Genomic DNA, 133,362 nt, shown 5'->3' on the forward strand with positions numbered 1-133,362 from the left:
ATCAATATTTATGGAACATGTCCACAAAAAATCTATCTGTCAACACTGAATATTGCATTGTTGCATTTATTTTCAAAGTTTATTAACTTACATTTATATTTTGTTGAAGTATTATTCATTAAATATATTTATAAAGGATTTCTGAATTGTTATTTTTAGAATATTTTAAAAAAAATGTCACGTACCTCTTGGCATACCTTAAAGTACCCCCAGGGGTACGCTTACCCCCATTTGAGAACCACTGGGTTATGGAATGTAAATTATTGTTTCATCAGAGTCCCTTCTTTTGCAGTATATTTGTTTAATATATATTTTGTAATCAGCCTGACCTAAGCTTTGATGATGATGTTTGTTATTACCACATGCTTTTATATCATTTGACAGCGTCTATCCTGTTAAACTGTAAGTAGGTTGGATATAATACCATTAATGAATACCATTCAAATCAAGAGTAAGATTACTAATTCAGTGTTAATATTTGAGTGAGCCCTTTGTCCTTTTGTAGTGGAAAAGTTGGGTCTCGAGTTCAAAAAGGTTAAGAACAACACGAAAACTTCAGTGGGTTTTTTTAAGAATTCGCTGCAAAAAGTTTTTATCTCCCAAGTTTTGAACTGAACTTGTAGGCTGTGTGGTGTCATTACCGAAGCAAAATTTTCCCAATCCGTCAGAAGAATAGCCCTGTTTTGGGGACTAGTCACTGTCATAGTAGTCATTTATTTGTGGTGTTCTTGTAGGTGACCATGGCTGATCGGTCCTCGGCTGACCGAGCCTGCAAGGACCCTAACCCCATCATCGATGGCAGGAAAGCGAACGTGAACCTGGCCTATCTGGGAGCCAAGCCCAGGGTGATACAGCCGGGTATGGGATGCCCATCCCTCACAATGTGGAACTATAATGTGGCATTTTAACAATGGTTCTGTGTCCTTTTCTAGGCTTTGCATTCGGCATGCCTCAGATCCACCCGGCATTCATTCAAAGACCGTACGGGTATGTCACAAAATCCCTTCTAAAAATGGTCTTTATGGGGTTTTCTTTAAATTTTGTACATCAGTGGTCCCCAACCTTTTTGAGCTCATTAATGCCAAGCCTTTGACCTAAAACGCTGATTAGACTACAGAAACCCAAAAATGGGATTTTCATATCGCGGCCCTGGGGCCATTTATTTTATTGGCATGCTTTTATTTTGAAGGCCTGATGATACTGTCTACATAATTGCTGTCCAGGCTACGGCCCAAAGATCTTTTTTTATTAGCCCGCGACATAATCTCTATATAGACAAAACAAACACGTCCTGGATCAGAGCGTTACAAAAACAAAGGAAAATGGAGACATCCCCAATCCCTCCAAAAATGGGAGCTAAAAAACTAAATGGCTGACAATCTGTGCGTCTTTGGGTTGTCCAAACTGGAGCCATTTGTGTCCTATAGCTAATTTTTTATTGGACCATGAGACAACCTTCAGACGAAATTAACACATCTCAGATTAGAACATTAAAGAAACAAAGAACAAAAAATAGAACCTGCCCCATTTCACCCCCAAAAATGAATGCTAAAAAAAAAATGGCAGACGACATGTTTTTATTGTCTTTGTTGATTTTAAGGATGTTCCAATCAATATTGTGTACAGCCGATTCCGATCAATCATGAGGGAGATCGGCCGGTAACAATACCAATCACATGTATTAACCGTAAATGTTTCATTGTATTTATGGTGACAGCTTAACAATATCAATGCCACATTAAAACTAGTTTCTTATTCTTCTTCTTTGTGTGTAACATGTTTATCTTTGTCCTCCAGTGATTACGATACTTGATAATTATACTTAATAATGATACTTAAGAGACAAAGAAATGCAGGGTTTTTTTTGCCGTAATAGAGGGTATTATTATTAGTTCAGAGGAGAGGCTCCCCACTGTGTATGGAGACACATGGTTACATAATTGGACTAAAAATAGTGGCAGCCAGCGGAGATTGCAGTTTGTGATCAGCATTGAAATGCATTAATCGTGTACTTTTTCACGGAAATCGATCGATACTGATCAATGGCCGATCGATCGGCATACCGCTTCATGATTAACATATGTACAAATTTCTCGCAATGTATATATTTTGGAGTTTGCTTTGTTACCCATGACACAAAGTGAAATTGTCTATTTTCGGTTGAGCGAGTTAAGCATATATTGATTAACCTTCATCGTATTGTTTTTAGTAATATAAAAAAAGATCAAAGTGGCCCCCGCATCCTTAAATTTTTCTGTATCGGGCCCTTGCTGGAAAACTTTTGGACAACTATGGTCTGCAAGAAGTGTTATACTGATGTTGCTGAGCTGACTGGAAAATATGCTGCTCTGGAAGGACCACATTTTTCCCATTAAAGATAAACACGGTAAACAAATTCAAAATATAAAACAAAATGGCGCTGAAAAAGAAGGGTAAAATACGTTAGTTTGCTGGGAAAAAAATAAAAGAAGCAAATATGGTCATACGCTGCTTTTATTTTTTCGCTGTTTCAATGTCAGTTTCTCCAAAGAGTGTTGTTTTAGTCATATTTATTTAATTAAATGAATGGGACTGGAAATATCTTCAATACAATTGTGGAAAGTTGTAGCAAAAATATTGTTGCATAGATATAACATAAAAAGCCCTAAAATGCCTACTTTGTATTACTCTGAACAAGAGGGGCTCAAACTTTTTCCACCTAGGGCCGCATACCAAAAAGTCAAAGCATACAGGGGCCATTTAAAAAGTTTAGGTATTTTATTTTGAAAAAAAAACTAAACTAAAATTGACTTATATTCATTTAAACACAAAACTATTTAAGGTACATTATATTGTTTTGCTTGATTTTCTTACATTTCAACCGTTATTTTTCAATGAGCATAGCAATACAGCAGACATGTATAAAAGCTTTTGAAAACTTTAGACCCTTGTTATTATTAAAACATATTTTACAGCTTGAGGTATATTTTAATTAAAAAAATAAATACATGTCCTAAAGTGATTTACATCCACATTTACTTATTATCCACAGAAAGTAACAAATGTTGGGTTGGTTGGGGACCCCTGGTGCACACCACCTGCTGAACGAGGACAAATGAGTGATGACAAGTGACTGTGACGGAATTGAACATGTGTCCTTTACCCCCCTTCCTTAGCCAACTGCCGGATTGACTTGATGTTTGTCTGTCTCTCTCTTTGATCCGACAGGCTGGGTAACGGTTAAAATATCAGATGGTTTGAGGAATAGCTACATTGGGCAGAAAGTGTTACCTGTAAACTGTGACATACACAAACAAGCAGAAATGGTGACTAGATGCATGGGTGTCTTTTTTCATGTTTTTGTTGTTTTTCATAGCACATAGATTTGTGTGTGCTTGTTTTTTTTGTTTGTTTTTTAGTATGATGTGGTGTTCGGCTTAACTTGTGTGCTCATTTCTACTGGGGATGGGAAGTTGTTTTGTTTTTTGTGTGTTCAATCAATACTTTTTTGATAGGGAAAAGTGTAACTCTTCAGTGGGGTGTTGATTATTTTAATTCTTTGTGCTTTGATTATTCTGCTCCCTTCGGTTTTGAAGTTAACCTTTGAAGTGATTGTTTTGTTGTAAAAAAAAAAAAAAAAAAGATGGTTTCCCAATTGGTTCCACTGCAACAAAACAAAAGGCCTGCATGTGGGAGTTTTTCCTTTCAATTAACCCATTGCTATCAGTTCCAATGTACACCTATATGATAACAAAGCGTCTGACGGCCTCCACAGGTCAACAGACAAATGTTCAGACACAAGATCTGCCTGTTAGGCAGCAGCTGTCTGCTACAATGATCTCTGCGGCCTCTCAAATTCGTATGGAAAATGGGAGCAGCGCTGTTAATAATGCATGGCGCAGGCATCGGCGCTCAGCTGTGGACAACAGGTGGAAGCCTTTTGGTTCATGCTGCAGATTACCATGTGGTCCGTTCACTTACAAAGCACCTTTATTTAACTCCTCACTAGAAAAACGCATCATATGCATTTAGGAAAGCCCAGGTTCCTTTTATGTTATTTTCTCTAAAACAGGAGTGTCCAGACTTTTTCCACCAAGGGGCGCATAACAAAGTCAAAGTATGCGGGAGCCATTTTGATATTTTATTGTTAAAACATTATGAAAACAGACAGTATACATTTTTAAAGATAAAACTAAGTGTCAGCTTTATGTTAGAAGTGACAAAGTGTACTATTATTCATTCTTTTAGAGGTTCCGCAAGGGGGCCATTTGCGGACAGGAGCTCAGGTTTTGTTGGCCCGCAAAATATTATCGGTAAAAAACCAAAAACATAATGTAATGAGAAAAAGCTAAAATGTTGATACTAATAAATACTGAAAATACAATTTGTCACTTATAACACAAAGTTGGCACTAAGTTTTTATATATTATGTCTGTAGCTTTTTTAAAAACATCAAAAACATCCCCCACATACTCCTTTCACATTTTTCATTACATTTTAAGCCTCTTTTTTTTTTCATACCTTTTGTCTTTTGCTCTTTTTGTATAAAAAAAAAAAATCCGCAACATCTTGCGGACAAACAACTCAAGCTGCGGGCCACAAATGCCTCCTGAGCCGCACTTTTGACACCTATGATTTAAAACTTTTGAAAAAGTTAATTGAAAAACTGCTATCTATATTATCAACAGTTCAATACATCTCTTATAGCAGTAGGACTCAAAGTCAAGCACGACATGATATTAACAGTGTTTTACCCCTATAATGGTAATACATAAAGTTAATAAGGGTTTGGGTAACATGATATGATTCCACAATATTGTCAGGTTTAATCATACTACAGAATATATATTTAATATAGTAATTGGAAAAATTGATACAGCGATTGATAATTCAGTATTCATATACATCAATATAAGGCAATTATCCTATTCACATGCCTCTAGAGAGCGTAGACCTCCAGCAGGCTCTAGCTAAAGTAATTATGTTAAAAAGTCCCAAATCCATCCCCGAAATGTAATCACTTGTTCTTGTCACCAGAATGTGACCATAACATTTTGAACTCCCTATAGTAGTATGAAAAAAAACAGAGTAAACACTCTTGTCAGTTGTCCACTATCTTAATGTCTTTGGGGCCGCTGGCATACACACACTCTGAAGTTGAAGCTCAAAATATACATAATTATCTAGATCATCCCCAAAATTTAAGAAGCAAAATTATCTAATTTTTGGCATTGTTTAAAAAAAATCCTCGTAACTTTCAGGGTTTTTTTTCTAACTGACACCAGAAACAAACCAAAAGCAAAAATGACATACAATATATCCTGAAAGTATTCACAGCGCTTACATTTTTTCATATTTTTTTATGTTACAGCCTTATTCCACAATGACAATTTTTTATTTTCAATATTTTTGCAAAAAAAATACATTTAAATTACATTGTCATTATTGTCTGTAGATTTTTAGAGGACCAAATGAGTATCTTCTATTTTGGCTGTAACATAACAAAACGTGGAAAAAATGAAGCGCTATGAACAGATGCACTGCAACCCACCCTGGTGGGGGCAATAATGGTGGGATCGCAGTGTAATTAACATAATAATTTCCCTGAGATATCAATGTGTTACAATACAGACTGTTTGATAAACGTATAAATAATTGAAATACAGCAATTGAGTATTATTACTAGGGATGTAACGATATGAAAAGTGTTTATCATTTGTGTTGCTAATGCTTCACTGATAAGAGTGTTCTGGCGGACGTTGTGATGTTCTACTCTGCTCAGCCATACTTGAACGCACCGTAAAAACATCTGTCTATATTCCTCAGTATATATCGATCAGTATGTTCTATCGATCACTCTGTTCTAAGAGAGCACACCTTGTAGGTTCAATGTGCACAATTAAATATCTTAGTTGTTCAGACAGTAATTTGTTTATGTATGTTTAGATTGGGGTTTCATGAGGAAAGGCATTAATATTTCTTACTTTCATGTTAGCATTTAAGTTAATGAGTTAGTGCCCTTCAGTCCGTGAGTTTATCAACGTGTTTATCAATCAGTTTTTTGATAATATGGATGGCAAACAGTAATACCAACTGTTGAGTTTTACTGTGGTTAATCTTAATATTGTTTATCGCTACATCCCTAATTGATGCCAATCCATTCAGTGTTACCCGCAGACCAGCAATCAATGTGTGGCGTACGGAGCTTTGCCAGGAAGATGTCAAAATGACATCGGCATATTATTTGCATAATTGGTTGATTTTTTTTTTTTTTTTTTTTTTTTAAAGGCTAAAAAAAAGTTATACATGTGTTTAAAGACAAATCTGTTTAGTGTTTTTAGTAGGAATATATATTTATATTGTTACATGATATTGTTTTGCTCTATTTTTTTCTATTGACACTAATAGTGTGTTAATCTTATTCGAATATACATGATATCTAGTCGTGATCGGAATAACAAGGAATAATATGATTGGCCTGACAAGCTGGACAGGACAAAAAAAAAAACAAGTTCGGAATAACATAACTAAAATACGATAACATGTTTTGTGCACAATATAGATTGTATAAGGGATAGTATAATTGCGATGTTGTAATATTATCAATACATATGCAGTGCTTATAAGAAGACCATATAAATGCATATCTAATGGGTATATGTATAAGAGTAACACATGATGCGATATCCTCACAATATTTTGCCCACAACAATATCCCAAAACAGGGACAGTGAAACTATATTAATCAATACACAATATATTTAATCAATTAATAATCATGAGTTACATGTACATGGACAACATTTATTTAATCTGATTGACATTCAGATTAGAATGTTACTGTGTACATGGACCCTGAAATAAATGATCTGATTATGACATGCGTTTTTATGCATCACACATTACATCAGAATACTTTACTTTGACACACGGAGAACCTAACAAATAGAAAGGTGTGTTATTTGTGCTACGGTTGCCATCTTTCGGAGGAGTTCGCTCACAGCAGGTGCTGACTAAGCAGTGATTTTCACTGTAAACAAACATGGCTTTGTGCATTTCTGCTTGTTCAACGTTATCACTGTATTAATTCATAATTTTTTCCTTCTGTTCACTACTTTTGTTTTACCTCTCTTTTTGAAATTGAGCTGTTCAGTGCCTTTTACGTTGTGATTATGTACGGGTTGCCGCGCGTCTTCATGTTGTGTGATTCTGTCTGTGTCTGGTCTGAGGCTAGCAGTTAGCACTTGAATTAACGATAATGTCGTGGCTAAAACAGCTCGTTAATTATTTTATTGTTACATAGACACATTCTTTTGTTTTTCTCGTTCTAAAGCTATGCACTCAAAAGTATGTAACGCAAATTCTGTATATGTTGAGGGTGGTGACAGCAGCAAGACAATCACTTCATTCCGGGAATATTACATTTAGTCCCTTTCCACAAACAAAGTACATCTGACATCAAAGACATGCGCAGTAAGGATAATTCTAACCCAAATTTCGGAAGATGTGTTTTAATGCGCTAGAATCTGAACTACTTTCGCCATTAACCACCCGTCTCGACCGGAATGACATTTTGATCCAAATGTGTGATCGGGTCAGAATTTTCCGACTGAAGTGTTTACATGAAGCATTTTTATTCTTGTTAGGTTTTTAATCCAATTAAATGTGTCCATGTGCACATAACTACTGTCTCAACATGCAGTAATTGTGGGGGAAAAACACATATCTATTAGGGGAGATGCAATATCATCACAATAGTTTGCCCACATTAGTATCATGATACGGCGACTGAAATTTCACACCAACGTGAATAAAAAGTATCATTTGATATTGTCACCACATTTTAATTGTCACATAAGTCATATGGTTTTGCGATATGGCAATTGTGCAATAATAGGGTTGTATATGAGTGATTACAAGTCTAAAAGGTATAGAAATCACAAAACAACAATATACGATATCATTTTTGTCATAATAAAAGGATAATGATACAGCAATTGATAAAACATGTTTGTACGGTGCATTGTTGACCCATAGAAATATGAAAGAGGCATTGGAATTCATTTAGAACGTCTCCTTACATAATAAAGATGTAAATAGTCATCGTAATAGCAACGTTGCCTCACAATGGACAGCGACATGATTATTTGCCGACATTTTGTCCGACCCTTACGGCGTGATATCAATGGAGGGAGGTCACACAGACTCGGGCAAAGTGGTTGTAGCGGACGAGTGCCCTGCCATGTGTTACTGAAGGAGATCAGCGTGTCCTTTGGACATGACAACTGCAGCAAAAATAGCTTTGCCTGCAGCCTCCCCTGTCAGTCAAGTTGGCGCGTGTGTGTGTGTGTGTGTGTGTGTGTGTGTGTGTGTGTGTGTGTGTGTGTGTGTGTGTGTGTGCGTGCGTGTGCGTGCGTGCGTGCGTGCGTGCGTGTGGTGGGGGTTGCAGTTGTATGTTCAAATGCAGGACAGATATAACCCGTGCACACCTGCTCCTCTATATTTTCTGTAAGGGACTAAGAGTTCAAAGAAGGGCCGAATATACTCTTTGGCTCCTTCTACTAGTTTTACAGCAACATTTGAATGATATTGACTATCGACTAAAAAAATATACAGTATATATTCAGGGAAGTCACACAAAAACTAACCTTGTGTTCAATTTTGTGGGGATTAACTCTACGTGTTTGAGTGTGCGTGCGCGCGTGTGTGTGTGCGCGTGCGTGCTTTTCCTTTGGCTTGATTATGTTGTGTGATGCCACCAAAGATGTTGATGACCATAGAAAAGGAAATGGCACCTATAGAGCAAGGGCTAAAGCAGTGACCTGGGTCCTCATGTACAAATCTGCGGTACGCCCTTCTTTACAGCAGATGCATCAAAACTGACCTTGATGTGGAAATGTGCGCTGCCTCAAGGCAACTTCATAAGTGTCGTACGCACATTTCTACAGGTGTGGATACTTACGCTACACCTACAGTAAGTGATGCTTGCTAACAGATCACAGAAAAAAAGTGCCGTTTACTCTTTTTACTGGATTTGATCCCACGTCCATATTTAGTAGGAAAGCTACGCAACTCTGTACTTGGTGTCAACAAGTCACTCATCCATAATAAGAGGACATGTTGACTGCGAAGCTGGGGCATATTATTTTGAAATGTTATAATATGTACAGTATACAATTTCGCTATAGGGACAGCTTGACACTGTAACGGATTATTTCAATTACACGCAAATGTCAAGTCTTCCATTCACCACAGTTGACACGGTAGAGAAGTGAACTTGTGTGAAGTTGTTTTTATTTGTGTTAATGAAGGACCTAACATGTGTGGGCATGCCTGTACGTGTGTTGTTTGGTGGACACAATTACATCCACTTCCTTTCTTGACCTTGCGGTGTTGTGCGATCAGCTCGCATTTTGTCACAACGGTTTTCAGCACTGTGGGTTGTTTTTTTTAGGATTTTGTTTTATTGCGCTTGTTTCCTTGTGCTGCTTTTTTTAACTTTTCTTATCTAGGTTGTTCATTTAATGAATGGATTTGCTGTGTTCTGATGAATTTTTGCACCTGCTCGTTGGAAGAATAACTCACCGTGGCTCACCTTTGAACCCAGTGTGTGTTTGTGTCTGACAGGATCCCGGCTCACTATGTCTACCCTCAGGCGTTCGTCCAACCCAGTATGATGATTCCTCACGTGCAGCCTTCTTCCGCCACGGCAACAGCTGCCGCCGCTGCCACCTCGCCCTATCTCGACTACACTGGAGCAGCGTACGCCCAGTACTCCGCAGCAGCCACTGCCGCAGCCGCAGCTGCCGCCGCCTATGAACAGTATCCCTACGCTGCCTCCCCGGCGCCGACGGGCTACATGACAGCAGCCGGATACGGCTATGCCGTCCAGCAGCCATTGGCTACCGCTGCCACCCCCGGTGCTGCCGCTGCTGCCGCTGCCTTTAGCCAGTACCAGCCTCAGCAGCTCCAGACAGATCGTATGCAGTAAAAAAAAAAAAAAAAAGAACTCTGAAGAAAAGTTGACAGAATGTTACTATAGGAGGCGGAAGGATCTAGAATAAGGGTTGTCAGCTCCAGCTTTTAACTTGATAAGTGAAGAAAATCAAGTGCAAACAAATACTGTATTTTATTAAAATTACATCAGTATTTTTTCCACTGTCAAATATTTAATATTTATACATACCATAAAAAATTACAAACTGGACCTCATATTTTGTATATATTATGTGTTCCCAATTGCATTCATGTCTTATGATCAGGTGTCTTCCCCACTATATACCAAAAGAAGCATAAAGTGCTTTTTTTTTCAGTATTTCTTAGTTTTGGACCAGTATTTATGTCCAGAGAATCTATGCAGACAACTTCTAACTCCCTCTTCTAATAAAAATTAAAAAAGAAAGTCTTCATAGCATATGACATTGGGGGAAACAAATCACCTTGTTTAAATAAACCTCAAAAGCAATCTAGCAAAAAAAAAAAATTGTTGAATGTGAAATATTTTCATTTTGTTTTCCAAATGTGCCTTTTAAATTATATACTGTATGTATTTATTATGGAAATTTAGAATAATAAACCCTCTATTTTTTCGTGTTGGTGTGTTTAGTTAGTCCATTGCAACATTCATACGGTGGATGATAAAGCACTATGAAGAATATGAGTGGGGAAACTAGCAATAATTTGAGGAGATTTATAATATTTGTCTTGGAGACTCCTAAATGTAGCTTTTTATACTTGACCTGTTTGATGAAGCAGTTTTTTCAGCTGTTGAATGTCATATCTGACATTGAATGTGACATGCAAGGGGTTCATTTTACAGTACCTTGCATTTTCTAATGCATGACTGAAAGTTCGGTGTGAAATAAAGTTAAAATATACAAAAACAATTCTAATATGTGTATTTTTCAAAACACATTCTGTTGCCAATGTTTTGCATTAATAAAGCACCAAATGTTTACATGTGCAATGATGATGAATGAGTTGCTACTGCTATAAGAAGAGTTTTATTGGATTACTTAGACCTTTATTGAACCACACTCTTGTTTCACAACAAACTAGAAAAGCCAGCTCATAGTTTTAGGTTTGCATATATATATATACTTCATGTCATTTGATAAGTGACTCTTTCAGGAGGGGCATACCAGGAAGTGCACTTACCAGTAACTAGTAATAAAATATATTAATACACTGTCATGCTGCTACAACCAAGACTCTCCGGCCTACTGCCCTCGGTTATGGCAGCATTCCCAAATTATGTGGGCTCCATTGACAGCCTCAATAACAACTTTAATAATGCCTAGCACAATACTATTTATGGTATAGCACCATTAAACCTAATAGAGGCCCCTAAGAGACGTACCCCTTGGCTAACGGAAGAAACCGGAACTCTTACATAATCATGTAGAAAGCAGGAACGCAAATGGCGTGCGACTAAACTAGAGGTCTTCTGTCAAACATGGAGTGATAATTTAATAATCTACAAACATGCTCTTACCATAGCTAAAACTAAATATTACTGTAATCTTATTTGTCTTAATAAGAACAAGTCAAAAAAAATTTTGACACCATAGCATCACTAACCCAACCAGGGTCTTCTCCCAGTAGCTCCACCCACTTGGTCATCCATACATTTCCTACCGCTTATTCCCTTTGGGGTCGTGGGGGGGCGCTGGTGCCTATCTCAGCTACAATCGGGCGGAAGGCGGGTTACAGCCTGGACAAGTCGCCACCTTATCGCAGGGCCAACACAGATAGACAGACAACATTCACACTCACATTCACACACTAGGGACCATTTAGTGTTGCCAATCAACCTATCCCCAAGTGCATGTTGTTGGAGGCGGGAGGAGGGAACCCAAGCAGTCACGGGGAGAACATACAAACTCCACACAGAAATATCCCGAGCCCGGGATTAAATCCAGGACTACTCAAGACCTTCGTATTGTAAGGCAGACGCACTAACCCCACTCCGTGCTGCCACTCGGCTGATGCTTCTATGCAATTCTTTACAGAAAATTTGAGCTCATTAGAAAGGAGATTGAAGACACCAAGTGCAAGCTTCAACTGGGTTCCATAAACATAGATGTGAATGTATGCATACTGCATCACACAAAATGCTTTCCAAAAAAAATGTTTTGATGAAGTAACATTTGAGGAACTCTTGCAACTTGTTAATGGGACAAAACAAACATCATGTCCACTTAACACGCTTCCTGGGAAACTCATCAAGGAGCTGTTTGTAATATTAGGACCATCAGTGCTAAATATCACTTATTTATCAATTTCCTCTGGTACTGTTCCCCTAGAATTCAAAACCGTGGTTATTCATCCTCTGCTCAAAAGCCCTAACCTCGATTTGGACTTGCTAAACTACAGACTGCTGTCGTGCCTCCCCTTTGTCTCTAAAATCCTCCAAAAAATTGTTGCACAACAACTAAATCAATACTTAGCGTCTAACAATCTTTGAGAACCCTTCCAGTCGAGGTTCAGGCCAAATCTTTCTGAGATAACCCCGCAAAAGTGAGTAATGATTTGTTGTTAACTATGGATGCAGATGCGTCATCCATGTTGCTGCTACAAGATCTCAGTGCTGCTATTGATACCGTTGCTTATAACTGTCGTTTACAACTCATGAAATCATGTGTCGGTATGTCAAGCTTAGTTTTTTTCTTCGTTTATCTCCTCCTATCTCACTGAAAGGATGCACTGTGTGTCCCATTATATCGTGACCTTGTGGTATGTTAAGGTAACGTGCGGAGTCCTGGTGCTTGGACCTGCTCTCTTCAGGAATTATATGCTGCCATTAAGCAACATCATTCGCAAATACGGTTAGTTTTCATTGTTATGATGACAGCCAACTCTACATGCCCCTAAAGCTGACTAACATGCCAGATTGTTGTCATCTGGTGGTGTGTCTTAATGAAATTAAAACAATGGATGCCTGGCTACTTCCTGTATCTTAATGCTAAGAAAACGGAAATGCCACCAGTGACACTGAAATCAGTATACATGCATTTGTTACATTTCATCTCAAATAGGTTCAGCATTATTAGAATGCCACCAGTGACATTGAAATCAGTGTACATGCATTTGTTACATTTTGTCTCAAATTGGTCCAGCATTATTAGAATACGGGCTTCACAGTGGCAGAGGGGTTAGTACGTCTGCCTCACAATACGAAGGTCCTGCAGTCCTGGGTTCAATCCCAGGCTTGGATCTTTCTGTGTGGAGTTTGCATGTTCTCCCCGTGAATGTCTGGGTTCCCTCCGGGTACTCCTCCCACTTCCAAAGACATGCACCTGGGGATAGGCTGATTGGCAACACTAAATTGGCCCTAGTGTGTGAATGTGAGTGTGAATGTTGTCTGTCTATCTGTGTTGGCCCTGTGATGAGCTGGTGACTTTTCCAGGGTGTACCCCGCCTTCCGCCCAATTGTAGCTGAGAGAGGCGCCAGCGCCCCCCGCGACCCCAAAAAGGGAATAAGCGGTAGAAAATAGATGGATGGATGGACTATTAGAATACAGTTGGTTCAAAATGTGGCTGCTAGACTTTTGACTAGGACAAGAACATTGGATCATATTACGCCTGTACTGGCTCACCTGCACTGGCTCCTGGTACACTTAAGGTGTGACTTAAAGGTTTTATCTCTTACGTACAAAATACTAAACGGCTTAGCGCTATCTTATCTTGTTGATTGTTTTGTTCCCCAATTTTCCGTCCAGAAAACTATGTCCAAGAATTCTGTTTTATTAGTGATACACAGAGCCCCCAAAAAGTCTGCAGGCTATAGAGTGTTTTCTATTCGAGCTCCAGTACTATGGAATGTCCTCCCGGCAACTGTTAGAGAGGCCACCTCAGTAGAAGCATTTAAGTCACACTTTAAAACTCATCTTTATACCTTAGATTTTTGACCATTTGACCTGTCGCTTCTCTTTTTTTTGCACCCTCTCCTACAAGGAGAAGGCCACGGATAATCCCTGGAGAGATACCAGTCTGGAAGTTACGACCCAGTATGGACCACTCCTCTATAACCTGGATGGAGACCTCCTACAATCTTCTGCTTGACCCCAATGGTCTGGACTCTGACATCATCATGAATAATTGGCAAAAACTGTACCCACATTGCAGCCGGTTACCCAGGATGTGAGTTCAGACCACTGGTCTGTGCAGCCCTTGGGTTCAGACTTTGCAGCCCTTGAGGCACCTGTGATTAATCCAATCCAATCCAATCCACTTTATTTATATAGCACATTTAAACAACAATAACGTTTCCAAAGTGCTGCACAGCCATGTTAAAAACAATATTATGCTCCACCAATGACTGAATAAAACAAAAAATTAATAAAAATAAAACCAATAAAAAAAATATAAAAACAAATATGATTAAAAACTATTTTAAAGGGTAAAATCAATTAAAACAGTAAAATAAAAATAAAAGTGTATAAAAAACACAGAGGACAACAGAGGACAGAGGACCACACAACTCACGTAGTGTTAAAAGCCAAAGAATAAAAGTGGGTCTTAAGACGAGACTTAAAACACTCCACTGTGGAAGCAGTTTGAACATGGAGCGGCAGAGTGTTCCAGAGCTTAGGGCCGACCACAGAGAAGGCCCTGTCTCCCCTGGTCTTAAGTCTGGTCTTGGGCACCACGAGCTGGAGCTGGCTTTCGGACCTCAGAGCGCGCGCAGGGATGTAAATTTGGATGAGGTCCGAGATATACTGAGGTGCCAGTCCATGTAAAGATTTAAAAACAAACAGCAATGTTTTAAAATCAATTCTAAAATGAACAGGGAGCCAGTGCAAACTCTGAAGAATTGGGGTTATATGCTGGCGTTTCCTGGCCCCTGTTAAAAGTCGTGCTGCCGCGTTTTGGACTAACTACAACCGGGAGAGAGCTTTTTGGCTAATGCCAGCATAAAGTGCATTGCAGTAGTCCAGGCGACTTGAAATAAAAGCATGCACGACTAGTTCAAAAAGGTTAAATGATAAAAACGGTTTAACCTTTACTAAAAGACGAAGGTGATAAAAACACGATTTTAAAACGCCATTGACTTGTTTGTCTAGTTTAAAATCGCTGTCTATAGTGACGCCAAGGCTGGTGACTTTGGGACGCACATAATTTTGCAATGGTCCCAAGTCAGTGAGGGCCGGACCAAAAACTAAAATTTCCGTTTTTCACTCATTCATTATTAAAAAATTCTGGGCTAACCAAGCCTTGACGTCACATAGACAGTTAAGAAGGGGTGTCAGGGGGCCGTGGCTTTTTGAAATCGGCATATAAATTTGGCAGTCATCTGCATAAAAGTGATAAAACACTCCATGTTTCTTAAAAATATCTACAAGAGGGAGGAGATAAAGAGCGAACAGGATGGGGCCTAAAATAGATCCTTAAGGGCTATATACATTTATTTTTGATTGATGATTATAATTTTTATAAACACCAATTAAGTCACTGGGCATGAGGCACTAAGTCTTAGTGGTCAAAATAAAGTCAATTGTGTGGAAACCAATTTTTGGCCCTGATTGAAATGTTGTCTTAGTGACTAAGACAACATTTCAATCAGAGCCAAAAATTGGTTTCCACACAATTGACTTTAGTTTGAACAATTATATGTAACAAGAAGGAATACCTTTCTTGAGATTGTTACATTATGCCATATTGATGTATTTACATGTATTTTAACAGATGCTTTAACAGTTTGTTATATTTCTTCTATTTGCCTGTTGGTATCGAATTGATATAAACTATTGCTGTATCGCCCCATAATATCGCCATATGGACTATAGGTAAAGTATTGCACAACGAGAAGAAGTAGCTACCGTAAAGTGTTGACTGTGTTGTGAAGGTGGAAATAATTAACCGAGCCTTCAAAAAACTGCATGTTAATCCACCACCAAAACATATTTGTATCATTTATCGTGCTAATGTATTGTTTTCTATCACTATAAACTTGAGGACATATTTGCACTCAAGAGTAACTTGCTTTTGAAGGTGACTTGCCATGTTATTAGTAGAAGTCGCAAATTCACGAGCAGCTGATCAAAGTTAGCTTATTCAACCTAACGTTGGACGTAAGGTAGGTGTTTAATCTCACATTTTCTTTGTCTTTTTGGTGAATTCCTCTTTTTCAGAATGGTACATGTAGTATTGAGTGACATGTAATATTTTTACCTAACACAAATTCAACCAATGTTTGATAATACTAAGCTACAGTAAAACTATTAAGCCATTAGAATAGAAAGGAAACGTGTTTTAAGAGCTAGACTGCCACCTAGTGGTATTGTATGGAGGCTGTTAGAATTATTTGTACTGCATTTAGTCTAAAGGCACTGGAAGCACAAAAAAACAAATCTTGGTTCAAGTAGTTGCATGTTTAACATGGCATGTCTTTGTTATAATTATTAGTATGTATTATAATTATGAATTAACTGTTATATCCATTGGAACGACTGTTAGAGGAGTTTGCATGTTCCTGTGTTTTTGAATGGTTGCATGTCTATATGTCCGCTGTGGTTGATTGTACCATACCTCTCACGTGGGATAGGCTCCGGCTCACTACGGAGGACACCTTGGACTGGTGACCTGTCAATCACAGGATACAAAGTAGGCAAACAACCACTCACAGTTGAACCACTTCCCCATCAGTGACCATATAATCTACTCTATGTATTTGAGACGTCAAAGCCCTGGGGATAGGTTCATTGGCAACAAATAGTCCCTAGTGTGTGAATGTGAGTGTGAATGTTGTCTGTCTATCTGTGTTGGCCCTGCGATGAGGTGGCGACTCGTCCAGGGTGTAACCCGCCTTCCGCCCGACTGTAGCTGAGATAGGCGCCAGCGCCCCCCGCGACCCCAAAAGGGAATAAGCGGTAGAAAATGGATGGATGGAAGCCCGCCTTTTGATTTCACCTTCCATTACTCTTGCCAACCTTGAGACCTCCGATTTCGGGAGGTGGGGGGATAGGGGGTGGGGGCGTGGTCGGGGTGGGACGGAAGGCGTGGTTAAGAGGGGTGGCGTATAATTCACCAACTCGAGTATTTCATATATATTTCATATATATATATATATATATATATATATGTATGAAATACTTGACTTTAACAAATAAATAAATGGGTTGTACTTGTATAGCGCTTTTCTACCTTCAAGGTACTCAAAGCGCTTCGACACTACTTCCACATTCACCCATTCACTTTAAGTGAATTCTAGCTATGTATATATATGTATATATATATGCACCTGGGGATAGGTTAATTGGCAACACTAAATTGGCCCTAGTGTGTGAATGTGAGTGTGAATGTTGTCTGTCTATCTGTGTTGGCCCTACGATGAGGTGGGGACTTGTCCAGGGTGTACCCCGCCTTCCGCCCGATTGCAGCTGAGATAGGCGCCAGCGCCCCCCGCGACCCCAAAATGGATGGATGGATATATATATATATATATAAATAAAACAAATAGTTGAATTTCGGACGGCGCCTATCAAATACACAGTAAAAAAAAAACACAGTTGTTCTACTAACTTTACTGTGCTTGCTTGTTACTAAAAAACAACAATAACACTTACCTTTCACTATTTGAATAAGCTTTGTTCTGGCATTTGCGTATTGGCGAGCGATCTCCGAATCCGGGAACATCCTTCACGGATTTGTTGTAGACATCCGCAAATGAGAACGGGATGTTGCTTCCAGCTATCAGCATAGCCACCCATCTTTGTCTCAGCATAAGATACACCATCGGGTCTCCATTTTGCAAGCTGGGCCATAATTCTGGGTTGTGAACGATGCTGCGCTGCAGACGCTTTGTGCTTTGCTGACTGACCGTTCATGGCTGAGTATATCCGTTTACCGTGTTCAATGGAGAAGTCTGTTCTACAAAATGTACAGGCAACATACCCCTTCCCCTTCGAACTCTCCTGGATAAACTGAAATTCTTGTTTCCAATCGTTCTGGAACTTGCAAGCGTATTTCTTCATTTTGCTCGTCGAAGGTGTAATATATTGGGTTGGAGTCAATAACCAGGCGACGTGATGAAGTTACGTCTCTTTACTGTGCGCTTCAGAACAGACATTCTATTCTATGTACAGTAGATGGCAGTATTGTCCTGTTTAAGAGGGTCACAACATTGAGTCAGGTTCTCATGGAGCTGGAGTGGGCGTTGCCTCCAGCTCCGTCTGAATTTCGGGAGATTTTCGGGAGAGGCGCTGAATTTCGGGAGTCTCACGGAAAATCCGGGAGGGTTCGCAAGTATGCCTTCCATGTCTCCCTCCAGGTCTTTCTTATCCTCACTGGTCAGGCAGTGGAGACTTTTTTTCTCCATAACCGTTTTCACTTTTGTGGACAATATCAAGGCGTTTGTCCAAACGTATACGTTTGGACGTATAGTGCCTATATGTCCTACTGCCTGATCAGTTGCTGTGGCAACCTCAGACGGAAACGTCCATGGAATTTTGTGGCATTAGTAAGCAAATACCAGCTTTTTTTTCCTGTTTGCATTCTAACAGTGTTGGGGGAAAGACGTTTTTGTTTGCTCTGAATCCTCAGATGAACAATTATCAAGATTTAAAATATATGAACTAGATTGCCAACATTTTTTGTAGCAGGGGGGCTGGACCAAGAAAATATATATTATATTTTAGAAAAGATATTTAATAAAGAGGCTAATACAGGCACAACCTCAAACATACAGTTGTATCGCCCCCTTCTCTTTGTCATCCTCCATTAACGAGCAAGTAGCCTGCAAAACAAACAAACAAACACACTCCACTGCATTTGTTGACAAATCAGCCTTTGTGGAGCTCTGCACGCTACTTACTGACACGCAAAGTATTGCTACAAAAAGATATGCTCAGTACGGTACAGTATATCATAACCAAAATTAAGGAACATCAAAATAGGAGTTTGATAACGAGCAGCTGTGGCAGTTTATGCAATTAGCATATTTTGCTCTGACAAGAACAAGGCAGTCAACAGCAAAGAAAATAAATGAGCTCACGCACAAATGTTAAAGCTTGTGTATTGTGAAATGACACAGATCACTTTGTTGATTTACCATGTTGACTTAAATGAAACCCCTGGAAAAAATGTTTTTTTCTTTTTTTCTTTTATTTAAACAGGAAAAATCCCATTGAGATTAAAAATTATTTTTTCAAGAGAGTCCTGGCCAAGAGGCAGCAAGGTTACACATAAAATTACATTCACATTACACAGTAAAATGACAGGATGGACATCAAGTAAAATAGTTACAGATAACCTTTAAATCCCCTCAGTTTAGATTTAAAAGCATTTAACGATAACAAATTCAGTCATCTTCCAGTCTCTTTGTAACATGTTCCATGCACAAGGAGCTGCATAAACAAAAGTTTTTCCCCCAGCTCGGTGCGAGCAAAAGGCACAGATAGCAACAGCTGATCGTTGGATCTCAGAGCATAAGAGTCCGTACTTCTCTGTGAAATCAATGTACAAATATAATCGGGCAATAGTCCCAGAAGAGCCTTGTAAATAAAAGTGTACCAATGACACTGTCTCTTAGTGGACAGAGAAGGCCATCCCACCCGAGAGTACAAGTCACAGTGGTTTTTGATTGATAGATTGAAACTTTTCTCAGTAGATTGCACAGTACAGTACATATTCCGTACAATTGACCACTAAATGGTAAAACCCGAATAAGTTTTTCAACTTGTTTAAGTCTGGGTCCACGTTAATCAATTCTTGGTCAAGTGAGTAACGTCTCTACAGTTTGTGATGAACCTCAAAGAAGCAAAGTAAACAGAGTCAACCATCTGAAGACAGCAACAAGTAGCATTCATATAAAAAAGATCACCAGAGACAAGGCGCTTTTTTACACCAAAAGTAAAACATCTTGTATTCCGGAAGAAAACCCCCAATGTAAGTTTTAATTTCTTCACCAGTTTATCAATAAAATGTTTAAAAGCGAGAGAGTCATCAATTAAAACACCAAGGTATTTATATTCATGCACCACTTCTATGACTTTCCCTTCCAGAGTGGACACTAAATAAATAAATGGGTTGTACTTGTATAGCGCTTTTCTACCTTCAAGGTACTCAAAGCACTTTGACACTACTTCCACATTTACCCATTCACACACACATTCACACACTGATGGAGGGAGCTGCCATGCAAGGTGGTAACCAGCACCCATCAGGAGCAAGGGTGAAGTGTCTTGCTCAGAACACAACGGACTTGACGAGGTTGATACTAGGTGGGAATTGAACCAGGGACCCTCGGGTTGCGCACGGCCACTCTCCCCACTGCGCCACGCCGTCCCACTACCGGGTTGTTTAATTTTCTCGAAGGGTAAAAAAAAGAGATAACAGACATGACACAAAAATAGTAATTTCAATCCAATCCACTTTATTTGTATAGCACATTTAAACAACATAAATGTTTCCAAAGTGCTGCACAACAACATTAAAAACAATATTCAAATATTATCCTTTGTTCCACCAATGCCTGAATAAAGAAATAAAACCAATATAATATAAATATGATTAAAAACTATTTTAAAGGGTAAAACCAATTCAAACAATACATAGAAATAAACATTTTAAAAACACAGGACCACACAACTCACGTAGTGTTAAAAGCCAAAGAATAAAAGCGGGTCTTAAGACGAGACTTAAAACACTCCACTGTTTTTTCATTTCAACTGGCAACTTTCTGGCTTTAAAACATACTAAATTAAATTTAAGAAAATAAATGGTGTTAGCTGTTAACAGTTTCATTTTTACATAAAGCAGACTGGAAAAATATTTGTAATCATTGAATTCTAAATGAAGAAATATTAAAAACAAACAAACTCTCCAACACACCACTAGCACTTTGTTGCACCACGTCTGACTATTTTAACAGCTTGCAGTCTCTGAGGCATGGACTTAACGAGTGACAAACAAACATTTTCATCAATCTTCCACCAACTTTCTCTGATTCCTGTTGTCGAATCACCTTTGCTGTTTGAAGTCTTGTCATGGACCATTTTCTCCAATTTCCACCACACTTTTTCAATTGGATTGAGATCCAGACTGTTTGCAGAACAAGACATTGACCTCATATATCTTTCTTCAAGAAATGTTTTGACAGTTTTTGCTCTATGGCAAGATGCATTGTCATCTTGAAAAATTATGTCATCATCTACAAACCTTTCCATTGATGGAATAAGAGATGTGTCCAAAATGTCAATGTACACTTGAGCGTTTAGCCATGATTGAAACCAGAATTTATGTCAACTCACCTGGTGGAACAGTTAAGTGTATGCACTTATTTTTAACTGCAGACTAATGAACAGATTTAATTGATGCCGGTGTTAGCTTTGGAAATGAATATTCACAGGGTTAATCCATACATTTTACTTCAGGATTGGGTGATCCAATTATTTTCATTTTGCTTGATCTAAAAATAAATCTGTTACTGACTACAACAATTTATTTTCCTGATTTCTTTTAGTGTTTTTTTTAAAGCCAGTAGGTAGCCATGTCAAAGGTTTATAGTTCTGTGTCATGTCTGCAATCTGCTTTTGTTCTACAAAATTAAACAACTGTATGCTATGCCAGGGTTTGTACATTATGAGGTTTTGTAGTTAAGCAATGTTTCAAATCCATGCACTTTTATAAATAAAGACCTTTGTCTGCCAAAGAATTAGAAGACATAACAGCAGAGATCAGTGTTGCCACTTTCTCAGTATACTGTATCTTGCGAATTTTCAGACAACTGACAACTTTAAATTATTTGTTGTTGTTTTTTTACAACTGGTGACCAATCTAGCAATTTTTAGGGTCGTATTAAACACTTTGGAGATTCTACCATGAGTTAGATTGGGGGCGAAACATTAACAACTTTAAACAGAAGAATAAAAAAAACAGCCCAAAATCAAATCAGTGATTGCGCATACAAAATAAAACACATATTTCTTTTGTCATAAAAAACACAAAAAGAAAGCAGAATACATGTGTTTGTATTTTTAAACATACTGTATTTGTTTTGCTGATATGTTTTTTGAATATTTTTTTCTCGTCTACAATTTACATAAATATTACAAGCCCGATTGTAGCTGAGATAGGCGCAAGCGCCCCCAGCGACCCCAAAAGGGAATAAGCGGTAGGAAATGGATGGATTACAAGCACATACGTCATGGCCAACTATGCAAATTAGACTATAGTTTTATCCAGCTCCCCTACCAATAGTGTGGGAAAGACTGTAATATGCCCTCATTCAACATTAAAAACACAGGCCATGATTTAAAATCCCCACTTAATGAGAATTTATTCATCCTTTACCACATTTAACAAGTTCTAATTGGCTGTTGTGTTGAAGTTGTTGGCAGTGGACACAGCTGCTGCTTGGCAACAAGGAACTGTCCCTGAACCCTGACGAATACATCTTTTATGCACTTGGACTTTGTCAACCACTTACTCTACATTATTTCTATTATTACAAAGAAAAATGAATAGCTGAGCAAAAGGAACCGATAGAAACTAATGGATCAAAATGTAGTTGTTGCCGATTGTGTGCATTGAAGTATGTTTCTTTAGTCATTGTTGTGTTTTGTAACATTTACTGAGAACTGTAGCACATATCCGTCACCTGTGGGTTGTTTTATAAAATGTAAATTCTGTAACAGGACCACCCCTGGCTAAATTATACTAATACCTAAAATGTTCATTATCATTGGAAGATTGCATTTTTTATCACAATTATAATCAGACAAAAACACAGGGATGAGGTGTAATAATATCAATTAAATATTTAAATGATTTTCTACTATTGGCTATGATTTAAATCATTTGGGGCACTTTTTTTTGCCCTCAAAGCTCTCCTGTGTCTAGGGCAGTGGTTCTTAACCTGGGGTCGATCGAACTCTAGGGGTTCGGTCAGTCGGCCTCAGGGGTTCGACAGAGCCTCCGTCCAAACCTGACTAAATAACAAGTTCAATGTTTTATTATTATAATCAAATGACAGCAATCCATGAGATTGTTTTCTAATATAAGTGTTTTGGCACACTTACAATGACAAAAAAACAACAACATTGTTTTTCATGAGCTCTGTACAAGGTGGGGCTGGAAATTTTTTGTACCCCTTTTAGATATCGCATTTAGGTCCCACTAAAACATTCACATGTTGCACAATGAGATGTAAGCATGGGATCATGTGTACATTCCTGTAACTTTCTGTTTGTAAAATATATATTTGTTAGTATTTCTTTAATATAGTAACATCATTAAATTAAGAAAATATATTTTATTTTTCACTAAAGAAGGTTTCGGTAAATGCGCATATGAAACTGGCGGGGTTCGGTACCTCCAACAAGGTTAAGAACCTCTGGTTCTAGGGACTATCCATCCATCCATCCATTTTCTACCACTTATTCCCCTTTGAGGTCGCGGGGGGCGCCGGTGCCTATCTCAGCTACAATCGGGCTGAAGGTGTGATGCACCCTGGACAAGTCGCCACCTCATCGCAGGGCCAACACAGATAGACAACATTCACACCCACATTCACACACTAGGGACCATTTAGTGTTGCCAATCAACCTATCCCCAGGTGCATTTCCTTGGAAGTGGGAGGAAGCCGGAGGGAACCCACGCATTCACGGGGAGGACATGCAAACTCCACACAGAAAGATCCCGAGCCCCGGATTGAACCCTGACTACTCAGGACCTTCGTATTGTGAGGCAGACGCACTTATACCTCTTCCACCGTGAAGCCCTGTCTAGGGACTATTTTTTTAAATTTGCAAACAATAACAAAAACAACATAAGATTATTTGATAGTAAAAAAATATCGATCCAACCACTGTGTTACCGACCTGATCCTATAGTGTCTATATTTACATTCAAGAGTTGCAGTTTGCAGTTAGCATATCTTCCTACGGTGTGTCGTGTAGAATGTTAAGCTATTCCTCGTCCTCCAGTGATAATGAAACTTGTGAGAAACTTTGTGTTTTTTTGCTGCCATGAAAGCGAGTGACTTAGAAGTGGTTTTGCCCTGTGGCTGCACATTAGCCACTAGCTAGAATGCTACATTGAGTTGAGGATGCATTCATTGGCTGTCACTGTCAAATTTGTTTAACACAACATGACTTCAGGGCTAATCTATAGTATTATCTGCTTTATTGTCGGCCAAATTTATATCGTATATATGGCACATGGGGAATACATAGTTCAATAATTAAACTTTTTAGTCAATGTTGGTGCAAATGTAACATAATTAAAACATGAATTAGCAAATATTGTACCCTGGCACCCGCTAGTGATCAAACCCATCATGTTTAGGGAAATGTACTAATATATTCTTTACAGTGACAGAGCAAAAAGAGGCTAGGAATATGTTTGTGGTAAAATGTCCTTTTAAGCACCTTGTCATTCATTAGTTGACATTTTACAAGCGTCTTATCATACAAAATGAGGCTCCAAACAGATATCAGGCACCTACGCACAATTTGTGATCTGCGCATATGTTGAAATATTAATAAACTGAGTTCTGTCATCATTTGCCCTGTTAAAATTTTGATACATCATGTTGAAAATAATGTTCTATTGAGATGTTTGGACGGTGTGATCTGCGTGTATGCCGAAATATTCCTAAAGTGAGTGCTGTCAACATTTGCCCTGTTAAACTTTTGATTGATTGATTGATACATCTTGTTGAAAATAATTTTCTATTGAAAAGTTTGCATAGTCCAGCGATAAACCTATGTCAAGGTGACCCACTATCACACATACTTAAAGAAACGTATTTGTATCATGTTCACATTCCCACTTGCCTTGCTGATAACTCAATTTGTCCCTTCTAATTTATGTGAGAATTGGATATAATTTCCAAAAAGTGGTATATTATTGCCATATTATCATCTCCTTTATATGAACCTTAATACTTATCCGGTGTCAGTGTGTTTGAAAAAAGACAGATGGTTCAGATATCATCTTGTACTTTGGAGCTAACGCTAATCAGATTAGAAATGGTCTCAGTAACGAGGTGCTTGATAAATTGAGCGCGCTCCACCCAAACAAGGCCACCGGCCTTGACAATATCCCCTCCAAATTCCTCATGGACTCTGCCACCACCATTGCCCCAATAATCACACATATAATAAACCTCTCAATCAAATAAAGCCAAGTACCCAAGGATTTCAAGATAGCAAGAGTAATTCCCCTTTATAAAAAAGGAAGCAAATTAGAACCTGGTAACTACCGACCTGTTTCTATTCTCAGTTCCATTTCGAAAGTAATGGAAAAAATAGTTTATGAACAGGTGGATAGATACCTTGCTACTAATAAACTAATGTACAAATTCCAATCCGGCTTCAGAACTAACCACTCCACTGACACATGCCTTCTCTATCTGACCGACCACATCAAACATTAGGTGGACGCGGGCAAATACTGCGGCATGGTCATGCTGGACATTCAGAAGGCCTTTGACACCCTTAACCACGCTATACTGTTGGATAATCTCAGAGCAATCGGATTCGATAAAACGTCATCGAGCTGGATGCAGTCTTACTTGGAGGGGAGGTAGAGGTGAACAGCACCGTGTCCCCTCCCCTCTCAGTAAGCTGTGGAGTCCCCCAAGGCAGTATACTAGGACCTTTACTGTTCCTAATATACGTAAATGACATGCCATCAGCATGCCACTGTGAATTGTTCCTGTTTGCGGATGACTCGGCCCTGCTGGTATCCGGCAAGGACAAGTCACAGGTGGAACAAATTCTCAGTGCTGAACTCCTTAATATTTGCACCTGGCTCGCTGACAACAAGCTATCCATACACTTAAATAAAACGGAATCCATCCTATTTGGGTCCCATATCAACCTTAAGAAAGTCAGTGACTTCACTATAAAAGTGGGTGACATTGGTATCACCAGGAAAGATGAGATCACCTACCTAGGTTCCATTCTAGAGGCTAATCTTTCCTGTAATAAAATGGCAACCAAGGTAATCAAAAAGGTCAACCAAAGAATGAGATTCCTCTACAGAATCTCCTCTCTGGTCAACAAAAGCACCTTGAAGATTCTTGCGGGAACTCTCATTCAACCCGATTACGCTTGCACCTACTGGTACCCCAGCACCTCCAAAACCCTCAAATCTAGACTCCAAAAATCCCAGAACAAACTAGTCCGGTTCCTTTTAGACCTCCACCCCAGATCACACTTCAATCCAACCCACTTCTCCAAAGTGGGCTAGCTCAGGGTGGAGGACAGAGTAAAACAACTTGTACTGAGCCTAGTCTATAAAGTCCGCTACACCTCCCTGATACCGAGGAACATGTCAAACTACTTCCTTAACGACCGCCATAACCACAACACCAAGGGGAGCTCCACAAACCACGTTAAACCCAGATTCCGATCTAACAAAGGTCTTAACTCATTCTCTTTCTATGCCACATCAATGTGGAATGCACTCCCAACAGGTATAAAAGTAAGTGCATCTCTAATACCCTCCTCCATTCACATATCATGTCCCCGGATTATAAATAACCTAATGTAAATAATCAAATGTACTTCTGATGTATATACTTGTTCTTATGCTATCTGAACTCACTATGTTCTCTGCTGGCTGTACATATCCTACTAAATAAGACCTACACTGTTTCAATGTCCATTTCTCTGTTAATGCAATTGTTGAGGACTGAAGTACTGATATCAAGCAAAGCTCCTCATCCCACCCCCCGTATTGTAAATAATGTAAATAATTCAATGTATATACTATGATGATTAACCTGTGTGATGAATTATGCTGATAGTATATATTTGTACCATAAATTGATTAACGTGGACCCCGACTTAAACAAGTTGAAAACTTATTCGGGTGTTACAATTTAGTGGTCAATTGTACAGAATATGTACTGAACTGTGCAATCTATTAATAAAAGTATCAATCAATCAATCAATCAATCAATCAGTCAGAGATTGTCCAAACTTTGTGGTTGCTTGCCAAGCATGTATATTACCAGTGAAACAAAATGAATTGCAGAAAATTTTACAATAAATAGTTTGGAAAACAATATTCTATTGAGGTAGTATTATACGGGATGAAATGGTAAATTGATATCAAAGCTGAGCTGCTTTGTTTTGTCTGACGTCAGTCGGGTTAGGCTGGCTTAATATTATTGAAAGACGGACATGGTAAGTGTTTATTTGGACTCCTTGACTCGTTTTTTGGTTTATTCAAGATGTAGTTTATTAATTTAACGTGTGTTATGACTGCACGGTAGGCTGTGACGTAAATATGTTGGCAACTTTAATGAGTTCTCCCCGGATTCTTCGCTTTAGGTGGATGGATGGGTACTAATACGGCTGTTTGAGTTAGCTGTCTGACGCTAGCTATGCGATGCTGTATTGACATAACCACAATAATAACAATATACTGTACGTGGGCATTATCAATGTTATAATGACCGCGGTTTAGCATATTGTCATATATATACAGCGCGTGTTATAAGAGTGTGTTTAATATTCGTTGTGAACATTGCTATATATAGCTTAGCATGCCAACACACTGGCGACGACGTAATCACCTTCAATGAGCATGTCATCAATTGTTTGAAAAAGCACTTCATATTCGTGTTGATATGATGATATAATACAGTTTATAATATAGTATTGTAGGTGTTTTTTATCTTCAAAATGATGAATGAACGCTAGATGTTCGGTCAGGGAATATGCAACTTACTTCCTGGTTGGTAGTTTAAACATTCTGTCCTCAGTCCAGCTGACTCATTTTAAAGACAACATCAACAACACTAAAATTATAGTTATCCTCTTTAATAAGGCGTGTCTTTTTTGTGTGACTCATTGTTATGTTCTTTTAAAAAATCTTATGAATTGTCTGTCATTTTTCGAAATATTGAAAAATGATCTCTCATATTCATAAGACAACTACCGTATCTCCTTGAATTGCTGTCGGGGCGCTATTTAATTTAAAACCTCTTCTCACTCCTGCGCTTTCCAAAAGTATGCGGTAAAAGTAAGCATGCGCTAATTATTTTAAAACCTCTTCTCACTCCGGCACTTCCCAAGGGCATGCAGTAAAAATTTGAGTGTGATTCAAGCTTGGACTTTAAATCCTACTGAATATCTCTTAATCTTCTTCCCTTTATGCGATTTCAAATTACCGGTATTGAAATCAGCCTCCTCCATTTTGAAAATGATGACAGGGGAAGTGTCACTTGTGACGTCACAAGTTTGACTAGACGGTAATACTAAGCATGCGGTAATTATTTTGCAAAGCGAGTTTGACCCGGCAGTAATTCAAGGCAGGCGCATAATATATGCGCTGCAGCAATTCAAGGAAACACGGTAATACAAATATAGAACTGTTTTAAAATAAGTGCAGCTGAAGTATTTATGTTTGCAGTGTATTTCAATCCGAATTGTACGCAATGCTTTCATTCGAGGGCAGCACGGTGAAACAGGGGTTAGTGCTTGTGCCTCACAATACGAAGGTCCTGGGTTCGATCCTGGGCTCGGGATCTTTCTGTGCGGAGTTTGCATGTTGACTGCGTGGGTTCCATCCGGGTACTCCGGCTTCCTCCCACCTACAAAGGTAATAGGTTGATTGGCAACACTAAATTGGCCATAGTGTGTGAATGTTGTCTGTGTTGGCCCTGCGATGAGGTGGCGAATTGTCCAGGGTGTACTCCGCCTTCCGCCCGAATGTAGCTGAGATAGGCTCCAGCACCACCCCGCAACCCTTAAAAGACCCAAGCGGTAGGAAATGGATAGCTGGATGGGCTTCCCATCAGGCTGCAGTCTATTTAATGGTAGCGGTGGGTTGCTTGCACAAGACATAGACACCCGGAAGTGTTTTTTCAGGTTGGAGCAAATTTCTCTTCAACACGTTTTTTTTTTTTTTTTTAAGAGTATCTTAAGGTGTCTGATTACTCATTAAATACATTGTAAAGTTAGCGATACATAATTCTCCTGCTCCCTCTTCTTATTTTCTGGCAGACCAGCTGCGTTTTAATGTATTTGTGAGCGACCGTGAACAGGTAGCACCAGATCAATTTGCGGCAGTCAAAATGTCTTAGCGAATCGTGAATATGTCTGAAACACTTCAGGGGTAATCAATTTAGTAAGACTTAAAATACAGTATGTCACAAATGGGAGTATTTACAAACCCTGTTTCCATATGAGTTGGGAAATTGTGTTAGATAACTTAGATGTAAATATAAACGGAATACAATGACTTGCAAACCATTTTCAACCCATATTCAGTTAAATATGCTACAAAGACAACATATTTGATGTTCAAACTGATAAACATTTTTTTTTTTTGCAAATAATCATTAACTTTAGAACTTGATGCCAGCAACACGTGACAAAGAAGTTGGGAAAGGTGGCAATAAATACTGATAAAGTTGAGAAATTCTCATCAAACACTTATTTGGAACATCCTCCAGGTGTGCAGGCTAATTGGGAACAGGTGAGTGCCATGATTGGGTATAAAAACAGCTTCCCAAAAAATGCTCAGTCTTTCACAAGAAAGGATGGGGCGAAGTACACCCCTTTGTCCTCAACTGCGTGAGCAAATAGTCAAACAGCTTAAGAACATCCATTCATCCATTTTCTACCGCTTATTCCCCTTTGGGGTGGCGGGGGGCGCTGGCGCCTATCTCAGCTACAATCTGGCAGAAGGCGGGGTACACCCTGGACAAGTCACCACCTCATCGCAGGGCCAACACAGATAGACAGACAACATTCACACTCAAATTCACACACTAGGGCCAATTTAGTGTTGCCAATCAACCTATCCCCAGGTGCATGTCTTTGGAGGTGGGAGGAAGCCGAAGTACCCGGAGGGAACCCACGCATTCACGGGGAGAACATGCAAACTCCACACAGAAAGATCCCGAGGCTGGATTCGAACCCAGGATTGCAGGACCTTCGTATTGTGAGGCAGACGCACTAACCCCTCTGCCACCGTGAAGCCCAGTTTAAGAACAACGTTTCTCAAAGTGCAATTGCAAGAAATTTAGGTATTTCAACATCTACGGTCCATAATATCATCAAAAGGTTCAGAGAATCTGGAGAAATCACTCTAGGTAAGCGGCATGGCCGGAAACCAACATTGAATGACCGTGACTTTGGATCCCTCAGACGGCACTGTATCAAATACCGACATCAATCTCTAAAGGATATCCCCACATGGGCTCAGGAACACTTCAGATCACCACTATCACTAAATACAGTTCGTCGCAACATCTGTGATGCAAAGCGAAAGCCATTTATCTACAACATCCAGAAACGCCGCCGGCTTCTCTGGGCCCGAGATCATCTTAGATGGACTAAGGCAAAGTGGAAAAGTGTTCTGTGGTCTGACGAGTCCACATTTCAAATTGTTTTTAGAAATATTCGACATCGTGTCATCCGGACCAAAGGGGAAGCGAACCATCCAGACTGTTATCGACGCAAAGTTCAAAAGCGAGCATCTGTGATGGTAAGGGGGTGCATTAGTGCCCAAGGCTGGGTAACTTACACATCTGTGAAGGCACCATTAATACTGAAGGGTACATACAGGTTTTGGAACAACATATACTGCCATATGAGCGCCGTCTTTTTTATGGAAGCCCCTGCTTATTTCAGCAAGACAATGCCAAGCCACATTCAGTATGTGTAACAAATGCGTGGCTTTGTAAAAAAAGAGTGCGGGTACTTTCCTGGCCTGCCTTCAGTCCAGACCTGTCTCCCATCGAAAATGTGTGGCACATTATGAAGCGTAAAATATGACAGCCGAGACCCCAGTCTGTTGAACGACTGAAGCTCTACATAAAACAAGAATGGGAAAGAATTCCACTTTCAAAGCTTCAACAATTAGTTTCCTCAGTTCCCAAACATTTATTGAGGTTTGTTAAAAGCAAAGGTGATGTAACACAGTGGTGAACATGCCCTTACCCAACTACTTTAGCGCGTTTTGCAGCCATTAAATTATAAGTTAAATATTACTTGCAAAAAAAAATAATTCTTTGAGTTTGAACATTGAATAGCTTGTTTTGTAGTGCATTCAATTGAATATGGGTTGAAAAGGATTGCATTCCGTTTATATTTACATCCAACACAATTCCCCAACTCATATGGAAACAGGGTTTGTATCTATACATAGTGCAATTGTTTAGTGCGCTATATGTGTTATTTATTTTACATTTTTTGTTGTTTTATTAAGTTGTACTTTTGTTACTGTATGTAAAAATCTGCAGTGCAATCACGTAATTTCCCCATTGTGGGATAAATAAAGTTGATACTATTAAATCCTACTAGGGCTGTTCCGAATCGCAAGTGTTATATATTACGATTCTGAATCAATTACAAATTTTCAAGAATCAATTTAAAAATATATATTTTCCAGGCCATCTCCACGCTTACTCACTGCGCGTAAGAGTAGCTTTTTTTAACCTGTTTTGTAAAAGCTTTATTATAATTCAGATGAATATTTTGCAAGAATTGGGTCAATTCAAGATTGCTGGTAAACCGAGAATCGGTTCTGAAAAGAATCGTCACCATTCAAATTGGAATTGAATCGTGAAATGTGGAGAGATTTACATCCCAAGACAATACTTTAAAACATAAACTTGGCTATACCATTAAGTAGTCAGTGTACAGCTGTAGAGCAGTACAAACTGTCCTCCGTGGTGTCCGTCACGTCGATCGCCGCAGTGGGCGGAGTCAGGACGGTGGCGGCACTCGGACTCGTTCTCCTTGCTGCACCACTGAAAATGACTAAAAAAAACTATTATTGTTTAAATAGATTGGGACACAAGTGATTACAAAAATGATTCTGTCTTTCTATGTTACAACATGTCATTGGTAGTGTCATGGCCTGGGGATGCATGATTGCTGCCGGCACTTGACGGATACATGGACTCCAAAATTTACTGGGACTGAGACACACAATCAGCTGCTAGCGTCTTGTCAGGCGGAGACCAAAAATAAATATTGTCTCAACAACCGGCATTAAAATACATAGATCGGCAATGGTTAATCACATACTTTTTTACGAAAATCATCCAATATCAATCGGCACATCCCTAATCTAAATCCATAAACTAGAACATAGCATAAGGAGGATAGTTTTAAATTCTGAAGTTACGACATCATTCTTGAATATACCTTGCAGCGTACCCCACCTTTTTCCTGTTAGACTGCATATCTTATCTATTCATGCACTTGAGTGTGTGACAGTTTATTTTTTACTGCACTCTCTTCCAGCATTGTACAATATATATTTGTTTTGTGTTTTTCTTTTCGCCTCTTCTGTAAGCTAATGAAACACATTTGTTTGATTTTGTGCTACATTCTGCATGTGTCTGCTGTAAATCCGTGAATGTCAGTGCAAGTGCAGACATGAAGCCCCTGTCATTCTGGTAAATCTACATTGTGGAGTGGTGTTGTAACGTGCAGCTTCTTTTTCCGGTCTCCAGTCTCGAGTGGGGTCCACGAAGGATAGCCCAGGAAAGAAGCGACACCTGATTTCTGGTTTAGTTTAGACAAAGTGTCCCGTGGCATGGCCCTGGAGGCGTCCCCATTTCCCAACCGGTGTGCTGCCGGCGTCCATGCGGCGGGATGGGTGTTGATTCTACCTTGCTTCTGGTTTCTTGACCGCCTCATCGCCGTGTGCATGTCGACCACCCTGGAGCAGACGCAGAGACAAGAGGAGGAATGCTACCTCCACCCCCTCAAGGTCGTCTTCGGCTCTATCACATTCCTTATTCTGTTTCTGTTGACGGCGCCCATCGCCTTGCTGGGTTTTCTGCTGTGGGCGCCGCTGCAAGTGTGGCGCAGACCCTTCTGCTACCACCGAGAGGCGACGTCGCTGCAGTGTGAGACCCATTGTGGCTTTGAGCTAGAAGGAAAGGCATCGTTTGGCTTTGCATCAGCCAACTTGTGTCTTCTTCCCGACAGCCTCGCTCGCTTTAACAACCTGGGACACACTCAGCGCAGGGCTCTTGCTATTGGCGAGTGCATAGCGCAGGGCGTGGGCCGTCCCAACATCCGCATCTTTATCGACTCCCCCAGCAGCTGCAGTACTCTTAGCCCCTCCAACAGTATTGTCCCCGTGCTTACTTCCTCCTCATGTAGTGCCACAGACAGACAGACTCCGCCCCCCGAGAGTGATGTATTTGGAGTAAAGGCCTTCAACGGAGCGGTTTATGTACCTTGTGGAGATACAAAGGAGCCGTCTGCTGAGTTACCATCCATCCAGCACAACTCCAACCACAACGCTAACCAGCAGGGGCCAACAGGTCAGCGCAGGGCACCTCGTGCTTTACTCTCCCAGGGTCTTGGCCAACAGGGTGATGTGCCCTGGGAAGTGTCGACGTTGTTTCCTGCCAATGTGGACATTCTCTGCTTAGAGGAGGTGTTCGATAAAAGGGCCGCACAAAAACTCACCTGTACGCTGAGTCCTTCTTTTGGGCATATACTCTATGACATTGGAGGATACGCCTGCCAACCACCGTGCAGCTGTTCCACTTTCAAATTCTTCAATAGTGGCCTCTTTCTTGCCAGCCGATTTCCGATCCAGGAGGCCGAGTACCACTGCTTTCAGAACAGCCGAGGGGAAGACATGCTGGCTGCCAAGGGCCTCCTTGCCGCTAAGGTACAATTTTCCCGAAAGCATCTTTATTTACTTTAGTCGGAGAAGTCACAGGATTATTTCCCCACACTGTGGTTGGTATTTGTATTAATAAAAACATGATCCCACAGGAAATATTATAATTACCCTAAATATGCATTTTAAAATGCTGTATAAATAACCGCCTGCTGATTTTTAAGATCATTTACACGTCATTGTCTTATGCCACTATATTGGTGTACAGATATCAACCAAGTCAGCTGTGTTCATGTTACTGTATTCTTATTCTTCCTAATATTGGGTCGATACCACAGTGGCCAGAGCCATAGTTTTTACTACCCAAAATACTTTTTTTTTTTTTTGATTGCTTACAAAAATATTGTCTTATAATTGTGATAAATAAAAAATGTGATCATGTAATGATCTGGAAAATGTGGAGTATCCGCTTTGGTATTACCAATACTGCTCCTATAACCACTTGGTATTGGATCAAAACCCATGTTTGTTGTATTACCCAAAACGAATGTAAAGTATCCAAACAGATACTATACGTGCTTACTATATTGTTACAGAAGTGTAGATAGAACCATGTTATAACTGAAAGTAACCTGATATTAACAGTAAACTAGTAAGTAGATTGATTCAATAGTTTTATGAAGTAATACAACCGGAAATCAGGCAATATGTTACTGCATATGTCAGATGCCAAAATAGGAACCTTCGTAACCTGTTCTGAAATGGTTCTATTATCATTTACATGCCCAAAAATATATTGTGATATATATCGTTATCACAGGAGGCTGCAATATATATCACAATTTTAGATATTAGGACATATTCTCATCCTTTATACTATTATATATATTTTTACTAGCAAACTACAGTTAGTTAATTGGTTCCGAACATGACCGTGCTAAATGAATTTTTGCGAAGTAGAAATCATTAATTGTTAATCAAATGTTTTCATAGCTGGAGCATATACAAATGTTTGACCTTCTAAATCCATTTTCTGACACTATGAGAGCCCTCTCAACATGAAATAACACCCCTGAGTAACCTTTCACTCACATAAAAGGATGTGGCAGGCTAGATCTGGCCCCTGAGCCTTGAGTTTGACACATGTGAACTATATTGACAGTTTCATTATGATGTGTTTTGTTAGCAAGTGGGAAGATGCCAAATACAAAAAAAGAAAAACAACAATCTCTACTGTCATGTGTCGGTCCAAATGTATGTGTGGCGGGCCGCCAGAGTTAAATGAATGTATGGAAAACACTTGATATCTTTTTGATATCTCTCTGATATCTATGTGACAAAACTAATTAGTGCAACATCTATAGTATATCTCAATATTACATTTTTGTTTTAGAATGTGCTGAATGCCCAAAGAATTATTGGGACTTACCTTTGAACTTATTGCTTATCTTATTCATCTCACCATGTGAAATACAACTTATTCACTAATTATTATTTATTCATTTTAATGTTATCATTTATGGAGTCTATTGGGAATAAATTGAGAACAGGAAATTAACAAAATTGTTAGCAATTGATATGTAATGGAAAAGGGGTCGGTTTTAATAAGCTATGCTTCTTCCTACTCCTTTTTGAACATGTTGATAAGAGGAACTGGAAATTGTGAGATATCACATTGTAACTGTATGCATATTTGAAATGAATTCAAACCAATACCAATACAATCTAACATTTGTATCCTTAGGTGGTGATCGGGAAGAACCAGAAGCAGAAAAAAGTAGTTGGTTATTTTAACTGTATACACCTCCATGCACCAGAAGGTACATTTTCATTATCACTGAACTGCAGTGTTGGGTTAGTTACTGAAAACCAGTAACCAGTTACAGTTACTAGTTACTTTATTTCTAAAGTAACTCAGTTACTAACTCAGTTACTTACACCAAAAAATAATGCGTTACTCTGAAAAGTAACTTTTTAGTTACTTTTTCTTTTTTAAAGGCTCCCATTAATGCTCTTTTGGCCTTCATTTTAGTACTGTTATTGCACTGGAGAATAATACAATCTGTTGATCAACTTGACATACATTTGCATCACTGACCTCTGCTAAGCAATGTGGTCTACATACAACACACAAAGATATGTTTCAAAGGGCCAATTTATTTTGGGCCAGAACAAATTGACAAAACTACAAACCCTGTTGGGCTTCACGGTGGCAGAGGGGTTGGCAGAGTGGTTAGTGCGTCTGCCTCACAATACGAAGGTCCTGAGAAGTCAGGGTTCAATCCGGGGCTTGGGATCTTTCTGTGTGGAGTTTGCATGTCCTCCCCGTGAATGCGTGGGTTCCCTCCGGGTACTCCGGCTTCCTCCCACATCCAAAGACATGCACCTGGGGATAGGTTGATTGGCAACACTAAATTGGCCCGAGTGTGTGAATGTGAGTGTGAATGTTGTCTGTCTATCTGCGTTGGCCCTGCGATGAGGAAGCGACTTGTCCAGGGTGTACACCGCCTTCCAGCCGATTGTAGCTGAGATAGGCACCAGCGCCCCCCTGCAACCCCGAAGGGAATAGGCGGTAGAAAATGGATGGATGGACAAACCCCGTTTCCATATGAGTTGGGAAATTGTGTTAGATATAAATACAAAGACAACATATTTGATGTTTAAACTGATAAAAAAAATTTTTTTTGCAAATAATCATTAACTTTAGAACTTGATGCCAGCAACACGTGACAAAGAAGTTGGGAAAGGTGGCAATAAATACTGATAAAGTTCTTGAAATTGAGGAATGCTCATCAAACAGTTATTTGGAAAATCCCACAGGTGTGCAGGCTAATTGGGAACAGGTGGGTGCCATGATTGGGTATAAAAACAGCTTCCCAAAAAATGCTCAGTCTTTCACAAGAAAGGATGGGACGAGGTACACCCCTTTGTCCACAAATGCGTGAGCAAATAGTCACACAGTTCAAGAACAACGTTTCTCAAAGTGCAATTACAAGAAATTTAGAGATTTCAACATCTACGGTCCATAATATCATCAAAAGGTTCAGAAAATCCGGAGAAATCACTCCATGTAAGCGGCATGGCCGGAAACCAACTTTGAATGACCGTGACCTTCGATCCCTCAGATGGCACTGTATCAAAAACCGACATTAATCTCTAAAAGATATCACCACATGGGCTCAGTAACACTTCAGAAAACCACTGTTACTAAATGCAGTTTGTCGCTACATCTGTAAGTGCAAGTTAAAGCTCTACTATGCAAAGCGAAAGCCATTTATCAACAACATCCAGAAACGCCGCCGGCTTCTCTGGGCCCGAGATCATCTAAGATGGACTGATGCAAAGTGCAAAAGTGTTCTGTGATCTGACGAGTCCACATTTCAAATTGTTTTGGGAAATATTCGACATCTTGTCATGCGGACCAAAGGGGAAGCGAACCATCCAGACTGTTATCGAAGCAATGTTCAAAAGCCAGCATCCGTGATGGTATGGGGGTGCATTAGTGCCCAAGGCATGGGTAACTTGTGAAGGCACCATTAATGCTGAAAGGTACACACAGGTTTTGGAACAACATATTCTGCCATCTAAGCGCCGTCTTTTTCATGGATGCCCCTGCTTATTTCAGCAAGACAATGCCGAGCCACATTCAGCACGTGTTACAACAGCGTGGCTTCGTAAAAAAAGAGTGCGGGTACTTTCCTGGCCCGCCTGCAGTCCAGACCTGTGTCCCATCAAAAATGTGTGGCGCATTATGAAGCGTAAAATACAACAGCGGAGACCCCGGACTGTTGAAAGACTGAAGCTCTACATAAAACAAGAATGGGAAATAATTCCACTTTCTAAGCTTCAACAATTAGTTTCCTCAGTTCCCAAACATTTATTGAGTGTTGTTAAAAGCAAAGGTGATGTAACACAGTGGTGAACATGCCCTTTCCCAACTACTTTGGCACGTGTTGCAGCCATGAAATTCGAAGTTGATTATTATTCGCAAAAAAAAAATAAAGTTCATGAGTTTGAACATCAAATATCTTGTCTTTGTAGTGCATTCAATTGAAAATGGGTTTAAAAAGATTTGCAAATCATTGTATTCTGTTTATATTTACATCTAACACAATTTCCCAACTCATATGAAAACGGGGTTTGTATTTTAAATAGCTGCAACATATAATACATAAGTAACAAACCGCATAATATCGGCATGTCACAACATAGCTGTAAACCTGGCTTCACCAAAAGAAGGCACTCATGACGTGATTATATGTCATGTCACTATACAGCACACATACTGCTATACACACGCCTAACCAGGCGTTTTTTTCTCTCAAGGAATTCTGAAATAAAATCATGTCTTCAGTGAAGCCCAGAACACTCTATGCATTTCCCCAGTTTTAGTTTAGAGAAATAACAAGATTGGCCTGGCCCACTAGGATCCCTCTTTATGTTTGTGGACTTAATAGTCTATATATTCATATGTGATAATCAAATACTGTAGAAGTCTAGAATGAAAGAGTATATAAGAGAATTGAGTGTGTGTTCCTTCAGTGATGAATGATGAGCAGAGGCAGAGTTTAGAGTGTCTTCTTTAGCTTGCTTTCCATGTTTATGTGCTCACTGTCCACTGTGTCCCGGAACTTGGAAAATGTTTCCGTGTCGTTTGACGCCAGTATCAGGCTAATTAGCTGCCTGGAAGCGGATGACTCCACTGTAGAAATAGCCTGCATGTCTTCTAGCACATATGCTGCAATGGCTCTATCAATGTTGTCCTGGCTAGCTGTGCCTCTGTTAAAATCCTTAGGTGAAGTGTGTCTCTCTTTACACGCTTCGTCGAAGCATGTTGCTTTTGTAGCCTTTTCAGCAGATTTGAATTGCTGTTTTGGGCAGTAAATGGGATCTTTGATCGACGACACATCTTACATTTCACTAAAATGTTATTTTCTTTGTGCTAGACAAAAGAAAAGTAGTGAGAATAATCTCAGCTTCGGCTCCGCAATGATGTCTTGTTAGTAAACACAGACACGCCCCCCGCTCAACACATACATGCCTATTGTGACAGAGGAAGAATCAGAAGGACGACACCGCAACTCTCCAACAAAATACACTCAGATTTTCTCAGTTTCTAGCCGATACTATATAAAAAATAACGTAAAATAACGCAGTAACACATCATGTAGTAACAGTTTAGTTTAGTTTATTAAGGATCCCCATTAGTCTACACCGCAGTGGAGACTATTCTTCATGGGGTCCAGGCAAAAAACAAAAGATTAAAATGCAGTACAACATGATCAGATAATACCATTTCATAATACAAACATAGCAAAAACAAAGAACCCAAAAAATAATAATTACTCATGTTACATAAAAATGTTCATACCAAAGATAAAAATAGTAATATAAAAATAGATGTATATATTTTCGCGAAATAAAACAAACAACCAATGGCCTAAAATATACACATTAGTGTACCAAAGGCCAACAATAGGTGACGAAAAAGGACCATCCATCCATTTTCTACTGCTTATCCCATAATCAATAAAATAGTCAAGAGTCAATAAAAACATTCATGACAATAGGTACAATCTAGAACAGGGGTGTCAAACGTACGGCCCGCGGGCCGGTTCAGGCCCGCGAAAAGGTTTTATCTGGCCCGCGGGATGAGTTTGCGAAGTATAAAAATGAGCCGAAATTTTTGAATGAAAAAATGGCTGTTCTAAATGTGTCCACTAGATGTCGCAATAGCAATTATTTTTATCTTTCTAGATTATGCTAAATATATAAGAAAAAAATGTTAGTGCACCAGTCGAGGTAAATGAGCAAACTACATGAATAACATCCTGTAATTTGATTTCGTTATTTTTTTATCCTGATGGATTGAAAATTAGTTGACTGATCAACATTATCACATAATTTATTCAGAAAGTATAAATAACGATGTGGAAGGGGGCTTGGCCTGCAGTCCTGCAACAAAGCGGGGTGTTCCAGGACCGACTTCGAGATCAGCAACAGGTGCGTAGATGGCCCACCTGGGCGTGCTTATCCAATCACCTGTCGCTCTGTTAAAGGCAGCAGCCGGAAAGGAGAGAGGGCTGGTTGATGATGGAGCACGAGCACGAGAGAAAGCAAGACTGACGAAAAAACAACTGCCAAAAAGCACAAAGACAATTTATTGCAAAATAGAACATTGTCGTAAAACTGGAAGAGCCTGGGATGTCGGTGATTGGTGATCCAAAAAACCCAGAAGCGCAAGTCTTCCACACACGACAAAGATAGAATACTATTAGCCGCAATATATAAGTGTAAAATAAACCCGACAAGATTATGATTTGTACATTTTCAGAATGTGCTTGTTCTATTTTTAAACAAAGAAAACAATCTGTATTTGTTTTAATTTTTAAGTTATCTTGCCATGATTTTACCAGTCTGGCCCACTTGGGAGAAGATTTTTCTCCATGTGGCCCCCGATCTAAAATTTGTTTGACACCCCTGATCTAGAATAATCTCTTTCCGCAATACCTCTCCTCTTAGTCTATTCTTAAAACCCACTATGCTGGTGATTGATAGCAGATATTGTGGAAGTCGATTTCAGTAAGTGATCGCCCGATACATTACAGTATTTTTCAAAACATCACTTTTGGGTTTAAGACGTGTGAGAGCACCTCTTAGAGCGGTAACTGAGTTACTGAAAATAACGCGTTAGTCCCAACACTGTTGAACTGCAACAGAAACCAACACAAGCGAGGCGTGCTGAGAGTCTTCATGAATCAGGTGACGGAGAGATCCGCTGTGAGCAGTTAAACATGGTCACCAAGTGGATCGGAGACTTCCAAGCAGCCAACAGGCAGTCCGACGAGGAAGTGGCTTTTGATGTACTCTGTGGCGACTTTAACTTTGACAACTGCTCACCAGGTAGGTGTTTGTCTCCTTGTGCAATTTATTCTCTATTTACGCCCCCCAAATAATCCACTTGAGTGTAGAACTGTTTTTCTGTCTTTTTAGATGACACTTTGGAACAGAACCACTGCCTCTTTGAGGAATACAAAGACCCTTGCAGGGCAGGACCAGGGAAAGAGAAGCCCTGGGTCATTGGTGCGTACATTTAACTATATTAGTACGGTACTATGAGAGCATGCAAGAAGCAAATGTATTCTATTGCTTTATGGTAATTCCTGTGTTACAGGTACTCTACTAGAGCAGCCAACACTGTATGATGAGTGTGTAAACACTCCAGAAAACCTACAAAGGTACAATTAAGTTGTTCACTCTGAATATCAATAAGATGGTACCTCGGTTTTCATACGCCCCACTTATCGTATGATTTGGTTTTCGTACAACCAACTACAACATGTAAAAAGCTGGTAGGGATGTACTGATAAACAGCATTTTTGGCAACCACGGTAAAACACTTGACGATTAGTATTACTGTATTAAATCAAAATGATCAGAAAACTGATTGATACATTAACTACACTTTTATAAACTCACGAACTGACAGGCGCAAGCTCCCTTGCTTAAATGCTAACATTAAAACAAGAGACATAAACATATTTCCCCATTACGAAAAGACACGCCCCAATCTAAACTTATATAAACACATTAGTGTTTGAGCAACTAAGATACTAAAATGTGTACATTGAATCGACAAGCTGTGCTCTTTTAGAACAGAATGATCGCTCTATACTCTGAGGAATACAAGACAAAATGTTTTTAAAGTGTGTTCAAGGACCGCTGAAAAAAGTAGGACGCCACCCCGCCTGCCAGAAATAATATATATTTATAATACATTTTATTTTTTTTGTACTTTCCATGTAAATAAATCTAAAAGTGTTCTAATATTTAAAACAATAAAAGCTTAGCCATTAAAACGATAAAATACTAAGACTAAAACACTATTACTGAAGCATAAGAAACACAAAACATGCAAAATAGTGGCTTTTCTAGCAGTGTATCTATTTATTTGAGTTATTTCCAAAAAATAAATAACTCGGTCAAAAGATTTTAGTGTGTAAAAGTATTTCTTTAGCACATTAAAAAATCCCGCAATAATTATTGGAACCATGATAATTTTAGTCAGGATAACTGGGATATGAATTAATAAATAAATAAATCCTTACAAGCTAGTTTAGATTTTTTGCAAGCACAGAACTTGAACACACTATTTAATTCGAGAAATTACTCCAATAACCATTTTCTGAACGTAAAACTAAAAATTCTCTATAAAATTATTTATATTTTTGGGTGTCAGGAGCAGATCAATTAGATTGGCATGATTTCTAATGGAAAAAATATTTATTTTTTGTCTGACATTGTGGAACTGATTACTAATGCAAACCGAGGTACCAAAATGCCAACCGAAATCCTTCCTCTGTCTAATTCTGTGTTTTCGTGCAGAACTTTAGAGAGTGAGATGCTCAGAAAGAGTTACATCTCCCCTCCCATTCCTGCCACAGGCTCACCATTGGTTTACCCTGAAACTGACCAGCCCTGGATTGGTCGCAGGATTGATTATATTCTGTTCCGGGAAAAGTCCATCTCAAAGCACTGCCGAACAGTAAGTCCATGCACTTAGCGTTTTGTTTTTTCTTAATCCAGTAATTGAAATAGCACATTTGCATTTTGCATTGAAACGGATTACTTTTATAGAGTGGGAACTTTGTCCTTATAGGAAGTGGAAGAGGTATCGTTTATAACCCAGCTGGCTGGCCTGACAGACCATATCCCTGTGGGCTTAAGACTACATGTAACAATGGACTCCTGATGGCGTTGGAACCCCATGTCATGTTCAGAAAAGGGAACAAAATGTACAAATATACATTGCTGAAAAGCCACAATAATTTGAGATTAATTGCTGATGCACTCAAATATCAAACGTATGTGAAACATCTCAGGTGGTATTAATAATGTATAATATATGGGTTTGTCTGGGTACACGATGTATCTAATGTACGTTAAGGTTTTTTCTAGATTTTGTACATGTACTGTTTTTATGATTCACTACATGAATAAACATAAAAAAATTGTTAACAACGCGTCATAGTGTGTGAATGTGTTAACTTTTGCTAATGTTAACACTTACAAAGCACATTTAAATGTATAAATTATTTTAATGAGGCTGGTTTCTACTCCTATTTGTGCCATCCATCCATTTTCTATACGGCTTGTCCTCATTCAGTGGAACTGGAGTCTATCCCAGCTAACTTCTGGGTCACCAGGCAATCCCATGGCTATGGACGTTAATTTGTGCCTTTCTTTGGGCACTGAATTTATGTAACTGATTTTTTTGCATTTTAATTTTGTGAACTAAATTTTTTTACATCAGCTTAGGCTGACAATTTATTTGAATAAAAATGTGTGTTTAAAAATTCAGTATGTATATTTCCGTGTTTAAAAATGATGTGTAAAAAAAGAACTGTAAAAAAAATATGTGAAAAATTCAGTACTGAACTATGAACAGTGGCTTTTTACATCAACTTATGTGGACAATTAGTTAGAATAAAAAATTCTGGCCAAAATTTGTGTTTGAAAATTCAGTATTTAAATTGCAGTGTGAAAAAAGTCAGTGTAAAAAAAATTTGGTGCAAAAAAATTAAATGTGTAAAAATTCAGTGTTGAAATATTTGTTGCTTCAAGACTCATGGTAAATTAAGACGGAAGCTCAAAACGAGCCAATGAAGAGCTTCAGTCTTCATTTATATATATATATATATATATATATATATATATATATATATACATTTACACTTTGTACGCACAAATTGTGCTCACGGACAAGCGATAAAAAATGGGTGGATGGATGGATGGAAATGGTCATAATTTGATGTAAAAAATTAAAATCAGTTTCCACAAAAAATCATTTACATAAATTAAGACACAAATTAACCTCCATACAGGGCACATAAAGACTAAACCATTCTTATATTTGCCAAGCAGTGAGGAAAACAGAACATATGCAAAGTCTACATACAGATATTTTCATTGTGATATGAGACCAAAACTGACGTGCTGTACCTTCCTTTATACCTATATTTATTTTAGAAGCAACGCAATTCGGGGGGCAAGTTTTGCACATAATACATTTTTATAGTACAACAGTAAAAAAAAAATATATATATATATACATGTATATATATATACATATATATGTGTGTATATATATATATATATATATATACATGTATATATACATATGTATGTATATATTATATATGTGTATATACATATACATACTGTGTATATATATACATGTATATATACAGTATATACATATGTATATCTGTATATATAAATCTATATATGTGTATATATACATACAGTGGGGCAAAAAAGTATTTAGTCAGCAGTATATACATATGTATATATATATATATATATTTATATGTATATATGTGTATATATACATATATATGTATATATATACTGTACATACAGTGGGGCAAAAAAGTATTTATTCATATATACATATATATAATACATTTTATAGTACAACAGTAAATATATATATACACATATATGTGTATGTATATATATATATATGTATATATATACACATGTGTATAAATATATATACATACATGTGTATAAATATATATACATATATATTATATATATATGTGTATACACATATACATGTATATATACAGTATATACATATGTATATCTATACATATCTATATGTATATATGTGTATATATACATATATATGTATATATATATACATACAGTATATGCAGTATATATATACATATATATGTATAAATATGTATATATGTATATATATATACATATGTATATATACATATATGTATTTATATACATATATATATATATATATACAGACATACATACATACATATAGATATATGGGCTTCACAGTGGCAGAGGTGTTAGTGCGTCTGCCTCACAATACGAAGGTCCTGAGTAGTCCTGGGTTCAATCCCGGGCTCGGGATCTTTCTGTGTGGAGTTTGCATGTCCTCCCCGTGAATGCGTTGGTTCCCTCCTCCGGGTCCTCCACCTTCCTCCCACCTCCAAAGACTTGCATCTGGGGATAGGTTGATTGGCAACACTAAATTGGCCCTAGTGTGTGAATGTGAGTGTGATTGTTGTTTGTCTATCCGTTTTGGCCTTATGATGAGGTGGCGACTTGTCCAGGGTGACTCCGCGTTCCGCCCGATTGTAGCTGAGATAAGCACCAGCGACCCCAAAGGTAATAAGCGGTAGTAAATGGATGGATGGAAGATATTATATATATACATATATGTGTATATACATATGTGTGTGTATATATATATATTTATATATATATATCCCAAAAAGGGAATAAGAGGTAGCAAATGGATATATATATATATATATATATATATATATATATATATATATATATAAAATAATAAATAAATATGAATAACCTTTGATTTGAAGTTTCCGGGTATGGTTTCCAGGTCATTATCAGAATCTAATCGCTAGGAGGCGATATGCATCTACGTGCGCAACTACTGGGTCACTCATCAAACGAAGAAGAAATAAGAGCCAATCACAATCTAAGACGCTTTGCTACTTCCGGTTTCCAGACCTTGGCGTTGCTCGTAGAAGGTGTCGTCCACCTAATTGTATTTATTCATAATAATGAACATTTTTACACGCATAAACGCACTATTATGTCAAAGTAGAGTATTACTAGAACACACTAGTGTCTTAACCAGAGTATTTTCCGGCCCCAAAGTTCTTAACCGACATGATAGTACTAATTTAGCCTCACGTCCGCTAATACATCGCACATCTGTTTATCATATTTTGAGCAAAAGATGTTTTTCGGATGTCGACGCCGGGAGAAGAAACTCGACTACGAGCTCTGATGTTCTTCCAGCTGAATCACAGAAGCCGGAGAGCGACTTTAATGACAACCGTCACCTGAGCCAAAGTAAGTTACACCAGTCTTATTAGATTACATCAAGTGCGTGGAGGCAATATGATCGTGATAGCAAAATCACGTTAATTTCCGCCGCGTGTGTGCTAGACAGTGAAGCAGCTTTGCAAATAATCATTCTATCGGTGTGGATAAATCATGCAAATTGCTGTGTTAATAAAAGTCCGTTTTTTCCCAAGTTTCACTTTTTCATTAATTGCTAAGTTTTCTGAAACATGGGAATGGCTTTTTGTGCAATTCATATTTTGTGTGTTAAAGAGTTCAAATCTCCTATTTGACTTGAATTGACCCCAAAAGGGACAAGTGGTATGAAATGGATGGATGGATGGTTTCATAACTTTATGAATTTAATTGTGGTCACATGAATTGATTTACGTGGACCCCGACTTAAACAAGTTGAAAAACGTATTCGGGTGTTACCATTTAGTGGTCAATTGTACTGTACAATCTACTAATAAAAGTTTTAATCAATCAATCAAAACATTTTGAGGGGTTGGTGAATCTGTAATGCAACAAATTGACGCTAGGTTTCTTCCCTACTAAACGCCATACATAAAATATAAACCAATAAAATGAATGTATTAGTCCTGCAGTGAGCATAATCACGTTTCGTAGACGCAAAGTGGACACTAACAGTATAAAAGAATCAGTATCAAGTATGAATACCTTGCATGATCAAATCAGGAAACGGTACTTTATGAAATAAATACTATATATAGTAGCAGAATTGAATGTAAAAACTACAAATGCACACAACAACTGATAGGAGTGTCCTAACTCCTGATCCGGTATTGATATCGGATTTTGGCCAGATTTTATCAATGTTTATCAATGAAAACGCAAATGGATGATTTCGGCTTGCAGCTAAAAGCTCCGATACAAGCAGTCATGCAGCATGTTTACTTGTGCAAACTTGAACGGCCAATTAACATCTAAATGTCCTCCAATAAGCACTCACGTGTAGTCTTTTATTGCAATTTATTCAAGTCATCTACAAAAGATAAACAAGGTAGTCAATTGGCTACTAGGAGATGATTTGTGCCGATATCGTATCATAGGCCTACAAATAAAATCTCAGATTTATTCACCAAAAATTAGATTCATGATTTTTTTTTTCAGATTTTCCCGTACTTTTTATAGAAACCAATGAATACGAATGACAGATCATTCAAAACAAGTTTAGCTTTTATTTGATAAAAAATATAGTACTTTGAAATGACACTGCATCTTATTCTTAGCAAAAATGTAATTTGTATGAATTTGTTCTTTATAAACCGGGTACAAATTATCCCTTTTGTGGAAAAACTTTTAAAGAACTAAATTAAGAGCTTCCTTTGGGAGGCAATAACTCTGTCTAACAAAAATATAGCATTGGACATTACATGCAAATATATAAACTCCAATAAATAAATAGATACCAGTAACTAATAAATAATCAATAAAATTAAAGTGCAAACATAAGACTTATGTTTTGAATAAAATACTTCCGTGTAAAAAAAGTTATTGTACATTGTATGCAAAAAAATAATCAAGTAAAACATTTAGATGACTATAGTTTTGTAAGTGGTTCAACTTACGGTATAGCTCGGTTGGTAGAGCGGCCGTGTCAGCAACTTGAGGCTTGCAGGTTCGATCCCCGCTTCCGCCATCCCAGTCACTGCCGTTGTGTCCTTGGGCAAGACACTTTACCCACCTGCTCCCAGTGCCACCCACACTGGTTTAAATGTAACTTAGATATTGGGTTTCACTATGTAAAGCGCTTAGAGTCACTAGAGAAAAAGTGCTATATAAATATAATTCACTTCACTTCAACTTAGGCTTTTTCATTGTATGTGCAACACATCTTGGCGAGCACCTAGGCCCTAGGTGATCGTTCTCCACTGTGCTACTTTCTGATCATACATACCTCGTATAAATTATTCCACCACAGGAAGCAGATTTTTAGCTGGAGTTTGTTTGTTGTTGCAGTCTTGTTCGCCTCGCAAAGAGCACTCGGCTAGAGGCTTCGGTTTCAGATGCTTATACAGAAAACTGACAATCCTTGTCTTTCTTTGCAAATAAACGTCTCTTTCGCATTAGCATTAGCCATGTTTTGCTAAGTGTGTGAAACACTGCCAAGGAAGTAAGGGGGCATGCAGAAGCTAGGGAAGCTTGTGTGGGCAAAAATATGCCAGAGCAAGAGGAGAAAAAAACATAGCTTGTATTATTTTTTTAATCATCTGCAACAAAAAACTGAAATGTATTGATAAATTCAAACAATTGCCCAGGCTTATCGTATCAGATTTATATTGATATCGGCCAATAGTCAAGGCTCCAATATCGGTATTATATCGAAGGGGGAAAAGTTGTGTCAGGACACCCCTACCAACTGTGACTAACGATAGAGTATCTCACAAAAGTACATACATCCATCACATTTCATTGCTTCACAACATCACAGCAGATGATGGAGTTCATGTGATCTTTCGATTAACTGCATCTCCCCAGTGCCGAGGCACTCAACAACAATGGCTGTATTGACTCATTTTTAGTCGATTGTAACTATATATACAGTGGAACCTCGATTTTGGATTTGCTATATTTTCGGTTTACGATGTTTTATATTGTGGCAAGTATGCCTCTGTGTGCAAACCATGTCTCTAAGTGCCAACGCTTCATTCATTCATTAATTTTGGTGCCCCACTGGCATCCATTTTTTATTTGCCGGCTTCTTATCACAGCAAGATTTTTATTGTGAAGAGAACAGACTTTTCTGAAAAAAGATGCCAAAGAAAACTTCTTTCACAGTAGAGGAGAAGACAACCTTTCGTTCAGTGTTTCTTCTTCCAACACACACACACACACACACACACACACACACACACACACACACACACACACACACACACACACACACACACACACACACACACATACAGACTCTTGTGAGCCAAAGGAGGAGCTCACAAGAGGACCTTTGCTGATGTTAGTGTACAGTGAGTGGAATTTACATTGAACAAATGTTTTTTATTGTAGCAATATTGTTGTTAAAGGTTTTTGTGATTTCTGATCGTTTGTGAGGACACCAATGGGACTTCTGTCTGTGTGTGTGTTGGCAGAGCAGCGCATACAGGACAGTTCAGCTTGTCATTTTTTTGGCACGACAGTTGATTCATGTTTGTTTGATAAACTTTTTTTTTTTTTTTTTCCCAAGATGGCGCCGATGTAGTGGCTGCTGTTGGCAGGACCTCTGTGCTCTTGTGTCATCCTTTTGTGTTTCCCTCTTGTTTTCATGTGTTATTTTATATATATATATATATATATATATCCATCCATCCATCCATTTTCTACCGCTTATTCCCTTTCGGGGTCGCAGGGGGCGCTGGCGCCTATCTCAGCTACAATCGGGCGGAAGGCGGGGTACACCCTGGACAAGTCGCCACCTCATTTATATATATATATATATATATATCAATCAATCAATGTTTACTTATATAGCCCTAAATCACTAGTGTCTCAAAGGGCTGCACAAACCACTACGACATGCTCGGTAGGCCCACATAAGGGCAAGGAAAACTCACACCCAGTGGGACATCGGTGACAATAATGACCCAGTGGGACGTCGGTGACAATGATGACTATGAGAACCTTGGAGAAGAGGTAAGCAATGGATGTCGAGCGGGTCTAACATGATACTGTGAAAGTTCAATCCATAATGGATCCAACACAGTCGCGAGAGTCCAGTCCAAAGCGGATCCAACACAGCAGCGAGAGTCCCGTTCACAGCGGAGCCAGCAGGAAACCATCCCAAGTGGAGGCTGATCAGCAGTGCAGAGATGTCCCCAGCCGATACACAGGCAAGCAGTACATGGCCACCGGATCGGACCGGACCCCCTCGACAAGGGAGAGTGGGACATAGGAGAAAAAGAAAAGAAACGGCGGATCAACTGGTCTAAAAAGGGAGTCTATTTAAAGGCTAGAGTATACAAATGAGTTTTAAGGTGAGACTTAAATGCTTCTACTGTGGTGGCATCTCGAACTGTTACCGGGAGGGCATTCCAGAGTACTGGAGCCCGAAATGAAAAAGCTCTATAGCCCGCAGACTTTTTTTTGGCTTTGGGAATCACTAATAAGCCGGAGTCCTTTGAACGCAGATTTCTTGCCGGGACATATGGTACAATACAATCGGCAAGATAGGATGGAGCTAGACCGTGTAGTATTTTATACATAAGTAGTAAAACCTTAAAGTCACATCTTAAGTGCACAGGAAGCCAGTGCAGGTGAGCCAGTACAGGCGTAATGGGATCAAACTTTCTTGTTCTTGTCAAAAGTCTAGCAGCAGCATTTTGTACCAACTGCAATCTTTTAATGCTAGACATGGGGAGACCCGAAAATAATACGTTACAGTAGTCGAGGCGAGACGTAACAAACTCATGGATAATGATCTCAGCGTCTTTAGTGGATAGAATGGAGCGAATTTTAGCGATATTACGGAGATGAAAGAAGGCCGTTTTAGTAACGCTTTTAATGTGTGCCTCAAAGGAGAGAGTTGGGTCGAAGATAATACCCAGATTCTTTACCGTGTCGCCTTGTTTAATTGTTTGGTTGTCAAATGTTAGAGTTGTATTATTAAATAGAGTTCGGTGTCTAGCAGGACCGATAATCAGCATTTCTGTTTTTTTGGCGTTGAGTTGCAAAAAGTTAGCGGACATCCATTGTTTAACTTCATTAAGACACGCCTCCAGCCTACTACAATCCGGCGTGTTGGTCAACTTTAGGGGCATGTAGAGTTGGGTGTCATCAGCATAACAGTGAAAGCTAACACCGTATTTGCGTATGATGTCACCTAGCGGCAGCATGTAGATGCTGAAGAGTGCAGGGCCAAGGACCGAACCCTGGGGAACTCCACACGTTACCTTAACGTAGTCCGAGGTCACATTGTTATGGGAGACACACTGCATCCTATCAGTAAGATAAGAGTTAAACCAAGACAGGGCTAAGTCTGACATACCAATTCGTGTTTTGATACGTTCTAATAAAATATTATGATCGACAGTATCAAAAGCAGCGCTAAGACCGAGGAGCAGCAACATAGATGACGCATCAGAATCCATCGTCAGCAATAGATCATTAGTCATTTTTGCGAGGGCTGTCTCCGTGGAGTGATTTGCCCTGAAACCGGATTGAAAGGTTTCACATAGATTGTTAGATGCTAAGTGTTCATTTAACTGCTCCGCAACAATTTTTTCGAGGATTTTTGAAATAAAGGGAAGGTGAGACACCGGTCGGTAGTTTACCATGAGGTCAGGATCGAGGTTAGGTTTTTTAAGAAGAGGATGAATAACCGCTTTTTTGAATGCTAGGGGAACAGTGCCCGAGGAAAGTGATAAGTTTATAATATTTAGCACTGATGGACCTAATAATACAAAGAGCTCATTGATCAGTTTCCCAGGAAGAGGGTCAAGTAAACATGTTGTTTGTTTTATTCCATTTACACGTTGTAACAATTCCTCTAATGTTATTTCCTCAAAACGAGAGAAACTATTTAGGAGGGCAGTATCCGCCGTATATACCATCGTATCAGTGTTAATAGAACCCAGTTGTAGCTGGGACGCATTGTCTTTAATCTCCTTTCTAATGACTTCAATTTTCTTACTAAAGAATTGCATAAAGTCATCAGCTGAGTGGGTGGAGCTACTGGAAGGGGTCCCTTGTTGGGTTAGCGATGCTACCGTACTAAACAAAAATTTAGGATCATTTTTATTACGGTGGATGAGATTTGAGTAATATTTAGCTTTAGCTAAGGTAAGCATGCGTTTATGAGTTATTAAACCATCACTCCATGCTTGATGGTGCATCTCAAGTTTAGTCGTGCGCCATTTGCGTTCCAGCTTTCTACATAATAATTTCTGAGCTCTAGTTTCTTCTGTAAACCACGGGGTGCGCTTTTTTGGAGCCTTTTTTAACTTTAGCGGTGCTATGTTATCAATGGTTTCGCGCAGGGCGTCGTTAAAGTTGTTAGTGAGGTTATCAATAGAGCCCACATATTTTGGGAATGGTGCCATTACCGAGGGCTGTAGGTCAGCAAGAGTTGTCGTTGTGGCCGTATTAATGTTGCGGCTGCTATAGCAGTTATTATTATTATTAGTTTGCCGAATATGCGTCTGAACCTCGAATTTTGTATATATGTATATATATATATATATATATATATATATATATATATATATATATATATTTTTTTTGGCCTTTTGGACTGGGACCCTTTGGGACTGTGTGACAAGGGGTGGCACTTTCGTGACCTCTGTGGTGCTTTTTGTGGACTTCTGGATCTGCTTCCCTGGAGCCTTTTGGCCATCGAGACCAGCTGCTGGGTCTCTGCTACACCAGAGTCAGTTTGTAGGGACTGGAGGAGATGTGGATTAAGAGACAGGGCTGCGGAGCTGGCACTGAGCGCCGGGACGGACAAGCTTCACAGTGTCTTGGCTGAATGAGCTGGTACCGGACACCTCAGTCTTCTTGGACATATCCTCGCTCATCCATGCGGATTGGACACTGGCCGAGAGTTGGTTGGCGGCCGAGAGTGGAGTCTGCTCTCTTGGTTGCTTTGTTGGGTCTGCTCCTGTCTCTGGCCATGCTCCCTCCACCCTAGCAGACGATGGCGTGGAACACCGCAGAGGCCACCACAGTGTATATGTTTCTTTTACTTGTTATTCATAGCTGTATGTAAAGGTGGCTGGTTGTATCAGCTCCGCTGCTTTAATGTCTCTCATGTCCTTTGTCTTCTTTGATGTTTCCCTCTTACACACATGTAAGAAGGATCTGTGCTATGGCTATGAGTTGTTTTTTTTCCCTTGGCCTCATTCTGGACCCCCTCTCCAGAGGCCCAGGCTTAGACTGATTTTTTTATTTTATTTTATTTTATTTCAATCTTTTATTTTTTTCTCCCATTCCACCCCTTGCTTACCTGTATCTCATCTTTTTTGCAAGGGACGCCAGAAGTCGGCCAGCCTGTCAGCGATCCTGTTCTGTCTCCCTGTAATGTTTGTCTGATATTGAATGGGTTCCACTGTAAATATTTAGACAGTAATCTACTTGTGTATTATAATTTATGATAGGAATTCAGCAAATATCTGATTTGAACAAATAGCCACTGATGCAGTCTCATGCACATTGGTTTTTCATCTCCAGGGCCGGCCCAGACTTTCACCCTGGATGTTTTGGTGTCTATGCTGCGCCAGGAGAACGCAGAAGAAATCTGTGTGATTAAAATACCAGAGCACATCAAATACGCCCAGTACTTAATCGTGGTGAGCGGCATATCACCCAGACACCTCCGCGCTATGGCCCTTTATGCCGTCAAAGTGGTAAGTGACCTGCAATTTTGTCCCCATGACAACTGCAAACCTGTGCTCTTTATCTTTAACACGCTTCTTTCTTTTTTTTTTTGTCAGCACAAATTCCTGAAGGAAGATCACCATTTTCATGTGAAGATTGAAGGAAAGGCGGCAGAAGATTGGCTGTGTATCGACTTTGGTATGTATAACATTGAGTTCCAAGCATGAAGTCGATTATTTCCAGTGTGGCACAAAGAAATGATGTCAGTCCATCCTGCAGGGAATATGGTCGTCCACTTCATGCTTCCGGAGACAAGAGACGTGTATGAACTGGAGAAACTGTGGACTCTTCGCTCCTATGACGAACAACTGAGGAGAATGCCTGATGAGAAGCTTCCAGAAGATTTTATATTTGATCTTGGAGACGATAAATTATAATAATAATAATGATAAACATAACTTCTCATTTGCATGTATATTTCTCTTTCACTTTGCCACGGGAACTTGGTCAAATCTTGTTTAAAATAAAGTGATAATTTCTAAAAAAGTGGCCAGCTTAAATCTGTCTATTTTCCAAACAGTACAACCCTTTTCTTGGAGGACAATACTATAGAAATTAAACTTAAATATACCTTAGAGTAGTCAGTGTACAGCAGCACAGCATTACTACCCACTGAAAATGACATAACAGTAATTTTGTTGTGTCTAAATAGCTATCAACACGCTTGAGTAGCAAGATAATTGTATCTTGCCCACAGTCAAGGTGATAGTGTCATGTGCTAGTGCTGTATGAGACCTGCCAGCACTGGGGAGCAGTGGTTCATTGAGGACCACATATAATTTAACAGCAGGTAACACAAATGAGTACCAGTATACACGTGTCTTGGTGGTTGCAGCGTCATTTGCTTATTCTGCACGGGTGCCGCCGGCACTGGAGAGCTAAGTGCAATTGACCACATTTTCTTTGACAGCTGGTAAGTTATAAATAAATAAATAATAAAAGGGTTGTACTTGTACAGCGTTTTTCTACCTTTCAAGGTACTCAAAGCGCTTTGACACAACTTCCACATTTACCCATTCACACACACATTGATGGAGGGAGCTGCCATGCAAAGCACTAACCAGCACCCATCAGGAGTAAGGATGAAGTGTCTTGCTCAGGACACAACGGACGTGACAAGGTTGGTACTAGGTAGGGATTGAACCAGGGACCCTCGGGTTGCGCACGCCCTACTCTCCCACAGCGCCACGCCGTATAAGGACCAATTAAGCCCCAAAGCATGATGTTTCCACCCCCATGCTTCACAGTAGTTATGGTGTGTTTGGGATGCAACTCCGTATTCTTCTTCCTCCAAACACAACGAGTTGAGTTTATACCAAAGTGGATACATGGATGATACAGCAGAGGATTGGGAGAATGTCATGTGGTCAGATGAAACCAAAATATAACTTTTTGGTATAAACTCAACTCGTCGTGTTTGGAGGAAGAAGAATACTGAGTTGCATCCCAAGAACACCATACCTACTGTGAAGCATGGGGGTGGAAACATCATGCTTTGGGGCTGTTTTTCTGCTAAGGGGACCGGACGATTGAGCCGTGTTAAGGAAAGAATGAATGGGGCCATGTATCGTGAGATTTTGAGCCAAAACCTTCCATCAGTGAGAGCTTTGAATGGTGGACCAAATACTTATTTTCCACCATAATTTACAAATAAATTCTTTAAAATTCCTACAATGTGAATTCCTGGATTTTTTTCCCATTCTGTCCCTCACAGTTAAAGTGTACCTATGATGAAAATTACAGACCTCTGTCATCATTTTAAGTGGGAGAACTTGCACAATCGGTGGCTAACTAAATACTTTTTTGCCCCATTGTACATGTGTCTTGGTAGTTGGAGCATCATTGTCTGACTTTGCACGAGTGCTGCCCGCACTCGAGAGCTGTGGTTCATTGAGGACCACATTTTATTTAAATAATAAAACAAGGTGACTCTGTAAAAAATCTGGGTATTATCTTCGACCCAACTCTCTCCTTTGAGTCACACATTAAAAGCATTACTAAAACGGCCTTCTTTCATCTCCGTAAAATCGCTAAAATTCGCTCCATTTTGTCCACTAAAGACGCCGAGATCATTATCCATGCGTTTGTTACGTCTCGTCTCGACTACTGTAACGTATTATTTTCGGGTCTCCCCATGTCTAGCATTAAAAGATTACAGTTGGTACAAAATGCGGCTGCTAGACTTTTGACAAGAACAAGAAAATTTGATCATATTACGCCTGTACTGGCTCACCTGCACTGGCTTCCTGTGCACTTAAGATGTGACTTTAAGGTTTTACTACTTACGTATAAAATACTACACGGTCTAGCTCCAGCCTATCTTGCCGATTGTATTGTACCGTATGTCCCGGCAAGAAATCTGCGTTCAAAAGACTCCGGCTTATTAGTGATTCCTAGAGCTCAAAAAAAGTCTGCGGGCTATAGAGCGTTTTCATTTCGGGCTCCAGTACTCTGGAATGCCCTCCCGGTAACAGTTTGAGATGCTACCTCAGTAGAAGCATTTAAGTCTCATCTTAAAACTCATCTGTATACTCTAGCCTTTAAATAGACCTCCTTTTTAGACCAGTTGATCTGCCGCTTCTTTTCTTTCTCCTATGTCCCCCCCTCCCTTGTGGAGGGGGTCCGGTCCGATGACCATGGATGAAGTACTGACTGTCCAGAGTCGAGACCCAGGATGGACCGCTCGTCGGGACCCAGGATGGACCGCTCGCCTGTATCGGTTGGGGACATCTCTACGCTGCTGATCCGCTTGAGATGGTTTCCTGTGGACGGGACTCTCACTGCTGTCTTGGAGCCACTATGGATTGAACTTTCACAGTATCATGTTAGACCCGCTCGACATCCATTGCTTTCGGTCCCCTAGAGGGGGGGGGGGGGGGGGGGTTGCCCACATCTGAGGTCCTCTCCAAGGTTTCTCATAGTCAGCATTGTCACTGGCGTCCCACTGAATGTGAATTCTCCCTGCCCACTGGGTGTGAGTTTTCCTTGCCCTTTTGTGGGTTCTTCCGAGGATGTTGTAGTCGTAATGATTTGTGCAGTCCTTTGAGACATTTGTGATTTGGGGCTATATAAATAAACATTGATTGATTGATTGATTGATTCTGTGACAGCGGGAAACACGAAGTAATACTAGTACACACGTGTCTTGGTGGTGGCAGCGCCATTGTCTGAGTGCATGAGTGCTGCTGGCACTGGGGAGTTATGGTTCATTAAGGAGTCTAGGTTTTCAGTTTATATGAACAAAATGGTTTGCATAGTTCTGTGATATTTACCGAGGAAATACATTTTGGTTGAATATTTTTGGTTCTAATGGACATAGCAAGTGAGCGTTCTGGGTCATTGACCTTCTCTGCAAGCAGCACCAGATCACAACACGGACCAAATGTAGAACTAATGAAGAAGGTGATTAAAGTTTGTGCTTTCATACAAGATGAATAATATCTTCAAAAATATGGTCATGGTTGATATGGAACATGTACACAGAAACAATATGATACATAGTGTTCTCTTCACATGTTGGAAAAGGGGTAGGAAGAAGCAAGCTTTATTTACTCCTACCCCTTTTCCAAGGTCTACCAATCAGGGATAACAGGTTATTATTTTTTTATTGCATCTATTTTGTCACTGGTCATTTGTGCTGCACTTTTTTTCTTTTGCTGGTTGAACTTTTCTGCTGCTGCGGTGGACGCTGTCATTAGCGGAGTCATGTGACCATTAATGAGCAACAAGCCAACACACTGTGAAAGAGTGATGAGCCCTCTGTGGACTGCACACCTCATTACTTTTACAGAGACAAATGCGCGCGATTGTTTGTCTCAACTTTAAACTTTAAGCTCATCCAAATGTGCACGATGTTAATGCGGTACGATTTTCAAGGAGTTTGTGAAACGTCCAGCACATGCGTTAGAGGTTTGTACACACAACAAAAGGAGAATGTTATGTTACAAAAGCAGTTCAATAGAAATGTAACAACCATAGCACGCGTTCTTAAAACCTTTTCTCAGATCATGTCTTTCTTCTTCTTTCCTGTAACGTCAGATGTCCAACTCGGTGTCGTGTAGCCATACCTCTGGTCCTAGGTGGAAGAGGCTGGCGGTCCATAAAAGGGGCAGATGTTGATTATATGGTGGGCGGTCTGCTCAGGGTCACCGGACTCGCATGCCGCACTGTCCGCCAAGCCCCACGTCTTCATTGATCACCCAAAGCGACCGACCCCAGTCCGTAGACGATTCAGCGCGGTCCGTTGCCGGCGTGGTAGGTCGTCTACTCCGATGGCGCCATCTCGGGGCGGTATGGCGTAGTGGGTAGAACGGCCTTGCCAGAAAACTGAGGGTTGCAGGTTCGCTCTCCGCCTCTTGACATCCAAATCGCTGCCTGTTGTGTCCTTGAGCAGGACACTTCACCCTTGCCCCCGGTGGCGCTCACACTGGTGAATGAATGATAAATGAATGATAGGTGGCGGTCGGAGGGGGCGTAGGTGCAAATTGGCAGCCTCGCTTCCGTCAGTCTACCCCAGGGCAGCTGTGGCTACAAATGTAGCTTACCACCACCAGGTGTGAATGAATGATTGGTTCCCACTTCTCTGTGAGCGATTTGAGTATCTAACAATAGAAAAGTGTGATATTGTTGTGCTTGTAGTGTGAAAGCAAGACAACTTAAAGTATCGTTGACACACAAAAACATGTGTGTCGTTTATTCATCCAGAACAAGCGAGAATGAACACTTACACACTCAAAAATGGCGGGAACAACAAACCCCCACCTTTGGGAGAATCTCCTGACGGCCAACAGAACAACATTGTCATGTGAACAATCGAACAGTACAGTGAATAATGATAACAAAGTCAAGTAACATCCATCCATCCATTAGTTTTCTGACGCTTATTCCCTTTGGGGTCACGGGGGGCGCTGGTGCCTATCTCAGCTACAATCGGGCGGAAGGTGGCGTACACCCTGGACAAGTCGCCACCTCATTACAGGGCCAACACAGATAGACAGACAACAATCACACTCACATTCACACACTAGGGCCAATTTAGTGTTGCCAAGCAACCTATCCCCAGGTGCATGTCTTTGGAAGTGGGAGGAAGCCGGAGTACCCAGAGGGAACCCACGTAGTCAAGGGGAGGACATGCAAACTCCGCACAGAAAGATCCCGAGCCCGGGATTGAACCCTGACTACTCAGGACCTTCGTATTGTGAGGCAGACGCACTAACCCCTCTTTCACCGTGAAGCCTAAGTCAAGTAAGAGGTGTGGGGAATTATGTCCATAAATCAACCGCTACAATATAAAATCTAATCCATTATTATTATTATCTCCTGAGTCCCAAATGTAGCTGTGGACTCGGGAGGGCCCGGCCGACTCTCACTCCTGCTTCATCCTGCTTCATGTCTTAGAAGTACAAGTGCACACAGAAAACTATTACAATTTATTAATTTATTTGTACTAATTTCCTATATTTAGTCCTATTATTTTCATTAATTACTATTTATTTATGTTATTTTACTATTGTTTTATCTCTGCACTTCACTCACACTGTCGATGTGCTCCAAAAAAAATTGATTTTCACAAAATAGTGATTTTTATTTATTCCGAAAACAGAAATGAGTACAAAAAGGTTTTTTTTCCCCAGTGATTCTTAAACGAGTGGTACACATGCTTCATCTAGTAGTACGCCAAATAATCAGTTCAGTTTTATTTTCCTATATTCAAACACAGTGTTACTGTTCAAACAGTGTGTAATGTTGCAGTGGCCAAAAGTATTAAATTCACTTCTTAACCCTTGTGTATAATGTTCATATTGTTGTTATTATGCCTCACAATCAAACACTTTCATGTTAAAATACTGAACAGATGTTCAGTATTTTAACATGAAAGTGTTTGATTACGAGGTTTTAAAAGCTACAAAATGCAACGGGTCCATCAGACCCACAAGGACTGGCTGAGTAACAACAATATGAACGTTGCATGGAAACTTCTCTGCCAGTTTCGGCATCCCACAGGGATTCTTCTTTTATATTTCTGTACCTGGGGTTCCCACACAAGATTGCAACATTGTTTGTCAACACTGTCTGCTCTCATTTTCTCACACATTTGACCCTCTGAAGTTCTGATTACCTACACTCAGTCCTCCTCCTGTGTGTGTGTGTGTGTGTGTGTGTGTGTGTGTGTGCGTGTGTGTGTGTGTGGGGGGGGGGGGTTGGGTGTTACACAGAACATCAATTTCCACACTTCTATTAGCCCCAGACATCTTATATGTAATAAAAATGTGTAGGGGGGGTGTATGGTGTGTGTTCATTAAATATGTATTCTGATATATGTTTTCCACAGAAAATGAGCCAAAACCAGTGAGTCTCCGTTGGAAAATTTACTTAATTGTATAATTTTTTGTTTAATAAAAAGACCCAAACACCACTACTATGCTACTGTATTTTAACGTTGGTCATTATGATTGTACTTGGCGGACTGAGTGTTTTCTGAGGTAAACTCGGGGAAAAAGGTTTAGAAATCACTGCTTTAGAAAAATAAGTGTTTTTTGTGCTCAAACAACTATTACTGATGTTGTCCATCCATCCATTTTCTACCGCTTATTCCCTTTTGGGGTCGCGGGGGCGCTGGCGCCTATCTCAGCTACAATCGGGCGGAAGGCGGGGTACACCCTGGACAAGTCGCCACCTCATCGCAGGGCCTACTGATGTTGTTATTATTATTATTGATATCGTCGCTTTTATTCATTCTTGTTTTTCCTTTTTTGTATTGTATTTGTATGTCTTCTCAATTGCTTTGTAAATGTCTATCCTAAGTATTGTAAAGCTGGGATTGAGTTGGAGTTGCTCAATTTTTTTTTTATTAAATTGATTAACATTCTGTGATATATCTTTTTTTTTAATTGTAAAAATACACTTTAAAAAAAAGTTTTTCAGGACAACACTGTGTGCATAAGTCTTATGCCAGCAGTCGAGAGAAGCTTTTGTAACCTGTAACCTTTTTTGAAAGGTTTTATTATCATTTATATACCAGATATTATATTGCAATAATCTTGTTGTATTGAGAAAGGATTCTGAATCCAAATATTCCCATCTCTACTAAATAAGTTGAGTGTGAGAAATGTCACAATAATAAACATTAAGACAACTGTGATTGCTAATAATACCAATAGATTAAATTAAATTCTGACAACTATAGACATTTATGTGTTAAACCCGTTCACCAACCAATAATAAGGACATTACATGTAAATACATTTTTGAACAGTGACATACAACATCCTAAAATGGCAGCTAAGATATAGCTAGTAATGCCTACAGTCCAATTTAGTGGATTATTCACAACTTCCTCAAATTACAAAACCAGCTTTCAGAAATTTGTAGTAAATACATTAGTCTTTATTAGTCTTTATTTTTTAGCACTACGGGTCGAGAAGGAACGGACAAGACATTCCTCCCGTGCTCTGCACATCTGTCAGCTACCATGTTTTACAATTGTTTGGTTTTTTTGCAGTCCGACAGCTGACCAATGGTTGGGGCAGTATATGGCAAGACACAATGGCGTGCACTGTAGTGACTTATGCCAACACGTGAAGATTCATGCGTAATGCAAAAAACAGCTTTTGAATAACTGTCCACTGCAAGATGAGTAGTTGGCCCATCTATTTTTTTATGTTTATCAGTGTGGTTTCTGCAATTATTTCTATAAATCTACATGATTCTCCCTGTAAACCTTCAATTTTTAGCTTCTTTTGTCGTTTTTTTTTAATGGTCTATCATCCATTTAATATTCCAAATTAAAAAAAAATCAATATGTTTGCAACTCAATAATGTTTATTTCAACATATATTTTATTGTAAAACATACATACATGGCAAAAGGGTTTTGTTATTGCACACCCTGCAAAGACTGTTCTTCCCAATCTACTGTAATGTTCTTGTCAGAAAGTGGTGTTAAAGTGTTCCCATCATTTAGGGCCTGAGAGTCCTCCATTACGAACAACTCCCAAGTTTAAAGGTTGGAGCAATTGGCTGTTTTTTAGGAGCAATGTGCACTCAAAAGCTGCCTTTGTTGTCTGAAGTTTAAGTCATGTGACACACGTACAATATACAGTAGGACACATATTACAAAGATGGCTTCCTATTTTGTAATTCAATCCAACTCTGAATTATTTCATATTGCCAATGTTATTTGTGTCTTGTCAACATTGAAAATGATTGAGTCCGTCCATTCATTAGTCTTATTTATTATTTAAAGACTGCAAACTGAAATCAATTTCAAGCAGGCCTGAGAGTGTTTATGCATTTCGTTTAAGTTTAACGTCTTAATGGAAGTCAACTCTGGTTGCTAAGGAGCCGATCATGCTGTAAAACAAAAACATTCAGAAGGTATTGATTACTGAAGCGCACTGCACTCTAATGCACTTATACCCTGCAGCATATCCACATATTATTGTATGGCAGATACAATGGCCTGCAGAAGTATTTGGACGGTGAGGGAGCTTGTGGGATTTATATATGACCATGATGGATTGGAAATAAAAATACCAAGATGTGATTAAAGTTTACACTTAAGGTGTTTTAGAAAATAAAATATGTCAATTACAACCGTTTTACGTGGGCATCAAAAGTAGTATGTTGTTTTGTCAGGCCTTCACTTTCTGCTTGTATGTGGCTCCTGCTGCCTTCACGTTTGTCCTGGCTATTTAAAATTGTCTTGATATCAGGACACTGACTCCATCATTGGACAACATTTCATTTCAGTCTTGAGTTGTGTTATATCTACAGCTAGGTCACTATTCTGTGACTTTGAGCCCCTAAATATGAAGGTACTCTGCTAAAAATGGCGGCTTGCCATTAATAAACAAAACTATAATTAAAAAAAGAATTGCCACTCATAAGCATTTATAACGGGACTATACGTGTCGTAACTCTTTTTAACACAGTAACACTTTAACACACATGTTCTGCCAGAGAATAAGACGTGTAGCAGGAGGCATGATTGTTGCCAAATTAGAGACCTGTTGGCTATATTTAGCAAGTATTCAGACAAGTGACAAATGTAGCGAGTTTTTTAGAACTTGTTCAACTTTTTTGGAGACTCTTGACATAAAAGAAAGCGCATATTGCTCTTCTTGACGAGGAGTGGGTCCGACATCAATATCACACCACTTTGTCTTTTTCCCCATCCAATGGTAGGAGTGCTGAAAAAAATCGATTCACATCCGAATCGAATTCTTATTTTTACTGATTCATAATTTTCAAAAAAAAAATAAATAATAATAATAATAAAAAAAATAAAATAAAATAAATAATATATATATATATATATATATATATATATATACACATACATACATACACAGTATATATACAGTATATGTTAGAAAAATTGTGTGTAAATTATCAAAAAACTTTCCGCTCTCTGAGTTTCCATTGAACAGATGAGAGCTGTCCTTGTTCGACCAAGCAAAGTTTTGGAAGATTCCGCTGTGTACGTTGGAATCACATGGGAGGGGTTATCTATTGTCCTCAAATACTTGCCGAAGCTGAATCCAGGACAAGCCCAAGCCCTAGGCATCTTCCTCTTTTGTCTTCAATTTGACCAAAAACAATGACTGTTTACATACTCCCCATTTCTGTTGTGACATGTGTTGTTGCGTAAACATTGAATATCTAAATAAAAGAGGAGACTTAAACCTTTTTCGTCAGAGCGTGGTGCAAGACTGCACAGACAGAACAGTGGCCATGTCCCTCCTCAGATCTGAGTCCAAATTTAATTCTGTCTCTGTTTGATTCTTTGCCTTTTGTCTTGTTTAATGGATGTCATCAGTGTTTGAACCTGACAGTATATATATATATATATATATATATATATATATATATATATATATATATATATATATATATATATATATATATATATACTGTTTTTTTTAAAAATAATTAGGTCTTAAAAATCTCTGCGCTTACACGCTTCATTTATACATCATAGGTTAGCGGCTAAAAGGATCGTTTGAAACCTCTAACCTTTGAAAAAAAGGTTTATTAAAATTTATTACCAAATAACACATTGTTAGAATCGGTTTGAGTCAAGAATTGTGTCAAATCGAGAACGGATTCCGAAACAAATCATCTTCCTAGGAATCGGAATCCAATCGTGAGTTGTTGTAAGATTCACATCCATATCTAACAGCCTTCACTTATTTTTCTGAACATGTTGTTTTGCTTTTCATGTTTTTTTTGTCTCTTCTACAACGTCCAAAAAAATGACACATACATGCGTCATGGCCAGGTATGCACATTAGATGACGTTATAACAGAAGCACTTATCCACACTATCACCACCATGCTTGACTGTAGACAAATGCAGTGTCAATACAGGTATTGAGTGTATGTCACACTCAATACCTGTATTGACACTGCACTGATACTGTGTTAGTGTTTCATAATGGTCATCTGCCATCTACTGGATTAAAGAAGTCACTATATTTTACCTGCAAATATAATTAGTATTGAGTTTTTAAACATTTTATTATCCGAATAGCTGTGTAGAAATTAAAATAGAAACATTTACCTTATTTGGCGTTATAAGATCATATATAATCCCACACTTTATAATTGTTCCTTTTTCTTAGTTCTATTTAGATCAATGATGGTGACAAAAAACAATGTCAAATGCGACAGGCTACGACACTCTTTTGACTCTTTTGACACTTTTGACACTCCGGCTTCATGTAATACAAGCTGTCACTTGTGAGTTGAAACAGTGTGGCGCTTCGCAGTCAAATTACACAGCAGGTGTATCAGCCTTTTTTTCTTAAAGTGACAGTATGGCACCAGCAGGTTGGTCTTGAACTGAATAAAAAGCTACTAAACCAACAGGAAGCAATACGTGAAGCGAGGCAAACATCTCCAACACTAAAAAGATCTTGTGGCGTGCCCCAGGGATCAATGCTGGGACCAACATTGTTTAATCTCTATACAAAGGACATGTACTATTTGAATACCAAATGTTGTATAGGACAAAATATACAGAAGCTAATAAAAAATAGTAAAAAAAAATAAATTAAAGAGATGGTTTGACAAAAACAGACTATCTTTGAATCTTAGTAAAACTACAATAATGCTATTTGGTAACAGCAGATAAGAAAGTCAAACACAAACAAAAATAGATGGAGTAAACATTGAACGAGTAAATTAAATCAAATTTCTAGGTGTAATAATAGATGATAAAATGAACTGGAAATCTCATATATAAAGTATTTACATTAAGGTGACAAGAAAATACATCAATAATGAATTAAAAAAAATATGTTCTGGACCAAAATCACTCCATATTCTCTACTGCTAGCTAGTGTTACCTTATCTGAGTTATTGTGTGGAAATATGGGGAAATAACTGAAAAGTATGCATAATTCACTAACCGTGTTACAAAAAAGGATAACACATAATATTAATTACAGTGCACATTCAAACATTTTATTTATTGGATCTAAAAAATGTATTAATTGATTGGTTATTATCCAGGACAATTGAAGGATTTTACATTTCCAGTACCGGTCAACGTATGCATGCTATACTATCCCAACTTTGTCATTCACATTTTTTCTTTCTTTAGAGTGAGGCCTTAAATCAAAGATATTCACCTGGTGGCTTGGGAATGACACCATAGTTCAGTTGAAAACTTGGGAGGCAAACATTTTGGCAGCAAATTCCTTAAAACTCTACAGTGCTCCTGTTGTACAGAGGAACTTGAACAACTGTAAAAACATTGGCAGATCTTTGCATTGATATTTTAGCCTTGTTAGGCCAAACTTGTGAGTTACATGACTGAGGCGTTCCTCAAGGCAAGCTTTTAATTCCTCTCCTTTTTGAAAGTTACAAATGTTTTTGTGATTTATGGAACGACGAAGGTGTTGCTGTGGCTCAGATACTTCAGATGCATTCAGTAAGCATTTGTTTAACTTATTTAGTTATATTGGTTTTATTCTTCAAAGTTCCATTCAGGTTCAGTTCAAAAAAACTTGTGAGAGACTTACGTTTTTGCCAAAGGTCCATAAAAACATCCTGTAACTCTTACACAATAAATACACCTACATCAAAAGTCTACTTTTGAGGACACTGGTGAATATACAAAATATGACTAATAGTTAGGAGTGTGACTCTTTGGGCACCTAATAATTAGATCTGATTACGATTCCTGGTGTGACGATTTGATTCAGAATCGGTTCTCGATTCAACACAATTCTCAATTCAAATGATTTCTCTCATTGTATTATTTGTGATTAAAATTGTAATACCTTTTTTTCCAACGGGTTAGAAAAGTCTGTTCTGGTTGCATTGAGAAGGCTTTTGAAAAATCAGAATGAATAAGAATCTTGATACAGATGTGAAACAATTTTTTGTGCACCCCTACTGTGAAGGGAGAAGTCTGGGCCCTCAGTCCTTAGGTTTCTGCGAATGTGGCCCCCAAAACATTTTAGTTGTATATCTCTGCCCTCAATCCTCCTTTATAAAGTTCTGATGCATGTCTTGTGTAAGAGCTAACAAAGAACTTTAGCCACACTCTTAAAAAGGTTATGGTAAATGGGTTATACCTGTATTGCGCTTTTTCTACCTTCAAGGTACTCAAAGCGCTTTGACACTATTTTCACATTCACCCATTCACACACACATTCACACACTGATGGCGGGAGCTGCCATGCAAGGCGCTCACCAGGACCCATCAGGAGCAAGGGTGAAGTGTTTTGCCCAAAGACACAACGGACGTGACTAGGATGGGAGAAGGTGGGGATTGAACCAGCAACCCTCAGATTGCTGGCACAGCCACTCTACCAAATTCGCCACGCTGTAGAAGGTGAGAATGACGTAAGCCTTGCTCATGCGTTACTTGACTGCGTGAATCACAACTGTGAGTCCAGTTGAAAATTGAGTTTTTAAAGTTAGTTTGTGCTTCCTTTCGTAGCTTGTGCGTGTTTTCATTAGTCATAAGTGTAATGAAATAGCATCATTTGTATCATAGGCAGAGATTACCAATCTAATGAGGCGGTGGATGTTTCACAGGGGAGCTGTACAAGTGAACGCCTGCCTTCCTACTACACGACACACCCTGTATAAAACAGCCGAGGCATACAGAGGAGCTTTGAACAGAGTGGAAGTCGCCTCACAAGCAGTATTTCCAGCCTTAAACAGCGTATGTGCCTTGTTTTGGGGGGGTTTTGGCTCCATTTTTTTGTATTTTTTGGATGATTACCACCGCTTGTTATTATACAGTAAAACTTTATCTCTTTCCCCCCCTTCTAGGATTCACTGCTGGGATGTCTCTGGTTGTCTTTCTATGCCTGCTGGCTTGTGTTCACTCTGGCATTCAAGCATATCCACGCAAGCCTGTCAGTCCCAAAGAAGGAGCACCACCTGAGGAGCTGGCTAAATACTACAGTGCACTCAGACACTACATCAACCTCATCACAAGGCAGAGGTGAGCCAGCGATGTGTCTCCTTGTTCATTTTATTACCAGGAGTGAACACTCTTTTCCATCCACAGATACGGGAAAAGAGACAGTCCAGACACATTGTTTTCTGATTTTTTTGTAAAGGAGAGCACAGAGAGTATCCCTGGATCCAATTATGGCAGGTAGGACCTAAAAAAACAACAACATCCTTTTGATTTGATTACAGTTTTGTATGGCTCTTTATTAGCCTGATATCATTTGCATTATCTATTTGGTGCAAGCAGGAATGTAATACTTTATTATTGTATATTATTCATTATTGACTTATTCCAAATTACTTCACATGTAACATTTAATGAATAATATGTTTATAAATCTATTTTTACAAAATACAAATACATCTTTCCAAGTTTTTTTTTTTAATAATGTATTTACAATTTAGTGGTGTTTTTCCATTTTAATCTACTTTTTCATTTTAATCTACTTTTTATTGTATGTCTAATTATTTATTTTTATTTTGCGGAAAATGCAAATTAATCTAATAATATGTCTATCCATTGAGGTAATAATAATCTATTTCTATGTGTATGATTTGAAATATTTGAATTGTGATCTTATTTATTTTTTACAATGAAAAAAAATCCCCTTAAATATTCTTTTAAATCTTTATCAACTGTATTCTAGCTGCATTTATCATAAATGGTTAGTAAACCAATATTACATCAATTATATATAAATATACATACGTTAGGTCATGAAAAAACACAGAGGCTATTTCATCCATACAAGCCTGTTTCGCAGGTTTCTCTGCTCTGTATATATATATATATATATATATATATATATACAATATATATATACACAATATATACTATATATATATATATATATATATAGAGAGAGAGAGAGAGAGAGAGAGAGAGAGCAGAGAAACCTGCGAAACAGACTTGTATGGATGAAATAGCCTCTGTGTTTTTTCATGACCTAATATATATATATATATATATATATATATATACACACACACACACTCATATATATATGCACAAATATACCGTATACATATATATATACACATATATACCTGTATATACATATAATATAAAAAATATATACACATATAATATATATGCACATATATATATACAGACATATATATACATATATACATATAATATATATATAATATATACACATATAATAAATATATATATACACACATATATATACATATATGTACATATATACACATATACATACATATAATATATATATAATATATACACATATAATATATACATGCACATATATATATACATATATACACATATATATATACAAATACTGTATATATACACATATATATAACACACACACACACATATATATATATATATATTATATATATATATTTTTTTCTTGTTAAAAGTAAACAATACCAGATCATACAGGTTTATTTTTTGCCGTAAATAAAAATGTATATAATCATCTGTTTTATAAGTGTAGAGAAACATATTTCAAAGTGTATTCTACGTATGTATGTTAAGTCTTTTTGACTTATTGCTAGGATGCAAGGTGGTGGTTATCAATAACAACTAGCGGAAGGAGCAATTATAACATACTATATATATATATATATGTATATATATATATATATATATTTATATATATATATATATATATATATATATATATATATATATATATACATACATATGTATGTATATATATATATATATATATATATATATACATACATATATATAATTGTCTGTTTTATAAGCAGAGAGAAACATATTTCAAAGTGTATTCTTTAATATAAAATATTTAAAATTCTGCAGTATTTTAAAAAACTAAAAAAAGTAAATGTATGTATTTTTAAGTCATATTACCTTATTTCAGCTAGTTGCGGTCATTATCGGTTGTTAGTGAATTATTTTGACAGCAGCTAAAATTATTTTGTTAAAAATATATAATATTAGACCATCGCTGTAATAACACATATTTATTTTGACTTTGCTGCAAATACAAATTACGGTTATATAATATTATGTCTATTTCATTTTTATTTTAATACTTTTTAAAATATAATTTTTTAAATCCAAAAATTGCTTTTGTTGTTTGTTATGCTCTGCTGCATGTCTGTTTTTTTTATTTTGATAATATGATGATATTTCTATTATCTTTATCAGTACACTAATGGTAGTATTAGTGAGCATATTAAATGTATATGAATGAAAATAGTATTTCTGTTTTGCTGCAGTTTTGGTGTGCATGTGCCTCTTAATAATATGCTGCTAACCAAATACCATCTAAATTGTTTTTCATAATTTTTTGCTTATTTTATTTATATTTCATGGATGTTTTAATGACTTTCCTATTGTCTTTCATGCATTATAGGTCTGATGAATTGTCCATCTGGTGATGTTGATGATGATGCTGATGATGCTGGAGTTGCCTTAACTTTTATTTTGTGGCTAATACATGGACCTATGTTGCATGTGATATATACTATATGTTGTGTTATTTAGTTACAATGTATTGTATATGTCTATCAACGTCTTCTGCCTATATGGTGTCCCTTACTAAACAGTGCTCTCTAGCGGTGAACACCGGTACAAACTTATTTTGGTATCGTGTGACTTGTGATGATTGGGACAAGAGAAAATATTACCGATATTTTGAGGAAGAATAAGTGCGTTTATTTTATATTGCTATTATTTTCTAAAAATCTGTCAATATGTTTAATAACTGTCTCTGTGTACTTTTTTATTGTCATAACATGTCCAAGTGTATAATTGGTTGATTTTTAGTGTCTTTGTCAAGGAGTTTCCTGTTTAAATAAAAGTGAAATTGTAAAAATTGTATCCAGTTTCTGTTTCCTACTAAACATGAATTGGTATCTCTTCCATACCCAGTATCGCCACTACCTGTAAATGTAGTATACCAAAGATAGCTGCAAGTGCCAGCACTTTGACTTAGAAGGTGCACAACACTATTGCAGTGGGTCTAAAATTTATTTTTTCTTTTACCAAGCACCACCTCACAAAACACTCCAAGTACCACCATGATGACCAACATTAAATACAATGTCGTAGTAGGCCAAAGTATTAGTCAAAAACAAGGCAGGGGTTTTATTTAGCATGTATATTAAGACACTTTGAACAGTAACATTGTGTTTGAATATAGGAAAATATAACTGTTACATTACAATATTCAATCAAGTCATTCTTTGGCGTAGAATCACTGCTTTATTGAATTCAAAAAAGAACTCGTAGTAAAGTACAAAAGTGGCATCTTTACCAACAAGAGCATTCAATAACGGTAAAATTGATGTGAAATATTAATTTCATTCATCATTTGTGTATTTTACTTAGTTGTTGGCATGTAAAACTATAATTATTCTCTATGAGATATATTTTTGGGGTGTCCAGAATCTTTTAATTGGATTTTCATAATTTTTTATGGAAAAACGTTTTGGTGTTTGTACACTTTGGTCTTCGTAGAACCTCTTGGGGTGGATTACTTACAAAAACCAAAGTGCCACGATCCCCATACCATTTGTTTGATCAAAATAAAATAAATGGGGCAAAATAAGTAAATAAAAAATACCTTGCTTGTATTTCAACAAGTGATTTCTTCCCGTAAGTGAAAACCAGTACTGGTCAAGCAAGATAAGATGGCTGTTGTACAGCGACCTGAGTACAAAAGAGGCTTGAATCTTATCACAAAAAGCAGATATGAGCAAAAAAAATCAAACTGTACAATGTAATAGATCCCTGTAATTTATCAAGAAAAGATTTGTCGAGTGATATCAAGGAATATTTTTCTGTCGAACTATGGTGTGCTCCAGATATCAGTCTACACAACAAAACAGATGATAACTAAAACTTATTTGTGTGTGACTTAGTTCGGAAAATTGGTATCTGTTGGTATCAAGACTCTCTCAGATAAATATGCATAGTTTTTGCTCGGGTAAGGTTGCATTTCGTGATTTAACTTTGCGTCTACTGTCATGTGTGTTGCCTGCCCTTGCCGTTGCGCGTACCGTTTGCGAGTACGTGTTGTGCTTTCCCCCGTCTTTTTCAAAATATAACAGTAGATGTCAACATTGTGTATGTGCTCAAGCTTCATTTATGGTTGTTGCCTTAGGTAAAAAAAAATCTATTATTTTAGGTTTTGCTCACATTTGAGTCTTGTTCACGACTGAGGGAAGAGTGGATCGTGAGATCGACTGGCGGATCGGTGCGGTGTCTTCATCAATGCACATGCTGTATCGATCCGTTGTGGTGAAGAGGGAGCTGAGCCGGAAGGCAAAGCTCTCAATTTACCGGTCGATCTACGTTCCCATGCTCACCTATGATCATAAGCTTTGGTTTGTGACCGAAAGGACAAGATCACGGGTACAAGCGGTCAAAATTAGTTTCCTCTGCCGGGTGGCAGGGCTCTCCCTTAGAGATAGGGTGAGAAGCTCTGCCATCCAGGAGGAGCTCAAAGTAAAGCCGCTGCTCCTCCACATCGAGAGGAGCCAAATGAGGTTGTTCGGGCATCAGGTCAGGATGCCACCCGAACGCCTCCCTAAGGAGGTGTTTCGGGCATGTCTGACTGGGAGGAGGCCACAGGGAAAACCCAGGACACGTTGGGAAGACTATTTCTCCCGCTTTGCCAGGGAACGCCTCAGGATCACCTGGGAGGAGTTGGGCGAAGTGGCTGGGGAGATGGAAGTCTGGGCTTGCCTGCTTAGGCTGCTGCCCCCGCGACCCGACCTCTGATAAGCGGAAGAAGATGGATGGATGGGGTGGTGCTTTGCAAAACACTTGTAGCAAAAAAGTGTCTTAAGAAATACAAATAATTGCTAGATAATATTTAAATGGGAAACACTAAACGTTAAAAGCATATCAAACACTCCTTTAAAGTGGTCACTGCAAACTTGTGTATTCGGCTCTGCTCCCTTGTAATGGAGTCCGTACAACTTTTGTCGTCTTTTTTTCATAAAATCTTTCAATCTTCCGTCATTCTTCATTATCTCTCAAGGAACTTTTATCGATTAAGGTAAGGTTGCCCGTTTTTCTTAACCTGTTATCCTTTTTGCGATTAAAATGGTTCGTACAGCCGGGAACCAACAGCAGCACAGGGCCTTTTTGAGAACAGGCACTGGCTTGACCACCCCGAGTATTCTTTCAGCCGGATGTGACGTCATTTTGAATCCAATCAATTGACTATCCATCCATCCATCCACTTTCTACCGCTTGTCCCTGATGGGTTCGCGTGGGGTGCTGGAGCATATCTCGGCTGCATACGGGCGAGTGGCCACCTCATCGCAGGGCCTACACAGATAGACAGACATCATTCACACTCGCATTCACACACTGGGGCCAATTTAGTATTGCCAATCAACCTATCCCCAGGTGCATGTTTACTATCCGTCCATCCATCCATTTTGTACTGCTTGTCCCGTCCGGGGACGTGGGGGGTGCTGCAGCCTATATCAGCTGCATTCGGGCGGAAGGCGGTGTACATCCCCAGGTGCATGTCTTTGGAAGTGGGAGGTAGCCGGAGTACCCGGGGGGAACCCACGCATTTACGGGGAGGACATGCAAACTCCACACAGAAAGACCCTGACCTGGGATTGAACCCAGGACTGCAGGACCTTCGTATTGTGAGGCAGACGCACTAACCCCTCTTCCACTGTGAAGCCCACAAGTATAAACCATTTACCATTTGTTGGCATTCAAATCCTTTGTCATTTTGCCCCCCATATTCCTCCTTTGTCCGTCTATTCATCCATCAATTTTCTATCGCTTGTCCAGTTCGAGGTCGCTGGAGCCTATCACAGCTGCATTCTGGCAGAAGGCGGCATACACCCTGGACAAGTGGCCACCTCATTGCAAGGCCAACACAGATAGACAGACAACATTCTCACTCACATTCAGACACTGGGGCTAATTTAGTGTTGCCAATCAACCTATTCCCAGGTGCATGTTTACTATTGGCATTCAAATCCTTTGTCATTTTGCCCCCCATATTCCTCCTTTGTCCGTCTATCCATCCATCCATTTTCTATCGCTTGTCCCGTTCGGGGTCGCTGGAGCCTATCACAGCTGCATTCTGGCAGAAGGCGGCGTACACCCTGGACAAGTGGCCACCTCATCGCAAGGCCAACACAGATAGACAGACAACATTCTCACTCACATTCAGACACTGGGGCTAATTTAGTGTTGCCAATCAACCTATTCCCAGGTGCATGTTTACTATTGGCATTCAAATCCTTTGTCATTTTGCCCCTCAGATTCCTCCTTTTTCCAATAACAATATAATATTGTATCAAAAAATAATGATTATGTTTTAGGATAGGACAGGACAGGACAGGACAGGACAGGATAGGATAGGATAGGTCTTTATTGTCATTGCACAAGTACAACGAAACTTTGTTTTCAGTGCAAACCTGTTCAAGATTAGACAAACAAACAGTGTACAGGGTTACAGAACAAGAATGCTGATGGGTCGCCATAAGGCGCCCCGTAAAAGATGGGAAAAAGGTAAACGCAGGGGAAGGATGAGTAAAAAAATACAATCTAGACTGCCAATCTACACAACAAAACAAACACCAGTAGTGAAAACTGAAAAGTATCGTTCTTATAATGATACCACTTTAATATCGACAATGCAGGTATTGGGTCGATGGTCCCACCTCGACATGACTGGCCGACTGATGATGAATTGATACACCTTTTGTGCAACGTTCGTATTTACAGTAATAGTAACTAGTAGTTGAAGTTTCCTCGCATTTTTGAGGGATTGTTGCAAGTAAAATAGTGTGATTGGCAGTGGAGCTTTGTGGCGGAGGGAGGGAAAGGGGGCGCAGCCTGGCAGGCACACTAACTGGACATACTACACCAACACTCACCAGCGTAAACTAGTGAACAATAAATGGGCGAATAATGGACATTTTGAGCAAAAGGAAAAGAAGAAGAGGACTGCAGTGAAGACGCCAGGTAGTCATTCATTTAGCGTCAATGTTAGCATGCTGGTTAGCTTCTCTCACACACGCTGTACTTTGTCTGCGAGCAGCTCATTTACGTGTCGATACAACAATTGCGTATTCACCTGTGCTGTTAGGAAGACTTGTATGAGACATGGACGACGTAAGTCATTAGTTTGTCCCGAGGACATACTTAAGAGGTGATGTGGAAAAGGCGTGCAGCCCGCACGTGAGTGTTGGCTAGCAAGGCTAACATCTTCCAGCTAACACATTGCTAACCCAAAAGACTCGCCAATATTCAAACACCAACAACAAGCTGTTTTTTTTACAGTGTTGCGTGATGGCGGCAGATATGTTTCTACCTATTATAAGTAGTAATTAATGGTAGCAGTGAGTTTAGATGAGGTCAACTCTCGGTGTTAAACCATAGCACGCGCGCACTTCGCTTGTAGGACATGTAGACTTATTCTTTTTGTAGCTTCATTGTTAATTTAACTTTCTTCCACACCCCTACTATTACTATAACAATATACAATACAACAGTGTAATTTCAAGCATTTTTACGCACGTACAACACTTAAGACCTCCAATATACCCCGAATTGAATAACGTGGACCCCGACTTAAACAAGTTCCATCCATTCATTTCCTACCGCTTGTCCCTTTTGGTTGAAAAACTTAATCGCGTGTTACCGTTTAGTGGTCAATTGTACGGAATATGTACTGTACTGTTAAATCTACTAATGAAAGTTTCAATCATGGGGAATTAAATTATGGAGTAAATTAAGCAAAGAAATCAAACAATGTACTAATATGATCCACTTCAAGAAACTCTTCAAACTTAGAGTGTTTACAAAGTACATAGAAGAAGAACCACGATAAACATTCTGAATTTTTTTATCCATCCATTCATTTACAAGATTCTCTTACTCTCACCATATGAAATATACCGTATTTCCTTGAATTGCCGCTAGGGCGCTAATTAATTTAAAACCTATTCTCGCTCCTGCGCTTACCAAAGGCATGCGGTAAAAGAAAGCATGCGCTAATTATTTTAAAACCTCTTCTCACTCCGGCACTTACCAAAGGTATGCAGTAAAAATGTGAGTGTGATGTAAGCAAGCTTGGACCTTAAATCCTACTGAATAGCTCTTAATCTTCTTCTCTTTATGCAATTTCAAATTATCGTTATTGAAATCAGCCTCCTCCATTTTGAAAATGATGACAGGGAAAGTGTCACTCGTGACGTCACGAGTTTGACCAGGCGGTAATACTAAGCATGCGCTAATTATTTTGGGAAGCGAGTTTGACCCAGCAGTAATTCAAGGCAGGCGCATACTATATGCCCTGCAGCAATTCAAGGAAATACGGTACCTTACTTCACCAATTATTATTTATTTTTATTGTTATTACTTATGTTAGTGGTTCTCAACCTTTTTTCAGTGATGTACCCCCTGTGAACATTGTTTTAATTCAAGTACCCCCTAATCAGAGCATAGCATTTTTGGTTGAAAAAATCTATCTGTCAACACCGAATATTGCATTGGTGTATTTCTTTTCACAGTTTATGAACTTACATTCATATTTTGTTAAAGTATTATTTCAATAAATATATTTGTAAAGGATTTTTGATCTGTTGCTTTTTCAGAACATTTTAAAAAAATCTCACGTACCCCTTGTCATACCTTCAAGTACCCCCAGGGGTACGCGTACCCCCATTTGAGAACCACTGATTTATGGAGTGTATTGTGAATAAATTGAGAACAGGAAGTGAACAAAAGTTTTAGCAACTGCCATGTTAAGGAAAAGGGGTAGGATTAAATAACATCTGCTTCTTCCTACTCTTTTTCATAAAGGAACTGGAAATTGGGATGTATTATGTTGTATGCATGCATGTTCTAAATAAACTCAAACTCAATCTATCCGGCTGCATGAATGTGTTAGGTTCTTCACTACAGCTGGGGGCGGGTGTTTAACCTGTTTGAAATAGTCATTCATGTGTGCTGTGTCGGTATGTTTGAACAAAAGCGCTCCTTAGTTTACATTTAAAGGGTTTAAATGTGTATTGAGTGTTGTACGGTCTCTGTCTGACTTCCCCATTTATAAACTTCTAAATTTACCTTGCTAAGTTCCAGATAGTTATGTGGCTTAAAGAGGGAGTGGCACTGTAACATAATCTATCGGGGCAGCAGCGGGGTCCAAAATGCGGCCACAGGGCCAATTATGTCCCGCAATTAGATTTTTACAGCTACGTTTACATTTCAGTACAAAACGGTACATTTAAAACGTTGCCGGTGAATAAACTTTGCCTGAAACAATATTTAAAAATTGGGAAACATTTTTACTTTCGTGAAATTTTTTTACATTCAACTTTAACAAACTAGTAATTTAATTACCGGTACTTCAATAATATGAATTAAATCCAATTAACAATTTGCATAGAAGTCTTGTTCTTTTCAAAATTTGGGAATCTTGCTGTAAGAAGAGATAATAAACCTATTGGAGGCTCTTTTTTTTTTACTGTATCGTTCTATTTTACTCTGGTCTGCCTGCTTTTATAATATGTAGGGTTGCACGATTTAGATGATGTATAAGTTTGGTCGACGATAGAGCTTTTAATACTATTGTTATACAGTGATAATGCATGTTGATGAAAAATTCTAGTTTTGTCCTGCAAGCAAACAAACGCTGCGTCCTCAGTGCATTGCAGCGTCCTTGCTAGCGGCTAAAGTCCGGGCAGAGTTCAGCAGTGTCACTTCTAAGTCAGCAATCCTCCCCTCCATGGTGGCAAAAAGTCATTTTCTTACAAGTGTTATGCACTGAGAACAAAAAATAGCAAAACATTACACACCATAGATTTATGCTCACCGCAGGCGAGAGCTCATGAATGTAAACAAAGGGAGGCGGATAGATATACATATCAACAGTAACGATACCAAGTAAATTATTCGTATATAGTTGATACTACAGTGGTTAGATTATTTATTTACATCAAAAACTCCTTTCATTTTTGTTATTGTTTACAAAATCAGGAAATAAGTCACTGGACACAGGCGGACATTTAAGGGCAAAATACCCAAATAATTTAAATCAGAGCCAATAATAGGTCATAATTTAAAAAAAATAACATTTTGGTATTGTTAAACCGCCATTTTTTGTGTTTGTCTAAATAAATTGTGATGAAAATTTAACGATTTAATGATCTTGAAAATTTTAAGTATCAGTATTGACATTTGTGTGACCAAGTAATTACTTGGTATTAGATTTATACCCAAATTTGCAGTATCACCCGAAACTAATGTAAAGTATCCAAAGAGAAGAATAAGTGTTTGTTACACTTTAACATAAGTGTTGATAGAATCATGTTAAAACAAAAATAACCAGATATTAACAGTTATTAAACAAGTAAATAAAAATAGTTATGACAGATTAATAACAAATAGAAATGATGCAAAATGTTATTGCATACATCAGCAGCTAAGTTAAGAGCCTTTACAGCTCATTTTATAATGGTTCTATCATAACTAAAATGTTTCTATCATAATTTACATACCAAATAACCTATTGGGATAAATACCGTTATCACAGGAGGCTGCAATATATCTCACAATATAGATTTATGGCCATATTGCCCATTGCTAATAATCAGAGGTGGGTATTAACGCGCTACATTTACTCTGTTACAGCTAAAAACCCTGTTTCCATATGAGTTGGGACATTGTGTTAGATGTAAAAATAAACAGAATACAATGATTTGCAAATCATTTTCAACCCATAAACATTGTCCTTGGAAAGAACTTGGTAAGAAGCAAAAGAAAAACAACCAACCATGGATGACAAAAGGACTGAGAAATGCTTGTCACCAAAAAAACAAACACGTTATATCGAACATTTATAACACAGAGATCTATAGAGGAAGAAAATGAGTATAAGAAATATAAAAACAAGCTAACTGGTATATTACGAACATCTAAGAGGGAATACTACAGTCAATTATTAAACAAGAACAGAAACAATATGAGAGCAACATGGGGCGTCCTAAATAGCTTCATCAAAGATGGTGCTAAGAAAGATTACCCCCAGTACTTTCTAGATGGAAATACAAAAAAATTATAATATGAACCAAATAGTTGAACGTTTTAATGATTACTTTGTTAATATCGGAAAAAAATCTGGAACAAAGAATTCCAAATGTAGATGATGGGTCAGTTGAGAACTTGAGTGAGTTCATAGACAGAAATCCCAATTCCATGTTTCTTAAGAAGGTGACAAAAGAAGTAATCCAAATTGTAAATCCAAGACCTCAACCGACTGTCATGGAATAGATATGGTAACGATAAAAAAGGTTATAGAAGACATTTCAGAACCTCTTACATATATCAGTAACGTATCATTTCTAACCGGCAAATTCCCTGACAAAATGAAAATTGCAAAAGTTGTACCAATTCATAAGAATGGAGACACACACCAGTTCACTAACTACAGACCAGTTTCATTACTTCCACAATTCTCCAAAATCATGGAAAAACAATTAAATAGCCGATTACATAAATTTATCAACAAAAGTGGGACGCTTGTGGAGAACCAATTTGGATTTAGAGCAAATATTTAAACATCAATGGCATTAATCAAAATATCAAAATAACAAAGGAAATTACCAATGCAATACACGGTAAAGAATGTGCAGCCGCAGTATTCATGGATTTAACAAAAGCATTTGACACAATCATGATATTTTAATACAAAAACTAAAACGATATGGCATCAGAGGTTTGGTATTGAACTGGGTAAGAAGCTATTTGGCCAACAGGAAGCAATATGTGAAGATGGGTGAAAATATGTCAACACGGTTGGATTTATCTTGTGGTGTACCCCAGGGATCAATACTGGGATCAAGATTGTTTAATCTTTATATTTACGACATTTGTAAAGCTACAAAGGACTTGAAGTTGGTTTTATTTGCAGACGACACACCTGCTTTCTGTTCAGGAGAGAACACACAGAAGATAATACAAATAATAATGGAAGAAATGAAAAAATTAAAAAAGTGGTTTGATAAAAACAGACTATCTTTGAATCTCAGTAAAACTAAAATAATGCTATTTGGTAACAATAGAAAAGAGCATCAGACACAAATACAAATAGACGGAGTAGATATTGAAAGGGTAAAAGAAACCAGATTTTTGGGAGTTTTAATAGATTATAAAATGAACTGGAAATATCATATACAAAACATACAACATAAGGTGGCAAAAAAACATTTCAATAATGAATAAAGCAAACTACATCCTGGCCAAAAATCACTTTATATTCTCTACTGCTCGCTAGTGTTACCATATCTGAGTTATTGGGGAAACAACTACAAATGTGCGCTACATTCGTTAACTGTGTTACAAAAAAGATCAATTAGAATAATACATAAAGTTGCATATAGGGAACATACAAACCTTTTATTTATTGAGTCAAAAATATTAAAACTCGATGATTTGGTAAAATTGCAAACAGCTAAAATGATGTACAAAGCAAATTATAACCTGCTACCACAGAATGTACAACAATTCTTCTCAACTAAAGAGGAGAAATAAAACCTTAGAGGAAAATCTAATTTAAAACATTTGTATGCACATGCAACACTTAAAACATTTAGCATATCAGTATGTGATATTAAATTATGGAATGGATTAAGTAAAGAAGTTAAACATTGTACTGATATGATCCAGTTTAAGGGGCTGTTCAAATTGATAGTGCTTACAAAGTACAAAGAACAAGAATTATGAGAAACACTTTCAACCTTATTGAAGATAAGATATTCTTCATCTCAGTATGTTGGTAATGACTGGATTAGTAATTGCACGTTACAGAACTGTTGTATTGCTTATTCACGGATGTCATTTTGATATTTTGCTGTAAAGAGGGTCAGTAGATGTATGTATATATTTTTGGGTGCTCTGAAGTGGGAAAGGGGTAGTATATAATAAGCTTTGCTACTTCCTACTCCTTTTCGGGCATGATGAAATGTGAGGTAATATTGTATTGTCTGTATTGTGTTGTAAATATTCATGTTCGAAATAAACTAAGAAAAGAAAAGAAAAGAATATGCTACAAGGACAACATATTTGATGTTGAAACTGATAAACCCTTTTTTTTGCAAATAATCATTAACTTTAGAATTTGATGCCAGCAACACGTGACAAAGATGTTGTGAAAGGTGGCAATAAATACTGATAAAGTTGAGGAATTCTCATCAAACACTTATTTGGAACATCCCACAGGTGCAGGCTAATTGGGAACAGGTAGGGGCCATGATTGGGTATAAAAGCAGCTTCCGTGAAATGCTCAGTCATTCACAAACAAGGATTGGGAAACGTTCACCACTTTGTGAACAAAAGCGTGAGCAAATTGTCGAACAGTTTAAGAACAACATTTCTCAACGGGCTAATGCAAGAAATTTAGGAATTTCACCATCTACGGTCCGTAATACCATCAAAAGGTTCAGAGAATCTGGAGAAATCAGTGCACGTAAGCGATGATATAACTGACCTTCGTTCCCTCAGGGGGTACTGCATCAAAAAGCGACATCAGTGTGTAAATGATATCACCACATGGGCTCAGGAACACTTCAGAAAACCACTGTCAGTAACTAGAGTTTGACGCTACATCTGTAAGTGCAAGTTAAAACTCTACTATGCAAAGCCAAAGCCATTTATCAACGACACCCAGAAACCCCACCGGCTTCGCTAGGCCCGAGATCATCTAAGATAGACTGATGGAAAATGGAAAAGTGTTCTGTGGTCTGACAAGTCCACATTTCAAATTGTTTTTTGGAAATGGTGAACGTCGTGTCCTCCGGACCAAAGAGGAAAAGCACCATCAGGACTGTTCTAGGTGCAAAGTTGAAAAGCCAGCATCTGTTATGGTATGGGGTTGTATTAGTGCCCAAGGCTTGGGTAACTCACACATCTGTGAAGGCACCATTAATGCTGAATGGTACATACAGGTTTTGGAGCTACATATGTTGCCATCCAAGCAACGTTATCATGGACGCCCTTGCTTATTTCAGCATGACAATGCCAAGTCACTTGTTACAACAGCGTGGCTTCATAGTAAAAGAGTGCAGGTACTTTTCTTGCCCGCCTGCAGTCCAGACCTGTCTCCCATTGGAAATGTGTGGCGCATTATGAAGCATAAAATACCACAACGGAGACCCCGGACTGTTGAACAACTTAAGCTGTACATAAAACAAGAATGGGAAAGAATTCCACCTGAAAAGCTTAAAAAATGTGTCTCCTTAGTTCCCAAAGGTTTATTGAGTGTTGTTAAAAGAAAAGGTGATGTAACACAGTGGTGAACATGCCCTTTCCCAACTACTTTGGCACATGTTGCAGCCAAGAAATTCTAAGTTGATTATTATTTGCCCAAAAAAAAAAAGTGTATGAGTTTGAACATTAAATATCTTGTCTTTGTAGTGCATTCAATTGAATATGGGTTGAAAAGGATTTGCAAATCATTGTATTCCGTTTATATTTACATCTAACACAATTTCCCAACTCCTATGGAAACGGGTTTTGTACTTTAGTAACTTTTGGGATGAATTGTACTTCTAAGAGTAGTTTTAATGCCACATACTTGAGTATATTAATAAAGAAACACTACTTTTACTGCGCTCCATTTATCTACATTCAGCTCGCTACTGATTTTTATCAAAATTTTAATGCACGTTTTTTTTGTTTTGGTTTGTCAGACATACCTTCAAAGTAGGATCTAAACGTACAGGCCGCGGGCCAGATCAGGCCCGTCAACATGTTTTATCCGGCCCGTGGGATGAGTTTGCTAAGTATAAAAATTTGCAGACATTTTTGAATGAAAGAAACAGCTGTTCTAAATGTGTCCACTAGATGTCGCAATAGAAATTATTTGTATCTTTGTAGGTTATGCTATGTATGTAAACATTTTTTTAAATAAACCACATGTCAGTGCAAGAGTCGAGGAAAATGATCAGACTACATAAGTAACATCTTGTAATTCGTGTTATTTTATTATTTCTATTATTTTTTTTATATTGATAGATTGAAAATTAACACCAATTAGTTGCTGACCATTATCACATAATTTGTTCAGAAAGTATAAAAAACGACAAATAAAGATGGAATACTATTAACCGCAACATGTAAGTGTAAAAAAAAAACATTTTGATTTGTACATTTTTCAGAATGTGCTTGTTCTATTTTTAAACAAAGAAAACAATCTGAAGTTGTCTTTTTTTAAGTTATCGTGCCGTGATTTTAGCAGTCCGGCCCACTTGGGAGTAGATTTTTCTCCATGCGCCCCGATATAAAATGAGTTTGACACCCTTGATCTATCACATGCCTGCGTTTCACCAATCAAATGCAGTCACTTGTGACGTTTGACTCCGTTTCACCAATCAAACAGAGTCAGGCGGTCACATGATTAACTGCAAATTTTTTATTTTTTTTGTTTTTTTTTATAAACCTTTATTTATAAATTTCAACATCTACAAACAGTTGAAAATAACAATCAAAGTAAGTACAAAAACAGTACAAAACCGTACAAAACAGCGCCAGGGGATTGTAAATTCAAAGTAACTAAAATACAATGCAAAAAAAAAAAATATATATAAAATAAACAAATTGCAAAGCAATAGGCTCACTCAATCCTAGTAAATAACTTAAATTTGGAACACAGCATCATCGTTTTCACAGCTTTTTGGTTGTTAGAGGTGGAATGTTTTATTGTAGAGTTGTAAAATCTTTTTTAAAGGCACAAAAAACAAGTTGGGTATTGAGAAACTTACATTTATGAATATAAAACTTAGCCAATTATAATGAGGTTGCAAAAGTAAAATTCATTTTCACATTTTTTTCAATACAGTGTAAAACCAAATATATATTATTTAATATATATTATTGTTTTAATTGCTTAAGAGATATTCCCGACTCTGAATGTGTTCATTGCTATTTTTATGTTTTTGTGCATTGCTTGTTGCCGTCATTATTAAACGAACAGGTTACTCATCAGTTACTCAGTACTTGAGTAGTTTTTTCACAACATACTTTTTACTTTTACTCAAGTAGATATTTGGGTGACTACTCCTTACTTTTACTTGTGTAATAAATCTCTAAACTAACAGTACTCTTACTTGAGTACAATTTCTGGCTACTCTACCCACCTCTGCTAATAATATGTATGTTTTATACTCTTTGTTGTACTGACTGAACTTATTGTACTTTAAACTTGACAGTGGAACAAAACAATGTGCATTTCTGTAGAAAAAACCCTCTACAATCATGATGAAAAGCTATGAGTTTTTAGTAAGATTATGTTTTTGTTTGTAACTTTGTTGAATGTTATGAAATATAAATACGGCCTTAATACTCTGGAGTTGAAATGCAAATTTTGTATTTGTTTGAATAGGGGGCATATATTATAAGTTTATACTTCTTTCTGCTCCTTTTCATTCATAATTTATTTGAATCTTGTGTTTATATTTTTCTATTCAAAATTGAGTGAATAAAATAAAAATGCAATTGTGAATGGAATGGAATAGAATAGAATAGAAATGTATTCTATACTACTGTTGTGTAATCCTATTGCTCCTGGTGTGACTGTCCATCTAAATGTTTGTTTTACCAGAACAACAAAACAAAGACTTCCCTAATTAATACTAAAATACTTGTATATTCTCCTTCCGTCATCTAGTTTCCAGATGGATGTAGAAGATGTAAGGCTCCATGTTGGAATGCTGTCCAGATGATATGCACACAGTTTGAGGGTGAGCTCCTGTTTTTTGTAGTAGTAGTAAATACATTTTTTGGGGGCGGGGGTGGTATTTCTTTGCATTATAGACACGTTTGTTGAGTTCAAAAAAAAATCCATACTTGTTTGTTCAATGTCCTGCTTGGCTTTGCTGGACATTTTTTGGCCCACTTTGTTTGTAGAATTTCCCCAGGAAGTTTTGCTACATGTGTACTAGCTAGGTTACTGTATGTCGCCAGAGAAAGAGAAATCATTTGTCATCCAGAGCCACTCCTAGTCTTCCCATCCGCTTTAGTGCAACAACAACATCCAATGTCCTCTCTTCTGTGGTGACAGAAAACTTCCTGCTACCATTCATGTCACCGTGTCAGATTAGTGTGTTTTTTTGCCACTTTCTTTTTAGCACTGTGGTTGCTCTGGTCGCTGTAAACTGGCAGTTTGACCGAGTTTGACTGAGCAAAGAGGGTTTCATCATCCCTAACTGAAGAGCACACAACATGACTGTGGCCAATGCAAACTCAGGCTCAGGTAAGTGGTGCCAAAGTTCACACTTTTCTTTTTGTGTGTTGGATTTGATATTTTGTAATTTGAACTTTTGGAAAAAATGCAAGTAAGGGTAGACCTGGGCAAATATTCAACAAGTCATTTAATCTTATAGTAAATGAAAACAAACTCTATAACTTTGCCAGCCTCGATGATCACCGACTGCATGCGTTGTTGCGAGATGCAAGACCGGTCACTCTTTGCGTTGGTTTCAGCAGCTGCAGGCGTTTGTACTACAATGCACATAAGTGGTAATAAAGATAACCACTGTAAAGTCCCGACGGCTAGTATTACTGCAATAAATACAAATGATCGAAAAACCGTGATTGATAACTACATGTTGACAAAATTAGTGGCTGACTAGCGTGAGCATGAAAACAAGAGCCAATCTTTCCCCATTAAGAAACACCAGACCTCAATCTAAACTTATATAATTACATTACTGTCTAAACAACTGAGATACTGTATTGACAGTGAACATAAAAATTTTGGTGTTTTAGCACAAAGTGATCGATACATACTTGGCAATTTCCAGTTGAAACAGACAGAGGTGTGTTCAATAGGAAGCAAACTCAGGAAGGATGAGATCACCTACCTAGGTTCCATTCTAGAGGCTAATCTTTCCTGTGATAAAATGGCAACCAAGGTGATCAAAAAGGTCAACCAAAGAACGAGATTCCTCTACAGAATCTCCTCTCTGGTCAACAAAAGCACCTTGAGGATTCTAGCGGGAACTCTCATTCAACCCTTCTTCGATTACGCTTGCACCTCCTGGTACCCCAGCACCTCCAAAACCCTCAAATCTAGACTCCAAACATCCCAGAATAAGCTAATCCGGTTACTTTTAGACCTCCACCCCAGATCACACCTCAATCCAACCCACTTCTCCAAAGTGGGCTGGCTCAGGGTGGAGGACAGAGTAAAACAACTTGCACTGAGCCTAGTCTATAAAATCCGCTACACCTCCTTGATACCGAAGTACATGTCAAATTACTTCCTTAACGTAAATGACCGCCATAACCACAACACCAGGGGGAGCTCCACAAACCACGTTAAACCCAGATTTCGATCTAACAAAGGTCTTAACTCATTCTCTTTCTATGCCACATCAATGTGGAATGCACTCCCAACAGGTATAAAAGTAAGTGCATCTCTATATTCCTTCAAAACCGCTCTAAAACAACACCTCCAGGCAACTTCAACACTTTACTAATACCCTCCTCCATTCACATCCCATCTCCCCGGATTATAAACAACTCAAATGTACTTCTAATGTATATACTTGTTCTTATGCTATCTGAACTCACTATGTTCTCTGCTGGCTGTACATATCCTACTAAATAAGACCTACACTGTTTCAATGTCCACATTTCTCTGTTGATGCAATTGTTGGTGACTGAAGTTCTGATATCAACCAAAGCTCCTCATCCCACCCCCCGGATTGTAAATAATGTAAATAATTCAATGTATATACTATGATGATTAACTTGTGTGATGACTGTATTATGTTGATAGTATATATTTGTACCATGAATTGATTAACGTGGACCCCGACTTAAACAAGTTGAAAAACTTATTCGGGTGTTACTATTTAGTGGTCAATTGTACGGAATATGTACTGTACTGTGCAATCTACTAATAAAAGTATCAATCAAACTCGCTTGACGTCACAAACTGGAAGTGATCACCCAATTTACATTTATTAAAGAACATTCTAAAATGTTAGCAAATTAAAATGGAAGAATATTAATATATTTAAACACACAAATACAAAATAATATGGCTATTATGAAGCCAGAATATTTTCTCTGCCAAGAAAGTATATTCTGTGTCAATTCATATTAGATATTGAAAAAAAATACAACTTTGTTAAAAGATTTTAGTATGTCTACAAGTGCTTTTTGAGCACACGATACTGTGATGATGATAAACGTGGTGATTTTGGTTGCAATTACTTTTTTTATCCATCCATCTTATTCTGCTTATCCGAAGTTGTCCGAACGCTTTTCATGTTCGAGTTTTTGCCCCAGCAACCGCCAAAAATGCACACTGCTTGGCCTGTCTGTACCTGTCCACTGCATCTGGGGTTCCATGAGCCAAAAGGACCCGATAGGACTCCTACAGCTTGACGGCATCCATTACCCCTGGTGTCCACCAGCAGGTTCTGGGATCATCGCCAGGGCAGGCACCGACCTCCTTGCGGCCACGGTTCCGATCAGCTGCCTTGACAATGGAGGCGCGGAACATGGTCCACTCCTCCCAGTGTCTCCCTCATACATGTTCAAAGTTCTTCCGCAGATGGGAATTGAAACCTTCCCTGACAGGAGACTCTGCCAGACGTTCCCAGCAGGTCCTCAATATATGTTGGGGCCTACCAAGTCTGTCAGGCATCCTGCCCCACCATCAGAACCGACATCATCAGGTGGTGATTGGTTGAAAGCTCCGCCACGCTCTTCACCCGAGTTTCCAAAACATGAGACCGCAAATCCAATGATACAACTTTAAAGTTGATCATCGACCTGTGGCCTGGGGTGTCTTGGTGCCAAGTGCACATATGGACACCCTTTGGACAATCTGTGACGAGCACAAAAGTTCAATAACAAAACACCACTGTGGTTCAGATCAGGGAGGCCATTTCTCCCAAACACGCCCCTCCAGGTTTCACTGTTGTTGCCAACGTGAGCGTTGAAGTCCCCCAGTAGAACAAGGGAATCATCTGAAGGAGCACTCTCCAGTACTCCCTCTAGGGACTCCAAAAGGGACGAGTACTCTGAACTGTTGTTTGATGCTTAAGCACAGTCAGGACCCGTGCCCCCACCTGGAGGTGGAGGGAAACTACCCTCTCGTCCACTGGGTTAAACCCCAACATACAGGGTCCGAGCCTCGGGGGTCGAGTGGAAAAGAGCCCAGCCCTTTCCGAGAAGACTGGTTCCTAAACCCTTACTGTGCGTCAAAGTAAGACCAACTAGATCCAGCCGGAACTTTTCAACCTCACGCACCAGCACAGGCTCTTCCCCTTCAGTGAGGTGACGTCCACGTCCCAAGAGCTAGCGTCTGCAGCCGAGGATTGGACCGCCATTTTATTTATTGTGTGTTGGCCTTGCGATGAGGTGGCGACTTGTCCAGGATGTAACCCACCTTCTGCTCGAATGCAGCTGGTATGGCTCCAGCCCCTCCCGTGACCCCAAAAGGCACAAGTGGTAGAAAAATGGATGGCTTTTGGTTGTGTATATTTGAGGGTCCCCAAGCCCCTCTTTTAGAGAAACAGAACCTATGGTATAAATTTTGCTAACAGACAGCGTATATTTTATTTGTATTATTTATTTTTTATTTAACTTGGATAATTAAAAGTTTACATTCCAATACCAATGTTAAAAAATATTTTATCATTTTATTTGAAGGGTATACTTGCATTACTATTGGATTATTATTTTGTATTATCATTTAATCAGTCGTTAATCTGCTCTCAAAATAATAAGGGGGGGGGGAGATTGCCCACATCCTCTCCAAGGTTTCTCACAGTCACTGTCACCGACCGTCCCACTGGGGTGAGTTTTTCCTTGCCCTTATGTGGGCTAGGTACCGCGGATGTTGTTGTGGCTTGTGCAGCCCTTTGAGACACTTGTGATTTATGGCTAATGAAATAAACATTGATTGATTGATCGATTGAAAATGTGTTATCTGGCCCGAGTAAGCGTTTGATTTCCTCCTCAGACATTCAGCTGTCCATTTGTATTTTTGAGCTGTACTGTAAGTGTTGAAAGTCTTCTCGCACAAACACTATGATGAAACCACATACCGGTTCCTGCATTTTGCAAGCTGTTCATACAAAAGCAGACTTTCTGGCATGTGCTTCATCACCACAGCACATATCTACAACAAAATCACCTTGTGACAAAATGAGAGGAACTGGTTCATTGATGGACTGTCCCACATTCTTCTGCTGTTTTCATTGGCCCTGCAATCATAAAACAAAACATGTCAAGGCATTTGAAATGTATGTTTTTTTTTTTACCCTTTCAGCCATGCAACAGGTTCTGGACAACCTAAAAGACATGCCCTCGGGCACGGGTGCCAAAGACATTGACCTCATCTTCCTCCGTGGCATCATGGAGAGCCGCATTGTCCGCTCCCTCGCCAAGGTATCATTTATACTCCATCCCACGACTCATGGATGACTCCTACTAATGGTGGTGGTTGGCTGTAAACTGCAATCTATTAAAGGGGTCATATTATGACTTAAAAAAAAAATTCAAACACTTCCTTGTGGTCTACATAACATGTAATTGTGGTTCTTCGGTTAAAATTTTGCATAGATTTTTTTCCGATCATCTCCACTTTCTTTCTTCAAAATGCGCAGTTTTGTGGGCGGTCCTATTTATGTGCTTTCACTTCAACTACGTCTTTTCCCCGTTAGCCATGTTGTAGTTTTTAGCGCTTTCATATGGAGTCTCCGGACAGATATAAGTCAGAACTATACGATTTTTTTGGTATTAGAAATGGCAACAGCAGAGAATGCACGTGCATGTACGAGGCAGTCTGCCCCACAACAAGTGGATAGAGAAAAATAAGTTTATTGACTGCAACATCAGACTTGCATAAAGCTCTTCGGGTAAATATATAAGATGTATGGAGATATCTGCCGACATCACATGTTTGAAGTTTGACGGAAGGCAAGATTGTTTTATAATTATCTCTGCCATGCCTCCATGGTTTGATTTCACATTTTTGAGACTTATGCTGATCCCAAATACACAAATACAGGTACCGATAGGTAAGAAAAGTTGGTTTTGCATATTCGGCCCACTTTAAAAAATATCAATCACATCATGCTAGTATCAATCCGACACTCAAAACAAAACAATTTGTATTTAACCAAAACGTCATAAAAGCAAACTTTACGAAAACACAAACAAATTGTATAGTTTCATGAGAAAAATGGTTTGATTTAAAAATAAAAACATTTTTTTTGTTTGCAATTTTTTTTTCTCTCCGATGTCTTGGTATTTATGTGATTGTATAAAACGACTTTTTTTGCCATATTAAAATTGATTTTTAAAAATGTTACTTAAAATGTATGGTTGTATTAAAAGCAAAAAAAAGGCTAGCAGCTAGTCTTCAGATGCAAATGAACTCTATCCTTGTCATACCTATTGGTACTTGTATTTGTTTTTTGGGATCTGCTTTGGTCCCTAAAATGTCTCATTTAAACATAGAGGCATGGCGGAGATATTTATAAAACAAACTTGCCTTTTTTCATTCTTCCTCCAAACCAGCTGTTTGGAATGTGCCCAATTTGTTAAGATTTTCCTATTGATGACGATTTTGCCTGACGATATATTGACCAACAAATTATTGCCGATAAACGATTATGCTTTTATTTTTTTTAAACCAAAAAAACAACTGATGTAATAACAATACTGCACGTATATAATTTCAATTTTAATATGGGAACAGCGTGGCACAGGTTCCTGGTTCAATCCCCACCTTCTACCATCCTAGTCACGTCCGTTGTGTCCTTGAGCAAGAGATTTCACCCTTGCTCCTGATGGACCCTGGTTAGCGCCTTGCATCGCAGCTCCCGCCATCAGTGTGTGGATGTGGAAATAGTGTCAAAGCACTTTGAGTTCCTTAAAAAGGTAGAAAAGCGCTATACAAGTTTAACCCATTTAATGAACTTGTATTTCTTGTATGTTTTAACATTGTAATTGAATTTGAAACTTTTAAATATCCAAGTTAAATCAAACAAACAAATATTTAGTAAATATACTAAAGTTACACTTTAATTTTGAGTATGTAGGCAGATTACTTAACTGACGTTGTAGTCAATAAGATCTTTATTTTTTGTGGCCATACATGCACATGCATCTTCTGCTGTTGCCATTTCTAATACAAAGTAGCGTATAGTTCTGACTTATATTTGTCAATAGACTCCATATTGAAGTGCTAAAAACTACAACATTTCTTATGCAGTCTAAGTGGAGGCACATGAAATAGGCACCGAAATAAGACGGCCCACAGAAAACGGCTTCAGGATGGTCTGTAAAACAAAATCTATGCAAGAACCACATTACATGTTATGTAGACCACAAGGAAGTGTTTTAAAAGTATTTAAAAAAATATGACCTCTTAAAAAGTTGTTGGTCTCTTTGAACAATAAACAACACCGTGCTGAATTAAAATGACGCTCTTAAGGCAACGCAAAGCTGATCAGACCAATCGTATGATTGACTTTTATTCAAACAAAACACACACAATGTGCAAGACCACAGCCCTCAGTTGTGTACAGAGCGAATATGGCCAAGTCGGTTTCAGGCGATCTCTTCAATAATTGGTCAAAAGGCACTCACGTGACTCCAGGGCACCATGACTCTTCCCTACTTTGGATGATGCTTTGTCTCTGCGGCACTTCCTCGTTAGTGTTTCAGCATGTAAAAAGGCCCTGTTGTGCAATATGGGTCTGCTCCACCTGTGAGAATTGCAGAATGCTTTTACATCGCTTTCCCACCAAGTATGGGAAGTGAAGGTTCATGAACAACACTGCAGAGCCACCGATTGCAGTGTCTCGTTCCAGGTAAACACACGACACACTGTCTGCATTTTGTTCAGGAGAGAACACACAGAAGCTAATACTAATAATAACAGAATAAGTTAATGATTTAAAAAGATGGTTTGACAATAACAGACTATCCTTCAATCTCAGAAAAACTAAAACAATGCTATTCGGTAACAGCAAAAGAGAAAGTCAAACACAAATAGAAAGACAAAGTAGACATTGAAAGAGTAAAATAAACCACATTTTTGGTGTAATAGTACTATGATAGTGGATCAATAAAGTTTTTCTAAATCTAAAAGAAAAGGCATAGCAAGTACAGTGATTACAAATGAAGATTTTGGCAAAATGAGAGAAGTAATTAATTGTTTTGGCCATTCTATGTTTTTTTACATGTGCATGTTCTAGAGCAGTGGTTCTCAACCTTTTTTCAGTGATGTACCCCCTGTGAACATTTTTTTTAATCCAAGTACCCCCTAATCAGAGCAAAGCATTTTTAGTTGAAAAAAAGAGATACAAAAGTAAAATACAGCATTATGTCATCAGTTTCTGATTTATTAATTTATATAACAGTGCAAAATATTGCTCATTCGTAGTGGTCTTTCTTGAACTATTTGGAAAAAAAGATATACAAATAACTAAAAACTTGTTGAAAAATAAACAAGTTATTCAATTATGGATAAAGATTTCTACACATAGAAGTAATCATTGACTTAAAGTGCCCTCTTTGGGGATTGTAATAGAGATCCATCCGGATTCGTGAACTTAATTCTAAGCATTTCTTCACAAAAAAATACATCTTTAACATCAATATTTATGGAACATGTCCACAAAAAAATCTAGCTGTCAACACTGAACATTGCATTGTTGCATTTCTTTTCACAGTTCATGAACTTACATTCATATTTTGTTGAAGTATTATTCAATAAATATATTTATAAAAGATTTTTGAAGTGTTGCTATTTTTAGAATATTAAAAACAAAATCTCACGCACCCCTTGGTATACCTTCTAATACCCCCCGGGGTACGCGTATGCTAGATATGCGCAGATAGGCAATTATGTCATCCGCAACCGGATCACTAAAGTCGTCATCCACCCGCCATCCACCCGAACCATCATTTTATCAGAACCACAACCGCCCGCCACCCGCCCGTTGTTATATATCCGGAGTCGGCGACCTTTACCACTAAAAGAGCTAGTTTGGCCCATGTCACAAAGTAAATAAGGTAATGGGAGCCGCCAACGTTGTCGCGAATATCCGATGGTGCTCATTCAGATAACGGGAATAAGGGCGTGCTGTGAAGCCATTGCCTTTGACACCTTCAACAACATGTACGAACCGTTTGTCAGTCCAGCAACATGTTGTATGCAGCTTCCGCAGATACACGTACAAGATTGAACGGCATACTGGGAGATACAGAGTACACGAATGGTTGTGATATAAACAATTTTAACACTTACTAATATGGGCCACGCTGTGAAGCCACACCAAACAAGAATGACAAACACATTTCGGGAGAACATCCTCACAGTAACACAACATAAACGCAACACAACAAATACCCAGAATCCTTTGGGTGGGGGTGGCAGGGTTTGCTGCTAGTGGGGTGTATAATATAGTCAGGAAGTCTCATGGATGCAAAGGATTCTGGGTATTTGTTGTGTTACTGTGAGGATGTTCTCTCGAAATGTGCTTGTCAATCTTGTTTGGTGTTGCTTTACAGCGTGGCGCATATTAGTAAGACTGTTAAAATTGTTTATATCACAACCATTCGTGTACTCTGTATCACCCAGTATGCCTTGCAGTCGTGTGCGTGTGTCAGTGGAAGCCACACACAACATATTGCTGGACTTGCAATTAAATTGTACATAGTATAGAAGGCGTTAAAGGCAAAGGCTTCATAGCACGCCCTAATAGATATTAACTAGGTGAATCTCGGCAGACATATTTGAGAATGATTACATCAACTATTGTCTTCTTCGCTTTGTAACAGGGGTCCAAAATGGCTCTTTGAACGGTAAAAGTTACCGATCTCTGAACCATGTATATCATATATTTCCAAATGGTTCAACCGCCACCCGCCCGAATCTATTTAAAATAAATTTTTTCGTCATGTCACGCGCCCGACCCGCGGTTTATCCGCGGATGAGACCGCAAACCGCACATCTCTAGCGTACGCCCATTTGAGAACCACCGTTCTAGAGCCTGCTGGTCACAAATCACTGCAGGAATATAGCAGCAATGTGTGTCAAATATGGCTGCAAAATTTTACTTTCAAGAAATAAAAGCATGTGTTTTTTGGCAGTTTATGATTGATTGAAACTTTTATTAGTGTATTGCACAGTACAGTACATATTCCGTACAATTGACCACTAAATAGTAACACCTGAATACGTTTTTCAACTTGTTTAAGTCGGGGTCCATGTTAATCAATTCATGAGCTGAAGATTGTTTAGAACTATATTTAGACAAATTATTTTGGTTGTTTTGTCAGAAATACTTATGTCAGAACGACTGCCAGGCAAAGCTGCCAGGTCATTGGAAGCAAACATTGTGCCTCTCGTTTAATTGGCCAAACTATTAATACACGACTCTGACAGCCCTGTAGTTGTAGTGCCATCTGCTGGATGTGAGCAGTCACTGCACCATCTGGACCTTGTAAAACTAAAGTACATCATTTGAATCCATGCTCCTGTGTTGAAGCTAGTATGCATGCATACAGCACCTAGGAGAAAAAACCCTACAAAATAAGTCACTTCTCATTCCTTGGTAATGTTATATCTTTTTCACAGACACAATCTCCATACTGTTTTTTTAAATATTTGTTGTGTAGTTTTTACTAAAAACAACTTAATGAAACTAATTTCCACCAGATGTGAAGAGTCGGATTACACAAAATACAGGAAAGCAATTTTTTGAAAGTCATCCTCGTAACTATAAAAGACAGCAATAAGTAAAGTAAATTATATTTATATAGGGATTTTTCTCTAGTGACTCAAAGCGCTTTACATAGTGAAACCCAATATCTAAGTTACATTTAAACCAGTGTGGGTGGCACTGGGAGCAGGTGGTAAAGTGTCTTGCCCAAGGACACACCGGCAGTTGACAAGGATGGCGGAAGTGGGGATCGAACCTGCAACCCTCAAGTTGCTCGCACGGCCGCTCCACCAACCGAGCTATACTGCTAAGAGCTGTAACACACATGTGAGCATTGCACTTGTTAATCAAGTTAAAATCGTTTTACTTAGCTAATAAATAAGGTGGGATAAAAAACATGTTCGAAAAGGAGTAGGAAGAAGCAGAGCTTATTTAATACTACCCCTTTTCCTTTACATAGCAGTTGCTAAAACGTTTGTTCACTTCCTCTTCTCAATTTATTCACAATATACTCCACAACTAATCGCATTAAAAGTAAATAAATAAAAATTTGTGAAGTAAGTTATGTCATATGGTGAGATAAATAAGATTATCTAGAAAATGAATGGATGAATGAAATAAATTCAGAATGTTCAGCATGGTTCTTCTTCTTTGTACTTTGTAAACACTTTAGGTATGAAGAGTTTCTTGAAGAGGATCATATTAGTACATTGTTTGATTTATTTGCTTAATCTATTCCATAATTTAATTCCACATACTGATATACTGAAGGTCTTAAGTGTTGTACGTGCGTACAAATGTTTTAAATTATATTTTTCTCTTAGTATCATATTTCTCTTTTGTTGAGAATAATTGTTGTATATTGTTGGGTAGCAGATTGTAGTGTACTTTGTGTATAATTTTAGCTGTTTGCAAATTCCCTATGTCGTGGAATTTCAGTATTTTTTATTCCATTAATTGTTTGAATGTTCTCTATATCCAACATTATGTATTATTCTAACTGATCTTTTTTGTAACACGGGTAATGATTGAAGTGTACTTTTGTAGTTATTTCCCCATATTTCTGCACAATAAATCAGATATGGTAACACTAGCGAACAGTAGAGACTATGAAGGGATTTTTTGTCCAGTACATATTTTGCTTTATTCGTTATTGAGGTGTTTCTTGACATTTGTTGTATATTTTTTATATGAGATTTCCTGTTCATTTTTTCATCAATCATTATACCGAGAAATTTGGTTTTATTTACTCTTTCAATTTCTATTCCATCTATTTGTATTTGGTGGAGATTGAGGTCATCACGTTCATATCTATAAATAGAATAGCGCATGCTGCGCTAAGTAAAGCGTTTCCCCTACTTATAAGAAAAGCAGTTCCTTCCTAGTAGATTTTCACATATGCAGTTTGAATGTTTATTGAAATATGTTTGTGTGCCTTTTAACACTACCAGGAAAACTGCTGTATTTTTTAAAGGAGCCTTTCAAAATGCACACACTAAATAAAACAGAAATGAGAAATACACTGTTGTCGAAAACAACAGTGTATTCCGCTGGGCATCCTGAAATATTTTGATACTGCTTCCATCAGTTGTTCAAGTAATGAGCTCAAATAAAGTGTTTCATTTTTGTCCCATGTTGAGAAAATATTGTTTTTGCTGTCCATAGGCTCATGAGTGCCTCGAGGAGGTCAAGTTAGAAGCCGTGCGAGACGACAATGTCCAGCTGATCTCAGAAATCCTGGACTCGCTCAACACGCTCCCTGAAAAAGACACTGCCTCTGCTGAGCTCTCCAAAATCCTCCAGGAGCCTCATTTCAAGGTCCTTGTTTGTGTGTAACACGGGGAAATGAGAGATGCAACACTCTGGCTTGTTGTCTCAGCACATGAGAACACTTGTCAGAATGTTTTTACTTCAGTTGCTTAAGTGCGTGCTGGGCCTGCTTCCCTCTGTTCCTCCATTGCTTATACACTTTGGCAGGGGGTGGGTGGGGGTGTATTTCCCCTGACCAATGGCAGGCCTAGTTTTGTGGGTAAGGAGAGAAAGACAGCACTTGGTCACCTCCAGTCTGAGGGAATATTTGGAGTCGCTAATGTACTTTGTTTTATCTGAGCAATGTTTGTGTGGCTGCTGGGGTAAGAACATGGATATTCATGAGGGAGAGAGATTGTGTAGTTTTCTAGTAATTCTCATCTGGATTTGTCTCCGCTGCAGTCTTTGATAGAGGCTCATGACAAAGTGGCTGCAAAGTGCTACGAGATGCCCAACGCCGTCACAAACTGCACCGCGTTGCTGGCCAGCTGTCTCATGCCCGCCGACGCCATCAGGATGATCGGAATCCAGAAGAAAGCAGGAGAGCCGCTGGTAAGTTTAAAAAAATAAAAATAAATGTTCTCGTTTATTCATCACCTGTGTGACCGGGACAGGGATGAAATTTGGATTTCTGAAGTTGTCTAAAATCAGTCATTCTCAAATAGTGTTGCAGTGAAGTGCAATGCCCTGGGGCAGGGGGTTCGTGTGACCCCGGGGGAACATGCTTTATCAGTATCATGCTTCAAACCTCAATTTGAAAAGCTTTACACTGCAAAACTTGTTTTAAACTATAAAGAATACATTTGATGTTATTATTAGTTTAAAGCACCATGTCATTTATTAATTGACACGTTACAAGCTATTTTTGCATCTCAACTGTGTCTCACATGTCAGGGGAGGCACATATAGAGCAAAAAAAAGAAAAAAAACTTTCAATGGCAAGCCTACTCGGTGAAGTGAATTATATTTATATAGCGCTTTTCTCTAGTGACTCAAAGCGCTTTACATAGTGAAACCCAATATCTAAGTTACATTTAAACCAGTGTGGGTGGCACTGGGAGCAGGTGGTAAAGTGTCTTGCCCAAGGACACAACGGCAGTGACTAGGATGGCGGAAGCGGGGATCGAACCTGCAACCCTCAAGTTGCTGGCACGGCCACTCTACCAACCGAGCTATACCGACCCTGGTAACCTGCTCTCTTCCTGGTCCAATACATAAATGTACTGTAGTATTACAGACGTTTATGATCCCAACCGCCAGTTTTAACAGCAATAAGGCAAACATACAATAATATTTATATCACAAATATTTATCTTGTGAATGATCCCAACTAGGGCTGGGCGATATATCGATATACACGATATATCACAGGTTTGTGTCTGTGCGATATAGAAAATGACTATATTGTAATATTTGAGTATAAGTTCTCACGCAGTTGTATTTAGCTGCGGGCAATACACTACAGGCTCTTCCCACTCCTTCTTGTGTCTCCTCACAGACAGCAAGCGCACAAACTCACTCACGTCACATACTGTCACATCGTACGTTAAATACGTATACGCCCTTGCCCAGCAGAGAGGTAGCAGCGGGGCTAACGTTAGCTGTGATAATGGCGGACTTGGAGGTGCTGATTCTCGTCTCAGTCGAGTGGTAATACGAGAGAAAGAAGGTGCAAATATGGTAACAAATGAAGAATTAATTCCCAAGAAAAACTGCACGGGGTCCATCGTCTGACTGTGGTTTGGGTTCAAGCGGGAATATGTCGAATAGACAACTTTAATTTGTCAAGTGTGGGGCACAAGCGTTGCTACCAAAAGTAGCATTACTGCTAATATGTAGCATCATTTGAAAAGTCACCTGTTAATATCTTTAATAAATACAGTTTTGGTAAATTGACTTAATTGTGCGCATGAAAGTTTAAAATTAGCATATATTAATGCAGTATGAAGAAGAATGTTTTAATGTAGACACATAGAATCATCATACTGCTGTGATTATATGCGTCAAGTGTTCATTCAAGGCCAAGGCAAAATACCAAGATATATATCATACATCGCGATGTGGCCTAAAAATATCGCGATATTAAAAAAAAGTTCATATCGCCCAGCCCTAATCCCAACACACTCTTAAATCACTTCTGACCGTTGATAACTCAGCTGCTGGTTGTGAGCATTTTTAAGGGACAAGCTTCAGCGTGAGCGGCTATTTTCCACCTGGCACAAGTGTTTGACTTGTCTCCCATTAATAGTTACAATATTTTTAAAAGGTAAAAAGTGTAGAACATGTCTCTCTCAAGCAATTACCTCCAAGGACCCAGATAATAATCAAATACTTCTTCCAGGGGGTGACTTTCCGTGTGGAGCAAGGGGAAATGGTGATAGCGCGGATCCTGCATGACAGCTACATCGACCGGCAGGGCATGCTGCACACCGGCGACATCATCCGCGAGGTCAATGGGCGCCAGGTGGGCAGCGACCCGCACCAGCTGCAGGAACTGCTGAGAGACTGCAGTGGCAGTGTCACCCTAAAGGTGCTGCCCAGCTACAGAGACTCACCCGCGCCTCCTGAGGTGAGCACATGAAGCTGGTACCTGTTGTCTCCTGACCTGTGTGGTCTCAGAATACCAAACCTCTGTAAACCGAGCTCAGTGGCGCTCTATTAATAACCTCCTTACTGTAACATGGCAGCTGAGGCTTTCTGTCAGCATGTGATCTTCTTGCATGGCATGGATCAGATTATTAAAATTTGCTAACCCACTAATGAAAATCCTAACAGTTAGCTACAAGATGTTGTCATCCTAAACATGATTAGTCGCTGTCATTTCTGGCAGGTTTATCTAAAGCCGCACTTCAACTACAACCCCGCCTCAGACAACCTGATTCCCTGTAAAGAGGCGGGCCTTGCCTTCTCTAGAGGCGATATCCTGCACATCGTCAACAAGGAGGACCCCAACTGGTGGCAGGTGACATACGGATCTTGATCTATGCACACGAGAGCCAAGCCTTCACATTAACTTGTATGCCAAGTCAACACTTGCTACTTTTATTTGCTTAAAAGGAATTCTAGTGTGTTTGGTTTTTAAGTGTGAATGCTACACAACAGAGGTGCGTATAAAATACGCAGACTGCTTAAGATGGTCTTGGTCTGCTTGAAAGCAGATCTGGTGTGCTGAAACTTAAATGTGTAGACAACACAGATCGAAAGGCACAGAGCAGTTTAAAAAGCATGCAGAAATTACATTTACAAACTTAATTTGTTCTTCAACAGGGTTTTTGCATAGAATAGCTTGTATATTAAATCCAATTTTCCATAAGTAAACATAAATAATTGGTTCCAGTCTCCATATTTTAGTGGATGTAAAAAGTGCTATACATGACTGTATATCAAACAAACATCAACAAAGGGGTGAGGAATCAACTGCCTATTTAATAACAAAGTCAAAACACCAACAAGCTGAAGTGTCCTCATTGGCAACCGCCTTGCCAACACGCACACACTGGCACGGTCCCTGTGGTGCATTCACAGTTGAAAATCACAAAACTCATTGAATTTTAAAAATCAGGCCGCTACAATGATTAGGAATTTAAAAAAATATATATACTTTACCATCCATTTTCTGTTGTTTGTCCCTTTTGGGATTGTTGTGCAGTGGAAGGGAGGGGGCTGTGTTGACAACGCTGTGGATACTTCCCATATTTTTTAAATCACATATCGAAGGCTTCACAGTGGAAGAGGAGTTGGTGCGTCTGCCTCACAATACGAAGGTCCTGAGTAGTCCTGGGTTCAATACCGGGCTCTGGATCTTTCTGTGTGGAGTTTGCTGTCCTCCCCGTGAATGTGTGGGTTCCCTCCGGGTACTCCGGCTTTCTCCCAGCTCCAATAGCTTGCACCTGGGGATAAGTTGATTGGCAACACTAAATTGGCCCTAGTGTGTGAATGTGAGTCTGAATGTTGTCTGTCTATCTGTGTTGGCCCTGCGATGAGATGGCGACTTGTCCAGAGTGTACACCGCCTTCCGCCCGATTGTAGCTGAGATAGGCAAAGGGTAATAAGTGGTAGAAAATGGATGGATGGATATCACTTGTCCGTTTTTTGTTTTTTTTTTAAATAATTTTGAGCTAACAAAAGTGCCGTAAAAAGGAAAAAAAAACACTTATAAAGTAGTAGCACAGTAACTAACAGCACCACTGAGCTGACAATAAGAACCAGACAGCAATCAGCACACTCAAATGCTCACAATGGATGTGCTGCTGGGACAAAATCCACAGGTTACAAGAAGGTAACATGAGCTGTGATATTTTTGTTATTGATGGATTCTTTTTGGGAAGCTACCAAGTTACAATGAAGTATTAGTTACTGGATTGTTTTTTGGACTTTAATGGACCAGCAAGTTAAAGTAAAACTTAATTTCATTTATTGTCCAATTTAAATCTATTTTTGTCATTTTGGCTTTTATCCATTTTTGCACCCTATTTTGTTGTTGTTGCACTTTGTTTTTTTTGTAACAAAAAATACCTGACTTGCAGCCCCGCCACAAGCTTGTAATGCAGTTTTTTTTTTTTAATTAAACTTACATCCCACCTGGTTGTAAAAAAACATGTGAGACAAATAAGGCACAGGCAGTTTGTTTTCCAACAATTATGTATTGATGAATGAAATTGATCCATAATATTTGTGGAATAATTGATTGTACAAAGACTGAAAACATCAAACAAATGTGATATTTATCGTACGTGTAGCAACGATACTCTACAGATATAAAAATGTCATAAAAAAGTGAATTGTGTCTTCACTTAATGCATGTCTTTACTGTGCAGTCCTTGTCAAAAGTACCTAGGTGGAATTATCAGTGAAACTGTGCAGCAAGTGTCTTTTTAAACGTTTTTTAAGTTTAAAGGCACATAATAGTCTTTTCAAAATCCTTATGGAGGTTTTTCCCTTACCTCTGTCATCTAAATTTCGTACTGTCTTGTGTGCTGCTTTGACAAATGTTAAGTGCTAACTTGGATTGTGGCTCAGCTCTACAAGACATAGTATGTATTTACTCATTTCAACTTTCACTAGAATTATTATATTACATTATATTCTCACCAAACTTTTGCTCTGCTTTCCCTGTAGGCATGCAGTGTTGTGGGCGGAGCGACCGGTCTCATTCCTAGTCAGTTCTTAGAGGAGAAGAGGAAAGCGTTTGTGAGAAAAGAATGGGATATTTCGGGTAAAGGTCAGTAATATGTAACAACTCTTTATGGCTTTGTGACCTGTGAGCTGACACCATTTTTGTTTGACACAGGAATGCTGTGTGGAAACATCACCGTGAAAAAAAAAAAAAAAAAAATGATGTACCTAACTGCAAAGAACGCAGGTGTTTGTGTTTCACCTTTTTTAGATTGTTCAATCTCTTCACACACAATATAGGGAAAGATAACGTCCTGCTTTTACAGAATTTGACCGCTACGAACTGCAGATATACGAGGAAGTGGTTAAGATGCCGCCTTTCCAGAGGAAAACATTGGTTTTAATTGGTGCTCAGGGTGTTGGGAGGCGGAGCCTGAAAAACAGACTTATTGTGGTGAATCCTCTGAGATATGGAACCACCGTACCCTGTAAGTGACTCACTTCTGTCAAATGAAGTATTTACACATTCTTTATTTGGATGAACAGATAAATGTCACACACAGCATAGAATTGATGCTGTCCAACAAAAAAAATCACAAACTATTTCCCATAAAAATGTGTAAAAAATTTATTTAAACTCTATTACAAATAAGTAACTTTTTGTATTTTCAAAAAATATATATAATTTGTGAAACTGAAACAAGGCTTGTGCTGTCCCTATTATGTATAAATGGTAAGGTTGCACCAAGAAAAAAAAGTAGGCCTTAACATGCATGCATTTGACTTGCTGTGAAGACCCTTTATGGAAAAGTGTGGAAAAAAGTGAAAACAATCTATATTTTTATATACCATACTCACCCAAATGCAAGAGAACCAGTCTTTTCCAAAACACTTTTTTTTTTTTTTTTTTTAACAAAATCAAAGAGACACACTTTGATGTATACAGTATATAATGTTTTAAGCTTGTGCAAAATTCCAAATTTGGATTCTGAATCAAAATGGTTTCACACCACAGAATTTTGAAGTAAATAATCCTAATGAAATTATCTGTTTTGTTTTCATTCTTAGTTGTTGAAAAACATTTGCTGTAATTAGAATGTCTACATGAAGTTCATGGTAATATTTCTATATGGAATGTAAAACACTCCTGTATGGAATATTGAATTTTGTGCAGACCAAAATTATACACTTGACTTTCGATCCTTCAAATTGCATTTTAATTGTTGGGAAAAAGTCCCCACCTGTTGCAATTCTTCCGGCTTGCATCTCAATTTAAATTCATTGAATTTAATTTAGCAGACATTCTCAATGATATCTTTTTTTATAATTACTTACATATATTTTTCTTAAGTCTTTGTTTTTAGTATCTTTGAAATAATTGGTACGTTGCAATAATAATGTACAGTGGTTTTTACTAACTGTGAACCACTCAAGTGTAGTGCAGCTGCAGTTCTTATTTGTACGCCATCTATTCCAGTTACGTCCCGCAGCCCCCGAGAAGAAGAAAGAGACGGCCAGAACTATTGTTTTGTGGCGCGGCAGCTGATGGAGCAGGATATCAAGGACAGTCGTTACCTGGAGCACGGCGAGTACGACGGCAACCTTTACGGTACGAAGATCGACTCCATCCATGAGGTGGTGGGGGCGGGCCGCACCTGCATCCTGGACGTCAACCCCCAGGTGAGCGTTGGTCCTGCTCGCTATGGGAATAACTGCACAACAGTGTTTGACAGCAGTTTGTGTTTTTCAGGCTTTGAAAGTGCTGAAGACTGCAGAGTTTATGCCCTTTGTGGTCTTCATCGCGGCTCCTGAGCTGGACACCTTAAGAGACATGCACAAGGCTGTGGTGGATGCTGGACTTACAACCAAACTATTAACTGTGAGTGTATCAAATCCAACTATAATGATTGGTATGTAACATTCGATGTGACTCCAACAGGAGAACGACTTAAAGAAGACGGTGGAGGAGAGTGCCAGGATCCGCCGCGCCTACAGCCACTTCTTTGACCTAATTATTGTCAACGACAACCTGGACAAGGCCTTCGAGGAGCTGCAGGAGACAGTAGAGAGACTATTTGTGGAGCCCCAGTGGGTCCCAGTCAGCTGGGTCTACTAAGGGACTGTCCTGAGCTGCTACACCTGGAGGACTCAATACTGCACTGCACACACTATGCAAAGCCAGCGCACACAGGAAGTGTACTTATTTATTGGCAGAACTCTTATTATTCTCATCATACATTGTGTTTAAATTTAGAAAAGGAACTATTGCTGCCATGTTCTGTAATTTAATGTTACATTTATGTAACTTGGAGTATGTATTTATTCTACTAATGAGGGCTTGCTCATTACCTCAGTTAGTGTGTGCGTTTACACTCTTTGTCATCTCATGTTGCCACTACTACTGTTTTGGACTCTTTGTCTTTTCATCAAGGCAATAGAAGGTGACCTGGCAGCCAATTAGTGTGTGGATCTACATGGGAAGGAAGACAAACTAATGTGTTCACTAGTCACATCCATGAAGATCATCCGTGTGTGAGTCCAACCTTCCATGTGGCGCTGCAATAGTTTAAGACTTAACGTTCCACAAGAAGTTTTAAACAAGGTGGTGCGTCTCACTAAACCGTCCCTTTTGATGTGATCTGATTAAAACTTTTAATTTAAAACAAAATCATATTTAGTGAATTTTACTTATTTCAGAGAAATGTATTTTCAAGATGATAAGTGTTTTTCTCTATTAAACTGCTGTTTTTTTATATTAAACATTTTGGACTCAAATTAGACACTTTTTCCCCATATTTTATAAACGTACAAGAATGGGGTAGAAATGGTAAAAAATACAAAGAGATGTGGTTAGGAATAAAACATGCCATTACATTTTTTGCTTGCTCCAGAATGAGGCTTAATTTCAACATAAGTCATTTATTTGGTAGTCAAACTATGTGATTTCTCTCAGCCAATCAGTGGGGAATGAGAGAGCATACATTACAATGAAAGCAACAATATAACATGTTAAATTGAGGTTAGAATATAAATATTCCAATTCATCCACTAAAGGGTTGATTGGGAGTGTGACAACTAATGCAGGAACAAATTTTTATCATTTAAAAATGAACAATGACATTGATAAAACATATTTACACACTAATTGTGTTAAAAAGTGAAGGACATTGTACTTTAGTAGCATAAACAAAAGTTGATTACCACAAGAATTGGTCTTTAGTATTTCAGAGCTTAAAGAGGAGTTTGTAGGTCAAACTCAGTGGGCCAGTGAGTAAAGGCCTCTGAGAGCGATACACATGATGAGAGGACGGTTACCCTGCTGATTTATTTCTGTCCTCAATGTGTCACCGTCTCTCCTCAGAGTCATATTAGAGGAAGCAAACAGATGTTCTATGCTGGACAAGACATGGTCTGCCAGCACAGCCAGGTCAACGCTGCTCGCTGGTGACTCCCTGCTTGCTGATACGCTTTGCACCTAGGAAAGAACCACAACAACCATTTGTGATGGACACACATATTGTAGTGTGGTGCTGATGCGTGCTGACAAACCAAAAGTTCCAGGATTTTTAACACATGAGAAGTGCAACAGACTCTCAGTGCAGCGAGACAATCACTTGTTAGCTCTGAAAAGACAACACAAACATTTCGAACTTGATAAGGATCCAAATTACTGGAAAGTATTTCTTACAGTGGATAGAGAAAGTGAACACAGCCCTACTAAAATAGCATAACAATAAATGTGTGTACAAATGACATTGGAAAAGTTATGTTTTTGTGAAGAAAGAAAAGTTGACACATTAAAACTGAGTATCCATACGAATGAGACTACAATAAATAAAGAATAATGTGACCTATAAGTTGTACAATTCAATTAGAAAAAAAGGCAAATTTCAGGGGGCACATACTATATTAAGCAGCTTAGTAAACTTTGAATATATTACTGTAATACTTTTTCTGTTGATTTTTACAAAATATAGATCAAATAAATTATATTTTAAATAATTATTTATTGTGGTTGTAAATGTTTTAAATATTCAGGTTCACCCTCTATATTCATCTGTACATCAGGGCTCTTCCACTTTCTCCAGGCCAATGTGAAATAAGATATTTAAATAATACAGTATAGCATGGCTAATAGAAAGCCGGCAACCAGCGTCCTAACAGCTAGCTGGCAAATAGGGTTGATAATCACTAATTAGCCACTAGCTTGCTAATTGCCAGCTAAGACCACTAATCGCTGACTGACAACTACCGCGCAACTAATATGCTAATCAAAGGGTTACTACGAGAGTGCTAATCGCTAGCTATTTTATATGGCAACATGAATATAAATATTCATATCTAATACAATTTCTTAACTACACTACAATGTTCCATTCATCCACCCTACCATCCATTTACTACCGCTTGTCCTGTTTGGGGTCATGGGGGGAGCTGGTGCCTATCTCACCATAATCGGGCGGAAGGCGGCGTACACCCTGGACAAGTCGCCACCTCATAGCAGGGCCAACACAGATAGACAGATAACATTCACATTCGCGCACTAGGGCCAATTTAGTGTTGCCAATCAACCTATCCCCAGGTGCATGTCTTTGGAAGTGGGAGGAAGCCGGAGTACCCGGAGAGAACCCACGCAGTCACGGGGAGAACATGCAAACTCCACATATAAAGATCCCGATCACAGGATCAAACCCAGGACCTTCGTATTGTGAGGCATACACACTAACCCCTCTTTCACCGTGCTTCCCACACTACAATGTTGGAATGTTACATTTATATTTGTGGAAAAACTGCAGAGGAAATATGAAGAAGTATATTTGTGACAAGTGTAATCAACAAAAATATCACAACTTTGCCCTCACTGTAATTCATCTGCGGACTCCAGTATAAATTATTGGGGTGGGGGGTTGGAATAGGTGCTGTATTTCTATTATCATTAAATTGTCCGTTGTTACTTCTTCAGTTGATTTGTACATGTTATAGGTCAGGTATTTTTTAAAGATTATGTATCGTGGTGTCATTCTTTTTATTCAAAAAACCTTCTGTACTTGATCCTTTTGTGCTAATAAAGTTGTGTTTAAATCCAATCAAAGATTGCTCACCGTCCAAAGCACTGATAACAAGGTGAAATGCTGTGAGCACTGTTGTGGACAGCTCTGTCTCAGCTGACTCTTCCAGGACGTCCAGTACAGCCTGAATGTTGTCTTTGTATGCAGCTGGAACATCCGCCATGTCGGGGCTCGTATCCAGGAGCAACTGGTCCAGCTGCGAAAGGACAAAGAAAGGAGCGGCCGTGATTGAGTCATGGGCAGGACGTGCACACATCATGACAGAGAGGCGACGTCCCACCGCGCTCTGAAGACCACTGAGAGCTGTTCTGTCTTCCAGGACTGCAGTGATGTGCTGCAGCAGAGACGACTTGGTGGAAGCAGGAAGAGATGAGAGCAGCTGGAAATGACCACACAGCCGGTCTACTTCTGCATTGAGAAGAAAACAATCATATTTTTAAATTAATGAAAGTGAAATGGGTGCCTTGTTTAAGGAGGCTGGGTTAGGATTATTCTCAGCGGGAGAGGACTGGGCCGATAATAATCCATCATACAATAAATGAGAATGAACCCTTTCTTTTGCCGGCATAAATACAATGCCATGTTCCTGTGCTTGTTTTATTCGTCAGTCGTTTTCAAACAGGGTGCAAAGGGTTCCTCGCAGCACCTGAGTGCAATAGTAAAAGGAAATGAGTGGAGTGAATACTTTTTCAGTCATACACAATCTTTGTCTCTGTGAAAGGCGAGACCGCTATTTTACTTGCACGCACACACATGTCCTTTCTTAATAGGAAGACGTTCATGTCTTGTGTTTATGTCAGCATTTCAGCTAACAAGCTGGCACTATCAATCAGTGAGTTTATCAAAATGCAGTTTTTTGGATAATTTAAATTTAAACCAGTAATACTATCTGTCGAGAGTTTTACCGTGGTTATCATTAATACCCTTTATCGTTACATCCTTGTATGGATTGATGACAACTTGCTAACCTTGTGGAAATGCCATCCATGATTTTGTGAGTTTAAAAGGAGGTCACCATTTTTATGTATTACATTTTGAAAGCCACTATTTGGCCGGTCAAATGAAACGACTCAGCGGGCCAGGTTTGGCCCCCGTGCCTCGTTTTGGGCATCCAAGGTTTATAATGCAGTGCACTTTGTAAACGCAAAAAGGCGAAGCACCACGCTGATAGAATGACACAATATCAAGATCAGAGTTTCCCTGTCATGCAAAAGATGGTGGCGTAAGTGATTTATCAGATGGATATACCGTGCATACAGTCTATACCAGTGGTTCTCAAACTTTTTTCATTGATGTACCCCCTGTGAACATTTTTTTATTTCAAGTAACCCCTACTAAGAGGAGAGCATTTTTGGTTGAAAAAAAGAGATAAAGAAGTAAAATACAACACTATGTCATCAGTTTCTGATTTATTAAATTGTATAACAGTGCAAAATATTGCTAATTTGTAGTGGTCTTTCTTGAACTATTTGGAAAAAAAGATATAAAAATAACTAAAAACTTGTTGAAAAATAAACAAGTGATTCAATCATGGATAAAGATTTCTACACATAGAAGTAATCATCAACTTAAAGGCCTACTGAAACCCACTACTACCCACCACGCAGTCTGATAGTTTATATATCAATGATGAAATATTAACTTTGCAACACATGCCAATACGGCTTTTTTAGTTTACAAAATTGCAATTTTAAATTTCCCGGGAGTTTCGTCTTGAAAACGTTGTGTAATGATGACGTGTGCGCGTGAAGTCACGGGGTTTTAGGAAGTGTGAGCGCTACGCACACACATAGGTAAAAGTCGTCTGCTTTAACGGCATAATTACACAGTATTTTGGACATTTGTGTTGCTGAATCTTTTGCGATTTGTTCAATTAATATTGGAGAAGTCACAGTAGAAAGATGGAGTTTGGAAGCTTTAGCCTTTAGTCACACAAACACACGGTGATTCCTTGTTTAAAATTCCCGGAGGTGAAAATTTACTATGGATCAGAGCGCGGTCAAGCGGACATGAATCCAGACCAAATGTCAACCAGCAAGTTTCAGTGAGAAAATTGTGGTTAAAAAGTCAGTTCTTACCGGACAAAAGCTGAGCATGTGCCGTCCATAGCTGCCGTCGACTCCCCTGAGACACTGCGCGTCAACACACCCGTGGACACACTCCTCCGACTATCAGGTAATATTAAACTCACTAAAACATTAGCAACACAATAGAAAGATAAGGGATTTCTCAGAATTATCCTAGTATATGTGTTTAAAAACATCGGAATACGTCCCAATGCTAGTGCGTTTTTTTTTTTAACTCGTTTTTTTTTTGTTTAGTTTTTTTCTAGTCCGTCGCTATTAATATCCTCAAACACGAATCTTTCATCCTCGCTCAAATTAATGGGGAAATTGCCGTTTTCTCGGTCCGAATAACTGTTTTTGTTGGAGACTCCCATTAAAATCAATGTGAATATGTGAGGAGCCATCAACATGTGACGTCACCGTCTGCGACTTCTGGTAAAAGCGAGGCTTTTTCAGGAAGTACCAAAAGTGGCGAACTTTATCGTCGATTTTCTCTACTAAATCCTTTCAACAAAAATATGGCAATATCGCGAAATGATCAAGTATGACACATAGAATGGACCTGCTATTCCTGTATCTCATTTCAGGAGGCCTTTAAAGTGCCCTCTTTGTGGTTTGCTATAGAGATCTATCTGGATTCATGAACTTCCTTCCATCCATCCATTTTCTACCGCTTATTCCCTTTCGGGGTCGCGGGGGGCGCTGGCGCCTATCTCAGCTACAACCGGGCGGAAGGCAGGGTACACCCTGGACAAGTCGCAACCTCATGGCAGGGCCAACACAGATAGACAGACAACATTCACACTCACATTCACACACTAGGGCCAATTTAGTGTTGCCAATCAACCTATCCCCAGGTGCATGTCTTTGGAAGTGGGAGGAAGCCGGAGTACCCGGAGGGAACCCACGCATTCACGGGGAGAACATGCAAACTCCACACAGAAAGTTCCCGAGCCTGGATTTGAACCCAGGACTGCAGGAACTTCGTATTGTGAGGCAGACGCACTAACCCCTCTGCCACCGTGAAGCCATTCATGAACTTAATTCGAAACATTTCTTCACAAAAAAATAAATCTTTGACATCAATATTTATGGAACATGTCCACAAAAAAATCTAGCCGTCAACACTGAATATTGCATTGCTACATTTCCTTTCACAGTTTATGAACTTACATTCATATTTTCTTCAAATATTATTCAATAAATATATTTATAAAGGATTTTTGAATTGTTGCTATTTTTAGATTTTTTTTTTTTTTTTTAATCTCACCTACCCTTGACATACCTTCAAGTACCCCCAGGGTGTACTTGAGAATCACTGGTCTATACTGTAAGTTTAAAAAACAGCTCAAATATCATAAACACGTTCCTCATTGCTTTATTTTTTGGGGAAAAAGTGCATCTAAATCGCCTGTCAGAAGTGTGTCAGCAGCAGGTCGCTCACCTAAACGAGTTGACACCCAGCAAAAGTAAGTAGAGAAAGTTGACTTGTGTTTAGTTGTATCCATCCATCCATTTTCTACCGCTTATTCCCTTTTGGGGTCGTGGGGGGCGCTGGCGCCTATCTCAGCTGCGTGTTTAGTTGTAAACTACCCTAAATTTTTGACATTACTACCGATAACAACATCAATTTCACACCGTGTGCATCTTGGAACCTCCGTTTGGACATCCCTGTGTGGAATGTGCCACTTGCACTCCAGTTTCTCCTACATTCCAAAAATATGTATGTTACCTTCATTGAAAATTGTCCATGGATATGAATGTTAGTGTGAAGGATTGTTTATATACAGCATTTGTGTCTGCGAGTGGCCATGCTAACTTGACTTAGATTGTCTATGAGCTAGTTCAGTGGCCCGGTGGTTGGGGACCACTGGACTAGCTCGAATGGCACTGGGCCGCAGAATAATTTTTTATAATTTTGTTTTTGTTTTAAATTTTTGTATTATTTTACGTTATTGAATCAACAAAAAAACAACACAAGATACACTTACAATTAGTGCACCAACCCAAGTATATATTGGGTAGGTGAAAATATATGCAACATTGCAAATCAAAATTGTCATGCCATATATATATATTGTCATATTGACCACGCTCTTTAAGTTTGGTTACCAGGGTAAAGGAGGTCCTATAAAGATTTCAGTTATTTTAACCACAGAGTAAGTTAAGCTTACTCAAGAACTGCAAACATTAAAGTATTGTTAAATGTATTTTAGAAGAAGTACAAATTGATGGCTGACCCTTCCTGAGACGGTTGACTTCAGAGTTGTTTGGCACAGAAGCGCCGGTGACACTCAGCGGTACTTTTTCAGAATGACAGTCCACCTCAAAGCCCCCCTTGATGTTTGACATCAGACAGAGATCTGTTTAAAAGGACACAAACACGTCGCTAAGAGCCAGCAATACTGCAAGAGGTAATTTCTTTGACAGTTACCATAGCGACCGTCATGCTTGACCTCGAGCTCAATGAGGGAATAGGCCAGGGTGGTGTTAGTGGGAATCTCCATGGAAATGTTACTGTCTTTGTTCAGGCTGCCATTGTCTTTCAGTATAACCTGCACATGAGAAACACAAAGTTATGTGTGGATATTTTATTTTGAAATGCACAATTTGTTCTCAAGACCCCCCATAGTAGTTTTAAGGAATAAGTAGTAAATATGTGAGAGTGTTCCAGCTGCACCTTTGGACTCTTGGGTCCGCAGAGGCTGAATGTCCCCGCACACTGTCCTGTCTGCTGCACTTCTTCTATGACATAACAAGGCTGGCTGGTCACAATGCGCTCCTTCACGATGCCAAACACCTGACGCTTCTTCCTGGTCTGCTGGATCAGACAATGGGACATGTCCAGTATCCTGGTGGGACATTGGTTTGTAAAATAACAACAAGAACAAAAAAAAACATCAGTCATAATGAACCATAATTGAAACTAAAGCACTGACCCATAAATCCATAAGTGAGTCAATAAACATATTTTCATTTGATCTCTCCCACTCTTATTAGCAAACAGTACATCTGTGCTTTCGAGTGAACACAAGATAAAAACAGCTTTCGAATGGTGCAGCATATTTTATAATTTATTTTCAAATGTCCTGTCTCTATCAGAAAGATTTTGGATGCCATGCCTCATTTTTTTAAATGAAACCCCTTGCCTTAAATAAATGCAAATGCATTTGTGCCATTTTTTAACTTTATTTATTCATCTTTATTCTGACTGATTTTCCCGCAAAAAAAATACATTATATTGTTCAATACTGTTTGAACGACATAACATATTGGGATGATAAACGGTGTTGATAACTGTGGTTAAACTTTGATGGTAAGTATAATTTTAAATTAGAATTATCGAAAAAATTTAATAGATAACTGCACTTTGATAACTCACACACTGACTGCTGCCAGCTCGCTAGCTTAAATGCTAACATGAAAAAAAGGGACATTAAGGTCTATCCCCATTATGCAACGAAATACCCTATTTTAAACTTATATAAATAACTGTCCGAGCAACTCGGTTATTTAATTGTTCACTGTTAACCTCCAAGCTGTGCTCTCTTCAAACAGAGTGCCATCCATCCATCCATCTTCTTCCGCTTATCCGAGGTCGGGTCGCGGGGGCAGCAGCCTAAGCAGGGAAGCCCAGACTTCCCTCTCCCCAGCCACTTCGTCTGGCTCTTCCCGGGGGATCCCGAGGCGTTCCCAGGCCAGCCGGGAGACATAGTCTTCCCGTGTCCTGGGTCTTCCCCGTGGCCTCCTACCGGTTGGACGTGCCCTAAACACCTCGTTCGGGTAGCATCCTGACCAGATGCCCGAACCACCTCATCTGGCTCCTCTCGATGTGGAGGAGCAGCAGCTTTACTTTGAGTTCCTCCCGGATGACAGAGCTTCTCACCCTATCTCTAAGGGAGAGCCCCGCCACACGGCGGAGGAAACTCATTTCGGCCGCTTGTACCCGTGATCTTATCCTTTCGGTCATGACCCAAAGCTCATGACCATATGTGAGGATGGGAACATTGATCGACCGGTAAATTGAGAGCTTTGCCTTCCGGCTCAGCTCCTTCTTCACCAAAACAGATCGGTACAACGTCCGCATTACTAAAGACGCCGCACCGATCCGCCTGTCGATCTCACGATCCACTCTTCCCCCGCTCGTGAACAAGACTCCTGGGTACTTGAACTCCTCCACTTGGGGCAGGGTCTCCTCCCCAACCCGGAGATCGCACTCCAGCCAAAAGAACCCGATAGGACTCCTTCTTCAGCTTGACGGTATCCCTCACCGCTGGTGTCCACCAGCGGGTTCTAGGATTACCGCCACGACAAGCACCAACTACCTTGCGGCCACAGCTCCCATCAGCCGCCTCGACAATAGAGGTGCAGAACATGGTTCACTCGGACTCAATGTCCAGCACCTCCCTCGTGACATGTTCAAAGTTCCTCCGGAGGTGGGAATTGAAACTTTCTCCGACAGGAGACTCTGCTAGACGTTCCCAGCAAACCCTCACAATGCGTTTGGGCCTGCCAGGTCTGTCCGGCATCCTCCCCCACCATCGCAGCCAACTAACCACCAGGTGGTGATCAGTAGAAAGCTCCGCCCCTCTCTTCACCCGAGTGTCCAAAACATGAGGCCGCAAATCCGATGACACAACTCCAAAGTCGATCATGGAACTGCGGCCTAGGGTGTCCTGGTGCCAAGGTCACATATGGACACTCATGTTTGAACATGGTGTTTGTTATGGACAAACTGTGACGAGCACAGAAGTCCAATAACAAAACACCACTCGGGTTCAGATCCGGGCGGCCATTCTTCCCAATCACGCCTCTCCAGGTTTCACTGTCGTTACCAACATGAGCGTTGAAGTCCCCCAGCAGAACAACGGAATCACCCGAGGGAGCACTCTCCAGTACTCCCTCGAGTGTACCCAAAAAGGGTGGGTACTCTGAACTGTTGTTTGGTGCGTAAGCGCAAACAACAGTCAGGACCCGTCCACCCACCCGAAGGCGGAGGGAGGCTACCCTTTCGTCCACTGGGTTGAACTCCAACGTGCAGGCTTTGAGCCGGGGAGCAACGAGAATTGCCACCCCAGCCTGTCGCCTCTCACTGCCGGCCACGCCAGAGTGAAAGAGAGTCCATCCCCTTTCAAGAGAAGTGGTTCCAGAGCCCTTGCTGTGCGTCGAAGTGAGTCCGACTACATCCAGCCGGAATTTCTCTACTTCACGCACCAGCTCAGGCTCCTTTCCCCCCAATGAGGTGACGTTCCACGTCCCAAGAGCGAGCTTATGTAGCCGAGGATCGGACCGCCAAGTGCCTTGCCTTCGGCTGCCGCCCAGCTCACATTGCACCCAACCTCTATGGCCCCTGCTATGGGTGGTGAGCCCATTGGAGGGGGGGACCCACGTTGCCTTTTCGGGCTGTGCCCGGCCGGGCCCCATGGGTACAGGCCCGGCCACCGGGCCCTCGCCATCGTGCCCCACCTCCGGGCCTGGGTCCAGAGGGGGGCCCCGGTGACCCGCGTCCGGGCGAGGGAAATCTGGGTCCTTTGTTTTTACTTTTCATAGAGGTTTTCGAACAGAGTGATCGTTTTAAACAGAGTGATCGTTTTATATTCAGAGGAATCCTTGACAAAGGTGTTTTTACGATGCGTTCAAGAATCACTGAATAGAATATAGTGCCACAATGCCCGCCAGAAATAAAAAACAATAATAATATATTTTATTTGTTATGTACTTTTCATGTAAATAAATCTTACAGTACAAACAGATATTTAAATCAATAAAATCTTAGCCATTTAAAGAGATAAAATACTAAGACTAAAACACTAACAGTGAATCATAAGAAACACAAAACATGCAAAAAAGTGATGTTTCTAACAGTGCATTCTTTTATGTGAGTTATTTAACAAAATAGATGGTCAAAAGATTTCAGTGAGTGTACAAGTACTTTTTGAGCACATTCAACATAATTGCAATAATGATAACCGTGATAATTTTGGTCACGTTAACCGTAATATGAAATGTTCATATCATTATATCCCAATTAACATAATATATATTATAAAGTTATCTGGGATAGGCTCCAGCTTGTTGCATGGTTATTTGATAAAAAATATTGTAAAAGTTAGTGTCTAAGGTAATCTCTCTAATAAAAAAATCCCACATAATAAATATCGGTTGTCTCTATACTATATGTAACTGTCTGCAGTTGAATAAATAAATGCCCCCGAGGAGAGTAATCCGTAATTGACTGGTAGGGGATTCATCGATTCCGCCTATCCATCTCTCTATAAATAATGTTTTTTTTTTTAAACTAACAGTGCCTTATAAACATATGTATCTATGTAATGTGGTAACAAGAACATGCACGATAACATGTAATATATGGGACAGGATATGGGTCAATTTAAGCATTAACGTAACCTCTTTGCTGGGCACATCGATTTCACATTGGGCATAGCAACAAATTTCAGTCAACAACGGCGAAGAGAGCACTTTCTGTGTTTGCTACCACTAATGACAGACTTGTTGTGCGCCTAGAAGCATAATTGCTAAACATTTTAAATAAAGACGAAAAAGTAACTTACAATGTCCGCGCTCAGTGGGATGCCGACTGATGGGATGGGATTGTTGTGTTTTTCAGCAATACAGCGCCCATTTTTTTACTCCTCATTCCTGGGATATAAAAATGCTTCAGAAAAACTTTCAAAGTAGACTGATTTCTCGGGCTTGGTGTTGCAACTTTTTACTATACAGGTGAGAGGCATAATTTATAACCTAGAATTAACTTTTAGCTATCAACTAACTCAGGCGGTATAGCTCGGTTGGTAGAGTGGCCGGGCCAGCAACTTGAGGGTTCTGGGTTCGATTCTGCTTACGCCATCCTTGTCACTGCTGTTGTGTCCTTGGGCAAGACACTTTACCCACCTGCTCCCAGTGCCACCCACACTGGTTTAAATGTAACTAAGATATTGGGTTTCACTATGTAAAAGCGCGTTGAGTCACTAGAGAAAGGCGCTATATAAATATAATTCACTTCACTTTACTTAGAGGAGAACATTTTGGATCACTGTTACACTACAGTAAGCAAGGCATATCATGCAGTCCCACGTGCTGCCCTTGGACTATCAGATCACGTGATGGTGCACTTAATCCCTTCATACGGACAGAGACTGAAACTGACTAAACCTGTTATGAAGACCATTAAGTGTTTCACCGCTGAAGCTGTGGAGGAGCTGCGCTCATGTTTGGAGACGACAGACTGGGAGGCAATTGGAGCAGCCACAGACAATCTGGCCGAGTTAACGGACACTGTGACCTCATACCAACAGTTCAATGAGGCGCGCATTATTCCAACGTGCACCAGAGCTTGTTATAACAACGAACTATAAGCCCAAAGCCCCCCAGGCCCTGAATGACCGGACTCTCGCTCAGGACCTCAACACACATTAGTGTCGTCACGAACGGCCTTCAGCTCATCAAAGCTCTACTCCCCCCACCTGTGTGTTATATGTCTTTTATGTTGCACGATTGCGCCAGGTAAAATTCTTTGTTTGTGAACCCGTTCTCAAACAATGGCAATAAAAACTTTTCTGATTCTGATTCACAACTTTTCCTAACTCAGAGGCAATACAGCAGCAGCATAACAGCTCAAGCTAGCTCGTAGATAATAGGAGGAGCAGTGTGAGCAGGGTCTGTTACAATATAATTGTTACGTTAATACTCCAGCATATTAACACATGTTGCAGTGGGGAACGTTTAGAAGGACACACACTGTACAGGAAGTAAACGGGCTATTGTGAGTGAGCCAGCTTGGATTGTAACTGCAAATGAAGTTGATAATAAAGCTGATGTGAGCAATTATACCGCTCTAACGTCCATTCTTTATGGTTGGGAAAATAAAGGACGAGAGTGAAACAGGGTCCATAGTTCGTCGGTGTCGTCATACCCAGGTTTTTGGATGTTTTTTAGAGTGACTTATAGGCATAATAAACAACTTCCAATGTTCTGCATTGTTAGCCGCCTCATGCTTGCAGCTTTTCACTACCTAGGACGCACAGAAAAGAGACAGACAAAATGGACAAAATTCCCCGAAAACTGCAGTTTTACAAAATGTTTATAGGTTGACGGGAGGCATGTTTTACAACATATTTATGTGTTGTGGACTGTAGCAGAGTTATGTAATGTTAGAACTGTGCTGGGCTTTTTGAGTAGCACCTGTCTTTTTTAATCTTGTTCCATCCATCCATCCATTTTCTACCGCTTATTCCCTTTTGGGGTCGCGGGGGGCGCTGGCGCCTATCTTGTTGTGAGTGTTAAATAGGTCATATTATGATTTTTTTTCCTACATTTCAAACACTTCCTTGTGGTTTACATAACATGTAACCGTGGTTCTTTGGTCAAAATTTACATAGATTATGTTTTACAGACGGGCTTCACGGTGGAAGAGGGGTTAGTGCGTCTGCCTCACAATACGAAGGTCCTGCAGTCCTGGGTTCAAATCCAGCCTCGGGATCTTTCTGTGTGGAGTTTGCATGTTCTCCCCGTGAATGCGTGGGTTCCCTCCGGGTACTCCGGCTTCCTCCCACTTCCAAAGACATGCACCTGGGGATAGGTTGATTGGCAACACTAAATTGGCCCTAGTGTGTGAATGTGAGTGTGAATGTTGTCTGTCTATCTGTGTTGGCCCTGCGATGAGGTGGCGACTTGTCCAGGGTGTACCCCGCCTTCCGCCCGATTGTAGCTGAGATAGGCGCCAGCGCCCCCCGCGACCCCAAAAGGGAATAAGCGGTAGAAAATGGATGGATGTTTTACAGACCATTTTCGAGAGGCTTCCTGACCATCACAGTTGGATTATTTAGGGAGCACACCTGTTTTTAGAGTCTTTGAGAAGCTTTTGGACATCCACTTCATCCTTCTTCAAACTGCCAAATGACGACTGCAGTTTGGAAGACTCTTTGCCCTCCATGTTCATATTGGATTGGATGAAATTTGCATCCACCGTCCCTTGAATGTTGTCACCGTACGTCCCGTCGTATTTGATGAAGTCTGTCTCTGTTACATCTACAGATAGCGAGGAATAACACAGTGCGCATAGTACATAGAATGAAAGAACATAATGTCATGGCTGTCTTGAGTTTCCAATAATTTATACAAATCTTATTTTTTGTGATAGAGTGATTGGCGCACATACTTGGAAATGTGGTTCTTTTATGAATTTAATATGGGTCTACTGAAAATGTGACCAAATCTGCTGGGTCAAATGTATACATACGGCAATGGTAATATTTGGTTAAATGTCCCTTGACAAGTTCCACTGCAATAAGGCACTTTTGGTAGCCATCCACAAGCTTCTGGCTAGCTTCTGGTTAGGTTTTTGACCACTCCTCTTGACAAAATTGGTGCAGTTCAGCTAAATTTGGTCACATGGACAAAGATAAGACCTTCTGGAGGAAAGTTATTTGGTCAGATGAAACAAAAATGGAGCTGTTTGGCCACAATACCCAGCAATATGTTTGGAGGAGAAAAGGTTAGTCCTTTAATCCCAATAACACCAGGCCTACCGTCAAGCATGGTGGTGGTAGTATTATGCTCTGGGCCTGTTTACTTGCCAATGGAACTGGTGTTTTACAGAGAGTAAATGGGACAATGAAAAAGAAGAATTACCACCAAATTCTTCAGGACAACCTAAAATCATCAGCCCAGAGGTCGTGTCTTGGGCGCAGTTGGGTGTTCGAACAGCACAATGACCCCAAACACACGTCAAAAGTGGTAAAAGAATTGCTACATAAGGACAGAGGTGGGTAGAGTAGCCAGAAATTGTACTCAAGTAAGAGTACTGTTACTTTAGAGATGTATTACTCAAGTAAAAGTAAGGAGTAGTCACCCAAATATTTACTTGAGTAAAAGTAAAAAGTATGTTGTGAAAAAACTACTGAAGTACTGAGTAACTGATGAGTAACCTGTTCCTTTAATGATGACGGCAACAAGTAATGCACAAAAACATAAAAATAGCAATGAACAAATTCGAGCCAGGAATATCTCAAGCAACTCAAATAATAATATATATTAAATAATATATATTTGGTTTTACACTGTGTTAAAAAAAAATTGAAAATGAAATTTACCTTTGCAACCTCGTTATACTGTTGGCTAAGTTTTATATTCATAAATGTAAGTTTCTTAATACCAGACCTGTTTTTTGTGCCTTTAAAAAATATTTAGAACTCTACAATAAAACACTCTACCTGTAACAACCAAAAAGCTGTGAAAATGATGATGCTGTGTTCCAAATTTAAGTTATTTACTATGGCTTTGCACTTTATTTTATATATATATTTTTTTGCATTCTATTTTAGTTACTTTGAATTTACAACCCCTTGGCGCTGTTTTGTACGTTTTTATACTGTTTTGTACTGTTTTTGTACTTTGATTATTATTTTCAACTGTTTTTAAATGTTGAAATTTATAAATAAAAGTTTATAAAACATTATTTTTTTTTAAATGTGCAGTTAATCATGTGACCGCCTGGCTCTGTTTGATTGGTGAAACTGAGTCAAATGTCACCACTGACTGCATTTGAGTGGTGAAACGCAGGCATGTGACAGATCCTAATTTGAAGGTATGTCTGACAAAACAAAACAAAGCGTGCATTAACAGATCGATAAAAATCAGTAGCGAGTAGCGAGCTGAATGTAGATAAATGCAGCGGAGTAAAAGTAATGTTTCTTCTGTATAAATATGCTCAAGTAAAAGTATGTTGCATTGAAACTACTCTTAGAAGTACAATTTATCCCAAAAGTTACTCAAGTAGATGTAACGGAGTAAATGTAGCGCGTTACTACCCACCTCTGCATCAGGCTAGAATTAAAGGCCTACTGAAACCCACTACTACCGACCACGCAGTCTGATAGTTTATACATCAATGATGAAATCTTAACATTGCAACACATGCCAATACGGCCGGTTTAGTTTACTAAATTGCAATTTTAAATTTCCTGCAAAGTATCCTGTTGAAAACGTCGCGTAATAATGACACGTATGATGACGCGTGCGCGTGACGTCACCGGTTGTAGCGGACATGTTCTTCCAGCCCCGATCCAAGCTATAAGTAGTCTGCTTTAATCGCATAATTACACAGTATTCTGGACATCTGTGTTGCTGAATCTTTTGCAATTTGTTCTATTAATAATGGAGATTACAAAGAAGACAGATGTTGGTGGAAAGCGGTGCATTGCGGTCGGCTGTAGCAAAACAAACACAGCCGGTGTTTCTTTGTTTACATTCCCTAAGGATGCCGGTGAAGCTTTAATATGGAACAGAGTGGTCAAGCGAACATGGTTCTCTACCACATGTCAACCGGCAGGTTTCTGTGAGAAAATTGTGGTAATAAGTCGGCTTTAACCGTAGACATGAGCGGACCTTGTGTCGTTCCTCCTGCAGCTGTCAAAGAGGCAGGTGTGACTCTCTTGGCTCCTCCGTGGCTTCCCTCAGGACACTGGCGGTCACCACACCCCTCCGACTTTCAGGTATGACTATATAATCTCACTAAAACACAAGTAACACAATAAGCAGATAAGGGATTTTCCAGAATTATCCTAGTAAATGTGTCTAATAACATCTGTATAGCTCCCACTGCCCTCATCTTTTTTTCTTCTTCTTCTAGTCCTTCACTCTCACTATCCTCATCCATGAATCTTTCATCCTCGCTCAAATTAATGGGGAAATTGTCGCTTTCTCGGTCCGAATCGCTCGCGCTGCTGGTGGCCATGATTTTAAACAACGTGCGGATGTGAGGAGGTCTACAAGCGGTGACGTCACGCCCACATCGTCTGCTACTTTCGGTACAGGCAAGGCTTTTTTGTTAGCGACCAAAAGTTGCGAACTTTATCGTCGATGTTCTCTACTAAATCCTTTCAGCAAAAATATGGCAATATCGCGAAATGATCAAGTATGACACATAGAACGGACCTGCTATCCCCGTTTGAATAAGAAAATCTCATTTCAGTAGGCCTTTAAGGTTTTAGAATGGCCTTCCCAAAGTCCTGACTTAATTGTGTGGACTATGCTGAAAAAACAAGTCCATGTTGAAAACCAAAAAATTTAGCTGAACTGCACCAATTCTGACAAGAGGAGTGGTCAAAAACTCAACCAGAAACTTGCCAAAAGCTTGTAGATGGCTACCAAGAGCGCCTTATTGCAGTGAAACTTGCCAAGGGACTTGTAACCAAATATTAACACTGCTGTATGTATACTTTTGACCCAACAGAATTGGTCACATTTTCAGTAGACCCATAATAAATTAATAAAATAACTAAACTTTATGACTGTTTTTGGAGCTAACACTTAAGTATGTGCTCCAATCACTCTATCACAGAAAAATAAGAGTTGTAGAAATTACTGGAAACTCAAGACAGCCATGACATTATGTTCTTTACAAGTGTATGTAAACCTTTGACCACGACTGTAGTACGAACAGTGCATTGTTACCTGGGGTGATGGCGTCTCCTGTGAGGATGTTATTGAGAGTGAAGTCAGTTAGGAGATGTTTGGGCTTCTGCCAGAACCACACACGTTTCTGCCTTGCGACCACAGTCAGCAAAGTGATGGAGTCATTGAGGCTTCTCATTGGGATTAACACACCTCCAGGGTCCACTTCCTCCACGAAGTTTCTGGTCGCTGTAGCAAACATATCCCGTCTGGCAGAGGTTTGCTCGGCTCTTCCTTACTTGTGAGAATAATGAATACGTTACATGAAATATATTACTTCTGTTATTGCGTGTGAAGCGCACAGATTAAAGACACGTATTTAAAAAGCAGCGATTTCCTGTCATTAGCCGTGTGCTCCAACAGCTGCGACGAACGAGCAGCATCATTCGTGGTTGAAATTTAAATGTTTAAAATGTCGTTGAAAACACACAGTGGCATAAAAAATATTACCGTTTTCACAAAGTCGTCGTCGTCGTACTGGGGAATCTGAAGAAAGATTCGGACTGACTCTGATAAGACAAAACACGACTTGCAAAGAGTCAACAATAAAGAGGTCACTTCCTATCACGAAGACACTTTGGCCCCGCCCAGCTCGGAAGAAGACAACAACAAAGATAAAAATGGTTATAAAAATGATAATAATTGTATTTTTTCATTTATGTCTTATATTAATATTAGTTGTAGTGATACAATTGCATAATTCATTTTAAAAACGGAACATTTTACAATGGGTATCTAAAGGTGTGGATAATTTTGAGCAGGGGTCTCAGACACGCGGCTAGCGGGCCAATTGCGGCCCGCGAGACGTTATTTTGCGGCCCCCACCTTAACATGAAAATGAATGCGGCCCACAAGTTTTATATGAATGGTGCTTGACAGCGTTGTGTGCAGAGGTGAAGGACTCTACCAATCATGGTGTGGTATATGGCTCTCGAGGGCCGAATATTGACGTCACTTGCGTGAGCAGAGAAACGTTTTGCTGCTTTTCCACTAGACCAAAATGGCTTTTTCAACGTTCTGGGTTGCCTACCCCTGCGTTAGTGGAAAAGCAGCATTATTCGTGTGAAAGAGACAGAAACGTAGCCATGGAGACGAGGGTTTTCTTACGTGCCTGGCTGCAGTCACACGTGACACCTGTCCGTCGGTAATAACAGTCCCCGATAACCTGGACCAATTCAAACCGTTATTTTTTAATTTTTTTTTTGTTTAATTTACGTCGCCTCACACATTGTTGCTGACTGGAGAAATTGAATAATTATTGTATATACTTATGACAGATTTATTTACTTAATTCTCATTTTGTTCATTTATATTTTGATTTTATTTTATGTTGAAAATAAAAATAGACATTTAAAAATATGTTTTTTAACAAATCTTTTCTTGCGGCCCAGCCTCACCCAGACTCTGCATCCAGTAGCCCCAAGGTAAATTGATTTTGAGACCCCTGATTTTGAGGTTTTGCCCCGCCCTCGTGAAGAGCTCAGTTCTTCTGAAGCAGGAGAACAACACAAACATGTCTCTAAATGACTCACGCTTGTTTGTATTTAGGTTTTGTTTACATTTTAGATTTTTTTTTTTAATACTGTTAACTCCTTGACTCTGAGTTACATTGTGATCTTCAAAACCAAATTCAATTTATATTATTTCTACTTTGGTTCTAGTAAACAAGACATTGCAAAATAAATGACAATAAAGTAATAATAATGATGGAAATAATAATAATAATAATATTAATAATTATAATAATAATAATACTCCGGCTTCCTCCCACTTCCAAAGACATGCACCTGGGAATAGGTTGATTGGCAACACTAAATGGTCCCTAGTGTTTGAATGTGAGTGTGAATGTTGTCTGTCTATCTGTGTTGGCCCTGCGATGAGGTGGCGACTTGTCCAGGGTGTACCCCACCTTCTGCCCGATTGTAGCTGAGATAGGCGCCAGCGCCCCCCGCAACCCCAAAAGGGAATAAGCGGTAGAAAATGGATGGATGGATAATATAATGTATACCATATTACTAACAACACTAAATTTGCCCAAATGAATGAATGTGAGTGTAAATGTTGTCTATCTGTGTTGGCCCTGCGATGAGATGGCGACTTGTCCAGGGTACGTGTACCCCGCCTTCCACCCATGTGCAGCCGGGATAGGCTCCAGCGCCCCCCTGCAAACCCGTAAGGGACAAACGGTAGGAAATGGATAGATGGATGGATATTACGAAATTAATATATAAGGTCATCATGTGTTCTGTTGTTCATCAAGAATCAGATTAATATATCCAAGTGATAAGCTTTTGTTGATTTCCCTGCTCTTTTTCAGACACACACTTTTTAATTTATTTTGTTGAAATTGAATAGACGGAGAGTATTTCGAGTTGTTTTAAGGATAAAAAGAAAAGAAGAACTGAAGCTTGAATTACCAGCAGTTTTTAGTTAGGGCTGGGGGCCCTCTGAGGCCCATGGTCACAAAATACAATTAAAGCTGCAAGCAGCGTTGGTCGGGTCCGCCGTTGGCCGCCGCCGCCGCCGCCGTGTCCCGAGTCCCCGATCTTAGTCAGACCAACATAGAGGTCTTTGTTTCATGTCTCTACGACATTCCTAACAGAAGTTACAAGCAGTTTTGTCTGGAAAAAGGATGACGGCTTTTTACAAAACTTTTATTTTGAAGGGGTAATTGCCAACTTCCTGTTGATTTCAACTGAAAGATGCCAATCATCAAAATGTAGGTGTAAGTGAGACCTACATAGAGTTTTTTGTTTCATGTCTGTCCGACGTTCCTACCAGAAGTTACAAGCAGTTTTATCCGTTTCCTCTTCCTAGGAGCAGTTTTTCTGTGTTTTGTTCAAAAATTGCAATAGAGCGCAATTTTGAGTTTTAAGGTTTGGTTTTTTCACTAGATCGCAATTTCTGCCAGTCCTGATGTGTGTGCCAAGTTTGGTGAGTTTTGAAGCATTTTAAGGGGGTCAAATTGCAGCTCAAAGAGGCAAAAATAGCATTTTTTTGCGAAAATTTTGCTTTGAATGAGTTTTTGCAAGATTTCTGTTGATTTTGGGTATAGACATTTTTTATTGGAAATGTAGGTCTAAGTCAGACCTACACAGAGGTTTTTGTTTCATGTCTCTACGACATTCCTGACGGAAGTTACAAGCGATTTGTTTTTGTTTTTTGCTAGGGGGCGCTAGCGCGCAATTTTCATTATTGGGGTTTGGTTGCTTAATATGTTGGGGAGGGACACCGTACCGACGTGTGTGTCAACTTTGGTGAGTTTTGAAGCATGTTAAGGGGGTCAAATTAGGGTATTGTTTGTGTTGTATTCCTAGGGGGCGCTAGAGCACAATTTTGAGTTTTGGGGTTTGGTTTTTTCATTAACTCGCAATTGTTGCCAGTCCTGATGTGTGTGCCAAGTTTGGTGAGTTTTGAAGCATTTTAAGGGGGTCAAATTACAGCTCAAAGAGGTAAAAATGATATTTTTTTGGAAAATTTGCGCAGGGGTTCTTTGAAGGCGCATAAAATCAAAACCGTAAAACTTATCACAACTTTGTCCGACCACTTTTTTTAAAAGGGTTCAATCTCTCTCCTGTGCGAGTTTGAAGCCGAAACGACAAACGCACTGGGAGGAGTTTCGATTTGAAAAAGGTGACGGGTTTTTACAAAACTTTTATTTTGAAGGGGTAATTGCCAACTTCTTGTTGATTGTTTCTGATAGCTGTCAATTATTAAAATGTAGGTCTAAGTGAGACCTACATAGAAGTTTTTGTTTCATGTCTTTCCGACATTCCTACCGGAAGTTACAAGCAGTTTTGTCTGTGGTTTCTTCCTGGAAGCAGTTTTTTCTGTGTTTTATTGAAAAATTGCGCTAGAGCGCAATTTTGAGTATTTTTTTTATTTTTTTTCATTAGATTGCAATTTCTGCAAGTCCTGATGTGTCTGCCAAGTTTGGTGAGTTTTGAAGCATTTTAAGGGGGTCAAATTACAGCTCAAAGAGGCAAAAATAGCATTTTTTTGCAAAAATTTTGCTTTGAATGGGTTTTTGCAAAATTTCTGTTGATTTTTGCCCGAGAACATACTATTATGAAATGTAGGTCTAAGTCAGACCTACACAGAGGTTTTCGTTTCATGTTTCTACGACATTCCTAACGGAAGTTACAAGCAGTCTGGTTTTTTTTTTTCGTAGGGGGCGCTAGCGCGCATTTTTCATTTTTGGGGTTTGGTTTTTTTATTAGATGGCAATTTTCGCCAGTTCTGATGAGTGTGTGAAATTTGGTGAGTTTTGAAGCATGGTCAGTGGGTCAAATTAAGGTTCAAAGAGGCGGCGGAATAATAATAATTAAAGCTGCAAGCAGCGTTGGTCGGGTCCGCCGCCGCCGCCGTGTCCCGAGTCCCGATATTAGTCAAACCAACATAGAGGTTTTTATTCCATGTCTATACGACATTTCTAACAGAAGTTACATGCAGTTTTGTCTGGGTTTTTTCCTAGGGGGCGCTAAGCGCAATTTCGATTTTTGGGGTTTGGTTTTTTGTTAGTTGGCAGTTATTGCCAGTTCTGATGTGTGTGCAAAATTTGGTGAGTTTTGAAGCATGTTAAGGGGGTGAAATTACAGATCGGCGATTCTGGATGTTGTTGATAAATGGCTTTCGGTCTGCATAACAGAGCTTTAACTAGCACTTTGAAGCATTTTAAGTAGGTCAAATTACAGCTCAAAGAGGCAAAAACGACATTTTTTAGGAAAATTTGCGCAGGGGTTCTTTGAAGGCGCGTAAAATCAAAACCTGAGAACTTATCAAAACTTTGATCTATACTTTTAATCAGAAGGGTTCAAACTCTCTCCTGTGCGAGTTTGAAGCCGAAACAACAAACGCACTGGGAGGAGTGTCGATTTGAAAAAGGTGACGGGTTTTCACAAAACTTTTATTTTGAAGGGGCAATTTTTAACTTCCTGTTGATTTTTGCCGAAGGATGTCAATTATCGAAATGTAGGTCTAAGTCAGACCTACCTAGAAGTTTTTTTTTTTTGTCTTTCCGGCATTCCTACCGGAAGTTACAAGCAGTTTTGTCCGTGTTTTCTTCCTGGAAGCAGTTTTTTCTGTGTTTTATTAAAAAATTGCGCTAGAGCGCAATTTTGAGTTTGTTTTTTTTTTTTTTTCATTAGATTGCAATTTCTGCCAGTCCTGATGTGTGTGCCAAGTTTGGTGAGTTTTGAAGCATTTTAAGGGGGTCAAATTGCAGCTCAAAGAGGCAAAAATAGCATTTTTTGCTAAAATTTTGCTTTGAATGAGTTTTTGTAAAATTTCTGTTGATTTTGGGTATAGACATCTTTTATTGGAAATGTAGATCTCAGTCAGACCTACACAGAGGTTTTTGTTTCATGTCTCTACGACATTCCCAACGGAAGTTACGAGCAATCTGTTTTTTGATTTTCGTAGGGGGCGCTAGAGCGCATTTTTCATTTTTTGGGTTTGGTTTTTTTATTAGATGGCAATTTTCGCCAGTTCTGATGAGTGTGTGAAATTTGGTGAGTTTTGGAGCATGGTCAGTGGGTCAAATTAAGGTTCAAAGAGGCGGCGGAATAATAATAATTAAAGCTGCAAGCAGCGTTGGTCGGGTCCGCCGTTGGCCGCCGCCGCCGTGTCCCGAGTCCCGATCTTAGTCAAACCAACATAGTGGTTTTTATTTCATGTCTCTACGACATTTCTAACAGAAGTTACATGCAGTTTTGTCTGGGTTTTTTCCTAGGGGGCGCTAAGCGCAATTTAGATTTTTGGGGTTTGGTTTTTTATTAGATGGCAGTTTTTGCCAGTCCTGATATGTGTGTAAAATTTGGTGAGTTTTGAAGCATGTTAAGGGGGTGAAATTACAGATCGGCGATTCTGGATGTTGTTGATAAATGGCTTTCGGTCTGCATAACAGAGCTTTAACTAGCACTTTGAAGCATTTTAAGTGGGTGAAATTACAGCTCAAAGAGGCAAAAACGTCATTTTTTAGGAAAAGTTGCGCAGGGGTTTTTTGAAGGCGCGTAAAATCCAAACCGGAGCAGTAATCAAAACTTTGATCTATACTTTTAATCAGAAGTGTCCAAACTCTCTCCTGTGCGAGTTTGAAGCCGAAACGACAAACGCACTGGGAGAAGTGTCGATTTGAAAAAGGTGACGGGTTTTCACAAAACTTTTATTTTGAAGGGGCAATTTTTAACTTCCTGTTGATTTTTGCCGAAGGATGTAAATTATCGAAATGTAGGTCTAAGTCAGACCTACCTAGAAGTTTTTGTTTCATGTCTGTCCGACATTCCTACTGGAAGTTACAAGCAGTTTTGTCTGTTTTCTCTTCCTAGGAGCAGTTTTTTCTGTGTTTTATTCAAAAATTGCGCTAGAGCGCAATTTTGAGTTTTATTATTTTTTATTTTCATTAGATCGCAATTTCTGCCAGTCCTGAGGCGTGTGCCAAGTTTGGTGAGTTTTGAAGCATTTTAAGGGGGTCAAATTACAGCTCAAAGAGGCAAAAATAGCATTTTTTGCGAAAATTTTGCTTTGAAGGCGTTTTTGCCAACTTCCTGTTGATTTTAGGTATAGAACATTTTTATTGGAAATGTTCATCTAAGTCAGACCTACATATAGGTTTTTGTTTCAAGTCTCTACGACATTCCTAATGGAAGTTACAAGCAGTCCGTTTTTTGTTTCTTCCTAGGGGGCGCTAGCGCGCAATTTTGATTTTTAGTGCTCGGTTTTTTTATTAGATGGCAATTTTCGCAGATCCTGATGTGTGTGTCAAATATGGTGAGTTTTGAAGCATGTTAAGTGGGTCAAATTTCAGCTGGAAACGGCGGCGGAATAATAAAGAATAATAATAAAACGCAGCAGATTCAATAGGGTCCTTGCATGGCAAAGGACATGGATGTCCTTTGCCATTGCAGGGCGGACCCTAATAATTAAAGCTGCAAGCAGCGTTGGTCGGGTCCGCCGTTGGCCGCCGCCGCCGCCGCCGTGTCCCGAGTCCCGATCTTAGTCAGACCTACATAGACGTTTTTATTTCATCACTCTACGACATTCCTAACAGAATTTACAAGCAGTTTTATCAGTTTATTTTCCTAGGGGGCGCTAGAGCACAATTTTCATTTTTGGGGTTTGCTTTTTTTATTGGATGGCAATTTTCACCAGTCCTGATGTGTGTGTAAAATTTGGTGAGTTTTGAAGCATGTTAAGGGGGTCAAATTACAGATCTGCGTTTCTGGATGTTGTTGATAAATGGCTTTCACTTGGCATTGTATAGCTTTAACTTGCACTTTGAAGCATTTTAAGGGGGTCAAATATCAGTTCAAAGAGGCAAAAAAGGCATTTTTTGCAAAAAATTTGTTTTGAAGGGGTTTTTGTCAACTTCCTGTTGATTTTAGGTATAGAAGTGTTTAACGGAAATGTAGGTCTAAGTCAGACCTACATAGAGGTTTTTGTTTCATGTCCCTACGACATTCCTAACGGAAGTTACAAGCAGTCTGTTTTTTGTCTCTTCCTAGGTGGCGCTAGCGCGCAATTTTCATTTTTGGTATTTGGTTGCTTAATAAGTTGGTCTGCCGCTCCATACCGATGTGTGAATCAAATTTGGTGAGTTTTGAAGCATGTTAAGGGGGTCAAATAAGGGTGCGAAAGTGCGAGCGCGCCTTGGGTTGCTGTCCCCGAGCCCCACGGCAGGAGAAGCCTTGGTGACACTATTTAATGCATTGTGAAAGTAATGCAGTTTTTGTATTGAAGTGAAAATATCAAGCTTCCTGTTGATTTTTGCCAAAGTATGTTAATTATTCAAATGTAGGTCTAAGTCAGACCTACATAGTGGTTTTTGTTTCATGTCTCTCTGACATTCCTACCGGAAGTTACAAGCAGTTTTGTATTTGTTTCTTCCTAGGAGCAGTTTGTCTGTGTTGTATTGCTAGGGGGCGCTAGAGCACAATTTTGAGTTTTGAGGTTTGGTTTTTTCATCAGCTCGCAATTGTTGCCAGTCCTGATGTGTGTGCCAAGTTTGGTGAGCTTTGAAGCATTTTAAGGGGGTCAAATTACAGCTCAAAGAGGCAAAAACGAAATTTTTTACGAAAATTTGCGCAGGGGTTCTTTGAAGGCGCGTAAAATCAAACCCTTAAAACTTATCACAATTTTGTCCGACCACTTTTTTTAAAAGGGTTCAATCTCTCTCCTGTGCGAGTTTGAAGCCGAAACGACAAACGCACTGGGAGGAGTTTCGATTTGAAAAAGGTGACGGGTTTTCACGAAAACTTTTATTTTGAAGGGGTAATTGCCAACTTCCTGTTGATTTTTTCTGCTTGCTGTCAATTATTAAAATGTAGGTCTAAGTAAGACCTACATAGAAGTTTTTGTTTCATGTCTTTCCGACATTCCTACCGGAAGTTACAAGCAGTTTTGTCTGTGTTTTCTTCCTAGAAGCAGTTTTTTCTGTGTTTCATTCCAAAAATTTTGTAGAGCGCAATTTTGAGTTTTAGAAATTTTTTTTTTCATTAGATCACAATTTCTGCCAGTCCTGATGTGTGTGCCAAGTTTGGTGAGTTTTGAAGCATTTTAAGGGGGTCAAATTACAGCTCAAAGAGGCAAAAATAGCATTTTTGGCAAAAATTTTGCTTTGAAAGGGTTTTGCAAAATTTCTGTTGATTTTAGGTATAGGAGTTTCTGATGGGGAATTTAGGTCTCGGTCAGTTCTACATAGAGGATTTTGTTTCATGTCTCTACGACATTCCTACCGGAAGTTACAAGCAATCCATTTTTTGTCTTTTCCTAGGGGGCGCTAGAGCGCAATTTTGATTTTTCTGGTTCGGCTCCCTAATATGTTGGGAAGAAACTCCTCACCGACGCGTGTGTCAAATTTGGTGTGCTTTGAGGCATGGTCAGTGGGTCAAAATACAGCGCATAGGCGAGTATCGGTGCGGAAGAAAGAAAGAATAATAATAAGAATTAAAGCTGCAAGCAGCGTTGGTCGGGTCCGCCGTTGGCCGCCGCCGCCGCCGCCGTGTCCCGAGTCCCGATCTTAGTCAGACCTACATAGAAGTTTTTGTTTCATCACTCTACGACATTCCTAACAGAAGTTACAAGCAGTTTTGTCTGGAAAAAGGTGATGGCTTTTTACAAAACTTTTATTTTGAAGGGGTAATTGGCAACTTCCTGTTGATTTTAACTGAAAGATGCCAATTATCAAAATGTAGGTCTAAGTCAGACCTACACAGAGGTTTTTGTTTCATGTCTCTACGACATTCCTAACGGAAGTTACAAGCAGTCTGTTTTTTGTATCTTCCTAGGGGGCGCTATCGCGCAATTTTCATTTTTGGGGTTTGGTTGCTTAATAAGTTGGTCTGCCGCTCTATACCAATGTGTGTGTCAAATTTGGTGAGTTTTGAAGCATGTTAAGGGGGTCAAATTAGGGTATTGTCTGTGTTGTATTCCTAGGGGGCGCTAGAGCACAATTTTGAGTTTTGGGGTTTGGTTTTTTCATCAGCTCGCAATTGTTGCCAGTCCTGATGTGTGTGCCAAGTTTGGTGAGTTTTGAAGCATTTTAAGGGGGTCAAATTACAGCTCAAAGAGGCAAAAATGACATTTTTTAGGAAAATTTGCGCAGGGGTTCTTTGAACGCGCGTAAAATCAAAACCTTAAAACTTATCACAATTTTGTCCGACCACTTTTTTTAAAAGGGTTCAATCTCTCTCCTGTGCGAGTTTGAAGCCGAAACGACAAACGCACTGGGAGGAGTTTTGATTTGAAAAAGGTGACGGGTTTTCACGAAAACTTTTATTTTGAAGGGGTAATTGCCAACTTCCTGTTGATTTTTTCTGCTAGCTGTCAATTATTAAAATGTAGGTCTAAGTAAGACCTACATAGAAGTTTTTGTTTCATGTCTTTCCGACATTCCTACCGGAAGTTACAAGCAGTTTTGTCTGTGTTTTCTTCCTAGAAGCAGTTTTTTTCTGTGTTTCATTCCAAAAATTCTGTAGAGCGCAATTTTGAGTTTTAGAAATTTTTTTTTTCATTAGATCACAATTTCTGCCAGTCCTGATGTGTCTGCCAAGTTTGGTGAGTTTTGAAGCATTTTAAGGGGGTCAAATTACAGCTCAAAGAGGCAAAAATAGCATTTTAGGCGAAAATTTTGCTTTGAAAGGGTTTTGCAAAATTTCTGTTGATTTTAGGTATAGGAGGTTTTTATTGGAAAAGTAGGTCTAAGTCAGACCTACACAGAGGTTTTCGTTCCATGTCTCTACGACATTCCTAACGGAAGTTACAAGCAGTCTGTTTTTTTTTTTTCCTAGGGGGCGCTAGTGCGCAATTTTCATTTTTGGGGTTTGGGTGCTTAATAAGTTGGGAAGGTCCACCGTACCAACGTGTGTGTCAAATTTGGTGAGTTTTGGATTATGTTGAGGGGGTGAAATTGGGGTGCGAAGGAGCGGAATAAACAATAATAATAATAACAAGCAGCGTTGGTCGGGTCCGCCGTTGGCCGCCGCCGCCGCCGCCGCCGTGTCCCGAGTCCCGATCTTAGTCAGACCAACATAGAGGTCTTTGTTTCATGTCTCTACGACATTCCTAACAGAAGTTACAAGCAGTTTTGTCTGGAAAAAGGTGACGGCTTTTTACAAAACTTTTATTTTGAAGGGGTAATTGCCAACTTCCTGTTGATTTTAACTGACAGATGCCACCTATCAAAATGTATGTCTAAGTTTTTGTTTCATGTCAGTCCGACGTTCCTACCAGAAGTTACAAGCAGTTTTATCCGTTTCCTCTTCCTAGGAGCAGTTTTTCTGTGTTTTTTTCAAAAATTGCAATAGAGCGCAATTTTGAGTTTTAAGGTTTGGTTTTTTCACTAGATCGCAATTTCTGCCAGTCCTGATGTGTGTGCCAAGTTTGGTGAGTTTTGAAGCATTTTAAGGGGGTCACATTAAAGCTCAAAGAGGCAAAAATAGCGTTTTTTGCGAAAATGTTGCTTAGAATGAGTTTTTGCTAAATTTCTGTTGATTTTGGGTATAGACCTTTTTAATTGGAAATGTAGGTCTTAGTCAGACCTACACAGAGGTTTTTGTTTCATGTCTCTACGACATTCCTAACGGAAGTTACAAGCAGTCTGTTTTTTGTCTCTTCCTATGGGGCGCTAGCTTGCAATTTTAATTTTTGGGGTTTGGTTGCTTAATAAGTTGGTCTGCCGCTCCATACCGATGTGTGTGTCAAATTTGGTGAGTTTTGAAGCATGTTAAGGGGGTCAAATTAGGGTGCGAATGTGCGAGCGCGCCTTGGGTTGCTGTCCCCGAGCCCCACGGCAGGAGAAGCCTTGCTGCCACTATTTAATGCATTGTGAAAGTAATGCAGTTGTTGTATTGAAGTGAAAATATCAAGCTTCCTGTTGATTTTTGCCAAAGTATGTTAATTATTCAAATGTAGGTCTAGGTCAGACCTACATAGTGGTTTTTGTTTCATGTCTCTACGACATTCTTACCGGAAGTTACAAGCAGTTTTGTCTTTGTTTTCTTCCTAGGAGTAGTTTGTCTGTGTTGTATTCCTAGGGGGCGCTAGAGCACAATTTTGAGTTTTGGGGTTTGGTTTTTTCACTAGGTCGCAATTGTTGCCAGTCCTGATGTGTGTGCCAAGTTTGGTGAGTTTTGAAGCATTTTAAGGGGGTCAAATTACAGCTCAAATAGGCAAAAATGACATTTTTTCGGAAAATTTGCGCAGGGGTTCTTTGAAGGCGCATAAAATCAAAACCATAAAACTTATCACAACTTTGTCCGACCACTTTTTTTAAAAGGGTCCAATCTCTCTCCTGTGCGAGTTTGAAGCCGAAACGACAAACGCACTGGGAGGAGTTTCGATTTGAAAAAGGTGACGTGTTTTTACAAAACTTTTATTTTGAAGGGGTAATTGCCAACTTCCTGTTGATTATTTCTGCTAGCTGTCAATTACTAAAATGTAGGTCTTAATGAGACCTACATAGAAGTTTTTGTTTCATGTCTTTCCGGCATTCCTACCCGAAGTTACAAGCAGTTTTGTCTGTGGTTTCTTCCTGGAAGCAGTTTTTTCTGTGTTTTATTGAAAAATTGCGCTAGAGCACAATTTTGAGATTTTTTTTTTTTTTTTTTCATTAGATCACAATTTCTGCCAGTCCTGATGTGTGTGCCAAGTTTGGTGAGTTTTGAAGCATTTTAAGGGGGTCAAATTGCAGCTCAAAGAGGCAAAAATAGCGTTTTTTGGCGAAAATTTTGCTTTGAAAGGGTTTTGCAAAATTTCTGTTGGTTTTAGGTATAGGAGTTTCTGATGGGGAATTTAGGTCTAGGTCAGTTCTACATAGAGGATTTTGTTTCATGTCTCTACGACATTCCTACCGGAAGTTACAAGCAGTCTGTTTTTTTTTTTTCGTAGGGGGCGCTAGCGCGCATTTTTCATTTTTGGGGTTTGGTTGCTTAATACGTGTTTTTGGCAAGCCTTACCGATGTGTGTGCCAAATTTGGTGAGTTTTGGAGCATGGTCAGTGGGTCAAATTAGGGTTCAAAGTTGCGGAAAAATAATAATAATAATAATAAGAAACGTTACAGATTCAATAGGGTCCTTGCATGGCAAAGGACATGGATGTCCTTTGCCATTGCAGGGCGGACCCTAATTAAAGCTGCAAGCAGCGTTGGTCGGGTCCGCCGTTGGCCGCCGCCGCCGTGTCCCGAGTCCTGATCTTAGTCAGACCTCCATAGAAGTTTTTGTTTCATCACTCTACGACATTCCTAACATAATTTACAAGCAGTTTTGTCTGTATTTTTTCCTAGGGGGCGCTAAGCTTAATTTTTATTTTTGGGGTTTGGTTTTTTATGAGATGGCAGTTTTTGCCAGTCCTGATATGTGTGTAAAATTTGGTGAGTTTTGAAGCATGTTAAGGGGGTGAAATTACAGATCGACAATTCTGGATGTTGTTGATAAATGGCATTTGCTTGGCATAGTAGGGCTTTAACTTGCACTTTGAAGCATTTTAAGTAGGTCAAATTACAGTTTAAAGAGGCGAAAAAGACATTTTTTAGGAAACTTTGCGCAGGGGTTTTTTGAAGGCGCGTAGAATCCAAACCGGAGAACTTATCAAAAATTTGTTCGACCACTTTTTTTAAAAGGGTTCAATGTCCCTCCTGTGCGAGTTTGAAGCCGAAACGACAAACGCAATGGGAGGAGTTTGGATTTGAAAAAGGTGACGGGTTTTCACAAAACTTTTATTTTGAAGGGGCAATTTTTAACTTCCTGTTGATTTTTGCCGAAGAATGTCGGTTATCGAAATGTACGTCTAAGTGAGACCTTGATAGAAGTTTTTGTTTCATGTGTTTACGGCATTCCTACCGGAAGTTACAAGCAGTTTTGTCTGAGTTTTCTTCCTGGAAGCAGTTTTTTCTGTGTTTTATTGAAAAATTGCGCTAGAGCGCAATTTTGAGTTTTATAATTTTTTTTTTTCATTAGATTGTAATTTCTGCCAGTCCTGATGTGTGTGCCAAGTTTGGTGAGTTTTGAAGCATTTTAAGGGGGTCAAATTGCAGCTCAAAGAGGCAAAAATAGCATTTTTTGTGAAAATTTTGCTTTGAACGAGTTTTTGCAAAATTTCTGTTGATTTTGGGTATAGACATTTTTTATTGGAAATGTAGGTCTAAGTCAGACCTACACAGAGGTTTTTGTTTCATGTCTCTACGACATTCCTAACGGAAGTTACAAGCAGTCTGTTTTTTGTTTCCTTTTAGGGGGCGCTAGAGCGCAATTTTCATTTTTGGGGTTTGGTTCCTTAATATGTTGTGGTGTCACGGTAGACCGACGCGTGTGTCAACTTTGGTGAGT

General features: G+C 39.1%; 6 protein-coding genes and 1 long non-coding RNA gene across 12 annotated transcripts in view; 5 read left to right on the forward strand and 2 right to left on the reverse strand.

Annotated features, from left to right (window-relative positions):
- The window catches only part of rbm24b (RNA binding motif protein 24b), a 19,672-nt gene extending 8,807 nt beyond the window's left edge, over positions 1–10,865 (forward strand). Inside the window, exons 2-4 of the mRNA XM_061915811.1 lie at positions 735–858; positions 933–987; positions 9,607–10,865. Of these exons, the coding sequence (XP_061771795.1) occupies positions 735–858; positions 933–987; positions 9,607–9,970 (543 nt within the window). The 3' untranslated portion in view covers positions 9,971–10,865. The remainder of the gene's footprint in view (positions 1–734; positions 859–932; positions 988–9,606) is intronic.
- Positions 10,866–26,979: 16,114 nt separating this feature from the next.
- smpd5 (sphingomyelin phosphodiesterase 5) lies at positions 26,980–42,561 on the forward strand. Of its 3 annotated transcripts, none has more exons than XR_009808817.1 (8): positions 26,980–27,119; positions 32,411–33,588; positions 35,285–35,360; positions 40,303–40,443; positions 40,534–40,623; positions 40,715–40,778; positions 41,985–42,085; positions 42,200–42,561. XR_009808817.1 is itself a non-coding variant. In XM_061915813.1 (8 exons), exons 2-8 carry the CDS (start codon positions 32,494–32,496, stop codon positions 42,290–42,292), a joined length of 1,719 nt encoding a protein of 572 aa, XP_061771797.1. In that variant the 5' UTR covers positions 26,980–27,119; positions 32,411–32,493; the 3' UTR covers positions 42,293–42,561. The 3 variants fall into 3 exon arrangements, 2 of the variants coding, with proteins under 2 accessions (XP_061771797.1, XP_061771798.1); XM_061915813.1 differs by having other exon boundaries at positions 41,926–42,085; XM_061915814.1 differs by lacking the exon at positions 26,980–27,119 and adding an exon at positions 30,343–30,432 and having other exon boundaries at positions 41,926–42,085.
- A 2,506-nt stretch (positions 42,562–45,067) lies between these two features.
- On the forward strand, positions 45,068–53,322 carry malsu1 (mitochondrial assembly of ribosomal large subunit 1). Its single transcript, XM_061915815.1, has 4 exons — positions 45,068–45,453; positions 52,630–52,805; positions 52,893–52,974; positions 53,056–53,322. Exons 1-4 carry the CDS (start codon positions 45,159–45,161, stop codon positions 53,211–53,213), a joined length of 711 nt encoding a protein of 236 aa, XP_061771799.1. The 5' UTR covers positions 45,068–45,158; the 3' UTR covers positions 53,214–53,322.
- A 12,609-nt stretch (positions 53,323–65,931) lies between these two features.
- On the forward strand, positions 65,932–69,139 carry LOC133561422 (peptide YY-like). The gene is made up of 4 exons (XM_061914715.1): positions 65,932–66,018; positions 66,129–66,303; positions 66,370–66,459; positions 68,678–69,139. The coding sequence occupies exons 2-4, from the start codon at positions 66,143–66,145 to the stop codon at positions 68,700–68,702; spliced, it is 276 nt and encodes a 91-aa protein (XP_061770699.1). The 5' UTR covers positions 65,932–66,018; positions 66,129–66,142; the 3' UTR covers positions 68,703–69,139.
- A 3,806-nt stretch (positions 69,140–72,945) lies between these two features.
- pals2a (protein associated with LIN7 2, MAGUK p55 family member a) lies at positions 72,946–102,707 on the forward strand. Of its 3 annotated transcripts, none has more exons than XM_061915816.1 (14): positions 72,946–73,272; positions 82,976–83,048; positions 83,436–83,560; positions 87,599–87,717; positions 94,674–94,826; positions 95,220–95,369; positions 97,159–97,386; positions 97,648–97,779; positions 99,936–100,038; positions 100,108–100,179; positions 100,259–100,420; positions 101,410–101,612; positions 101,683–101,811; positions 101,872–102,707. In XM_061915816.1, exons 3-14 carry the CDS (start codon positions 83,530–83,532, stop codon positions 102,046–102,048), a joined length of 1,659 nt encoding a protein of 552 aa, XP_061771800.1. In that variant the 5' UTR covers positions 72,946–73,272; positions 82,976–83,048; positions 83,436–83,529; the 3' UTR covers positions 102,049–102,707. The 3 variants fall into 3 exon arrangements, with proteins under 3 accessions (XP_061771800.1, XP_061771801.1, XP_061771802.1); XM_061915817.1 differs by lacking the exon at positions 72,946–73,272 and adding an exon at positions 73,379–73,422; XM_061915818.1 differs by lacking the exons at positions 72,946–73,272; positions 82,976–83,048; positions 83,436–83,560; positions 87,599–87,717; positions 94,674–94,826 and adding an exon at positions 94,908–95,140.
- LOC133562025 (uncharacterized) lies at positions 85,251–90,161 on the reverse strand. Its single transcript, XR_009808818.1, has 2 exons — positions 89,926–90,161; positions 85,251–87,533 (listed from the first exon to the last, which is right to left on the reverse strand). It is a non-coding gene; the product is annotated as an uncharacterized LOC133562025 (long non-coding RNA).
- Positions 102,708–102,835: 128 nt separating the features above from the next.
- On the reverse strand, positions 102,836–120,129 carry gsdmeb (gasdermin Eb). Of its 2 annotated transcripts, none has more exons than XM_061915819.1 (10): positions 119,992–120,129; positions 119,542–119,779; positions 115,923–116,115; positions 109,748–109,919; positions 109,502–109,622; positions 109,308–109,430; positions 105,282–105,409; positions 105,035–105,197; positions 103,482–103,555; positions 102,836–103,407 (listed from the first exon to the last, which is right to left on the reverse strand). In XM_061915819.1, the coding sequence occupies exons 2-10, from the start codon at positions 119,741–119,743 to the stop codon at positions 103,189–103,191; spliced, it is 1,395 nt and encodes a 464-aa protein (XP_061771803.1). In that variant the 5' UTR covers positions 119,744–119,779; positions 119,992–120,129; the 3' UTR covers positions 102,836–103,188. The 2 variants fall into 2 exon arrangements, with proteins under 2 accessions (XP_061771803.1, XP_061771804.1); XM_061915820.1 differs by having other exon boundaries at positions 119,542–119,775; positions 119,992–120,123.
- Between the last annotated feature and the right edge of the window lie 13,233 nt (positions 120,130–133,362).

Source organism: Nerophis ophidion, linkage group LG11 (genome assembly GCF_033978795.1).
Source record: "Nerophis ophidion isolate RoL-2023_Sa linkage group LG11, RoL_Noph_v1.0, whole genome shotgun sequence".
Taxonomy (NCBI): Eukaryota; Metazoa; Chordata; class Actinopteri; order Syngnathiformes; family Syngnathidae; genus Nerophis; species Nerophis ophidion.

What these genes read in the sequence shown, in the direction of transcription:
- LOC133561422 (XM_061914715.1), top strand. Translation starts at nt 66,143, where the DNA reads ATGTCTCTGGTTGTCTTTCTATGCCTGCTGGCTTGTGTTCACTCTGGC. An exon ending in AACCTCATCACAAGGCAGAG is followed by an intron (nt 66,304 to 66,369) that starts GTGAGCCAGCGA and finishes TTCCATCCACAG; the next exon opens with ATACGGGAAAAGAGACAGTC. An exon ending in CCTGGATCCAATTATGGCAG is followed by an intron (nt 66,460 to 68,677) that starts GTAGGACCTAAA and finishes CATGCATTATAG; the next exon opens with GTCTGATGAATTGTCCATCT.
- pals2a (XM_061915816.1), top strand. Translation starts at nt 83,530, where the DNA reads ATGACTGTGGCCAATGCAAACTCAGGCTCAG. An exon ending in ACTCACCCGCGCCTCCTGAG is followed by an intron (nt 97,387 to 97,647) that starts GTGAGCACATGA and finishes CATTTCTGGCAG; the next exon opens with GTTTATCTAAAGCCGCACTT. An exon ending in TCCTGGACGTCAACCCCCAG is followed by an intron (nt 101,613 to 101,682) that starts GTGAGCGTTGGT and finishes TGTGTTTTTCAG; the next exon opens with GCTTTGAAAGTGCTGAAGAC.
- malsu1 (XM_061915815.1), top strand. Translation starts at nt 45,159, where the DNA reads ATGAACATTTTTACACGCATAAACGCACTATTATGTCAAAGTAGAGTA. An exon ending in CCCTTTATGCCGTCAAAGTG is followed by an intron (nt 52,806 to 52,892) that starts GTAAGTGACCTG and finishes TTTTTTTGTCAG; the next exon opens with CACAAATTCCTGAAGGAAGA. An exon ending in TTGGCTGTGTATCGACTTTG is followed by an intron (nt 52,975 to 53,055) that starts GTATGTATAACA and finishes TCCATCCTGCAG; the next exon opens with GGAATATGGTCGTCCACTTC.
- gsdmeb (XM_061915819.1), bottom strand. Translation starts at nt 119,743, where the DNA reads ATGTTTGCTACAGCGACCAGAAACTTCGTGGAGGAAGTGGACCCTGGA. An exon ending in AGGAGACGCCATCACCCCAG is followed by an intron (nt 116,116 to 119,541) that starts GTAACAATGCAC and finishes CGCTATCTGTAG; the next exon opens with ATGTAACAGAGACAGACTTC. An exon ending in TGTTATCAGTGCTTTGGACG is followed by an intron (nt 103,556 to 105,034) that starts GTGAGCAATCTT and finishes TTGTCTTTTCAG; the next exon opens with AGCTAACAAGTGATTGTCTC.
- smpd5 (XM_061915813.1), top strand. Translation starts at nt 32,494, where the DNA reads ATGGCCCTGGAGGCGTCCCCATTTCCCAACCGGTGTGCTGCCGGCGTC. An exon ending in AGGGCCTCCTTGCCGCTAAG is followed by an intron (nt 33,589 to 35,284) that starts GTACAATTTTCC and finishes TTGTATCCTTAG; the next exon opens with GTGGTGATCGGGAAGAACCA. An exon ending in CTTTGACAACTGCTCACCAG is followed by an intron (nt 40,444 to 40,533) that starts GTAGGTGTTTGT and finishes CTGTCTTTTTAG; the next exon opens with ATGACACTTTGGAACAGAAC.